Genomic DNA, 134,361 nt, shown 5'->3' with positions numbered 1-134,361 from the left:
CTATGAAAGGGGAGATCCACCCCCTTGCACTGAGTTCATCTCTGGCACCAGGATGAATTGGGCTAAGTCAATCTGGCACCTTTCTCTAAAAATAATTAACTGTGATGAATAAGAGCGGGGCTGGGAGACAAGATACAAGACAATTTGGAAGAAATGAACATTTTGAAACAGCCTCTTTTGAAGAGTAAAGGTTGGTGCACAAGTGACTTTCCTAGCATTTCAAGAAAGGTTCAGAATATCACAGATGCCTGGCAAACCCAAGCCAAGAAAGTTGAGTCTACACAGAGGTGATGTGTGACACATTAAATGTTGCTAATGAGCATCAGGTGTTTTGCAGGGGAAAATGACTCCTTGTCTTATGAATAGTAATTCTTTTAAAGATCTATTTAGCATTTAGATTGCTTAGGAGGGAAAAAGCTTCCAACAACTGCTTGCCTTGAAAAATGCTCTGGTAATAAATGGGTCTCCCTGAACACTGCTTTCATCTACCTAAACAGAAAACAGAGATGATACTTTAACTTGGGATAATTAGAAGGACATAGTTGAGTTGTCTTTGTCAATGGCATTATGACATACTGCCGCTACATTTAAAATAAGCAAACAAAACCATGCAATAGTGTGTTTAAGCAAGCTAATAATTCCTCCATTAAACACTTTAAGTCATTTGAGAGGGGCTCTGAAAGAACCAACTTGAATACTCGTGCTTTGTAATTTTATGCAAAGGGTAAACACTTCAGTATGGTTTTGTACACAGCTACAGCTGTCAAATTTTTAACATCCTTTTCAGCCATTAATATTTCTGGATTGATACTCTCAGATTGCACAAGCCAGTACTCGGATGGGAGACCTCCAAGGCAAACCCCAGGTGCTCCAAGAAGTGGTATTGGCGAGTCAGTAGGGGAAGCTCTTGTGTCCCAGCCTGGCGTTAGGGGGTGCCGTGCTAGTCAGGTGCAGTCTTTCCAATGAGAGGGAAGACAAAGGTCTTGACCACTATGTAAAAATGACTTGCATGCACTCACTTGACCATTGCTTTGTTTCAGAGCCTCACAAAGCGATTCATACCATAGAAATAAATGTATTCATGATCTGTTGTCTCTTGTCTTACACTTTGTGAGCTCTTTGGGACAGAGACTGTCTTTTTGTTCTGTCTGCACAGTGCCTAGCACAATGGGGTCCCAGCCACTACAGCAATACAAATAATAAATGTAAGTCTGTCTCTACTGGTTGGTACCTCTGCTGTTAATTGCTGGTTTTAAGGCATTCAGACACCATTGGGAGGGTTGCATAAGCTGCTTCTCTACTTACTATTTGTACAATGCAGTCATATACTAGGCGCTGTTTCATTTCTATGACAGATTCTGCAGGAACACAGTTATCTTTCAGTGTGGACTCTGTGTGCACCTATAGAGCTGCATAAAATTGCCAAGGACATTTACCAGCCCAGGAACGAGATTTACATGCCTGTCCTTTTCCATGATAATCTATAATAATCAAAAGCAAGTGAGTAGAATTTTCCAAAGCTGTGTAGGTAGGAGTTTGTACAGATGAGTGTGTGTACATACACACTACAGCTGGGTGAACAACTGATTTTTCTGTTAGCCTACAGTTCAGGTGGAACCAAAACCATTTTTTTTTTAAATTTTTGGCTAATCAAAAGAGTCAGTAAGTTTTTGTTTCAGGTCAAACCAAAATTTTTTTTTCCACCACAAAATGAAATGTTTAAAATGCCAAAAATAAAACCTTCTTGACAAAAGCAAAGGAAAAGCAGAGCTAGAATGACTAGCCAGAGAGGAGGAGATGGTGGTCACCCCCTTCTCCAGAGTAACCTGGTGGTTCAGGCACTTGGGTAAGCAGAGAGGAGACCTGGGTTCCAGTATCTGCTCCTGCATTGGAATTTGAGTCTCCACACCCCCGTTGAGAGGTCTAACCGCTGGTCTATTCCCTTAAGGAGGGGGGCGAGGAAGCCACACTACTGTTACTGCCTCCTCTGTTTTCTGAAGGGCACCCTAATCCCCTTGCGAATCTAGCCTGAAAAATCAAAACATTTCCAAAGCTATTCACATTGACATTTCCCACCTTTTTTTCATTTCAACCAAAACAATTCACTAAAAATTGACAAAAATTCAAGAACTGGTTCTGTCAACCCAAATCTGCATTTTTCAACCAAAATATTTCACCCCAACTCTAACACACACACCTACTTTGGCTTAGTAATATGCTTCCAAACCCTTTTAAAAAAAGATTCTTAGGTACGCCAGTTAGATAACCTTGATGAACAACTGGGAGCAGCGTGTCTTGCATCTCAGAGGGCTATGATGCAGCTGCATGCTGGGATCTGCTCCAGGGACCATCTTAAAACTGTTCAGTGTCAGATGGAGAGGCAAAGAGCCAGCTCTCAAGCTGAGCAAGTCCAGCACTCTGTAGTCAAAAGTCCATCTGCTGGAATTTGGGACCTTTTCTCAAAGATTGCAGATATGTTTCTGCTTTGAGGAAAACGGCCCACATCAGAGTTGTTGATACACAAATGATAAATATGCTTTCTGCATTCCTAAGTGGATCTACCATATTCAGTAGCATTGTAAGCCTGGATTGTAAGCTTAAAGCCACCATGGTTTGAGCTTCCCACTCCAATAACAACTGACACCTGGCTGATTTTGGCAGGGAGTAGCATCTGGTTCTCAGACTATTGCTTAGTTCTACCTGATTTTCAGTAGAGAGCACTCATGCAATTCCAAAGGCAGAGACAGAAAACTATGGGCTTGGAGATACGTGGGCACCAAGACTTATGTGGAAAGGGTCAACAAGGCACCCTTCAGTATGCCAGTACAGTAGCCATGCAGGAAGCAAGCACTAGTTTTACGATTCTCTAACTGTGGCCCTTTCAAAGTTTTCATGTTAGAACAGCTCAGAAACGTGGATCTGTTTTACAGGTTTACTAATAAAGAGGAACAAGAAGTCCACAAGTTCAATCCTTCCTTTCTTCTATGTCATGCCAATGTCTTATTACTCCTACCCAAGTCTGTCTACAGCCACATCCACCACAACATCTGGGAAAACCAAACTACAGCATTACTCCTGGCCAGCTGCAATTTTAAAATGGGAGGGGAGGCACAAGGTGAGTGAGGTAATATCTTTGGATCTTGTCTCTCTAATATCCTGGGACTAACAAGGCTACAACACTATTTCATATTATAAAATGCACATTTCAACTTTACTCAACTCAGCAGTCAGGACAAGTTTAGGCCTGTGCTGCTTCCCACACCGGAGTTCTGGGCACTGATAAATCAATCCTTTTGCATCCCTGTATTTTTTCTCATTGTGTCTAATTTTCAGCTTTTAGCAGCAGTATGACCAAAAATTGCTTCAAGGATTAGTTATGTTAATTGCATTCATTTCACAACTCCTTATTTGTAAAGATTATTTTAAAAACAGAGGATGAAAACCTGGCCTGATTAAAATCAATGGCAAAACTCCCACTGATGTAAACCACGCCAGGTTTTCACCCAGAGTTATAAGGAATTGGGTTAAGAGAGGGAACTTGGATTTTAAAAGAGCCAGAAACTCCATGCACACTTACAGAGCTTTTAAGAGAAGATTTGTTAGAGAACCATAACAAAAATACTTCACCTTTTTACAGTATAGTGACTTCCACCCAGGTACTTTACAAAAATTACTGAATTAAATCACAGCTGCTGTGGTAGGTCAATCGTATAATCTCCATTTTTACAGATGAGACATTGACACAGAAAGACTAAGTGACTTTCCTTAGGTCACACGGTGTCAGAACCAAGTCAAGAACACACTCCTCCCAACTCCCAGCCCCCTGTTCCAGCCAGACAGAAAGAAAACAAGCTAACACTGAACTAACTTTGTTCTCATGGTAACCGCATGTGGGTTTTTGAAGTAAAGAATCTTACGAATTAGAGATAAAAAAGACCTATCAGAGCATCCAACCAATTTGTTGCCCTGCAAAAGCTCGGTTGTTCCCCAAGGTATAATTATTAGTGCTGTGGTTTTAGTCCACCGGGAACTGACTAATGACCACTGGGGGCAGACCTGCATTCTCCCCAAAGCCTCACCCAAAGCAGGAAGAAAAATAGCCTTTGTCCCAGATGCCCACGTGAAGAGAATACAAAATCTGTCACTTTTCGTTGAAGTAGAGCTGTGTGTAAGCTTGCTTGTCTCTTTCCCCAACAGAAGTTGGTCCACTAAAAGGTATTGCCTCTGGCACCTTGCCCTTCTGTCATAAACAGATAACTAAGGGTTAATGTCCTTTTACCTGTAAAGGGGTAACACCAGTAACCTGAAACACCTGACCGGAGGACCAATCAGGAAACAAGACTTTTTCAAATCTGAGTGGAGGGAAGTTTTGGGTGTGAGTTCTTTGTCCTGGGTCTGAGAGTGATTTTTCTATCTCCTGGCTTTCTAATCTCCTGTTTCCAAGTTGTAAGTACAAGGATAGTAAGACAATAGGTTTATATTGTTTTTTTTTTTTTTGTATTTACATGTGTGTAGTTGCTGGAATGTGTTACATTGTATTCTTTTTGGATAAGGCTGTTTATTCATTTTTTCTTTTAAGCAATTGACCCTGTATATTGTCACCTTAATACAGAGACTATTTTTAATGTCCTTTTTCATTCTTTTTATATAAAGCTTTCTTTTTAAGACCTGTTGGAGTTTTTCTTTAGTGGAGACTCCAGGGAATTGATTCTGCAGCTCACCAGGGAATTGGTGGGAGGAAGAAGTCAAGGGGAAAATCTCTTTGTGTTAGATTTACTAAGCCTGACTTTGCATACCCTCTGGGTGAGGGGAAAGAGAGATTAGATCTCTCGGTACTTGTGTTTCCAGGACTGGAAGCAGGGAATCTCCTAGGGTCATCCAGGGAGGGGAGCCTGGGAGGAAGTAACAAGGAAACAAGGGGAGGGGGTTATTTCCCTTTGTTGTAAGACTCAAGGCATCTGAGTCTGGGGGTCCCCCAAGGAAGGTTTTGGGGAGACCACAGTGAGCTAGGCACTGTATAATTCCTAGCTGGTGGCAGCAATTACCAGGTCCAAGCTGGTAACTAAGCTTGGAGGTTTTCATGCAAACACCCATATTTTTGACGCTAAGGTCCAGATCTGGGAAGAAATGTTATGACACCTTCAATCATTTTCTAATGCCAGAGGTCAGCACTTTCTCCTGCAGCCTTGTTTGAGACAACCACTGGTATTTGCCTTCTACAGCAAGCAGGCTTTATAGAAGGTGCTGGAAGCACTGTAGTCAGCACTATAGACAGAGACAAGCTAAAGCCTGTGGGCCATGTAATTTTTCTGCAATAGCAGACAACAGGACAATCACTAGCCATGTGATTTACTGTGCTGCAAGTCCTCGAGGCTGCAGCAGAAAAACCATTCATATTTTAAAGTTACCGGAGGAGCAGAAACACAATAAAAATCAAGGCCCTCCTTATATTGCGCAGAGTGCTTATTGCTCTCTTAAAAGGGCTATGTGCAGATCTCTGTATTACCCATAAATCGGTCCATTCAATGACTTCCTCTTAGGGGTTTCCCCTGTAATCAAATGATGCTAACAAGCAACTCCCCTCAAGAGTCAGTTTCTCTGTGGTCAGCATCCTTCTTCATCCATATCACCTGGGACTCTGGTACATGTTTTCTTTACTAGCCCACAAAGTGGGAGCCCACCACACTAGATTGCTCACTTGCAACATTCTTTTAGCTAAGGCAAAAATTCTGAAAAACCCTTCAAAATAGGGGAAACATAATTGAGGATTACAATAAATGCTTGTAGTATGCAGCAGGGTATATAACTACCTGTCGTGCACCTGGAGTCAAGACTAGATAGAAAAAACATTATCTTCTATTTGAGCAATAATCTTGCAAAAGATCAAGCACTATGATACAAGTTATCTGGCCCTCTGTACTACTTATGCCATTGTCCTATTTCCTTGGACCTTAAGAGGATTTCACAATATTACACTGATAGATTTATGCTCACATTTTAAGTCATTCATAGCAAGCAGGGTTGGTTTATAAGATGACCAATTTTGGTAACCCAGCTATTGAAGGAATAGATGAGTGGGACAGAGAAGAGAGAAGCAGGACTAGGGAAAAGCTGTGAGAAGTCAGGAGAGACTCGTGAGGCTGGAGAGACACCTGTCATAGCCTAAGACAGCACCGTAGATGAATCGATGTGCCAGCAGCTGACCTGAAGCGTGAGACTATCAGGATGTTGGAACAAAGGCTGTGAGAGTACAAGACAGCACTAAGAACAAGAGAAGTCACGGGCCAGCCAACAGTCGAAGTGAGGTGGAGGAAAGCCTTGGGCACTTAGAAGGAGGGCCCTCACTGAGATCCCACTGCTAAACAGGTTGGAAAAGACTCGGGAGCCTAATGAGAAGGGCATGGGGACCTGAGGGAGCCCTAGTGGCTGGAGAAACCAGCCTCCGAGTGGTGGTGGGGAAAAGAGGCCTTGGGAAGAGCAAGTGGAGAGAAAGCCCTAGGTACTGGAAATAGCAAAAAGGTGAAAGGGATTTGTGTGTGTGTGTCCTTAGGTTGGAGGAAAGATTATGCTCTGGTCACTCATTTTTGTTAATTTTCTGAGAGGATTCCTTTATGCCCAGGTCAGCTCATGTGCAAGTAGATAGTCTGTATTTATACTGGCTTAGCTCAGTGTCGGATGGCAGTTAAGTGTTTTGCACTGGTTTCCATGGAAATGTTAACCATAGCAGCTGGTATCCATTGAAACTGTTATTAAACAGTTCCACCCCCCGCTCCCCGGATGGATTATTTTGTTGTCTTTTCTCCTATGGTGACTGCACAGAGGGATATTGATGGAGTTGGGTTTATTCTGCCTTTTTGCATTATACAGTACCAAGCATATCCCAAGCAGAAATCACAGATGCCATTCAAAGAAGGGACAGTTCTGACCCAAAGATTTGCAGGTTACCAAGTGCTACTTTAAAAGCAGCAAAGGATCCTGTGGCACCTTATAGACTAACAGAAGTTTTGGAGCATGAGCTTTCGTGGGTGAATACCCACTTCCTCAGATGCATGTAATGGAAATATCCAGGGGCAGGTATATATATGTGTGCTAGCAAGCAAGCTAGAGATAACGAGGTCAGTTCAATCAGGGAGGATGAGGCCCTGTTCTAGCAGTTGAGGTGTGAAAACCAAGAGAGGAGAAACTGGTTCTGTAATTGGCAAGCCATTCACAGTCTTTGTTCAATCCTGAGCTGATGGTGTCAGGATTGAACAAAGACTGTGAATGGCTTGCCAATTACAGAACCAGTTTCTCCTCTCTTGGTTTTCACACCTCAACTGCTAGAACAGGGCCTCATCCTCCCTGATTGAACTGACCTCGTTATCTCTAGCTTGCTTGCTAGCACACATATATATACCTGCCCCTGGATATTTCCATTACATGCATCTGAGGAAGTGGGTATTCACCCACGAAAGCTCATGCTCCAAAACGTCTGTTAGTCTATAAGGTGCCACAGGATCCTTTGCTGCTTTTACAGATCCAGACTAACACGGCTACCCTCTGATATAAGTGCTACTTTGAATGTTTCCCAGAGTAATTTCCAGTGTACGAAGGAGGTCGTCTCACTCTTAGTTTCTCAGCTGTTGTGGCCATACTGCTTACTTGCTGGTAAGATACAGATGCCTATGGATTAATTTGTCAGAAAAGTGACAATGAGCTTGATTCTCTCCTGTGCCCAGACTCCACTCAGTGCAGCAGTAGGGTGGAGGCTGCCAGGGACCCAGGTACAGCCCCTTGTTTCTCTGCCTGCCCAGCCCCAGCATGTCCTAACTTGGGTCACAGGTCTAACATCCCTAAAGGACCTTACAGAAGTGGAGTGGAGCAGAACCCTCCCACCCTGGGTGGGGAAGCTGGTACAGGAGCAATACTCCATTGCCAGCAGTGCCTGTGCTCCAGTGGTCTATGTGCCTAACCCTTCACTACAAGGAGGAGGGAACCACCCTCCTTCATTCCCCAGCTCAGACACAGCCAATTTGGCCCTTGGGAAAGCCATGCCTGTTTCCTTGGATAGAGCCTGTTAGAACCCTTCAGGCTCAGTGACTGTTTGCTCAGCTTCCTAGGTTCTAAGGAGCTTGCAGAGTTTAGGACACATGTGGAGGAGCTGAGTTAATATCCTGCAGCACAGCCAAAGCCTGGGGTTCCCACTGTATTTCAAAACACCTTCATTTGCTGTTCAACACACCCATATAATATCAAATACAAGACATAATACCTGCCAGCCTGAGGAGGTACTGCTGGGTCTTCTCACCTCCGCTGAGTTCCAGGGAAGCATGAGACCATTCCCTCTTTCAGGCAGTCACTTCCTGGAGTGGCCACCATTGGTGTAGCAACACAGGTGTAGCAACAGGCAGCCATGATTAAGCCCTGATTCTAAACCCAAAATTTCAAAATGGAAGTTCTGGCTGAGCCATTTAGGGAAGCTGGTGGTGGGAAGAGGAATCTTGTTAAATTACTTCTGCAAGAAACTGGGGAATCAAACTGCATGAAAAGGCCTGAGCAGCTAATGTATGTCTCTAAGCAGCTCCACAGGGGTAAGTAATGTCTCCTCTTCCCCAAACCAGGGGCAGAAGGATGGCCTGATAAGGGGCAGACTCATAGCCTTAGGTGGGAGATCTGGGTGGCAAAGGGAGACATTCTAAGGAGGAGAGGCTCTGTGAAAATACTGTACATGGAAGGTTTTTGCTGATGTAGTATCTTAATGTTAACTGCTCTCCACAACTACTACCGCGCTGCAGGAAAGAAAGGATGCTCTCTCCCCTTCTAGCCTGTTTAAAAGGGAGTTGCTACGGTATTCATGACTAGTTCTCTTCAGTTGCCAGAAGCACCCTATAAATCGCTATGTCAACTTCTGCAGTGTTTCTTTTGAAGCGCCCTGGGACTCTGGGCAAAGGATTCTGGGATGCATCTGCAGAGGAGCAGTTACAAGCGCCAGAACCTAGCTAAACAGCAAGGGGAGCAGAGAAGGAACCCCTGCTTTATGAAAAGCAAAGAAAATAAAGAGGCTGAATGCTTGTTTCAAAGTGGATTTTATTCCAGGCATTTAAATAGACAAGTTCTGGCACATGCTTTGGTTAAGAAAAGGAAAAACAAACCTGTGTTTCACACAAACTACATTTGGCAAAGAAAACGTTTTAACCAAGTGAAAGAAAATAAACCCTTAGAAATTGATTTCTGTACAGCTGTGGTTTCAGCTCCTGTTAAATAAACTCTAATCACCCCACACATGAAATTACATTGGATGATCTGATTTAATAAGAACTTTCTTAAGGACATTCTCTTCTATCAGCGGTGGCTCCAGGCACCAGCGCTCCAAGTGCATGCGTGGGGCGGCAAGCTGCGGGGGGCGCTCTGCCAGTCCCTGCAAGGGTGGCAGTCAGGCAGCCTTCAGCGGCATGCCTGCGGGAGGTCCGCTGGTCCTGCGGATTCGGCAGCAATTTGGCAGCGGGTACGCCGAAGCCACAGAACCAGCAGACCTCCCGCAGGCACGCCACCGAATCTGTGGGACTGGGGACCTCCCACAGGTGCGCCGCCGAAGGCTGCCTGACTGCCGTGCTTGGGATGGCAAAAAAGATAGAGCTGCCCGTCTTCTATTAATCTGAAAGCCCTTCCTCATAGTCTAGATGTCTGTCCAAAGGCAAAACAACAATCAGTCACTACTTGTTCTGATGGTTTGTTTTTACAAAGTGAGGGCCAAACTGTGAGGTCTTTACTCAGTTTTTACCACCAAAGCTCCCATTGAAGTCAGTGGGAGCTTTGACTGAGATATGGCACTAATGCAATTGGACTAGCAGGAGCAGCATCTTGTGTGGAAAGGGTGCTGATCACGTCCCTCATGTAAGAGCTAGCAAGGAATACATTTATTACAGATTTAGAGAAGTCCTCAACGGCTTTGGGAAGATGGTTGGTTTGTTTGAAAGGGAAAGAACTAGCGCTCTGTGCTGGTTCCTTATCAAGGATCATGAAAATAAAAGAGAGGATCTGCAAACTATTGATTACTTCTAAAGTAAATCACTAAAGTTGTGAGAGGGGGTTGCGTTTTGGAATTCAGCCTTCTGTTAGCATGCAGTGCTGTAGGTTCTCCTTGGCCTGACACCCAGAGCAGGCAACGAGGAAATTACCTGGGGTTGATTCTGCATGGAATATTTAAATGGCAAATGGAGCTCTTGAACCAGGACTGACCTTTAGTCAAACAGCAACCTTGGATGATTCAGAATGTACAGGCTCCATACATACATAAGAGAACTGGATAAATTCATGGTGGTTAAGTCCACTAATGGCTATTAGCCAGGATGGGTAAGGAATGGTGTCCCTAGCCTCTGTTTGTCAGAGGGTGGAGATGGATGGCAGGAGAGAGATCACTTGATCATTGCCTGCTAGGTTCACTCCCTCTGGGGCACCTGGCATTGATCACTGTCGGTAGACAGGATACTGGGCTAGATGGACCTTTGGTCTGACCTGGTACAGCCATTCTTATGTTATGTTCTTATACAGGGCTAAGTACCCCGAGCCAGTAGCAACATTTCTTCAGAGGGTCTCATCACAAAGAGGAACCCTATGCAATTGTTTTGTTTGAGGAAGTGAAGTTAGAGCTGGCTTTAGCCCCCAATGGAGTTACCAGACATATTCTTAAAAGGGAACTGCAAGGAAGACAGTGCTTCTCTCTTTCTCACACGTAAGGCTATGGACAGACTAACACTTACGTTGGCATCATTTATGTCACTCAGGGGTGTGAATAAGCTGCTAGCAAGGAATCTTAACCTGCAGGGTGGGAAAATAGGGAAGCTCAGGGAGTCTTCCTAGGAAATATTTTTGACAAAAAGCTGCAGTCTGGAAGCATTTGAACACACAGCGAAATTACCGGCCACTTCCTGCTCTTCTTCCTCTCAATCTTTCTTCACTTTAGTTTTCCCAGCCAGGTAAGTTCGATTTCTCTGCCCTTCCTCCTGCTCCCCCCTGGCTGTTGTGGAAGTAGCGCCTCCTGCCTGTGATTGGGATGGGATGGGATACGAAGGACTTTCTCTCTTTTTCAGCGAGCCGGTCTGTTCCACATTCTCTCACTCGCTCTCTGTTTGCCCCTCTCATTTGCTACCATTTCCTCTCCTGTTCTCTCTGCCTCCTCTCCCCAGGGCCATCCTTAGGCATACGCATCTGCGTCGGGCACTCAAAAACTTGGGGCACCATTTGCCTCGCTGGCCAGGGCTGGAATCCTCGCTTCTCCGGCCCTGCCCCTGTGCTGGGCCCGTGGGCTTCTCCCTGCCCCCTCCCTCACTCGCTCCTCAGCTGGCCGGCTCAGGGATCCGGGATCCAGCCTCCAGCTCTGCCACCCCAGCCCCAGGGAATCCAGACTGGTGCGGCCTGTCACTGGCAGCCCAGCCCACCGCTGCCCAGAGCAGGGTCCCTCCCTGGACCATGCCTGCCTGCCTGTGCTACTTGGTCTCCGGTGGGGGCTGGGCCAGGGACAGGACAGGAGAAGTGAAACTGCCATGTGAGCCAGTGGTAGGCGGGGACTTAAAGTGACAGTGCGCTCACTGTCTCTCTCTCTCTCTCTCACACACGCGCACACACACACACGCTGCCTCTCATGAGTCACAGTCCCCCAATACAGACTGTCACACCCACACACAGTCTCACATTCCCCAAACACATTCTGTCACACAGTACCCCAGCACAGTCTCACACACACACACACACACACACACACTGTCTCTCTCTCTCGCATTGGCTCTCATATACACACACTGTCAGGCACACACATGTATGCGCGCACGCTTGTTATTGTTGTTATGACTGCTTGATTCTTCCTGTCAAAATGCAGGGGATGAGCCAGGAGTGGCGAGGGGCTGCAGAAGAGCGGTGGGCTCTGGCAAGATGCAGCCCCCACATGACAGTGTGAAACCTGCCTTGAGCCACTGCCGCAGAGTCTGCTGCGTATGAAGCTTGGTGTGTGTCAGCAATGGGGGGGGCAGGGAAGGAGGTTTCTGGGGGTCTGTGGGTAGGGGTGGTAGCTGTGGCCCCTCAACACACTGGGGTCAGCAGCACTAGCTGGGGACCACCTTCAGTGGAGTGTAGGGCCCCATAAATCCTAAGGATGGCCCTGCCTCTTCCTCTTTCTCCCTGTATTCCTTCTCTCTTTCTCTGTCCCTAAGACCTTGCCCTTGCTCTTCTTCATCCTTTTGATGTGCACTTGCATGGTGCTGAAGCATCTCTGCAGGACACAGGAGGAGAAGGTAGCACTACACTTGGACTCTGCCCAGCACTCCCTCCTCCCATAGAGGTAATGCTGCACCAAATGGAACTTGCTCCATCTGGGAGTGGGGAATGGCCACCTGAGTTTTCATTCGCCACGCATGTCACTCACCAGATTCATCCAAGGACATTACCAAGATGGCTAGCTACACTGAAATGAAGTATCAGCCAGTGAATGTTATCCTGAACCAGCAAGGACTTCCAGTTTTCAATATGCTGGAAAAACAAAACACAAGCTAATAAAGGATAAACACTTTGAACCTCTTGAGCACCTGTCATCTGAGAATCTTAAAGTACTTTATGAACACTAATGAATTAATTCACATGGCGCCCCATATGAAATAGGTTCTGTATTTCTTCCCCATTTTTAAAATAAGGAAACTGAGCTGTAGAGAGGTTAAGTGACTTGCTCAAAGTCACACACTTTGGCAGAACCAGAAAAGAACCCAAAAGTTCAGACTCCGGATGTTTTATCTACTGCTCAGGTATGGATTCTGCCACCTGTCTGGATGACACACTTCTTTTTTTTAAAAAAAGAATAACAGCAAATGATGAATCCTCTTGTTTTCACATGAGCACTCTTATTCACATGCGGATACAGGTACAAAGAGCTACCATTCTCCAAACAGTGTGCAAATAAATCATTTGTGAATAGAGAATTAAAAAAAAGACACAGATATGGTCAAAGCAAACAGCTGTTAAGAATTTAAAGAAATACACTCACTGTTTTGCTATATTTGCCCGGTTCTAGTGGTGGTTGTGAGGATTACAAAGTCCAACAGCAAGCCAAAGGGTTTAATAGGCTTGTCAATTCAAACAATTTTGGTTTTTTTTCCAGATGTAAACCATCTCCTGCAACTCTGGGAACTCAAACCCGACGCACAACTGGGGGTTTCCCAGAAAACAAAGGGATACTAGTTACAAACAGAAAGTGAAACTGGCTGTTCTATTTGCAAAAAGCAAACAGCATAAAAAAAATCTACTAGATTTTTAATGTTTCCCCTATTTTGATAACCCTAGGTATGCAGCACAGACAGATTGTTCTCTATGTATGGATTTGTATCCTGATGCTATTTCTTTAGGAGACATTTGGTCTCATGGATGAAGAAGAAAAAGGCTCAGCTCTGCTAACTCCTTCACAACTTGGGATACACAAGTATTCCCAGTGTCAGGCCTTTCCGCACCATATTCAGTTAAGTAAAACAAGAACTGGAGGCCTTTATGGGCACACTTTGTCTGGCAGTGAAGGGGTTAGGAATGGCAGATTCTGGTGATCAGAACCCCTTTGTGCCAATAGCAGAGGGGTGAATTCTTGCCCACCTATGCATGATGGATGAAAATGGAAAGGGTTGGGGTGCGAGTCACCACACACTCGGAGTGTATGCATCCCTATTTAGAAGTGAGAGAGAGCACAAGGAAGTGCCCTAGTGTTAGCACTAATGGAATGGGGAGTAAGTTCAGAAAAGGGAAGGTGGGTGGGTGAGTACTAACCCTCTGGAGAAAAAGTTGGTCTTCTCAGCTGGGAAGAGCTAATGAAAGAAGAGCAGCAAAATCCTCAAACCTTTTAGCTGCCTGTCTTTGAGAGAGGGTGAAGGTTAGTAAAGGGAGAGCTGTTACCCCAGGCTGTATTCATATGGGAAGCACATGCACACACACATTGCTATTTCACTGCGCTCCTTTGGCATGATCTCCAGTTAGAACATGGTAATTACCCAGGGGGTTGTGCTTTCTCTGTGTTAGTGCATCCTAGCTGAGGAAAGGCAGACGAAAGCTATATGGGTTCCCTCCAACGCCTCCCTCCCAACATTGCTTTGCCTGTCATCACAGAATACACCAACACACACTGTCAGTGCAGTGCCATGGAATGCCTTTAGGGTGGGGCTTAACGGACATTTCCTAGCAGTTGTAGCATCAGATCTATCAGTCTCAGAGTAACTTCCAGCAACCTTCTATATCCCAGAGTTTAGCCAGTCATTTTCTGAATGTCAGGTCAACTCACAGCAGAATAACACTAGGGGAGGAAGGACATGCACAGGCTAGAGCCTGGCTCTTTCATCGGTTCCCTGGGTGTAGGGTACAAGAGCAGGGGCTGTTATACAGATACTGGCATTTCATAATAAGTTTGCATCCTATCCTAGGACTCAGTCATATGAAGCACACCAATCTGACCGGTTAATGAGAGTCGAGTTTGGATTACCACCTACTGCAATTGTATTGGCCTCTCTAAGATCTCACCACAGAAGCCTTCCTGAACATCATGGCTATTTGCCATAGGAAATGGGAAGCTGTACAAAGAATCTCTGGAAGGAATGACTGACATGATCCAGTGGAATACTGCACAATTACAAACCTTCCCCCATTTCCCCTCCTCTGTCCATTCCCCATCCATTTTACAAATTATGTGTACAATGGCAGTGCCTGCAGACCAACCACAAATGATGCCTCCGTGTGCTAGGCCCTGTCCCAACACAGTCCCTGCCCCTAAGATCCACTGCCCATCTCCCAACCCATGCATTAGTCATGTTGCATTTCCCACAAAGAATCCTCACTGCAGCAGTTCGAGACAACACACAAAAATAACACAAGATGTTACAGAGGAAAGCCAGTGCAGCCCAGGAGCCACCAAGAATTTGTAGAAGTGTTGTCAAGAGCACTGGTTACATGGAATTCACAGGACTGAAGATCATAAATTTCAATGCAAAGAAAGGAGAGAACTGTTAGTCAGTACTTGTGGCTTTGAGCTCTATTCGGCTATTGGGCTGTGGCCTCTCCTACCTCTGATTGCTGTTGTATGAGGATGTCAGTTACAGCGGAGAAGAAACAGATGGATCATTTCCGTGCCATTTCTTATCCCCCCTCCCCTGACTTCTTTCTTAAAAGTTCAAAAGCAGTGAATGTTCAGCTGAAATGGTGACTTGCTGATGATCACAATCGAAACATTAGGGTTAGAAATAATAAACCTTTACTCCCCACCTTAACCCCTTCCATTCCCAAAGTCTCATGCAAAAAGAAACAGAGAGGTTTCCGGGCTACCATCATGTGGCTTGTAGCAGCTCCCACTGTTGGCCGGGTATATCCGATTGGCATAGGTTGGTCACCACCCTGCTGGACTGGTTTTCCAGGCAGAGGCCACTGACAAAATGCTGAATGAAACTGCCTTTCATCTTCCATTTCTGGGAGAAAGGGTGGGAAGAAGGGAGGAGAGAGAAGAAACAATGTAGTGAGATGAAAGGCTCCCCCTACTTTCACTATGGAGGCAGCCCCTCCCAGCTTGAAACAGGAGGCAAGGTTTGGAACAGGTGAAATCCAATTGGTGGGGGGACATAGTGGAAATTCAGGAAACTGGAATTCTGGTTTGGGGTGACATTTCCAAAATCTGGGATCCTCTGTATTTTCCACAATCAGGGTTTGGCTGATAGGAGTTCTCTTGGATTTATAGGACCAGGTTTTTATAGGTATTTAGGAGCCTAATGATGCACATAGGCACCTAGTAGGATTTTCAAGAAAATCTAACCAGGTTATGTGTGTAACTTCCTTATCTGCATCTTTAGGCACCTGCTGGCCCACAGAGAATTCCCCTGCCTCAGAGTGCAGGCCAAATCCTGCTCATGCTTAGCTTAGTGTAAACCTGGGCTGCTCTGAGATTACAATGGTGTAACACAGCAGAATCTGGCAAGAATAATAATTACAATGGCATAAAACATACCATATACAACCAACTATGACATTAGAAAGCCAAAGTGGCATTAAAATGAGGCTGCCTGCAACCTGGCCCTACGTATGAACACTTTGTTTTGCAGAGGAGTGTTCTATTACTGTTTAGTACCATGGGGAAGGACAGGCCCAGGCAGAGGCAGTGAGGGCAGGAATTCCACACTCTCAGAACCACCTCTGCAACGGCCCTTCACCTGCTGAGCCAAGGCAGGATGGGAAAGCTGAAAGGTGAGTGGAGTTCGAACAATGCACAATGCATCAAGCAGCAGCTCAAGGAGGAAGTCTCAGATATAGCCAAGTCTCTTCTCCATTAAGGGCTTTAAAAGTCAATGGAGCTGCCTTAAAATCAAACTGGCACTTCGAAGTAAGAGCCTTTCTTTCCTCTATCTAATATCTGCAGACAATTCACAAATCTAGCTCTCCAGTCCTAGCCAGGCCCCTTCCATCCCATCCCATCCCATCCCACCCCACCCCACATCTCCTCTGGAGTATTTTGTCAGCTTGAATTTAACATGGGAGAAGCCAGATTCCCAGGGCTGGCGCTTCCATTAGGCAACCCTAGGCGGTTGCCTAGGGTGCCAGGATTCGGGGGGCAGCATTTTGTGCGCTCCCCATGGGGCACACGGCAGCTTCCGGTTCCGCTCCCGTCGCGCCTCCAAAGGACCCTCCGCCAAAATGCTGCAGGCGACAATGGCAGTCATTGAGCTGCTCAATTGCCTGCTGCTATTTTCCATGGCACGTCGGCGGAAGGTCCTTCTTTGGCGGCGTGACAGGAGTAGAACCGGAAGCTCCCGTGCACCCCGTGGGGACTGCACAAAATGCTGCCCCTCGAATCCTGGCGCCCCAATGGAAGTGCCGGCCCTGAGGCCTTCATTATATCTCTTCTTAGTTACAGCAACATCTCTGTCTCTGCCCTCCCCAAAGCTTACTTTGCCTTTCTCCACTCCATATAAAATGCCACAGTAAGTCATCATCTCCTTGCCCATTGATTTGATCATGTCACTGCCCTCTTTAAAGCCCCCATTGGCTCCTCAGCCACTAGCACATCAAATTCAAACTTTTTATTACCACCTAGAAAGCTCTTTATAACTCTGCCTCTCCCTACTTATCCAAGCTGATCTCACTTCAAGCTGCCCAATACTCCTCCACTCTGCCAACATTTCCACCGTGACTGCCACAGGTGATGACTTCCCCTTTGCCATGGGTGCCCAACCCCCGCCCCCCCTTCACGCCTTCCATGAGGCCCCACCCCTTCCCTGCCCCCATTCCAACCCCTTCCCTAAAGTCCCCGCCCCAACTCTGCTCCTATTACAACTCCTTCTCCAAATCCCCACCCTGGCCCTGTCTCCTTCTCTGAGTGCGCCATGTTCCCATTCCTCTCCCTTCCCTCCCGGAGCATGTTAACGCCGCCAAACAGCTGTTTGGCAGCAGCCGGGCAGGAAGTGCTGGGAGGTAGGTGGAGGATCGGGAGGAGGTGGGGCAGGGGGTGAGGGGAGCTTGGCTGCAGAGCACGCTCTAATTTTTCCCCGTGGTGCTCCACCCTCGGAGCACCCACGGAGTCAGCACCTGTGCAGACTGCCTTATTGTCAGCATCTCAATAAATACTTCCATGCCTGCTGCCATGCTGCCTGCTACGCATGGAGCAACGTCCCTGGGCTCCTCCGCAAGGCCTCCACCCACAAAGAATTCTCTTAGTGGCCCACTGTGGTTGTGATGCTTACAGTGAAAGGACAAAGTCTGTGTTGTTTCCCCTTAACCCCAGTCTCTCATTACTTGCCTCTTTGCTTAAACGGTGACAGGGGCTGCACCTTCCTGTCTGGCTGGAAAGTGCCTAACATGTAGTGGTCACTACCATAAACAAATAATAGTAATAATATGGGTTTGAGATCTCCACCAGGATTCTCTGCTATTCATTTACTCAGAGATGGCTGATTTCAGCAGCTACACTGGATGGAGCACTCCAGACTGTTGGGATTTTCCTGTCTCCCTCTTCTTAGTCAAGCAGATGGCCCAGTTAGGACACAAGGTTTGAGTGCTCAGTAAGCTGACAGCCTGGGGATAAGAAGAGGATGTTTGGCCTGACTTCCTGATTGATGTGAGAAAAAGGGGGACAGCCCATTAGGCTGGCTTGAAAGGTCTGGAGCAATTGCAGACATGCCATATGCAGGGAATAAATATCCCTAGAGGAACTGTCAGACTTGCCTCCCCTTTTAGATTAATGTTAGAACTCTATATGCCTTGTCATTCATGGGTAACTGACCCAGTGAACAGTTTAGGTTGCCACATATTGCAGGTATTTGACTCCCAGCCACATTCAGTGAAAATCCAGTGATTATAGTTTATATCAACTCGCTAACACCACACTTCATTACGGCACTATTTATAATTCCTGCTGCAGCAGTGGCCGGGTGCTCCTCATTGTCCTCTTGCTTATCTATACACTGGTTATTATTCTTGCATGACAGAGCAATTGTGCAATGTAGGGTCTTCTCCGCTCAGTCCAGTTAGTCCTGAAATGGCCTGGAGGTGATTTTATAAATATTAACCCTCAGCTTGCCACTGTTATCAGCTCTGACTAAGGGGGCTCCTGCTGGGGGACTGGCCTTGGCTTCACCAGGAAGAAATCAACGTGATCAGGGAGGGTGCTAGGAGGAGGGCCAGAAATATGCTGGGGGTGGAATTATAACCTTTCCTGAAGCGCAAGATGGAGCTTACAATGCCATCAACACCGGGTGCCTCCTAGAACCCAAAATCCAGGTTCCAGGTTAGACTGGCTATCACCTGGCAGAGGCCCACCGTGTGGGAGAAAGGGGAGGAAGTAAACCACATTGCAGCAGACACCATCATGAAGGACTGGGAGAAGGGCACACCCGCTCCTGGGAATCCCCAAGAGCACATACTGTGTCTTCCCTCATTTCGGTAACACTTCTGCATGTGAAGACGTTTTCTCCACCTTGCATCTGCCCTGTGGATGCCTTTCCTCCTATGTGCTATGGCTTCCTGTATTAGGAATTGCTGCTGTGAAGGAGAAGGCTGCAGTTTACCAGGCCTTGAATATTAGAAATCTGTGACCATGGCAATTAGCAAGGGACATTTCCCTTCCTTTTCTCCCCAGGAGAAACCTGGCCCTAATGGGAGATTCTGTGTCATGTGATTTCTCCAGATTAGAGACCCACTGATCTGTGAGCCTTCTGTGCACTGAGCAGGTGCCAGCTGCTCAGTCTCCAGGAATGGCCTGCAGCAACAGCAGCAGCAGGAGGACAAGCAGAGAGTGTTCAGCACCACACATTTCCTCCTGCTAATGAACTACACCAAACAAATGAACTTCTCAGTTAATTGCACAACCTGAAAGCCCAGCAGCTGTTTCAGAGTTATCCTGAATCTCTCAGTGCAGTAGAAAGTGGTAGGTGGGTTATGGGGGAGGAAGTACAGGCTTGGGATTTGGCGGTAGGAATTTTATGTAAGTAGCAGTTTGTGTGTTGACCGTACAAGCTGAAGTTGTTGGTTCTTGTCCTTAGGTGAAAGCAGTGGTTTTAATCTCATTAATTTTCCCCCATCCAGGCCTGGAGTTGTTATGCCCTCCTCCTCCCCTCAGTATTCAGGAGGAAGCAGGAAAGTGGCTAGAGACTCACTAGGCTTCACTCCAGGGCCCACAAGAGTTACAAGAACAATCACAGGCTGTGGAGTTTGAGTGGGCTGCCCAGTGGCCTGATTGCTTTTTGGCTGAGCCAAACCTGAATGGCACTGCCACCCCCTGCAACAGGTCACAATGCCACTCACTCATATTTGGCTCGGCCTCCCCTCCCTCTGATGGAGTGGTAGCTGGGCCAAACCTGAGTGGTGAAATGCCACTCTTTCAGATGTGGAGCGTGTATTTTTAGGGGCTCATGGACCTCAGGGGTTAGGCTGCTGATAAGGAAAGAGGGAGCCTGAGAGGGGAAGAAGGCGGTCAGGCACAGGGACAAATCTATGCTCCTGGCACACTTTAAATGGTGCTCCACAGACCCTGAGAATAACCTTGTGTTGGGGCAGCACAGCTGGGTGTGATATCTCACATAGACAGATGAGTAAAGGTACAGGGAGAGGGTGGAAACTGAGTGTTTGGGGGGAATCACAAAAACCTTCACAGGAAACTACCTGCAGCCATGCAGCCTCAGGCTGTGATCTTCCCAACTCTCACCCACCATGCACCATTTGGCCTCACTAGCACTTGGATGGGAGCCTGTGAGGAACACTTAGGTATTGTATGACGTGATATTGATGATTCAGTAGAAGGCACACTTCCCTATGCTGGGTTAAAATGCAGTGAAACAAACCACTGACTGGATACTTTGTGCCAGCTCAAGATTTTGGGTTCCCAGTTCTGAAATGACTCCTTGGGCTTGCCAAGTGTTCACAAGTTTTGGCCTGAATCTCTCTGTACCTCTGCCTCCCTTTCCGTCAAAAGGAGGTAATACAGATTACCCACTGGAACTGGTTGGATAACAAGTCATGATTTTCACAAAAATTTTGTCTCTTTTTCCCATCAAAATGTCATCAACATTTTGAAACTGTCCAACTAGCCCAACTGTGTACTAAAGTGCGTTGCAATATATGAATGAAAGTGCTGTAAGTGCCAAATATCATTACTCTTTGCAGTGTTGTTGTAGCTAAGTAGGTCCCCCCCAGGATATTAGAGACACAAGGTGGGTGAGGTAATATCTTTTATTAGACCCACTTCTGTTGTTGAGAGATACAAGCTTTTGAGCCACACAGAGTTCAAAAACTTGTCTCTTTCACTAACAGAAGTGGGTCTAATAAAAGATATTACCTCACCCACCTTGTCTCGCAAATATTATTACTATAATCTTGAAGGAAAAGCCATTCAGTCCTTCCACTCTGATAGTGTAAAATATAGCCCAAGGTATAAGAGTACTGTAATATTTCAATGTGAGCACAAGTTGCTTTTTTAAATTCTGTCAGTCCAAATAATTTTACAGGCAATCATGGGTCTTAGCAGTTCTAGAATTTTTGCAAGTGATTAAAAATAGCTCAGTAAACCTAGGAAGCTACTGGCGGCAGCCAAGTTCAGGTAAGAAGTAAGAGTAGAAGAGCAGGGTGTTGTATATTGGGGTATGTTTACATTAGGACGGCAGCACAGGTGTTGACCTAGTAGTGTCTACACTAGAGCTTAGGTCAGCTTGACTTCAGCTCTTCGGGGACTGAATTGTTCACACCCCTGAGTAACGTAGCTAGGTTAACTTAAGGTGTAGACCAGACATAGGACTGAGGTACACTGGGTGAAGCTGATAATTGAACAGCAGGGTGTTATGAGCCACAGGTCTCAAACCTAGGCCTGTAAGGTTCATGGAAGCAGCCATGCTCTAACCATCCACCGGGCAGCAGCTTACCTGAGACCCAGGAAGCCCAGTCCCACTGTGAGGCTCCACCCTGATGCTCGATTGGCAGAGTCCCAGAGTGAATGATTGGCCTGCTGGCCCTACTTAAGCCAGCAGCAAGACCAGGAAGCTGTCTGAACAACTGGGCTCCCCTCTGCTCTGTGAGTCTTGTACTACCCACTCCTGTTACCTACCCCTGCTCCTGTTCCCCTGGCTTGGACTTCCTGGCATCTGACTTGTGGCTCCTGATCTTCAGTTTGTCTCCTGCTTCTGACCTCCCCGTGTCCTGACTTGGCTGACTCTAAACTCCTATCTTATGACTGTGAGCTCTGGCTCTGACTACTAGGCATAGCTGCCTGCGCCCCAGCTCTGACACAGAGGGTACTGCAGGTCATGACTGAGGTGCATTTGCACAGCTGCAGGGAGCCTAGGACTGGAATCACAGGAGATGTTTCACAGAAGATTGTGTGTAAACAGAGGTGTTTGATAGGAAAGCTTGTATGGCAGTTGGTGCACTAGGCCAGAATCTAACAAGTGCTATCATTCTCCCTGTGAGCGCTGAAATTCACAAAACTGAAACAAAGAGGAAATCAGAACTGAGAAAATCTCATTTCTCCTGAAAATTGCTTTCAAGCTGTGGTATCCTGAAAGGAACATTTTACCTGGCTCTTACTGTCAAGATACTGACTCAAGCACTTACAAAACTGTAAATTCTCTGAGTTTTGATTGTCTGCACATAGTTCCGTTTGTCTGTATCTCAGATAATATGCATCACTGAGCAGCAAGCTGGGAAAAAAGGCAGGCAGCTATGACTTCAGATTTGGTCATCCCACAAAAAATCCGACTGTCCTAATCTTCAGGCTGGGGTCTCATTCTCTCAGGTAAATTACAATGAAATATTTCCGTCTAATGGGATTTCTCTGCATTGACTTTGTTCTGTCTTGGAATATTATGCCAGGGTTTCTCAGTTCTATTCTCTTGTTTTTAGTGTCTGACTCTCACTTGGTCTTATATTTGTCCTCACTTTATTACCAATTAAAATGCCACACCCACCGCCAGTCTGAGAGACTATGCAATAATTTATCTGACATTCAAGTAGAAATGCTAACATCTAAATATTATTATGGATAATGTCCATCTGGTTTGAAATCTAATTCTGATCACACAGAATAGCACTTGACTAGCTCTCCACTAGTGCTGCCAGCTACCTGCTGTTCCTGTTGAGTGATCATGGTTTTGCCAAATATATTTTGTTCCTGGTCCTCTTTAGCCCATTACAGAATGGTGTGATGGGGCTGGAATGCTTCTAGACTTGGGTCATTCTCTGATCTCTCCATCAAGTGCTTTCCTGCATATATGTTCATGGACCTATTCTGACTCAGTACTTTGTTACAAAGACTACTTTGATGTGGCTCACAAATTAAACTGCTGCTTGCCTTTCTGGCAAAAACAACAGTATTTGAATGACCTGACTGGCCTACAGCTTGCAAGTCTTTATTCTCTTTCTGAACATCAAATCAAACTGTCTTTCAGTAACAGAGCAAGGCTCCTGGTGTTGTGACACAGTCTACTCTGGCTTGGCTACTGAATGAAACAGTTATTGTATTGGTAATTGTTCACCTTTCTGTTCTGCCTTTCTGCAGCTGCCAGAGCACTTGGCACTGCCCAAGCTCTGTCTGCATCTTGCCCACAGGCTCCTCAGTGCACACTCTCTGTCCCAAACTTCAGGTTCCCACCCCCATTCAAAACAAGATTCTGCCATCTCTGCCTGCTTCTCTAGCCCAGCAGGGCCAGCGTCCTCTGTGTGCCAGAGAGGCATGTGGACTCCTCTAGCCAGAAGTGAAAATCAATGCGCACTAACACATGTGGATTCATTGCACCATTGGAGTGATTTACAGAGCATTGATGTGACAGTTTTATAGTGGTCTCATTACAAAGATGCGCACACTAAAAATCTGGAGCCAGCCTACTAAGGATGTGAGTCATTGTTTTCCATTACCTTATGTGGATGAGCTGGACTCAAATCAAGGACTTGACCTAGCAGATGATTTTGCTGACAGTCTGTTAAAAAGGATTTTTGTTTAAATGCTTCAAATAATTAGAGATGGGGGTGAACCAAAGCTCAAGTTCCAAACACTCCTGAACTTTGTGGGGATGGGATGGGATACATGGGCCTGAATCCAACCCTGGATCTGGATTTTGAATCTGGGCCCATCTCTATATAATGGGCTAATGGTAAACCCTAGATCCAAACAGCTCTGAACTTTTGGGATTCAAATTACAAATCAGGATTCTTGCAGCTGGAGCTCTCTCTACTAGCAGTGTTCAAGCTGGCTGCATGTCCTGGACTGACAAAGGGTATTGTGTAACCACACCCATAAGTCTGGCAACCACTGCTATTAATATTGATGTTGATCTTTAACTAGAAGGGGTCCTCCCTTTCCCACACCCTCTCTCCCCTTCCCCCTGCTCCCTCTTTTCCTAGCATTGCATTTGAGTCAATGCCTCAACTTCATTTTGGGGAGTGAGACTTTCTCTGCCAGCTCCCAGATCAAGTGGAAACTGAAGCTGGCAGCTACCAGGTGATTCCTGTGTCAGTGCAAGTCTGGGCTAACAAGGAGAGTGTTTGGGAACAGAGATACGGCAGAGTGGGCTTCTCTCCACACCTTCCTAACCCAGTTTCCAGCTGTCAGCTACCTGATAACTTTTCAGTACTGTAAGCACTAAAGAGCAGAATGAGATGGGAAAGATGCACTGAGCAAAGTCACCCTACTGCACTCCCATGTCCTCTAACATAGTCAAGGCTGGGGACTGTGTTGAAAGGTATACATTGTATTGGCACCACTAGGTTCAAATATAGTTCCCAGAAGGCTGGAAAAAATCCTGTTACCCAGAAGTCCAGGACAAGAAGGGTGCAACCTGGGCATCAAGTGTCTTGCCAGTCAAACAAGGAGGAGAGCTGGGGGTGGGCTGTGTGGCCCCAGGCTCAGCAGCAGCACTCTGACCCCCTGTAAGGTGGCAGAGCCAAGAGGGCAGAGTAGAGGAAAGAGAATTGTGAGAGGGGAAGGAGAAGAGCAAAGTAAGAGAACTCTGTTGCCCTCTAGTGTTGACAAGGGTGGTCCTAGACAACACAGATAATATCTTGGAAGAAGATGGTAGGAACAGGGGGATGTTCACCACTGAAGGTGTCTGAGGGTGAGCCTCAAGGAACATGTTCTCTGTTAGTGCCCTCAGCAGAAGGCTGTGGTGAATGGGGAGGAAGAGATTTGGACTTTTCAGGATCTGGACTTCGCAACTGCAGACAAGTGGTTCAAAGGCAGCTGAAGTGGGGGGGGAGGGTGGCAGGGCAGGCACTCATCTTGGCCTCGGAGACGTGTGGCACAGGAAGCAGATGGTTAGGGTGGCTGTGGCAGCACGGTGTCCCTGCTCCCTCATCCCAGACACCCAGGACACCCGACATCCTGCTCCTTGCCCCAGCTTTAACCCTGGTGAGGAAACAGCCTGTCCCCTTTCTCTCCTACCACCACCCCAGAAATGATGCAGCTCCACCCTGCTGCCCTTCTCCACCCAACCCAGCTCCGGTCCCCACCTCTTGGAGCCAAGGGGATGGGGGTGAGCCAGAAGAGGAACAAGGTCTGGGCAGCCCTGTCGTGCACTCTCCCTAGGTACAGAGGAAATACTGTGGGGAGGGAAACCTAGATCAGCCCCCACAATATTGCCATTGTGAGGGTGCTAGGCCCCACTGCTCCCTCAGTTCTGCCCTCCCTGGAGGAGGGGGTGGTTGATGATCTTGGCAGCTGCCAGGATCCTCTCTACTACTGGGAGGAGGACTCAGTAATGCACTTACGGAGAGCTGAGTAACCTAATTACACAGCTAGGGGTGTCTCTGGTCGCCCAGAGAGGGAAAGACCCAGGAAAGTACAGCCCTCTTGGGTTATTCTTGCAGGGTTAATTTCAACAGTGAGAGCTGTCCCAGCGTATTCCCAGTGACCGCTCTTCGAGAGACTCCTGCATTAACCAACTCTCTGGAGACATCTATTTTATGGTTCCCATCGACGGGCCTGGCTGAATTTCAGATGCTTTTAAAATCACTTTCCTTTTGTCAAGGGCTAAATTCAGACACATGTAGTACTTTAGAGCAGATGGTGCTGGGGACTGGTCATAGGCTATGCAGCTTCATGCCTCTGGGCTCCCAAGGCAATAGGTACCTTAGCAGAGATGCCAGCACAGCCCTGGACAATGCAATGCTTGTTCTCCCTCACTGCTGAGGGAAGCACAGAAGTCAGGAATAGAAGAGCCCTAATAAGTCATCAAGTCCATTCATTTTTTAGCAGTGCAGGATTGTTCCCTTATTGTGCTTTGTCCAGTCCAGTTAACAACTCAGGCCTCAAACCCAGTTTGGTCCTGGCTGTGTGAGGCACCTGTCTCCCTGCCCCAAGAGGCAAGCTCAGCTTTGAGTGATAAGCACATTTTACATATCCCCAAATAAGTAAATGATGATGTGTTCACCACTTCCCTTGGGTATCTCAGAGCAATGTGATCTGTATCCCATCCCTGGTAAGGGGAAGGGTCACATCAGAGTTTATGAAAGACAAGAGATGTACATGTGAGGGATGAATCCTAGAATCTAGAGATGGAAGAGACCTTTTAGTTTATATGGTCACCTTGCCAGTGCTAATTCTTGTCTTTAGGCGGCACTAATACCAACATGGGACAGTGACAGCATTACAAAGGCAGTACAATACCTGTCTGCCATCTTTCTGATTGCATGCTTCCAGTGTAATCTGAGATCCAGTGGAGAAGGAGGTGATGGAGAGACATTTGTCCTGCTGTCTAATTAAAGGGTCACTGAAGACCCACTCCTGTGGAGGAGAAAACAAAAAGATACAGATTCCATCATTATGGTAGCAATGATATAACAGAAAAAATGAGCCAAATCCTGGAGTCCTCACTCAGTCTTTACCAGAGAAGAGACTCCCATGGACTGAGTTGGCAGATCCTGGGCAGGTCTGACACCAGGCTTTGAAGTCTGTGTTCAGGTTTGGGGAACCCTGACATGGGAACTTCAAAACCTGCCTGGCTGGCTTCCAATAGTCAGATCATCCATGGGTTCCAAGAGTCTCCCTGCACAGCACCCTTCCATAATCAGGGTTCTACTGGCCTGCAAAGCAGGTAGGACCCTGTCCCCTAATTGTGGTAATGGGCAACAGTTTCTGATTATTTTACATAATAGGCAAATTCACTGCCTACTTCTCCCAGGAGTTAACAGTGATTGTCCATTGTGGACAACAGACAGTTTATCAAGTTAGGCAAAACACATACATTTAACCCACACACTTCCATACAGCACACACACATCCACAGAAAATAAGCCATTGCATTGATCTCTCCTGCCACTTGATAGACACCCACCCCATCAAGTATTAAGGTTATTATTCACTGGGACGGTGGCCCAGCAGAGGAACCAAGTGAAATACATTTCAGTGACTTCAAACAATGGTGAAATGGCACAGCGAGTCTGATTAAATGGCATGTTGGATGCTAGCTGCAAACTTGTTCCCAACAGATAACAGATGTGAATGAGCATTTGCTGGCATGAAATAGCATACTGGGATCTTTGTTTGCTCAGCCTCCGTCCCCGCTGTAGCAAGGTTGTCAAATGAGAAGATCTCGGGCTGGTGTAATGTAGTCCCCCATTGAAGTGATGGGGACTATGCCAATTTACAGCAGCTGGGGTCCTGGCTGCTTATCAAAAAGTGTGGCTTTACTCTGAAAAGTCACTGTCAAAATGGCATCTTCTTCCTTAACAGATCTTTTCCCTCTAAGTATTATTTGCTGACTTTTAGTGACAAATATTCTCTCCCCCTATATCTTACATTTTGTTAGGCCGGTGGAGCCAACACAACTTCAGGAGCGGGACCTGAGTTCTAGTCTGGCTCGCCCATCATCAGCAGAGTTATTAGCTAAACTCCAACTGCAGAACCAAATTCTCCCCTCAGCTACACCTGAGCAAGTCTATCAAGGACAGATTCTGGCTTAGAGAATCTCTGTTACTTGTGGTGACGTGCATTACTTTCAGACCCCAGATGGAGTTTGCAGTGCTGGCAGCTAGGAAAAAACCCACACATCTTTTTCTCCTAACCTGGGTGTGTCTGCTCTGGAGACAGTGAGAGACAAACTGCCTCCCAGAATGCCGGTTTACTAAATCACTTCTCAGATTAGAATTGTGCTTTGGTATGATTTTATTTAAAGAGGACAGTGTTGGGTCAAATCTGATCCAGAATGTAGCTTTTGGAAAAGTTCTTTCTTTGGTTTGTCCCCTGCCATGGAACAAGTTGTGGGGCCTGCAAATGCACAGCCTGCAGATCCACACCGATTGTGGGGTAGCAGGGGGAGGATCTATGATGGCTCTGGTAGCATGCCACTTGGTAGCAGGGCTGCAATTGCTAGCACTGGAAAATTATTTACGTTTCATTCATGTTCAGTGTTATTAGTAACATAAAGAAATGGGGTTTCTTTAAAAACTGCTTTTTAACCAGACACTGCCCCTTACAAACACTGCTTTAAAAGGTACTTTAAACATTTTTATTTAAGTGCAAACTTACATTCCTGAATCAGTATTTAAATATATTCTTCCAGTAATTATAGCAAAGATTTCAATTTCCACCAGCGTCTGTGCCAGTTAAGAGTATATTAACCACTTCAAAATCCTGTGAATGTTTGTACTGTGCCCAGAAAGTGGTGTCTGTAAGCTCCTATGGACCCAGGCCAAATGCTCCAGTGTAATGCATGAACCCTAGTGCTGCTCACCTTTGGCGGGAATAATGTGCCCCTTCTTTACTGTATTTTGCACTATAGGGATGAGATAGGCAGAGAGAATGAGAAGTAGCTCAACTCCTGAGTGCACACTGTAGCACTCAAGGGTTAATGGAGTATTGCCTGTGAATCTGAATATGTCCATTAATGTCCATCCCACTATATTATATGAATCTATATCTAATACAGTAGATCAGGAGCACCCAAACTTTGTCAAACTGAGGGCCATGGTAACAATTTGCCATGAAGCCTAAGGCCCGCATCGAATTTGCATAAAATGGAGACACCTGAGGCCACCTCAGCTTGGAAACAGATATGTGGCCAGTGGAGAACACAAGTCCCAGCATGCAATGCTTCAGCTTAATCTGAGTGGTTTCATTATGGGCCACATTGTCAAACTCTGACTCACATGCTGTCCACCCCCTACAGTAGAGAGACTGTAACTTATTATAAGGCTGTGCAGAAGCAGCTACTGCCGACTGCCAGGACACACTGCCGAGGGTCTCCGACATGCTGAAGATCACACACACACCTTTCCTAACATTTATCCTCCCAGTACCATTGTGTCAAAGCTGCTAAAATGCAGCAAACAGGAGTAAAGAGCCAAATTCAAGCCTGCCTCACCTGGCTGACAGGGGGATTGCTCACTGTCCCTTTGCAGCCTCCCACACCAGCCACAGAATTTCCTGCTGTGTCCTGGCCCCAAGACTCCAGGCAATGTCCTCCTTGTCTGATAATCCCAGGAACCAGCTCCTTTTCAGGAACCCTGAGAGAAAAACGACAAGATTCGCATGGCACCTTATAGCCAGAAGTGTCTTGATGCACTGTACATATTTCTATCGAGATTACTCCAACCACCACTGAAATGTGTCCGCCTCTAGAGTGGAACACAGCACAATAGTGGGGGCCAGCAAATGAAGAATATTATATCCAATAGAAATGTCTGAGGGAATTTCAGGAAGCAGAATGTGAGTTAGGATTTGGCCAGAACTCTGAGTTAGTATCCCTTACTTTCAAAAAGTGCTGGGGGATCCTTAATATCCCCAAGGAGATAGGACTTCAGTGTTGCATCTCCTCTGACAGACAGCACCTCAAGCAAAAAGCTCTGTCTATGCTAGCCTCCCCTGCCCCAAATTTTCCCGTTGCTACCACCAGTTCATCTCCACTGTGGTAGCAACTAGCACTAGTGTAGACAGGGCTCTAGCTGGCTACTTACTTTTTAACCACCGTCATCTAACCCTACTGAGTCACAGGTTTTGTCTAGACTAGGATTTAAAGGGGTGTTGGTAGAATGTGTTAGCTAACATGGTCTAATAACAAAGCCCTAGTGTAGACATGGCTGCTCACTAACACGGGGCTAGGGCACTGGTTCAGTACTGACTCAGAAGGAAGAGTGCCAGGTACCAGTTCACAAAGACCAGTTGCTACAGAATCTGGGGTTTTCCTTGAAAATCTCAAATCTAAGCACTGAGGCAGACCCAATTCCATGTAGTTTGTTCCTTGGGGCTCCAGGCTGAATGTAATTATGCCACTGGGACTCCAGGGGCCTATTGGGTCTAATGGTTAATCTGGCCCTGGACTTCAGTACAGTGCGCAGCAAAAATGCTGGAGCCTTATATTAGAGGGAGCTGTACTCCATGCTTCCAGCAATGCCATAAGCTCGTATACAAACAATACCTTAACAAGTCGCTTTATTTCAGATCCCTGAGGCACCGGAAATTCAGAAACAGGCATTCACACAACAGAGCTTTAAGATCTTAACAGACTCATTTCCAGAGGTATGTTAGTCTGCAGCTCTTCTCCCATCAACACACATCCTGACTTCCTTTGACTGCATGTCCTCTCTCCCTACGAACAATGGATGCTGCCCCACCTGGCTTCCTGAAGGTCTCCTAACAGAGCTCTCTATTCCACAAAAACACCTGCTCTTGCCATGCCTTCCCTCTCCCAAAAATGTGCTCTATCCTACCTGCCCGCCTGCTGGCTGCACCTCTCCCCACTTCCCTCCCAGAGATCCTTTTCCACCTCCCTTTTCCCAGCTCAAATGTCCAAGCTGGAACTGGTGGAAGGTCAAGTGGAAGTGCAGGCCAGCAAATCAAGGAGGGTTTCTCACCAAAAAGAGAGAGGTGAGCAGGATTTACTCTGAACATGAGAGTTCTGACTTCCTACTTCCCAGCTGCCACAGATCTTCCCCAATTCTGAGGCTAGTGCTTTCCTCCCTGGCCTACCTCCCACATCCTTTCAGAGAGCTGGTTTCCAGCTTTCTAAGAGTTGAGGATTAACTCACTTGAGCTCTGGGTAGACATTCTCCAGGTACCACTGGAAGGATTTACAGTTTAGTTTCCTGCGTTGCTCCATGCGGTCTGCAATACTGGAAACAAAAGCATGTTGTTCAGAATGATACAGTGAATGGAGACGATATGGGGTAACAGCGAGGGCAGGGCTAGTTTTAGGGATGTGTGAAGCTGTATAACGTTACCCCCTTATCCTTGGCCTCTGGCCAATGTGATGGGGGCAGAGCAGGGACATTGAAAAAGTGGGAGACAAGGAGGGGTGAGTGCAGGGGCCTCCCGATGTGGGACTGAAGAAACGAACACACACACTGGCAATTTCTTGCACTTCCTCTAGCTCAGGGAAAAACAACACAGCACAGTGGCACCACTGGAGAGCTGAGAAGGTGGCTTCACTGTTGTGTGTCCCTGTGGAGCTCTATTGTAAGAGAGAGACTCAGACAACCGCTGGGAAACGAAACAGGTGACTACAAATGATCAAGGATGTGTTTAATCATTTTTGTAATAGATTTTTTCCTGTGTTTACAATGACTCCTTGGAAACTTTAAATGTAAATGGTCACTTTAAAAAACAACTGCATTGTCACTCTAGGGCTCCTTATGGCTGTGCTGCATGCACTGGCTTATCAGTGTCCATTAGCTCAGGAGTTGTCATTTGGCACTGATTTTGTTTTCCCTGGAAGAGGAGTAGTGAAGCTTTTGTTCTAAAGGAAAGAATACATCAAGGGTTAAATTATGGCTCTTACAGACCAGGGTACTCTATTGGCCTGGGGCAGATGAGCAGCCATAGTGCTTGAGTAGTGGAGAAGGCACAAAGCACTGGGGGCATAATGTCTCCATATGGTTGGTGGGGGAGGGAAGGGACTGTGCTCTGCTGCTGCACTCCATAGCCCTGTACTAAAGGTGTTCAGTGCACGCCCCTCCACAGACGATTCTCTTGGCTCTAGCTGGTGTGCAGGAATGGGGAGGGAACAGGGCTCTGGTCCCACATCCAGCCCAGTCAAACATTCCTCCCTTGGGGTGTGTGATCCTGCTGGCAGAGCTAGTGGTTCCCTCTCATCCATATACTCACCCTCTGTGGGTGTGGTGAGTGGAGGGGAAATAATCTGTTTTTATGCATCCTCTTTCTCCTGCCATCCTCAGGGACCCAACTGGGAGCAGCCATAATACAGCCCATACCTTATAAAGAACTATATAGATCTTATAAACTGATATAACTGGTGAGGAAGCAGGTCACATATGGGGCCCAATTAACCTTGACGGTGTTCCTTTAACCAGTGACATAAGCCTTCTAAAAGTACATGTTAGCATTACAAAGCCATTACTATACGTTATGTAGTTATTGAGGGCCAAATCCTGCAGCCCTGACTCAGCTTTTATTCACACAAAGCTGCCACTGAAGCCATTAGGAGATCTGCATGAAGGGTGCTGCAGGCTTTGGCCCCAGAGGGCTCATGGAGGCTCCTGCACCCCATGCAACAGAGAGCTCTCCATCACAGACAGGCAGCAGAGGACCTGGGATTGGACTTGTGTTTGGGCTCTGGTCCAAGGGCCGCACTCAGGCCAGACCAGAGACGGATAAATGTTAGGCAGGCAAAGACATTTTTAAAAGATCATTTATTAATTTATGAGAAATAAAACATGATGTAAAACACAGAGTGGCGCTTACATCATGTTGAATCTACAGAGCTCACTGCATACAGGAGATACATCAGTATCGAACATATGTGTGTCCAAGAGACAACCATAAACAGGGATCTCCGAAGCCAATGCAGTAATATCAATGTGCTGTCCATAGACTGATACATACGGAGGTATGTTTGGCTTCATGGTACTCTCCTAGTTCATAAATATGCCTTAGGTTTTTAAATTTCTTTGGAAAGTTCACTATTTTTGTTGCAACTTCCCCTCTGCCCACACCTATGTGACCCTGACCTATAGTTGGTTTTTGTGGGGCTGCCAGCCTGCCTAACCCTAATGCCTAATGGCCATTCATACCAGTAAAAGCCAGTCCCATTGGCTCTGGATGCAGCATAAGCACAGGAATGTCTGATCAGTTACCTGCTCAGCTCAGACCTCCATAGACTGGTTACATGCTGTGTAAAAAAACGTGTTTTTCTTCTATCCACTTAATGTGTTGCCTTTTAATTTCATTAAGGGTCCCTCTGGGCTTGTATGCTAGAGTAAGTTAAGTAGGGCACTGCAGGGGAGGAAGGACATATGTTGCCATTTAAAATAAAGTAAATTAAAAGTAAATCTTGTTAACTAGCCATTTGAGCTGTGGTTCTGAGATAGCGCTGGGCAGGGCATCTTTGCCCTTAGCCTTTCCCTACCCTCTCCTAGTGAAAATGCAAAAGCAATTTCCAGTGAACAAACCGATTAGCAGGAAGGCTGCGGGCCAGGCTCAGGGACTGCTTACCTTCCAAATGACTTCCCGATGGCAGAAGGCCGGGCCTCGTAGTAGTACTGTTTGTACTCATCCATCCACACCTCTGCTGTGCGTTTGGTGTTCCTGCAGGTGGGCAAGGAGAAGCTATGCTGAGTGCTAGTACCTCACGGCAGCTCCCCCAAGAGCTGGAGATAAAGGAACATTGGCAACTTAGGAACGTGCTCATGGAGACACTCAGGGTATGTCTACACTATGGAGAGTATACTGACATAGCTACGGCACCGTAGCTCTGCCAGTGCAACCTAGATGCAGCCCAAGATGATGGAAGGGGTTTTTCTGGCTGTGTAGGAAAAGTACCTTCCCAAATGACAGTAGCTTTGCCAATGGAAAATCCTTTCTGTCCACACAGCTGCACCTACACTAGGGGTTAGGTTGGTATAGCTGCATTAGTCAGGGGTGTAGCTATATTAACCTAACTTTTAAGTGTAGACCAGGTCTCAGGAAAGTTAAGTCATCACAACAGCTATGCCAGCGTAACCTCACAGTGTAGACGCAACCTACACTGACGGACGGGGTTTTTCCATCACTGTAGGTAATCCACCTCCCCGAGCAACTGTAGCTAAGTCAACGGAAGCATTCTTCTGTCTATCTAGTTGTGCAGACCCTGGAGGTTAGGTCAGCATAGCTATATTGGTCAGGGGTGTGGATTTTTCTCACCTCTGACTGATGTACCTATATTGACCTAAATTTTAAGCACAGACCAACTCTAAAGGTGTGAAGTTAAAGAGTGTTAAAGTGCATTAAGCCTGTGTGGACACTCTCATTTAGAAGTGAGGTGGCCTTAGTTCACTTTAGCTTAATTCACTTTTGTCCCTGTCCAGATGTGCCCTTTGTCACTAGTCACAGACCAATATCACTCTTTGTTTTTTTTGTAACAACCTCTTTCTCCCTCCCAAAGCATCTACCAACTTCTCTCATTTTTATTCTCTTCCCCTCTCTGCTACAATGGAAGCTGCCCATGTGGCTCTTCTCATAACAGATACATCTCTGTGGTACATCTGGACCTGCAACTCTCATGTGCTATCTCCTAATCAGTAACAAAAAATGTGACAAAGAACTGCTGAGTCCTGTGGCAGGTTCAGCTGGAAGGAAGGAGATGGACGGGGCCAGGAATACCCAGGACTGGGATTCCTAGGGACGCTGAGGATATGTCCTTCTGGGTTAGCATTCCAGAGGAAGGGGATATGCTTTATGCAGTGGGCATCTGCACCATTTCTTTGCCTTGGCAGGAGGTTTCAGGCTGAATCTTGTTAAATGTTCAACCACGTGCCATCCTCCCTGAATCCCCAGGTGAAAAAAAGGGAAAGGGGGAAAGAAAGATATAGGATTACTTAGACATGCTAAATATCAAGATGATTCATCTGCCATTGCGATATCCCAACACCTACTTGATATAGGTCAGTGCATTGCCCTCTGGAAAGTCATAGGGGTGGCGTTTCCTGAACACATGGCCAACTCGACTGCAGGGAACAATCTCCAAGCTGCCACCGCACATCCATACTCGGAAGGAGAGCTCTGGAAGAGATCCCGAGCATCAGAATGTACAGCCAGACAAGCAATACAGGTAAAACTTCCTAGAATACCAAGAAAAAAGCCACCTCATACACTGCCCCTGAATGGCTTTGCCTCCTTTCTCGGCGTAGATGCCATAGACACAGTCCACGGTAAAACCAGGAAGGATGAATTGATGGAAAGAGAACCTGTCTCTCTTTGTTATAATTGAGTTGATCCTCAGAGTTCCCAACCTTCCTCCTGTCCCTCTCCTCTCTCTGAGACCATCCCTTTAACAAGAGACCTACTCATTATCCTGGGCCTTGTGGCTGCCAGACACTTAGAATGGCTTCTGGCAACAGATGTTGTTGACATTACACTGGACTTCAGTGGCCCACAAGCCCTGTCTACAAGAGATGGGGCTACCCCAGGAAAACAGACACCCCTGAAGAAGTCAGAATGGGTGCCAAGAGTGGGTGCATGGGAGAAAAGGAACAGATTTAGGGAAAGGATGGATATATGAGAGATAATAGGAACTGACAGAGAGAAGAGGAGTCAGGGTGGTGCTTTGGTTTACTTAAGCAGTCCATGCCTGGAGTCCTGCTCCCTTTGCCACACCCCCACTGACATTACCCTGGAGTACAGTTTCAAAGCAGAACATATCATACACAGTTGCCAAGTGTGGGCCATGGCTACTCTCTCCCTCTAATTTCAGGGCAACAACCCAGCTGATCAGATTTATGTATATCAATTAAATATGTCTACTTAGCTCAGGTGCTTGTGTCCCCTCGCCATGGCAAAGTTTGGCCACCACTGCCCATCTAAACACCATATCTCCCCTGCTCTTCTCCTCTCCTGGCCCCTGGAATCCCAGCAGCTGTGGTACATCTCACATTAATGTTTCAGTTGTATCACACCATCTCATTATAATGCTCCCAACTCACTTGGCTCTGCCAAAAATGGTAGAGGAGTGAAAACACTGGGCTGCAGCTCAAAGTTACCTCTCCCAAGAGCAGAATTCAGTCCAGTTTATTTGAGAGAAACACACACACACAGAGCACTTGCAGAAACTCAACTGATCTTGAAGTCAAATTCAACATTTTGTTAAAGAATTGTAGGAACACAGGGGCTTTGATGTGCAGAAGCTCATTTGCATCACAGATGAGACAGGCCCTTGTTAAGGATTAAGAGTCTGTCCGTTGTCGTCCCCCCCTGAGTTTAATCGCTGTGCCACACTGGATGGGTTCCTCACTTGCGCTTCATGTGGAGATGAAAGCAACAAAAGAGGAAGGGTAATAGGCAAAAAAGTCAACTGGGGAGTTGGAGAAATTTGCATAAGATTCTCTCCAACAATAGGGCCCTCTAGAGACTTCAGATCATATAGATTCTCCTTCAAAAACTTTACTTGCCTGGGGTCTTCCTCAGGCCATGGGGCAGGAGATACAAGATTGCCAGTCCAGCTCCTTTGGGATTGCTTAACACGAGTGGGTTATTTGTTTTTTAAATGGTTTCTACTTCTGCCTCTGAGTAAAGGAGAAAATGTTAATAAGTCACATTTTCACTGCTATCTTTTGATCCCTCTCACACATCCCAGACAGTCTGTGCCCAACAGGGATCAGTTGAGAGACAAGTAGCAGAAGAAAGCTCCCCAGTCTCATAGGCAGGGAAGGTTTTTGAAAAAAGCCAGGCTATACGTTTCTTTTGGGATTGTGTCCAACAGGCTTTTACACTCCTGGAACTAGGTTCTAACTCATTCTGGGCCAGGCTGCATCTAATAACTATATCAAACATATCCATTTTTGTTTGGTTAACCTGATGTATGGGTTTCAAGACAGTTCTCAATTCTAGGTGGATGCAGACGGATGCAAATGCGCGCGCACACACACACACACACACACACACACACACACACACACACACACACACACACAGAGTGTATCTATTCCATATCCATAAAGCAGCGGGATCCCTGAAGGCAGGCAAAAAGGACAAAAAGATGATGCAGTTCACACAACAATACATCATTTTATTCTGATTTATTTCCTTCAAATATGGAACAGAAATTGGAGCCGGAGAAGAGCTACTAGGTGATTTAGCCCATGCCCTGGGGAATATGTTGGATTTTTATGTACTGTATGTTTCCAAGTGCTTTGCAGTTTTAGATGATTCAAGCACTGTGAGTTTCTCCACTTCCCCTAAGAGACTTTTACCAGCTAAGGGTACGCTTACACTTAGAGAGGAGAATGTGAGGCCTGGCTTCAGGAGACAATACCCATGCTAGCTTTGATCAACCTAGTGTGCTAAAAATAATGTAGCTGCAACTGCATGAATGGCTGGAGTGGCTAGCAGCCCCAAGTAGATGCCTGTGGTCTTGGATGTGTACGTACTGAGGGTGACTAATCCCTCCCACTGCTCATGTTGCCATGGCTACACTCTATTGCTAGCTTGATCAGAGCTAGTGTGGGTATGTGTCCTCAAGCTGGGAATCACACCCCCAACATCTCGCTGCCATGCAAACTTGCTTGGAGCGCTTGCATCCAGCTACTAAGTTACTCCTGTCTCCTAGTTGGAGCATGATTTTGTAGGGGAGAGTGTAGTGAAGCACACTTTTACCATATCCCTTCGGATATGCACTTGCCTGCCATAGTCTGCCTCCTTTTTAACCCTGCTCACTCACAAGTAAAAAAAAATCCACAAAAAAATGGTTGACATTAAAATATTTTGTTTTTCATGAAAAAATGTGGCATTTTTAATAAAAAAAATTATAAAAATATTACCAAGATTTTTCATATACCAAAAACCTGGTTTTCGATAAACAAAACAAAAATGAAAAATATCCATTCCCATTTTCTATTGTATTATCCTCCTATTATCTAATGGATATATAATTTATGTGTCAAGGAGGAATGAGTTTTATATTGTATTTTAATTTATGAGATGAGCACCAACAGAGGCTTATGGAAGTCTGAAGAAATATAGTATTGAGTAACCCCCCATCAGATCTTTACAACAAAGATTCCACCTCACAACTTTGTTTTCCTCATTCCTAGTTTATCCTTTCAGAAGCTGAAAGCACGGGATGCATTATTCTTTTAAAGGGAATTTATCTGCAACTTAATTAATAATGCAAACAGAATACATTTGTGGCAGCTTTATCATATTCTTAATGATCCTCCTAGTTTCACGTCTGAATTCTGACAGATCATCATTTCCAATGTGTCTTAGAGAGGGTTCCCTCCGTCTAATGGAAAATACTCTTCTAAGCTCCTTAGGTAATCCCAAGTAACATGTACTGCAGGCAAGCCATGCTTGGAACTGCTCAAATAGTGAGCAAAATCACTTTCTAGTTCCAGAGAGTCAGGCCAGAGGGAGCGGTTTTATTACTACAAGAGGTATTGAAACACAGAAAGAGATATGTACAGATTCATTTCCGTTAACAGGAAAGACAAGTAAATTAGTTATTTTAATTCCACTCTCCCTCACCAGCAATTCATTTTAATGGAGTCCCAAATACTTGATTTCTCTGTGCTCTTCTTTTCAGTTCTGCTGCTCTCTCTAAACCTCACTTACATGTGATGATTCTACAGCATAAGGCATCTAATTTGGGAGAAAAAGATGCCTCGAATTGTCACCTCTGGTAGTACTGGGGAAGCAGGTTTCAGAGCTTTGCTATGTGAAATAACAGTACCTGGGAAGATATTCCTCAGAGGGTTTAGAGCTCAGTCCCAGTTTAAGAGTCTCATGCAGTTTATGAATATCGGCACCCAGCTTCCCCTCCCAAAGAGGCCTGACATATTAGGAACACAGCATTTCAAAGCCACTGTCATGGGATAAGAACTCACCTTTATTAGGGGAAGAAGGGATGTCTATAGAAAGATTGAATGGTGGTGATGTTCCATTGGAAGACTTATGAGACTATGGAATGGATCAGGAAAGAGAATCTCTCCTGAAGATCTGATGTTAAGTACCACAGATGTTATTGTTATTTATGTGTATTTCTGTAGCACCAGAAGGCCCTACTCCAGGATCAAGACCCTGTCCTGTTAGGCACTGTGCACACATACAACAAAAAGATGGTCCCTATCTTAAAGAGCTTATATCTTTGATATACACATGAGCCAGTAATATAGATCTGACTGACATTGTGGTTGTCTGATGTCTAGAACCTTACACCGATACACAGATCTTTGGAGTGGGGTGTTTCTGTGGATTGGGAATGCGTTCTATCTATATGCAAGTAATATATTAATTACGTGAAATGCCCACAGGAAAGCATATTTTGTCTGACAAAGATTTCCTGGTGTCACTTTCTGTGTGAGGAGGGAGATGGTGTGGGGAAAGAGAGGGCAATGACTAATTTCACAACTCACCAAAATTCTCTCCTCCCCAGATGTCCATCTGAGTGTCATATTTTCCCAGATGGTTAAACCAAGACTTATCGATCACAAAGATGCCTCCCGCTATGACAGGTGTTCTGGAGAGAAGGAAGAAAGGGCAAATACATAACAAAACAATAATCATAATTTGTCCTTGCACAGGATCTTTCATCTGAAGATCACAAGACACTTTAGAAACATTCATTAATTAAGCCCCGTAACCCTGGTCCATCACCATTATCCTTATCTCCATTTTACAGATGAGGAAAACTTGGCCAGACATAGTTCCTCACCTCAATCACATGATGAGATTGCAGCAGAGGTGGGAATACAACACAAATCTCCTGACTCCAAGTCTTGTGCTTTCACCAACAGACCCACCTTCCTCCCCTTGTTAGATTCTATCACAGTATTTAGAAGGTTAGTGTTGTGTCTTTTGCTCTTTGCACAACTTTCTCAATATGAAGGAACCACATGGGCACAGTGGGGTCCAAACAACTGCTGGACTGTTACTAAGGCTCAGCTGCATATACCCAATGCTGTTCTGTCAGGGTTCTGGTGGTTTCGGAAACATGAAACACAGTGAGGTCTGCTACAGGGCTCACAAACTATTTACAGGGATGCTTTCCAATTCCCATGTGCTATAGTTAAAGAATCTTGCTGTCTAAATAGACAAGAATTTGGGGGTTTTGTCAGCATTTTTCACACTTTAGTTTTCTCAAAGCTCTGTACACAGTAGTGAACCAGCTAGTGACTACACTGGCCAACAGAGAAGCCACTATGTGCCCCCGCCCCTATCTCAGTCAAAACTTGAACATTCAAAGCTGGGAAAAAAGGATGATCCTGTAGTTAAGCCCTTGGACTGGGTTTGGTTCCCAACTTTGCCATTGACTTCCTGTGTGACATTAGGCAAGTTGTTCAGCCTCTGTGCCTTAATTCTTTATCCATAAGAGGGGATAATAGCACAACCAAACCGCACACGCTGTCGAGAGGATACATTCATTAGTTTGTGAGGCACTCAGATACTAGAGAGATAGGGGCCATGTAAGTAGACAGATTGAATGGGCTGCAACAGTCCGTAAATGCGTTTAACTTAAAATCATTACTTTTTACATTGTTCAAGGAGTAACGAATTGACAAATTACAGCTTTCACACGTGTCACATGACTGCTTCAAACATCTCACAGGACAAATGCCTCACACAGCATCTGCAGTGACTGCGATGGTATCTTGTCCTCACAAGGCAAGTTCTTGTGCACTCCTGATGCAAAGATGAAGTCTTAACAATGGCATTCAAAGAGAGGGCCGCACAAGCCCAACAGAGACTGGTACCTTATGGACTGGGTTGGGTCCGTTCTGGACATCTTCTGCTCTATAGGGATCTGCTCCCACTTAAAGTGAAGGCTCCAGTCAAACCCTGAGAAGAAAAGAAACACTAGGGATACCAATAGAGTATGACAATGCTGGCCACTAGAATACTCAGGAAATCTGCAGCAAGAGCATCAGGGGAACAACCAACTAAACTAACAGGATGCTGCAAACCTCCTTTTATTTTGGTTGGTTCTGGTGACCATTTTGCATACACAGGTTTCCACTAGCCTTGGAAACGGACCCATGCCTTCATTGAGAGGGTGCCTGTTTTGCCCCCCCTCCACCCCATCTGCCTGTGGCAGGTGCCACACCAGATTTGCAAGTACTACCCTTCACGTCAACCAGCAGGGAGCAGACGGGCATACTGGACCTGCAAATGCATGAGGCCACCAGTAACCCAAGTGAGCAGAAGTCCCAAGGTTACCCCACACATGCCTCAAAGTAGCAAGAACTTTTGACATTGCAGCAAAATGTAAACATGTTGCTGTACCATTTGGAGTCCCTCCAGGCTCTCCCCTCCCTTAGCAATACTTGTCTGTGCTCAACTACTTTCCAGATCTTCTGGAGTGTGTTGTCAGGGCAAGAGGCAATAATCAGGGCTGTTGCAGTCTGGTCAGTGCGTCTTATGCCTCTTTGGCTGACAAAGTTATGAGCACTCTTGGTGGGATGACGGCGTATTTCTGGGAACAAAGGCTCCAGTGCATTACCATTGGTTTTCCCAAGTCTATCACTTGTTGAGTTGTCCCACGTTTCTGAATTGAGCTATGAGTAAACCTTAAAATGCTGCCAGGTAATGGACACCCATGAATTGGGTGAGTTCTAAAGGCAGGGAGGGTGGTGAGAGGAGGTGTTGGTAGGTGAGATTCACCATTGAAAGGGAGAGAGAGTTGATCCAGATGACGTTGGGGGGCAAGGGATGGTAGTGGAAGGGTTTCACAGCTAGGAAGAGAGTTGAGAATGTTTTTCAGGGGCTACTGTGGGAGGATTTGGCAGATGTGTGGCCTTGGGATGCTCTTCAATGGATAGAAGGAAGCTCTGACGTCTGCGTAGCACAGTGCGCTGGCAGGAGGACTCTGCATCTGACAGGAGTCTATCTGTGATCCCAGTGGGTTTCAACAGCTGATGGTGGCATTTGTCTGGGGGAATCATGGAGAGGGTGCAGGCAGATTTGACAGCTGGGAGAGGGGATTGGGTTAGGGTCCTAACCTGAGGGACCTATTGGTGGGTTTAGGCACTGCTGAGTAGGAGCGCTAATCAGCTGGAGGGGGATTGCTTGCATCACTTATCCATCAGGTGATGGGTGATGTTAGCCTGCATGCTTTGGGATGGGCAGGTGTGTGTGTGGTGAGTTTTGGAGAGCAAGCAGGGGAGCATTGTAAGGGTCAGACTCTGGCACCTCTCCTGAATACCTGCCTGGCCTGCAATCTGCCTGCAGACCTTTCCTAGAGAGCCACCTTCAGTCCTAAAAAACTACTGCCTTGTATCTGAAGCATCCACATGCAGGACCAGTTACACAGAGTGAGGGGAGAGCCTCTCTGCATACCCCCAAGTTGCTTCATGGCCTCTTCTCCACTGGAGCTGTTCCTTCCAAGCAGCAAAACACACTGGACAGAAAGAGCAGAGCACTGTTACTGCTGCCACTCACTAGCTGGTCCTTGTCCACCTTCCCCTCAGGTCTAACTTATCCCAGCCATTAGCCTTACCCACCTCCCCTCAGATCGGCTGAGGCTGCCAGGTAGGCAAAATTATCCAGGCTGATCACATCGATGATTGGACTCACCACCCGGGTATAATCCTGTGAGAACAGAAGAGTGGGAGAACAATCAGGCCTCTCTTGGGGGGCTGGCAAAAGAATAGGGTATCAGAGACATGAGGCTATGCACACCGCAACAGGGGAGAATATATCAGCATATTACATTGCAACTCTTCATTACCTCCCATGTGGCAGCTGGGTGACGACTCCATGGCTGCTGCACATGTCAATAGATAGGGAAACTGTCAGCTCAACTTCATATCTATGACACAGGGGCCCTCTTTTAATATGCGTTTAGCACACAGGAGCAGTGGTAAGTGACAGCTCTTTATTTCCTGGCCCCAAACACATGACATGGGTCCCAGTTTCAAAGGTTAATATCCCTGTCACAAAGGCAGGAATCAGGGCTTGGTTACACTTGAAACTCCAAAGCGCTGCTGCGGGAGCGCTCCCGCGGCAGCGCTTTGAAGTGCGAGTGTGGTCGTGGTGCCAGCGCTGGGAGAGAGCTCTCCCAGCGCTGCAGGTACTCCACCTCCTCATGGGGATTAGCTTGCAGCACTGGGAGCTGCGCTCCCAGCACTGCGGCACTGTTTACACTGGCGCTTTACAGCGCTGTAACTTGCTGCGCTCAGGGGGGTGTTTTTTCACACCCCGAGCGAGAAAGTTGCAGCGCTGTAAAGCGCCAGTGTAGCCAAGGCCTCAGTATCCAGGCTTCTTTTGATTTTTTTAAAACAAAAAGGCCAATAAAATAAACTAATTCTCATTACCAACCCAAAACAACCACATAGCCAACTAATAAACCACAAAGGGAGACACAGTATTTACTCATGATGATTGATAGTCCCTGAGAATAATGAGACAGACCTAGAAATAATGAGATTTTTAAAATAAATAAAGAAATATTGGGTCCTTTTTATTTGCCTTCTGATTTTTGAACCTTTAGGGAGCACTCCAGTCCCATTTTCAAGCTATTCTCTGCAACCATGGGTGCTAGAAATTTACTTTGTATTAAAAGAAAACTGAGATTCTTGACTCTAGGAGCTGAGGCTTTAAGACAAACACCAGCTATCTCCACACTCACAATAAAATTGAGAGAGTCTGTAATGATGGAGGTACCTAGCCATCTGTCTGTCACTACTAGCCTGCTGATCACACAGCCACTTGTCCTCAGAACAAGTTTTTTCTGCTGTGGCCTGTGCTCAGGCCTTGAGCCTGGGTGTGCCATTTGGTTTTTCATCGACACTGACAGGGCAGGCATGAGTTAATTCTGCCACTGCATGACGCTGTCAACAGCAGTGTCGAAGCACATCTCTTCTATGGTCTGTGTTCTGTTACCATCTATCCAGGTGGCCTGACATTCCAGCCTCCTCACAGCTAGAGAGAGATGTGAACCAAACCTCCGGACAGAAACAGCTACAAAATTCGGGACAAGTTTGGAATCTGAACCTGGACCTAGATCTGAACATGGCAACTGACTCCTATATCTATGATGGGCTGAACCAAAATCCTAGCTCAAGCCAGCCCTGAACTCTAAACAGATTGGATCAGGGTCCAAAAACTTTGCAGCTCAGATCCATCCCTGATAATAACTACTCAGTCCCATCTGCAGAGACTCCATCACTGTGCTGCTGCTGCTGCTCCTGCCAGGAGCTTGACTTTCCAAGCAGAAGTAAACTCGACATTTATGGGCTACTGAGATGGAGGATTTATTGAGCAGGCTTAAAAAGAAGTTCTAAAGTTTCACCTTCTTCCTCCCCTTGACACTAAACTGAGCAGACACATGAAATGTGCAGCAGCGTAAGTGCCTCCCACTCCTCTCCTGGGCCCCATTACTTCATGGACTCCTTTCTTCAGAGAAGGAGAATGCAGCACTTGCAGGTGGCAGAGAGGTCAGTACCCCTCTGCACCCCCCTGCTCTTTCACTACAGGTTTTTCAGCAGCACTGTCACATCCTCCCTTCGACCCCGTGGCGAATTCAGGGCGAGAGCTGCCAACACTGCTGTCTGATATTACACTCTATCTGCCCTGGGGTTAATCCTTTCTCCAATGAACCTCAGAAAGAACGTCCTGGGGGCACTTTGTGTTGAGAAGTGGTTTTGTGGGCCCAGTGCTTGTTGCAGAGGGTGTTAAAAGCAGGAGGCTTGGGCGGGGGGGAAGGTTCAGCAGTTGGAAGAGGGTTGTGGAAAGGGAGCAGAAGTGCGTGCAGAGGTTGTGTGTGTTGTCTACATGTGAGGAGATGTGGAAGAAGTACCCAGGATGATTAAAGTAGCAGTCAGCGGCACAAGGATTTTCACGAATCTCCCCTCCCATCTATTAACATTCCCATCCCCACAACAGGAAAGTGCTGGGGCCCTGCAGTAAGAGTCTCAGTAATACACAGCAGGTGCCAGTTGCACTGGATATTTTAGGCTCTGTACTCCTCTTAAAAACATCTGAGTTTGACAGGGAGGCATTTGGATGCTTGCTCTCGATGCTGAAGCTCACAATGTGCACGGTGCTGTCTATCAGCTGCCTGGCAGAGCCAGAAAAAAAGAAGCTAAATCCTGGTGGGGATTGTGTGAGATGAGAAAGATGATGGGGGGAGGGGGTCTCACCTCTTTCACTCTCTGAAGCATCGGCTGCAGCCACTCGCTGTTCACCTCACAGTGACTGTCCAGGAAGGTGAGAACCTCAGCCATCGCCACCTCGGCCCCTCGCACTCGAGAGCGAATCAGCCCTAAGAGGAGGAACAGGCAGAAGACGGGAAGACAGTGGAAAGGACAGAGAGTAAAAGGACAGGGAGATTAGGGAGGGAAAGCCCTGAACTTCAACAACGTAGAGAAAATAAAAATTCTCCACTGCCTTGCACCTTGTGTAGCCTGATTCTCCAGGACAAGCCGGACTCTTTACACTGCTCTAACAGTGTAAATGGGCCATAAACCCAGCAGATCTGCCCACTGGACCAGGGAATAGCCCTACCAGAGGGGCCTCCCTAGATGGCATAGAGCTGCCTTAGCCAGGTCCATGCCACCACAGGAGTAGGAGACATGCTAGGGGCATGGGCTTTTTTATTTTTTCTGTTCACACCTCTGAACCTCCAGTCTTGATTACTGGAACCTCCTCCTCTTCAGCCTCCCTGACACCTACATCACTTCCCTCCAGTCCATGCAAAACACAGCTACTACAATCACCTTCCTTGCCAGTCACTCTGCTTAATCACCCTCATCTCTCAATCTCTCACCTAGCTCCCTCACCCCTTCCAGTGTTTTGAGCTCCAGCTTCTTGTCCTGACTTTCAGGGCCCCTCACTGCTTTTCACTCTTCTCTTTTATGATGCCAGTCTTTCCCACAAATGCCTCCCCATCTTCCACACCACCCCCTGATGCTTGGGATCCCATGTAAAGCCGCTACCCTCGCCTCCTTCAAATCTCTTCTCAAGACCCACTTGTGCTGTGATGGCTATAAGAAATCAGACAGCACAAAATGGCTGGGTGGAAGGACTGTTAGGACAGCTAGGGAAAGTCAACATTTTGATTTGTAGATGTATTATATATATGAAATATTAGCTTTCCCCAACTCTGTGTGTGTATATATAATGTATAATATTTGATTGTCTTCTTCTCTCAGGTCAGGAACCATGTCTACCTATATGTTCCTAACACAATGGGGTCCTGATCCTGACTGGGGACTGTGGGCACTACTATAACATAAATATTTAAAATAACAACAGATGCCCTGAAGCATGAGGATTGATAACCCAGGATCTCTCTGGCCAGAGCCTCCAGATTGGGAAATAAAAGCTTCACCTTTATTGCAAGTATGAATTGTAACCATGAGAAATAGCATCTAGGGGAGTGGAGGGCAGAAGGGGTGACTTTGCAAGCAGATGGTACCTGCAAAGTTTTCCACACTAACCTTCTCGCCGACTGTTGCGTAGACACTTGACCTTTGGGATCTTGGTAAGGAGCTGGCAGTCCTCAGCTTAGGAAAGGAGAAAACATTTGGCACAAATACATAAATTATTTGGCTTCAGTGGACAGCTCCAATTAACTGCTCTTATGTGTCTCCATGCAGGGAAAGCACTGCTTTCACTTAATATCACTTTAATCAACCCGATAGCCTTAATCCCATTGTCTAAAGTGCACCCAAGAGAGCTCTGCTCACTTGACAGTCCTCCTCCATGGCTGCTGAGCCAAAGCTCCCCAGATGTGCTGAAGGGCTCAGGCTGCAGCCAGTCTGAGTTCAGAACTGTGGAAGAACAAAGGGGCATATGCTGTAGGTGTAGAATTGGGAGCAGGAGAAACTGAGGGACATCAGGGAGCAAGTGCAGAGAATCCAAGAAGCTAGAGAGGAAAGAGACCTACTCTATTAGGTGATCTAGTCCATTTCCTCCCCATTTCCTCCACCCACTAGATCATGCAAGGTTGTTCCCTACAATCTGTTGCCTGGGATAGTTTTCAGCTTAGTTTTATTTAATCCAAGCCATGGTGATTCAACCATCTTCCTTGGGTTCACTTTTCCACTGTCTAATATAGGGATGTCCAACTGGCAACTTGCTGGGTGACCAAGTCACACCTAATTTGCATTAAATGAAATATATTACAGAACACCAAGGTTGCACATCCCAGACTGCATCTGGTAAGAGTGACCTTTTGCTCAGCTCACGGTGGAGCAATGCATGCTGGGCCATGTAGGCTCAGAAGGCCACATCTCCACATGAAAGAGGAGATGAGGCACAGAAGTCCCTCTACAATTCTGTGGGATACATTTGGTCCACAGGCTATACTTTGGCAAGTTAACAAGGTTCAACAAGGATAAGTGCAGAGTCCTGCCTTTAGGATGGAAGAATCCCATGCACTGCTACAGACTAGGGACCGAGTGGCTAGGCAGCAGTTCTGCAGAAAAGGACCTGGGATTACAGTGGACGAGAAGCTGGATATGAGTCAACAGTGTGCACCTGTTGCCCAGAAGGCTAATGGCATTTTGGGCTGTATAAGTAGGGGCATTGCTGGCAGATCGAGGGACTTGATCATTTCCCTCTATTCGACATTGGTGAGGCCTCATCTGGAGTGCTGTGTCCAGTTTTGGGCCCCACACTACAAGAAGGATGTGGAAAAACTGGAAAGAGTCCAGCGGAGAGCAACAAAAATGAGTAGGGTGATGGAGCACATGACTTATGAGGAGAGGCTGAGAGAACTGGGATTGTTTAGTTTGCAGAAGAGAAGAATGAGGGGGGATTTGAGAGCTGCTTTCAACTACCTGAAAAGGGGTTCCAAAGAGGATGAATCTAGACTGTTCTCAGTGGTACCAGATGACAGAACAAGGAATAATGGTCTCAAGTTGCAGTGAGGGAGGTTTAGGTTGGATATTAGGAAAAACTTATTCACTAGGAGGGTGGTGAAGCACTGGAATGTGTTACCTAGGGAGGTAGTGGAATCTCCTTCCTTAGAGGTTTTTAAAGTCGGGCTTGACAAAGCCCTAGCTAGGATGATTTAGTTGGGGATTGGTCCTGCTTTGAGCAGGGGGTTGCACTAGATGACCTCCTGAGGTCCCTTCCAACCCTGATATTCTATGATTCTAAGTCCTGCACTAACAGATATCACTGGGGCAAAAGTTTCCATCACAAGCCCATTTCCCCTGAGCCCTCTCCGCCTCCCTCCCCCCACAAGCAGTTCTTTTATCCCATGCACTTTTCTGCATCTTGCAGAGCCCTTTGCTTGTCATCATCCTCCCACAGCCTCAGTGCTCTGGAGAGACACGCTAAGGCCACCAGCCAAAGTGCTTCTCTTGGCATCTCTTTTTCCATTTTCAAGGACACACACTCTGAAATATTGCTCTTCTGTGGGCAGCTTGGCAGCTGCTGTATCATTCAAATGTAGTGGCAGGAGCTTTTGAGTAAAAAACTATTGACTTATTGCTGGACATCTGTCATAAGGGAAGACTGTGTCCCAGCAACGGACAGGTCCATTTCAGGTGAATGCAAGACTCTCTATTCAGGTTACTCACCCGCCAGGAATGTAACAAGAGTGGGCCCAGAAATCCACCTCCTAGCTCTGACCCAAACCTCTGTGTCCTTGGGGAAACCGAAGTACCAAGGGCCAGATTTGTAGAAGTGTTCAGCACCCAAGAGCTACCACTGACACAAATGGGAGCATCTGGGAGATGGACACTTTTGATAATCTTGCCATTTATTTAGAGGCCTAAATGGGAGTTTCTGGCTGAGCTCTTTTGAAAATCTGGCCTCAAGCTGTTCGAGGCCAACATTTGCAGAAGTGGCAACTGAATCTGGGATTGAATTGTCAGGTGCTCAACTTGAGATACAGAGGTGCTGAGCCCCACAGCTCCCATTGCCTCAAATTGGAGTTGTGGGTGCTCAGCACTTCTCAAAACTCAGGCACCCAAACTCAGTGGCCACTTTTTGAAAATTTTGGGCAAAGCTATTTATCTGTAAATGCAGCCAGTATCACTTCCTTACTACAAAATGCTATAAAACACTATAAAAATAGTCTGAAGACATAATTAGTTATTATAATAAACATCGTGCGAGATTGTCCTGGACCCTTGTGGAAGCCCCTTGTACCTCAACTCCATCATACAATAGTAGGGTGACCGGATGTCCAGATTTTATAGGGACAGTCCCGATTTTGGGGTCTTTTTCTTATATAGGCTCCTATTATCCCCCACCCCCATCCCGATTTTTCACATTTGCTGTCTGGTCACCCTATACAATAGCCAGGAACAAAGGGAAGCCCTGTGCTCAGGGGAGTGCATAGATTACTATCTCCTAGTGCCTTTAAGGGAATGAATTACCCAAAAGGTGGAATGGAGGAGTCAGGGCAGAGCCACTAGTTTGTGGAACTAGCCAGGATCATGCAGCATACACTCCTGCTTTGCACCAGGTTGCTGGAGGAGGTCAGGTACCTCTTGAAGCAAAATCTCACCCAGAACTACCCCCAGGGATGCACTAGGTACATGACAATCCCAGCCTGGGCCCAGGGCAAAAGCCAGTCTGAATGTAGAACATGACAGTTTGCAACAGTTCTCTGTGGTCTCTCTCTCTAACACAGTGGTTCTCAACCCGCTGCCCATGGGTTGCCTGCGGCCCAGTTAGCATATAGCTGCAGCCTAGCTCTGTGCTGAAGGCCTCAGGGTGCGCATGGCAGGGTCTGGGCTGCCAGGCTGCCCTGTGCGATGGTGGGGTCCGGAGCTGCCCTGCCACTCAGCCCCGCAGTAGGGTACGCTCCTGGCCCCACTCTGTGGAGGGGTCTCTGGGCGTGGGCTGCGGCGGTAAGCATAGGAGTCGGGGGGGAGGGGGCACTGTGGTTTTCAACCTGTGGCCCAGGTAATAATAAATAGGTTGAGAACCTCTGTTCTAACCCATCTAATCAGACACTGCTGGCCTACATCACTCACCATATTTGGGTTAAACAACACATAAAAAGGTGGTTAATAAGACCAGACTGGGTACTCTGGCAACCTGGCCAGAACTACCAACCTCACACAAGGAGAACAGGAAAGAGGAAAACACGGCCTCTTTGCCATGGGTGAAAGCTAAACTACGTGCAGAAAAGCCTCTCTCCTTTCCCTGTTCTTTCTTCTTTTGCCAACTGGCAAGTGAGCAAGAGAGAGAATCTTTGAAAGGGAGGGATAGAGAACAGACTGAGTGAAGGAGAAAATTAAAGAGAGAGAAAAGCAAAAGAAAGAGAATGAGGATTGATACTTACGATCTGAGCTGAAGTCATCCACTAAAATGATCTCCTGAATGAGATTGGCAGGGGTGCGGTTCATAACACTGCAGGAATCCAAGAAGGAAAGAAGAACCTCACCATTATTAAACAAAGGCTTTTGCTTGCACTGTTTGTAACCTGAGTAGGGGGACCAGATGCCCCAGTTTTACAGGGACATTCCCAATATTCAGGGCTTTGTCTTATATTGGCACCTATTACCCCCCACCTCCATCCTGATTTTTCACACTTGCTGTCTGGTCACCCTAAATCTGGGTGTGATGGACAAGAAGCTGATTTTTATTTATTCTATGAATACTGATATGTGATAATGGTATGAATACTGTCCATGACCTGTTCAGTGAGGTAAACTTACTGTAGAAGATGGTGGGTTATTAAAATTTCTTATATGACTTTATTGACCTAACTTAATAGGCAGCTGTGGGAAAAGCAAACCACAAAGAAACAATAGCTCTAGATAAATACATCCCAGCATATACTTGAAAAACTACAGGGCAAGCTGGTAGCTTCAAGGATTCTGTCTAGAAGGAAGATGCAAGCTTGTTTTGCCTGGAGACCAACAGAACTCTAAAGAGTTAAACAGCGCTTCTCAGGGAGAGATGAGGGGGTCACTTGTCACCAGCTGTTTAGGGAGACAGGCTGACACAGCGCTCCCCATATCCAGGGAACGGTAAGCCTTAGGGAATATAAGCTTTAGTTCTAAATAGATAATACTTTGCTTTAAGGAGTCTTTTTGGTCACTGATTACCATTGCCATTGCTCCAGAGATGGGATGAGAATTGCTGGGTCTGGACACACAAGTCAGACCTGCTGAGGTAATCACGGTTAGTATCACGGGACCGCAAGCCAGGGCCCGGTCTGAGAATGTGAAAATCATGATTCCACTCAGAGCTAGGTGATGGCTAGAGGCCTGGGACAGGGAGGGATGCATTCAACAAGGTCAGGAGGGGTCAGAGGTGCAGTCAGCCCAGTACACATGATACTGAGGATCTCACTAGATACTGCACTGCCTCTCTCCTTCCACACCTATAAGAGGTAAAGAACCCTGTTGAGAGCTAGTTGTTCAGTCATACAGTGACCTGGGCAGGATTGCTCCCAGTAGTACATTTTCTAGTGCTTTGCCCAATGTACTATATATCCAAACTCCCACACAACGGGACTTCATCACATCACTTGGGTGAGACAGTTCCACAGCCCTATGGGTTTAACTGTCACTCAGCTTTTCCTGATATTCAGCCAAAATGTTCCTATTCTCAATTTCACTCCCCCAACATCCCTCAACCACTTGCCTCTGCCCCTCACCCACCACCCCCAGGACCTTCCTGGCCACTCTCTGGCACCCCCGCTGACTCAACACTCTGCTCCCATCCTGGGCGAGGGCAGCTCCTTCCAAACCTGGCCATTCAGCAGCAAAACTGGCTCCCATCACCCGCCCAGCATTCATGTGTTATGGGTCAAATTTGAGTGATGAGTAATAATGTGACCAGGCACACAGGGTCATAACATTACTCAGGTTTGGAGTATCATGATGGAGACGCAGCCGGACCATACCTGAGTGGTTCTGTGATCCTATTGTCAAGTGGCAACATCACTCACTCAAATTTGGCCCAGCCAACCCCTGTTCTGACTAAACCTGAGCAGTGCTGGAGGGGTGGTGCGGCCAAATTTAAGCAAGTAGCATTGCAACCCCATGTGCCAGATGAAGTACTGGAGCAACAGTCTGCCTGGTTGGGCCTCCATAACCTTGTGGGCCCTGGTGAGACTGCACCATTTGCACCATTGTAGCTATGTCGCTGACACTAACACCTTACTCTGAGCTCTGACTCCAGTACCCAAATAAGACTGTGGGGAGAATTTGGAGGGCTCTCTCCAAAGATTCCCTTAGTCTGTGAGATTTCAGTGTTGCAGGACTGATTAGTTACTTGTTTATTTGATATCCTTGTCTCCTTTGTCTGTTCTTTTGCCCTTTTTTTAGTTTACCCATCATTCTTGGAAACAAAGTATTGTTTATCTTTCTTTGTTGGTCCTGTTATATATTATAATATTCCATGAGTGGTGATTGTTATTATTTATTATTTGTATTGTCATAGCACAGAGAAGACCCAGTCATGGACCAGGACCCCATCCAGCCACTAGATGGAAGCACTGTGCACAAGGGACTCGGGCCCCATTGTCCTAAGGAGGGTTGCCAACCCCCTGCAGATGGCGGAATGAGGGGCTCTACCACGCTTGGGGATCAGGGTCAGTCGTCATTGTTCAGTTCAAATGTACAAATTTACCAAAGTTCTTTTAATCTGTCCTCATAAACCTTTCCCTCAAGCCGTATAATGATTTCTGCAGTTCTTTGATCACTCTCTAACTTGTCAATATCTCTCTGGTAGAGAGGTGTTGAGAACTCTCTGGCTTTCCCAAGTCCGCCCCCACCCGTCCAAAATGCAACTGCTAAAATTATCTTCCACACCTGTCAATCCAACCACCTCCCTTGCCTCTTCAAACCCCTCCCCTAGCACCTCGTCACTCCCCACAGCCAGTTCAAACTTCTCATCCGCACCTTCAAGCCCCTGCACAGCTCCAACCGGATCTACATTGTGAGTCTTGTTCCTTATGTCTCCCTTTACCTGCTTCTCTCTGTCAACAATGTGGGCCTCACCAACCACTTTGCTTCCTCTGTCTACTCAGGCCTTCTTCCATAATGCCCCCTAAGCATGGAACAAACTCCCAGGCTTCAATGGGACTAATCACATGCTTAAAGTTAAGTACCTACTCAAGTACCTTGCTGGATCAGGGCCATAAAGAGGAGAGGAGTGTGAGATTATTATTTAAAAAACACCACAACTAGGCTAACAGAACCTAATGTTGCATTGGCTTTTTTACTCCTATCTCACCCTGCAAACACGTAACTGTTTTGCTGTTCACTATCTCATCCCATTCTATTTCAGAGTTATGTTTCCACATGCCTGCCCATGAATATTTGTGTTTCAGCTTATATTTCCCTAGATGCCTCAGCCTGCATTTTTCCAAGCCAGATCTCATTTGCTACATCTGGTTCACATTTCAACCCTCTCTGGATCCCTTAGCATTACTTTTCTGTTTTCTCTGATGATTGCAACTTCTCCCAAATCACTGTCATTTGCAAGTTTCACGTGCAGGACTACCTTGTGCTTTGGGTAGTAATTCACACCTGTGTAGAGTGAGTGTAAAATGCACCCAATCAAAATGGTACCATTTTGTACCCTCTCTTCATAGGTATCAGTGACCATAAGCCGAAAGGCAGTGGAGAACCAGGCCCAGGAAGTTTACCACTTTCTTAGGGCAAATATTTAACAAGACTGGTCCAGCTCCACCTATCATCTAAATTTTCCTGCCTCCTCTACAGTATTGCCTGTGTATTCCCTGATCCCACTTCTGCTGAAACCCTTGTCTTGGCATTCTTCTCCTCTCACCTTTATGACAACAACTTCCACAACGGTTTTGTCCACAAGATCCAGATCTCCAGACTCCAACGTGTGCAAAAGGAAACAAACACATCACACTCTTTTCATCAACACTTCCACTGATTTCCTCTTTAGAGGTACTATGGTCTAGTGGACTGCAAATAGGGCTGAGAGTCAGGAATTCCAGAATTCTAATTTCAGTTCTGCAACTACCTACTACGTGGCCCCTGGCAAGACACTTAACTTCTCTGTGTCTCATTTTCTCCATCTCCAAAATGAGGATTATAACACTTCCAATATTTCCCGTGTAGATAACAGGGAATAATATTTCTCTTCCTCACAAGAGTACCATGAAAATCAGTTAATGTTAATTCAGACGTAAGGTACTATAAAAGATCTAAGCATTACTACTATTCAAAATTCAGTTCAAAATTTCCTCGTGTCTGAAGCATGGACCAACTTCAATCTGTTCCTCCCCCCACCCCGACCCCCACCCCAATGCACTTCATGTCTCTCTACTCTTCTCATTGCTCCCTCTGTTTATTCAGCATCAATGTCCTCTCGCTGCCTCATCAGGGATGTATCAGCAATGCTGACGTGAGAGTCTTCTCCTCTGCAGATCTGACCATCTATATAATCCTCCTTCTTATCTCTCTCTGGCTCACAGACTATCAATTTCATTTCAAATCTCACCAGAAAATACATCCCTTTCCTCTTTTACTCTGAATTTCTCTCTTTATCTGCCCTTATTTATTGAATTTGCCAAAGCATATTGGGATGCAGCTTGTATGAAAGGTGCTGCACGAAATACATTTGTGTTCTATGGCAATGTTTCCACCAGAATTTACACAATCACTTAGCATGGGCACTGACAGCCCTGTTATCTTATAAAACAAATGTACACCCAATACATTTGTATTCACAGACAAATGGCATCCTCACACCCTAAAAATCAGTACATAAAAAATAGACAACACAGCTGTTGTTTTCCATCCACATAAGGCCTCACTGTGTCAGCGGGACTGGCCAGCATGGCAGAAATTGGTAATTCCACTTAATGGCTAGCAAGGCAGAGATACCAAGCAGGCGAGAAGTCAATGAATGACAGCCATCTCCTGCAGAGCAGGGCATGTCAAGTGAGAAAACAGTTCATGAGTGACAGCTGTCTCCTGCAGAGCAACAGATGTCAAGCAGACAAGCACAGATATCTCCTGCACATCACAGGATGCCAGCAGGCAAACTGTTTGAGATGCCACTTTAATAGCTGCTGGTATCCAGGCTATTTCTAATTCTTTTCTGCATTCCCTTTCTCATTTATTCTCTCATTTGGTCTCTTTATCCAGGCATCAGACTTTGTTTCTTCCTCCACAGCTACCTCTAAGCTGAAGACAAATCCTTGTGGCCTAAACAGTTTGTATGCCTTGAACCAGCAGCATTTGCCTGCTAAACAAATCACAAGGCCATACACAGTCTGCACAGAACAGTCTTCTCTATGCTAGGGAACTTTAGGAAAAAATTCCCTCCAGCAGTGCCACTATGTTAGCCCTGATGGTATCCCCTGTGTAGACAATTTTAACCAATGTGGTAAAAATCCATCTGGCTGTGGGAGCCTTGTCTACAGGAGGGCTCCCACCAGTCTCACACAGGCTCAGCTGAACTAGTGGTACCACCTTTGTGTAGTTCTTCTTAAAATTACCTAGTGTAAAGCTGAAATTTTCAAAAGCAGCCACCATTTTGGATGCCCAACTTGAGATATCTGGGTCCTGTTTTCAGAAGTTTTGCGCATCCATAGCTCTCATGGACATCAACTGTAAGTGCAGGTTCTCAGCAGCTCTGAAAATCAGGCCCAAAATGGCAAGTTGGGTACCCAAACCAATGGCTGCTTTTGAAAATGTTGTCCTTATTGTCATTTATTTTCATCAATTATTCTCCTCCATCCCCAATTCCTCATTCATCATCCCCAAAATGCAACTAAAATCACTTAAAGTTCTGTTTAAGAAAAAATAAGTACTCTGTTATAACCATGTAATTTCATAGAACTTTCAACAGGTGCTCCTTGAATGGTTAATTTTGATTAGTTATCTAACCAATCAAGCCCTAATGATCATGCAGGGCCCAACACACCTGCTCCAATTTTAGACCTAAAGCTGTTCTGGAAGCCTGACCAGACGCCATAAAAAAAGTAGCTGGTGCAGTTTTATGCCTCCCCTTGCTTAATATCACTGTGGTCCTCTGCAGACTCACAAGTGATAAATAGATTAGAAGAGTCCCTTTCATACTTCAGAGTGGTAGCCGTGTTAGTCTGTATCAGCAAAAAGGACTTTGTGTAATGACCCAGCCACTCCCAGTCTTTATTCAAGCCTAATTTAATGGTGTCCAGTTTGCAAACTAATTCCAATTCAGCAGTCTTTCATTGGAGTCTGGTTTTGAAGTTTTTTTGTTGTAATATTGTGACTTTTAGGTCTGTAATTGAGTGACCAGGGAGACTGAAGTGTTCTCCGACTGGTTTTTGAATGTTATAATTCTTGAGGTCTGATTTGTGTCCATTTATTCTTTTACATGGAGACTGTCCGGTTTGGCCAATGTACATGGCAGAGGGGCATTGCCGGCACATCATGGCTTATATCACTTGGGAGACAGGCCAGTCCTCGCTTACAGACAGCCCCCCAACCTGAAGTAAATACTCACCAGCAACCACAGAACACACAACAAAAACACTAACCCAGGAACCTATCCTTGCAACAAAGCCAGTTGCCAACTCTGTTCACATATCTATTTAGGAGACACCATCATAGGACCTAATCACATCAGCCACACCATCAGAGGCTCATTCATCTGCACATCTACCAACATGATATATGCCATCATGTGCCAGCACTGCCCTTCTGCTATGTTGTGAGGCAGTAGGGAGCGGGGCGGACTGACCTGGGAATGTCGTTTAGTTTTACTGGGACTGTCTGCATGGGAGATGGGAGAGCAGGGGATGACTTTAGGTAAGAGACGATACCTGAGCTTGTAACCTGAGCCAGGAAGGGGGATGGGGCGAGTCGACACCTTTGCCAGGGAAACTGGACAAAGGGAGAGGGGAAAAGGAGGAGTGAGAGAGAGCCTGTTGGAGGGGTTTTTGGTTTCAGTTTTGGGCTGGCTGGGAAGAAGCAGGGAACCCCAAGTCTGGGGTCTAAGATCCTTGCCCCCCAGAGGGACCTGGCTGAGGGGTCCTGGTTGTACCTACAAGCCCTGCTTGGGACCGTTTTCCTGTCATCTAATAAATCTTCTGTTTTACTGGCTGGCTGAGAGTCACGGTGAATCACAGGAAGTGGAGGGTGCAGGGCCCTGACTCCCCCACACCCCATTACACATGTACATTGGTCAAATGGGACAGACACTCGATTACAGACCTAAAAGTCGCGCTATTACAACAAAAAAACTTCAAAACCAGACTCCAATGAGAGACTATTCAACTGGAATTAATTTGCAAACTAGGCACCATTAAATTAGGCTTGAATAAAGACTGAGAGTGTCATTACACAAAGTAAAAATATTTCCCCATGCTTATTTTTCCCCCTACTCTTACTCACATGTTCTTGTCAACTGTTGGAAATGGGCCATCCTGATTATCACTACAAAAGGTTGCTTTTTTTTCCTCCTGCTGATAATAGCCCAGCTTAACTGATCACTCTCATTATAGAGGGTATGGCAAAACCCATTTTTTCATGTTCTTTGTGTATATATATCTTTTCCTACTGTATTTTCCACTGCATGAATCCGATGAAGTGGGTTGTAGCCCACGAAAGCTTATGCTCAAATAAATTTGTTAGTCTCTAAGGTGCCACAAGTACTCCGTTTTTTTTTTCATACTTAATACATCCCAACGTGCTTTACCATAATGACACAGTGGTGGGTGCACTGCCTGGGTAGGCAAACTCAGCAGCAATTATGCGCACAGCAATAATTCATGCCCAGCGTGGCACATTCAGACCTCTGGAAACCAGGTGTCCCCAAACTGGGAAGAGACTTAGAAAGCCAGCCTTCTATCCATGAGTCCAGCTCCAGCACACTTGAAATAGTCTGTTATTTATTCACAAAGCACAGCCCTGCAAACCCTCAGGACTCAGTAAGAGAACCAGTGACAATGAATGCTGAATTCCTTCTAAAGGTACCCTCAGCTGAACTTTCCAGATGAGCTGTTCTTTCTCTTCAGCCAGTCTCCATAGGAGAGGGAGGCATTTCCCTGGGCTGGTTGCCTGCTTCAGGGAGCTTTTGAGTGCGTATTTGATATCTCACAGAGGGCACAGTCTCTGCAAAAATAAAGGTAGAAAACCTGTCTGGGCTCTGCAGCAGGGAAAGGGATTTGGGGGAAGGAAAGGAGCTGGTAGAAATATTGCTTTGCTGTATGAATAGCAGAAGATATTTTCATGCTCCCACCTGGTTGGGGCTACTCCGACACTCAGAGCTGCCCCACCTGATGCCCCTGTTTGCTTTTGGCTACCACTGTGTCTGAGGGGAGAGAGTCCCATACATTATTGGACTGGGGTGCTTCTGGTTGGCAAGGGCTGTGCCATGGAGTCGAGTGCTGTTCCACCAGTGAGCAATTCCAAGTGTTGTATCAGGTGACAGAGGCCTAGTCTCCATCAGACTTCAATGCCATCACCTTTCACTCCAAACACTCAGACTGTGCCCCTCCCTCTTCCCATGAAATAGACTCCTGCTGCACCCCAGTGTGAACCATTACTACAATATATGACCCAGCTAGGACCTAGCTGCTGATTCTTCCTTGAGACTGCCCCTGCAACTCCTTTATCTCCCTCCTGAAACCACCTCCAATAGTCTGTTTTCCCCTCAGCTTCCCTCACACTCCCTGCCTGGCTACCCCTTTAAAGTGTTTGTTGGCCTAACCCAAACAGCCTCCTCCCTGCTGCTGACAGTTCCCTCAAACTCCCTTTCTAATTGCCCCCCAACACACACAGTTCCCTGCATGACCCTTGCAGACACACACAGCTGGCCAACCTCCTGTCCTCTTGTTGGATGCTGAGCTCATGGTCAGCTCAGAAACCACCTGGAGAGGGGGCCCATTGCATTTGGGGACTTTTCTGCCCTGCTCTTTACTGCCAGGAGCCATCTCAGATCCCTGGACTAGCAACCAAACAGTTCCTTGAGGGTTAAGAGCCATTCCTCCCACTGGTACCTACCTCTTCACTGTGCGGAGCAGGGTGGAGCGAGCCTCGTTGTGAAAGGTGATGATGATGCTGGTTGCTGGCAGGTCAGCGTCATAGTGCACAGAGGCACATCTGAAACATGGGAGGGCAAACATTCAAACCAGATACAATACACAGCAGCCCTTTGCGTGAGATACATGGAATCTCCAAAGGAAAACAGCCGAGTGTGGCACAGGGGTTGCAAACACCACACTGCCAGCCTACCGTGGGAGCCTCTGCTGAGCTCAATGGGGTTAAGAAGGACAATAGGATGAAAGTTCAGAACTAAAAAGAAAAAGACACTGACAGTACTGCAGCCTGACCTACAATACTGGGAGGGTGTGAGGTCTAGTGGTTCAAGCAAAGGACTGGGACTCAGGAGTACTGGATTTGCCACTGACTTGCTGTGTGATCTTGAGCAAGTTGATTAAAGTCTGTTTCCCCCTGTGTAGAACAGGGATAATAAGTATCTATGACAGAATGTACCCCTGTATCCACATGCTACACACTATTGTAATCATCTTTGTACAATGTAGGTCATGTAAGGTATCATTTGAAAACTCATAATTCATTGTTCATTATTGTCCTGAAAAAATGTGTGTGGCAACACTATTTTTGAAGTTGTAAGATTCCACTGTATGGTGTTATTAACATATGTTCCAAACTGAGGGCAAGTCTACACTATAAAATTAAGTGGACCTAAGTTATCCCGACGTACAGCCATTGCAGTAATTAAATCCCTTTTGCATATCTATACTAGGCTCTTTGTGTCTGCTGTGTATGTCCACACCAGGAATGCTTGCACCGATTTAACTGTCAGGTTGGGCATTGTGGAGTGGCTTCTGAAAGGCAGCAACAGTCAATGGGGGCAATGCAGTGTCTACACTGACACTGCCTTGACCTAACTACATCAATCTAAGTGCTATGCCTCTCATGGAGGTGGAGTTATTAAGGCAGTTTAGTGGGCAATTACTTCAGTGGGAGCTGCATTTTAGTGTAGGCGCTTACAGAATTAGGTCCATGTAAGCTGCCTTACGTCGACCTAACTTTATAGGATAGACCAAGCCTCTGGCTGGCAAACTGGTCTGTCTCAAACAAAGGTATGTGTGCTCTGCTTAATTGCATTTAAGCAGTAAACAGTAATCAAGCAGGAAGGGGAGACAAAGGAAGCTCAAACAGGTGAGAAAAAAGCAGCAGGGAACATCCTGCCATATAGACCTTTTCTCTCCTAATACCCAGCTGGAAATATTTTCCAAAAGGAGGACTAACAATAAAAGGACAAACATCCCAAGGCACCCTCCCTCTCTTTCCCTGCCCATCACAGTCACAGCACCAGAAGCAACAAAGGAAGCATTCGTTGAACTATGGGAGAAGGTGTCCTGACCTATGAAGTTTGGTCAATAAGATTTCTGAAAGCATATGCTGAGAAACTGCTTGAATCTGATATAGCTTTTAAGCTAGGCATCAGTAGTGTTTTAACTTTATTTTCTTGTAAACATTTCTGATTTTTATACCTCATTACTTGTGCTCACTTAAAATGTATCTCTTTGTAGTTAATAAACTTCTTATATTGTTTTATCTAATGCAGTGTGTTTAAACTGAAGTGATTGGGAAACTCCATTTGGGGTTTCAAGTTCTGTGCATATTATTTCTGTTCAAGAAATAACAGACTTTAGATAAATTTGTATTGTCCAGAAGAAGGCTGTGCTGGACAGTATAGGACATACACTTCTGGGGGGAAATCTAGGACCTGGAGTGTGTTGGGGTCACCTTGCAGTATAACCAAGGCTGGTAAATGCCAAGGTGTGGCTGGCTGGCTGCAGCACACACACAGACATAGCTGGGAGTGACTTGCAGGCTGGAGGCTGTTTGTGAGCAATCCAGGTTGGAGGCTACAGCAGCAAAGCATTGTAAAGGGCACCTCAGGTTAGAGAGTAAGGGTGACACAGCTACTCATTAGTCTGGATTGTACCCTAGTATGTCACAGTATCTGCGCCGCATAGTTGGGAGGTTTCAGTGGTTAGGGTTTGTAAAGCACTTTGAGATCCTCGGATGCCAGGCCCGAGAGAAGGGAAAGCATTGCCATTATTTGTTAAAGATCTGCCCACGGGCAATGGCTTCTCTTTCAACCACTAACATCTCTGCTTGGCAATGGAAAATAATTCCTCTACACTACCAGGAAAATAGCAGGTTCAAGATATTACAGTGCTGCAAAATGGAAGGTTGTATCAAAATTGGAATTTGCTTCACTAGAAACCAGAATAAAATCTGAAACCATACAAAAATGCTAGGGGATGAGGAGGTTTAAATTTCTTTGAATGAAAAACACTCTCTTGTCTGACTTTACTGACATAAGAGACACACAAATCTATTCACTCACTAAGAGCCAAGATTTAGCCTAGGGTGAACTTGTACCAGGGTTTCTTACACCCCAGGAGAACAACGATTCATTCCCACGACTCTGAGTATCTGTTTTCTCCTGCAGCTCACCACGTATGTTTTGCTTGTGACCTTTGAACTCAGCTTGGTTTGTGCCCGAATTCCAATTTGGTGTTCTGATGTGGAATTTGTGGCTATTTATAGTAGTTACAAACAAAACGTTGAGATGAGAAAAGAAGGGAACCTGAAAATCTGAATTATATACCAACAGCACTACTAATGCAAAGCAATAATAACATACTCTACATAAGCTCTTCCCTTGTGGAGGGGGTGATTTAGCAAAGTCTTATGAATTCCCCCCCCACACACAACTTCCCTCCTCATGAAGGCCCTTGCAACAAGCATTTTTTCAAAGCTCATCAAGCCAGAGGAGTCTCTGTTAAGTGAAATGGGGTGCTCCCCCTTCCTTCCTGGGTTTGAGAATGCTGCAGCCACAGTATTCCCGGCCACTGCTAATTTAGTAGCAATAGGCTGCTCTCCCAGACCTTCCTCTTATGAGATAAGGCATCAAGATTTCATAAAACCATAAGGTCAGGGCACTATCTCCTCCATCCAAGACTTTGAATTTTCTTTGCTACCCCAGCAAAGACTGTGAGATCCGCCCCACCCCTCCAGCATGAGCCCATGAATTCTAGATCCAGCCTTTGCCATGTTCTGGGAATGATTGATAGATTTGGGCTGATCTGCTCCTCCACAGCCCCTGCCATCCAAGTTTGTGGCAATGACACACATTGGTCAATTCAGACTCTCACATTTCAGAACAAATTCCCATCCTCAGGATTGGGGCCTGACATTTTTGGCTAATCAAGGCCACATTTAGACTGAATCCACCCCAGGACCTAGGGGAAATAACTGACTTCTCCCCATGACTTATTAGGTCTATTTTTATTGCAGCATTCATTATCATTGTTTTATGGCTATTACTAAACTGTTGCCATTCTTTCCCCTCACATTTATTGCTATTGTTTATGACTATTCTAAGCGCTGACTATTTTTTTCCCCTCACAGAATTTTACTACTGTGACAGTGGCTTATTATAGCAATTTTCAGGCATATAAAGAAGCCCTGAACAAGACAAAGCGGAAGACTTGTGACCAGGCAGGAGACATACTGTATCTATTATTGCTTTAAAATAACTCAGGTGGGTTTGTTTGTTTTTTTCAAGGCTATTAAGATGACAAGATGTGAGCAAGTACAGAGATTTGTCTATGCTTCTTTGGAAACGGGTTCCCAGCTCCTCAGCAAATTTCAGAGTCACAACAGGGGACAAAGAAGCCGATATGAAAAGGTTTGGCCTCTCTTTGTGCTGGGTAGAATAACATTAGTTTCTTTTATCCAAAGGATCCCTAAGTGATTGAAAAACTGTATGAACTATAGGCCACAAGTTCAGGCATGTCTCAGCTCTACTTGTGGGCCTGAGGAAAGAGGAGAATCATAGGTGGCCTTTTGACCTGTAAGCTTTAAGGCAGCCAGGGGCCAGTTCATCTCCTGGCACAAGCAAGAGCAGCCTTAGGGATTTTCTAACTTGTATGATCTGGAATGGCCTTCAGGGGGTGTTCCATTAGCCTAGGATTGCCACAGCACAGTGTAACCTGACATGCCCCATTCTGCCCAACATGCCTCCAGAATAACCACTGCACTGGAGGGGAGGGCCAGCCACCTTGATGTCACTCAGGATGTGTCTATACTGCAGCTAGGAGTTGTGGTTCTCAGCTCAGGTAGACAGACTTGCACTAGCTCAATTCAAGGTAGTGCCTAAAAATAGCAGCATAGATGTTGTGGCATGGGTGGTAGCTTGGGATAGCTGCCCAAGCTTGGACCCAGGGGGCTGGTAGGATGGCTAGCCCGAGCTGCCACTAGTGCTGCAATATACACCCTGCTATATTTAGGTGCTAGTTCAAGCTGAGCTGCAGCAACTATGCTGGGAATCACAGCTCCCACCTGCAGTGTGGACCTAGCCCCAGGGATTCCCCTCTGCAAGAGGAATCCCCAGCTGCCCTCTGTGAGAGCAGCACAAAGTGGATGAAGAAGGGGCCTTGGATCTGGCCTTAGGTTTACAGGAATCACTGTGTATTCTCTTCCTTAGACTGTTTGCTATTAAACCCAGAGACTGTTTTCCTCTGTTTTAGAACCACTTACTACATGTTGGACGCTACAGCAATCAAAATAGATAAACAATAATTCACCAGTGAACTGCACCCATTTCTATGACAGAGCACAAAAGCTGATTAACAGAGAACAGAGCAGGAAGTGGTGTGTTGTTAATTCCATACGTGGCACTGTTGCCTTTGTGTCATTAATGAACCAATCCCTAGCACGGTGCTTGGAGCGTAACTCTGTGCTGCTGGAGGAGCCATCTTTCAGAGGAGGTATGTAGCCAAGATCCTGACCATCTGCAGTCACAAAAGGTCCAACAGCGCCAAGGGTAAGACTGTGGCTGTTAACCCCGGAGTACTGATTCCAGTTTAGATAATTACTCCCTTGCTCCATACATTACCTATGCAGTTTCCCTTCTCACCCTAATCTGTTGAATAGTGTTGCTGTACAGTGTCAGGCAGCGTCTGCTTTCCACCCCAAAGGTTCATTTCAGAAGTGAGTAGAGTGGGTCTATTTCTATTCAGGCCCTGGTACCACACCTGCCATCATCAAACATACAGTCATCAAAGCCCTGTGTTACACGTTCGGGTGAAAGGTACTACAGAAATGGAAGATCATTATACCAGTTTAAGACAGTGAAGATATTAATGGCTTAAGGAGAATGTTAGTCAGCAGAATGAAGTTCCCCACCGTGAAATAAAGCCAGGAGTGTGGGTGTTTTGCAAAATGTATGAAAAATGTCTGGTGTGAATAGTAAATAAATGTGTTGGTCTCATTGGAACCCATCTGCACACATTCCAAACCAACCACACAGTGTGGAAAGACTGACTCTCACTGCTCCAAAACATTGCAGGCCAGAGAGGGTGAGGGCATGAGAGGCGAGGTGTGTTCGGGAAGAAGGGCAGGTCTGGACTAACAGAATGTGTTGCAGGTCCGGATGGAGGTTCACTGGGAAATCTGTGGGAGGAGTCAAGAAGGACAGGTGCAGGTTGGGCGGTTCGAGTTGCAATGACAGGGCTATGCAGGGCTGAAATATCAAGATGGAGCTGGAGGTCTGGGTTAAGGCTATTGGCACAGCATGGCAATGGGGGGTGGTGCAGCACTGCAACAGCAGGGGTCCATGTGTTTTCATTCAAGACCCCCAATATCCTGCTGAAGAGACAGAGAGCTGGGTGAAAAGGAGACCCTGCCAATGCACACAAACTGTTCTTCACTAACAGGGGGCATGACAACACAGGGATGTCGGGGTAACGGGAACCGAGGGGCCTCAGCACAAGAAGGTGGCCCTGGCTTTGAACAAGGGTAGTGTGGTACCTGTAATGCCTTGTGTCCCGAATGGGCCGGTCACTGCTGAGTTTGTCACTCTCCATCTGGTTAAAAGCATGTTGTCGGTATGGGTCTTCTCCGGCCTTCAGCAGCTTGGAGGACAGGTAAGCCTTTTCATCCAAACCCCTCAGGCTGCTCTTCTCTGCTTGGGGGACTCTAGTCACCTAGAACAGACACGTGTGTCAGTGCAGATGGGAGAGGGGCGTACTAACTTGTCAGAAGTAAATTCAGCGTGACACACAATTGCATACACAGCCACATAACTGTGGGCTTCCCTATACTTGGAGTTGGCGGTGCGATTCCCAGCATGAGGAGACAGACCTGCGCGCTCATCCAGCTAGCATGCGAAAAAGCAGAGCGTAGCCCAACTGGCTGGAGAGGCTAACATACAGTGACCAGATGTCCTGATTTTATAGGGACAGTCCCGATATTTGGGGCTTTTTCTTATATAGGCTCCTATTACCCCCCACCCCCATCCCAATTTTTCACACTTGCTGTCTGGTCAGCCTCGGCTAACTGCCCTGAGTATGTGCCTAGCATTTCAGATGCGTGCGTACTCGGGGCAGCTAGCCCCTCCCGCCAGTCATACTGCGGCAGCTACAATTCATTTTCAGCATGCTGGCTAGATCAGAGCTCACACAAATATGTCTTCTCGAGCTGAGACTTATCTCCAAGTGCACATACCCCTAGTGCACTCTGGCAGATGCGCAGATACAATGGTGATGAGGGCTGTGTAAGAACCCGAACAGAAATCCTGTCAACACTATGACTCAGCATTGACATGTCAACAACACATCCCACTTACCACTTGGGTTGAAAATAGTTTGGCTGCCAGTATAGACAAAGCCAAATCATGTTTAGCACCTATTACACAGAGTGGGCTAGACTTCATCTGCCTGAACCCTCTCCCAGCTCACAGGAGATGTGGTTTTGCCAGCAGATTCCAGCTGATATGGTCGAAGAAAAATATTTGTTCAAGTGGTTGAGAAAAGCCATTGATGAGCCAGTTGTCAATAATGGCTCCCACAGTGAATTTAATGCTGGGTTTCAGGTGCAAGCATGACAGTTCTGGAACCTGAATTCCATTCTCTGTTCATTGAACAGGTACAGATTTCACCACCTATGGCTATGTAGCAATCTTAGGTATTAGCTTGCTTTCCCAAGAATGTAGATTACACAATTACATGTCCAACACAGCGTAATGCTGACATTTGACAACTATCAATACAGACACTGGGAGTGGAGCAAGATAAGGACATAGCTTCAGCCCCCACTGAAAAAAACTGGAGCAAAAAGAGGTTTCGGTTGAAGAGGAAAAACAGTGGTAAACTATTTGCTTAAAAACACAAAGGGACTATTGGTGTCTGTGCAACATTAAGAATTTAAAAACCAGAACAAATTATATGCAGCAGCAGAGTCTGATAGCACAAGCCATGCCATGCCCAGCTGGATATAATGGCCAAATAGTTTTCTCTACTTCTGTGCGAAGTAGTGATAGAAATCTGTAGGATCCCAGCTCTGTGGGAAAACACAGAAAGGTGGATTCTATGGCATCATTCCCACCTTCTCCTAACCCCATAGAGGTGGGTGATCCAAGGATACTGGGATCCCCTGTGCACATTAATTCTGATTTCCTCAGTGTTAGTCTTGATCAGGTTTCTGCTTCTGCAATGGGACTCCCCTTTACAGGGTGCCTGAGGGCAACAGCCTGTGGAGTAGTCCCTAGTAGCACAGCTATTGCAGCTGTCATACAGGTGGGATGGGAAGCAACGCAGAGAACCTAAAGCCTCTGCAGATCCTGAAGGATTCTGAAGATTTAGGGTGCCAAATTTCCTGCTATTTCCAAAAGAAAGCAACCCCAAGATTTCAGAGAGACCTAAAAGAGCTAGATAATTGGGCAACATGAAGGCAAATGAAATTCAGTGTGGACAAGTACACGGTAATAAACCCTGGAAGGAACTGAATTACTCATGCACACTAATGGATTCTAAATTCACTGTAACCACTCAGAGTAAGTACCTGAACATCCCTGTGGACAGATCAAGGAAACCCTGCGCTTGATGTGCAGAGGAGGGAAAACAGCAAGCAACATATTGGAATACATGAAGAAAGAGACAGAGAATAGTGAAACTACCGCAATGCCATTATATAAATACATTTTTCATGGTGAGAGTGCAAGTTTTGTCAAACCAATCTCCAAAAGTATTAGCAGCAATAGAAAACTTTCAGCGGTGGACGACAAAAATTATTACAGGGTTGAGGAGAAGCTGAAAAGATTAAGATTGCTTAGTTTGGAAAGGAGATGAATAGAAGAGGGGACATAATAAAGGTCCAGAAAACAATGAATGCTACAGTGATCATCAGTCAGGTGCTCAGATTAAGCTGTCTCATATTACAAGCGCAAGAGGATGTTCGATAAAATTGAAAGGCAACAAAACATCAATAAAAGGAATTACTTTTTTGATACAGTGCATAGTTAACTGGTGGAACTCATTGCCAAAAGATATAATTGATTCCAAGAGCGTAGTGTAATTCAAAAAAATATTAGAGATGTATACTGTCAGTTTCACTTCCTAGTTCTCAAACAACCTCATGCTCTTGAATTTCAAACACTGGAGGGGAAATTTTCACTAGTCAAAACAAACTCTGAAACTTTTTTCTTTGTAAATTTCCATTCCTTTTAGGTTTGGTAAAACTGACATACTCCCCAAAAACACAGCTTAAATTCTAGGCACAAGCCATTTAAGCATGTCTCTTCAAATGTTCCGCAATCACTCAATGTCCCTCCAATAGTTAGTTTTGCACTTCCAAGCCCTGGGAGAATAACAGCTGCTTTCATTCTCTAGCATTATAGATGCATGAACATTGCACATGGTTCTGGCAGTGGTAACAACCCTTTCAGAGCCATTTAATTTAAGGATAAATGGCTACAAGTAAGTCATCTAGAGATTACGAGTCTCATATTACTACTTTTTAAATCTGTTGTAAAAAATAAAAACATTTGGAATGTTTTTTAGCCAAAATTGTTTCTAGTTTTTCATCCTCAGTCAGTATCTTTTTATCCCCTTTGTACCATTAAGAGCCTGATTATGTATTCTTTGCACAACTAAAACTTCTAGGAAAATAAATAGGTGTTCTCATCTCTCACTAACTTCAGTAGGAGCAGAAGCAGATCATAAATTAGTAAGGCCAGGAAAACCTATTGAAATATAATGAAATCTGACTTCATCCTTCACCCAGAACTTCAAATGAACACTGAACCAAAACCCTGAGGTTCCAATATTGTTTACATAATATTTTACATTGTTTTAGATGCCCTTCACATCATACCTATTGAGGTTCACCCACTCATTATCACATAGAGAGGGTGTGCGAAGAGGAAGGTTCAGGTGTCCCCTTCCCAGATCTTATCTTGGCTTTGAAACAGACATGCTCTCTGCCCATTCTGTTTTTATTATAAACATTTTAAAGTCAATTTAGTGCTAATAACTGTCAGCTCTGGAGACCGAGAGTATGTCTGCACTGCACACACAGTCTGAGTCTGCAGGGCCCGGGTTTGTGAACTTGTGTTTTCAAGCCTGCGCTAGAGCATCCACACTGCAGTAGAAACTCAGGCCTCACAACCATGCTGGCATGCCCATACTGCATTCCGCAGACCTGAATCAGAACTCCAGTTTCTGTGGGTATTTACTATCTTATCCCAAGGTTCCTAAGGCCCTCTGCTGCAAACCCTCCCCAGTGAGTCATCAGAGAACTTGCCCGCAGGAGCTGGTTGGAAGAGTTTTGGGTGGTGTTTGACCACAATCACATCCAGCTGAGCCATTTTGTGTCACACACTCCCTGCAGCCAGAGCCAACATGGATCCTGCCCTGCTGGAAGAACAGCTCCACCTCATGCTCTCCGTCCTACTTCAGGACAAAGGTGGAGCATATCCAACATGCTGGTAAGCATTTTGGCAGCAGTTTTTGAACTGCCAGAGACACCTCTGGAGGGGAATACTGAAATGCCGGCTGTGAACCAGGTGGTGCTGCTGCTCATGCGTGTTGTTGCCTTAGCTGCAGATTCCCGCTCTGTCAACCAGCACTTCTAGAGCAGGGCCACCAGCACAGACTGGGGGGATCACATCATCATGCAGCCCTGGGATGACCAATAGCATGGTCAGAATTTTCACATGAAGAAGCGGATGTTCCTGGAGGTTTGTGATGAGCTTGTCACTACCCTCCCGTGTCAGGAAACCCACATGAGGCAGCTATGCCCATCCAGACGCAGGTCATTGAGAGCCACCTGGAAGCTGGTTGCCCCAGACGGCTACAGGTATGTGGCTAACACGTTTGGAGCTGGCAAATCAGTTGCAGGTCTGTTGTTGGCAGAAGTTTGTGAGGTGATCAGGGGACTGAGATTTACCAAAAGGGGGCAGGCATTACAAACATTCCTGAAATAATTGCTGGCTTTTTGAGACTAGGTCTTTCCAAACTGCACTGGTGCCACCGATGGGACTCATGGGCCCATAGTCTGCCCACTACAAGGAGCACATAAACCGCAAAGGGTGCTACTCCATCATTATGCAGGCCCTTGGACCCTCACGTTGGATGCACTGGCAGGGTGTATGATGCCAGGGTGTTCCAGAAATGGGCACTTTACCTTCATGGAGAAGCTGGGATATTATTCCCACCAAATGACATGGTTATTAATGGAGTCACTATCCCCACCATTATGAAACCATATCCTGAGTTCAGAAGACCTGGCAAAAGAAGGTTCAGCTACACACTCAGTAGCTGTAGGATGACGGTGGAATGTGCATTTGGCAGATTAAATCCTGTTGGCACTGCCTGCCAAACCGTATGGATGCCAGTGTCACACAGTCTGCATTATTGTGGCTTGCTGCACCCTACACACTGCTTGTGAGGAGAAGGGGGACTCAGGAGGAGAAGGAGTGGATTCAGGACACTGCTCCTGAACTGGTACATACACCCAGACAGTGTGCCTGTCAAGGCTGGTGCCAGTCCTGAATTCCTGGCATGCAATGGAAATCAGGGATGTTTTGTGTGCCTACATAATGGGTATGCATGGTCCCATCCATGAGGGGGAATGAAATGGTATCTGAGGTGGTTGTGTGTGTGGTATTTCTTATACATATGTAGGTATTGTGTGTCATGATAATTCCATAAATACTTCCATGTTATGCATTCTGTCCATACTGTGGGATAGTGTTGGTGGACTCTCCATGCTCAAGTCTGACAACATGGACTTGAGCTGCTTTCACACTGCAGAGGGCCTGGACTCTGACTCATGTCACAAACATGGGATCTGACCCAGCCCCCTACCAGGGTCCACGGGCCTGAGTCAGACTAATTTCTGTGTGGTTGGAAGGGAGGCTTGGGCTCGAACCTGAGTCTGAGCCCAGGCTTAGTGTACAGTGTAGACCAAGGGTCGGCAACCTTTCAGAAGTGCTGTGCCGAGTCTTCATTTATTCATTCTAATTTAAGGTTTCGCATCCCAGTAATACATTTTAACATTTTTAGAAGGTCTCTTTCTCTAAGTCTATAATATACAACTAAACTATTGTTGTCAAGTATCAGAGGGGTAGCTGTGTTAGTCTGGATCTGTAAAAAGCAACAAAGAGCCCTGTGGCACCTTATAAACTAACAGATGTATTGGAGCATGAGCTTTCGTGGATGAATACCCACTTTGTCAGACGTGTAAAGTAAATATGGTTTTTAAACTGTTTAAGAAGCTTCATTTAAAATTTAATTAAAAAGCAGAGGCCCCCAGACCGGTGGCCAGGACCCAGACAGTGTGAGTGCCACTGAAAATCAGCTTGTGTGCTGCCTTTGGCACATGTGCCATAGGTTGCCTACCCCTGGTGTAGACATACCTAAAAAGTCCTAAGCCTCCAGCTGCTGAAGTCAATGGCAAATCTTCCATTGGAAGCAGGACTGGACCTTGAAATCTCATTTATTACAACATGGGCAACAGCATTGCAAGACTCCCCATTCCAACCCGCTTCCTACACCAACATCCTCTCCTAAGACAGTCACTTCCAGAGCAGGGAGGGAAACTTAGCACCCATTGCTAACACAGCCCTTGGCATTTGATAAGACTGCAAACAAGGTGTCAGGAAGGAATAAACTTTTTTTTTCCACTATTGTCCCTGTTACAGTGCTGGAGACAGGAATAATCAGGCATGTGCTCTACATACTTACCACAACCTCTTTACCAAAAGTTCTGCTATCAGCACCTACTGCTATTCCAGTCCTGAACCATCCATTACAGCTTTGCCAACATATCTGAGTCCTGACCAGTCACCCCTTGCAGTGTCATCACTTCTGATTCTGTCCATGAAGTTGATGGAGCTTATACTCAAATAGATTTATAAGTCTCTAAGGTGCCACAAGTACTCCTGTTCTTTTTGTCCATGAAGCGTAGAGGCAGGTGAGACTATAACATTTCATTTTTGTCAAAAAGGGTTCTCTGATCTTTTCAGACCCTCATTAAGGGTTTGGGTTGGATTTCAGCACTGGGTAAAGGTTCTGGTTGGTTCTTATTTTACCTAGTTCTCCTGATCTCTGAAAACTGAAGCTTCCTCAGAACTGAGGCTGTGTTACTACGTACTATATCCTGAAACGTTGCTCTTGGGAAACCCTACCAAAACACACCCAGAGCCTGGGCTGGCTTTACGCAGTGCGGGGCCCAATTTGAACAGTTTCGACAGGGCTCCGACAGGGATGACTTAAAAAAAAAACATAAAAAAACACGTGGGGCTTGTACTCACTGGGCGGTGCTCTGAGTCTTCGGCGGCACTTCAGCAGCGGGTCCTTCACTCACTCCAGGCACTGAAGGACCCACCACTGAAGTGCCGCTGAAGACCCGAAGCGCTGCCAGGTGAGTAAAAATTAAAAAGGCACCTCTAGCCAGGGAGGGGATTCTCACCAGGTGTGGGGCCCTCTTAGGCGCGGGGCCCGATTTGGGGGAATTGGTGGAATAGGTCTAAAGCCGGCCCTGCCCAGAGCACTGGCTTACTTAATGAGACTGTCCAAGACAGCAGGATTTTCATAAACCTGAATACTCTGTGACCAAAGTGCAGTAGACAGGCACAGCAAAGGGAATAAAACATGATCCAAAATGCAGCTAAAACAAAGAGAAACTGATTTATTGAACAGCGTCCCTGGAATGCAGATGTTTTACCACAGCACATATCACCACAGGTATCATTGTGAATTCAAAAGACACATAGGCTCGGAGGCAGTACCTGCATGGATTCATGTGACAAGGCTTCCTAAGTATGTCAGAAAGACACTAGAGCTAGAAGATGTAAATCTCAACTTGAGGAGACATATGAGTTAGCGTGCTAAAAGCAGGATTGTAGCTGTGGTGGTACAAGCAATGAGAGGGGCTAACCATGCTGAGTACGTACCTATGATCTCTGAGGGGACTGCACTCATGGCATCTAGTCCCTCCCTCTTCTGTTTGTAGCATGTTCATTCAATAAGAGCTAGCACAGGTATGTCACCTCAGGCTAGAATTTATACCCTCAGCTCCACTGTAGACAGGGATGGTTTAGGGATAACCCAATCCAGCATGCCACAATGTGAGTATTAATTAGATAGTTTGCTAGAGCTCACTGAAGCCCAAAAAAGGGGCCTGCAACTGCCCTCAAATTTTGTTCTGTTTCAGTCATGAATCCACAAAGATTAAGGACAACAGGCCAGACCCTGCTATTTTGTTGTTCCTGGGAGGCTGTGTGCATGCCTTGGGTACTTTCTGTTTATAATTTTTTGAGGCCCCGTTCTTCTCTACATGACAGTCTAACTACTTCCTGTAAAGTTGGTTGATGAGACCTGTGAATTCAAACAACCAGAAATTTCTATTTGTTGATCAAGGAAAACGTCAGTAAAAGCACATATTGGTGTTGGGTGCATTTATATTGATGTTTAAAGGGTGAAATATGTGTACTTGTGTACAAATAAATTTGTTAGCAAACTGACAGTGCAGCCAACACTTGTGAAATATCCTAAAGGTCTGTCTCCATCCAAAAGACCTGTAACCATGACCACAAGTCTGGAACTATTAATGGGATACATGGTACTAGAAGGGGAGCAGCTCCTTCTGACTGATGGGTACAACATTCTCCGTGACAAAGGAAATGTGCTAGAGAATAGCAGTACAGATCACCAGGTACCTGAAATCTGAGTGTCTAAATTAGGGATTGGCAAAGTAATTTGGATAAAGTCAGATCTGACCCAAACCTTCAAATGAATTCAAATACTGAACTTTGAGATTAGAAAGATGTGCATAATATTCCCTTCCCGCTTCATCATTTCTCATGTTTACATGGACTTTCCCCTTCCTGGTTCCAGCCAGTACTGGAAGAGCAGTGGGTGAATGGTGCAGGCTGTTAAGGTTGCTAAAAGCATCCTATCTTCTATGGAAAACGGACCAAGCAAAAATACGGTCTAAGAGACCATTGGCCATTTTAAGGTACAATTATCTCATGAACCATCGCAGATAGAGAGTTAGAAAACAGTGCCAAGCACAACCCCAGTTTTTTAACAGTGTATAGATAGTCTAGTCCCGGTAGTTGATAAGATTTCAGACTTTAAGTGTACAACATTCTAATTACCACCTTGCTGCTTTGTCTCCCCACCACCAACACCCTGCTCCCCCCATGCCCCGAACACTTCAGTTCCAACCTGATTCTAGTGGACACTTCTGACAGGATACATCCTTTGGAATTCTTAGCCATTCTCCTGGTAGGCATTTGTCTAGGGTTGCCAGGTGTCCAGTTTTCAACCAAAACGCTTGGTAGAAAAGAGACCCTGGCGGCTCCGGTCAGCACCACTGACCGGGCCATAAAAAGTCTGGTTGGCCGCCTGCAGCAGGACAGACTGCCTGCCCGGTTTTGTGCAGCTCCCAGAAAGCTGCCAGCATCTTGCTCTGGCTCCTAGGCATAGGGGTGACAATGGGGGCTCTGAGCACTGCTCCCCACCCCAGCGCCGGCTCCGCAGCTTCCATTGATGGCGGTTCCTGGCCAATGGGAGCTGTAGGGGCAGCGCCTGCAAGCGGGGGCAGCGCCTGCAAGCGGGGGCAGCGCCTGCAAGCGGGGGCAGCATACAGAGCTGCCTGACCACCCCTGAGCCTAGGAGACAGAGAGAAATGCTGGCAGCTTTCTGGGAGCTGCCTGAGGTAAGCGCTGCCTGGATCCCAAACCCTGCCCCAAGCCCCTGCCCTAAGCTCCGTCCTGCACCCAAACTCCCTCCTGGAGCTCATACCCTGCACCCCCTCCCATACCTCAACCCCTTACCCCAGCCCTGAGCCTCCTCCTGCACTCTGAACCCCTCAGCCCAGAGCCTCCTCCTGCACCCCAAACTCCACATCCCTGGCCCCACCACAGAGCTTGTACCCCCAGCCTATAGAGACCATACCCCCTCCCACAAACCCACCCCCTGCCCCAGCTCAGAGCCCCCTCCTGCACTCTGAATCCCTCATTTCTGGCTCTACTCCGGAGCCCACACTCCCAGCCCCTCATCTCTGGCCTCATCCCAGAGCCTGCACCCCCAGTTGGAGCCCTCACTCCCCCCTCACACCTCAACTGCCTGCCCCAGCCCAGCAAAAATGAGCGCATGAGAAAGGGGGGAGGAGAGCGAGGGAAGGATGGGGGAGGCATAGAGTGGGGGCGGAGCCTTGGGGAAGGGATGGGGTGGAGCCTCAGAGAAGGGGCGGGGCAGGTGGCAGAACAAGGATGTTCGGTTTTCTGCAAATAGCGTAGACAAATGTAGGGTTGCCAACTGTCTAACAAATGAAAGCTTTTTTTTTCTTCCCAAGCTCATTGTCATGCTTGCAGCAGGTCTGCTGGACCAGAGAACATGAAATGGATTCGCTGTGTGTCTGCCCCAATAAACACGCTTTGCTAGGAAAAAAGGGACAGGCCTACCTTACATCCTTCCCCTACAAATGAACACATACACACAAACAAAACCAGAAAAAATAATTGTTCCAAACATCCCCCAACTCTGCAACCCCGACAAACTACTTGATTTAATAAATTACCTCAGACTAGAGAACCTGCCAACCTCAATTAGACAGATGTTGCTATGGTCACCAAGAGGACAGCCAGCTGTTCAACTAATCTACAGGCCCCCTGCTAGCAGTTTCTTGTAAATGATTATCTGCATGGTACAGCTGGAATGAGAGCCGAAAATGCTTGTGAAGAGTGCTAGCTGTTTAAACTTGCATTCAATTTTTGCAAACTGCCAGCATACCACATTGTGGGGAGGGGTTATGCTTTTCCATTTCTCTTTTTGGCGCATGTGCACACATCTGCTTGCACCCTTGCACATAGAATACAGCAAAGCAGGGCTAAACCAGGCAGAGCTGGCCCTGGGAGGATTCTGCTGGGGCACAGAATGTCAGACTGACATCTGCACCCCCCTCTCCCATCCCAGCCCACTTTGTAGAGGATAGGTTTCAGAGTAGCAGCCATGTGAGTCTGTATACTCAAAAAGAACAGGAGTACTTGTGGCACCTTAGAGACTAACAAATTTATTTCAGCATGAGCTGTAGCCCACAAAAGCTTATGCTCAAATAAATTTGTTAGTCTCTAAGATGCCACAAGTACTCCTGTTCTTTTTGTAGAAGATGTGGCACAGAAAAATGTGGGACGTGGCACAGGCATGGCTGCAATGGCCCTTTGGCCACCCTTCAGGTAGCTTTAACTGGTGCCAGAGGGGTGCGGCCAGCAGACCAGATGCCAGCTTTTGTCAAGGCTTTAGGCCTTCACTGAGCACTGACAAATTCATTACTGAAAACCAGTCTGTTTCACCTGTGTCTTAGTATGGTTATGATGTGTACTTGACTTACAACAATGTGTTTAGATGTTAAGAAATACGTGTAGGCTGCTGCATGCATTAATCTCATTTATATCTTTCTCACATGCTATAAGGTCATATTTAAGTTTTGCTTTGTAACTGTAAAAAATATTTGCTCTGAAGCTGTGCATCCAGTCAGGAAGAATATCTCCTGCCATCAAGAAGGCCCATCAAAACTAAATGGTCCATTGTGGGACATCGCAACATGAAGACTTTTTAAATTGCCTCCTCACATTTATGAAGAGGATGCATGCAAAGGGGCTCATGCCATCAGCTTGAATTCTGGAAGAAGGAAAGAAAAATAGCCGATAAGAAAATGTTTCACCTCTTTTGCTGCTTGGACTCTCCCAGGGCTGAAGCTATGAAACAGAAGCAGAGATCCCTGGGGTCAATCTGTCTTTTAGCCCTAAAAGACCTTCACAGTTGACAGATTACTACAACTCTGTCACCTTTTGGAACCACCGACTGTAACTCATTTGCATATATATGCTTTCCTGCTTGAACCTTGTAATAACTCTCTCATATCTTTTCTTAGTTAATAAATCTTTAGGTAGTTTACTATAGGATTGGCTACACGCATTGTCTTTGCAGTAAGGTCTAAGTTGCAAATTGACCTGGGGTAAAGACCTGGTCCTTGGGGTTGGGAGTGCCCTGAATATTATTGTGTTTTTTGGTGTAAATCAACCACCTATCACTGATTCCAGCTTGCCTGGGTGGCAAGACAGACTGGAGAGCCCAAAGGGACTGTCTGTGACTCCATGGTAAGACTGTTATAGTGCTTTAGGAGTTCACACTTGCTACTCGGTTGGTTAAATCTAATTACAGAACACACAATCAGTTTGGGGTCTCAGCTCTGCTTTTTTGACAGTCTGCCCTGAGGCTGGCACTCACGGCTGAGAGCCAGTCGAGACAGTGTGACAGTAACATTTTACATGAATTTTTATATAGAAAAGAAAAACAAGTCAAGAAAATTGCACACACACAAATCTAGAGTAAAATCTTGGCTCCACTATAATCAGTGACAGAACTCCCCTTGACTTCAATGGAGCCAGGATCTCACCCCTAAGGTCAATACAGCATTCAAGTCAAGAGAAAGCATGTACTCAAAACCAGGAAATGCAGTTAATATTCAACCTTAATTCCAAGGCCTCATGTACAGGACTAAAACTAAAGGACCAAATTGAGAGGTGATATGTGTGGCAGTCTATGCTGACAGGTGGGTGCAAGGGAGTCACAAGTTTCACAGATCTTTAAGGACAGAAGGGACTGTCATGATTATCCAGTCTGATTTCCCATAGACCATAGAATTTCATCAGCCAATGATTCCTGCAAGCAGCCCATATGTCCTAGTTCAACTAGAAGTTATCTTTTAGTAAAACATCCAGTCTTGATTTAAAGACTTCAAGTGATGGAGAATCAACCATGTCCCTAGGAAAGTTGTTCCACTGGTTAATTATGCTCACTCTTAAAAATTTGTTATCTCCAGTTTGAATTTGTCTAGCTTCAGCTCCCAGCTACAGGATTTTGTTATATCTTTGCTTGATTAAAGTGTCCTCAACTATCAGAAAACTTTTCCCCATCTAGACACTTACAGACCATGATCAAGTCACCTTTTAAGAATGGTTTGGCTTGTATTCCGAAGTGTCAGAAGAAAATAAAGCAGGGCTGGCTCTGTTCCATCCTCACGTTATCTGATTTTCCTGTTACAACCTTGCTCTTCTAGCTCCTCGGTTTGTAAGTTATACCAGCTGAAGTTCTATAAGATCAGAAGGGAGTCTTACATGCAGTAGACACACTGTATTGTCTATGCCATGCTTTATTGCTCAATGATACAGACTCTTTAACCTCAAAACAATTTAGGAGATGAAAAATACAACGGAAGTGAATCTCTCTGTTCCTCACCTATTTAAAAACAACATTATTAACCATTGTTATCTTGTGTCATTAGCTGCTTAATCACCACCTCGGCCTGGGTGATAAGCAAGGGCTAGAACTTGCAAGATAGTTTAGTGCCTTCACCTACAAATGTCTTCTGTGGGAAATAAGAGTGCACAGAACCTTACAGGTTCAGGACCTAGGTGAAGTTAAGTGACTGCCCAAGATCTGTTTCAGTCTTTGCACCTATCTTCAATGCACACATTAACATCTTATGAGACATGTTGTACATAGTTCAGTGTTTGAGTTTTTAATTTAATTATGTAAAAAGTGCATGTGTATTTCATATATATGCACACACAAATATGGTTCACACATATTTGATTTTGATCTTACTGATGGGGATGGGCACTTTTGGTTTTGGAAAATTCTTGCTCCTATACAAAGGTTGCCATTCCTGTTCATTCTTATAGTTTAAAGGATTTTTTAAAACTATCTAGTGGAAAAAAATAGAAACATGGAAAGACATTGAACAACAGAGCGGAGGTGATTCTTCAAAAATGCTGAGTAACAGCATGAAAAGGAAGCATGTGTCATGGTTTGTCTTTTGTTTTTGTCTGACGTCGCTCCTGTTTCTGAGGACACCTCTCCAGACTGTATATTCCTTGATGACATCTGGCCACAGTGAGGCAAGACTGAGGTGAAAGTGCACACATGGACTAACTAAGGGATTAGAACATCCACACTGGACACAGAACAAAACTCTCAGCAAGATCCCTGCCAGCACCATCAAAATGAGATCCCAGTGGGAACAAGCTGAGTAGAAGCTTCAAAGATGAAGGTTTTAGCCAGAGAACTGTCTGAGTTCAGACATCTGTTAAGCATCACATGGCAAGCCCTTTATCAAAGTCTAACTACACGGCCAGAATCTGTGAAGTACTAATGTGTTTTATGGTCTAGAGATGTTTTATTTAATGTTTATCTGTATTTTATATATAAAATCTGTAAAGTGGTGTTGGGTTCTGGGAACAAAAGGCCACATAGAAAGGGAAGTTATTTCTGGGATAATCTATCAATCTTGTATGTTTTACATATACACACAGAACGTGCATGTCATTTTTAAATGTGAGACATCCACATGGTTTTTCCAAACATGGTGGGTTCTTTCAAAATGCATTTGTAAGTAGGGGAGAGGTTTTCCAAATGTTTGACACTCAAATGGCCATTAAGCGCCTATATGCTGGACTTGAGCTGCTCAACCCAGACTTGGGTGCCCCTATTTCAAAATGTGTATCGTGGACAAAATCCTGCAATCTCATCCAAGCCAGAATTTTGCCTGAGTAAGGAGCTAAATAAGGGTGGTAGGATTTGATCCACTATTGCCACCTGAATGAGGACTACTGAAGTCAATAAGGCAACTCACATGAACGAGGGCTAGGACTTTATTAAAAATATCAGAAAGACAAGATGGGTGAGGTAATATCTTTTATTGGACCAACTTCTGTGCGTGAGACAAGCTTTTGAGCCCTATGGGACCTCTGTGTAAGCTTGAAAGCTTGTATCCCTCACCCACAGAAGTTGGTCCAATAAAAGATATTACCTCATCCGCCTTGTCGCTCTAATATCCTGGGACCAACCCAGCTACAATACTGCAGACAACAATTAAAAGCATCAGTCATGTAAGATGTATGTTCACATCCCTGCCCACACTGCTTGCACAGACAGCATATGTATGTATCTCCCATGCTGTTTTACTAATCTAGTCCCTTTGAACTCAAATGGCTTGAACCATGACTGTCTAGAGTGACAGGTGTCCCCGGAGGTATTGGTTCACAGACAAGGTGGAAGCTACTTCAGACCTGTCAAGTTGCAGGATCATTCAGGTTAACTTGTGTTCTTCTGGCAGACGAGGGTAAAAGTCAGTCTGAATGACTGACTGACCGGAGATGGTGTAGCAGGGGACAGCAAGAGAGAATCAAACAGTCGCCTAGAGGGAAATAAGCACATCTTTGGGCAGGTCTACATTTAAATGCTGCCCTGGTGCAGTTGTGCCCTGTGAGAGGTGGTAGCTATGTTGACGAGAGAAGCCCACCCATCACCATAGCGCTGTCTACACCGGGGGTTATGTTGATATAGCTGCGTCACTCAGGGGCGTGGATTTTTCACACTCCTGAGCAACATTATTATACTGATGTAAGTTTGTAGGGTAGACCTGGCCGCAGTCACTGAATCAGAGTAGGTTTTGCATGCATCTTTATAAGCCTTGAGTCAAGAAGGGAGACAAAGCTTAATAGCCTCTGGTTTCTTTTTACACAGAAATTCAAATGGATAAAACAGGCCGAGTTAGGGAGTGTAATATATCTATAGCACTGCAAATGCACAAGCTGGAATTTAATAGCCACATCACGTTGTCCTAGGACTGCAGTGGAAGTGCAGTAAAAAAAACCAAACATATGTTCATGTTTTAAAGATATTTTATGATTTTATTTTAATTCAGAATAAAATAGCCCCAAAGCATTCTTCATACTACAGGCCCAAGAAAGCTCTCTGGTGAGGGCTCCTAGACTGTGAATCCCAGGGAGTAACTGAAAAAAAAAAAAAATATCGTGTTGCTTTTCTGCTAAGTACACTGCTCTACAGCCAAAATGCTTCTGAAATAAATGTAGTCCAACTTTACTAATTCTGGGTCACTGAGAACGAAAATGATGCTTAAAATTGTTGATTGGCTCTAGTTTTCAAGATATGCTATTGGGTCAGTATATATGACCCTTGACTTGGGAATGGTGGAGGATAAGTGAGTTACAAAGGGAAGGGATCTCAATTTAAACCAGAAATGACTAAAATACATCTTTGACTGGATCTATGAATAAATCTATGACTAGGTTTGGACAGTACTTGCTTTTTAGGCAAAACAATGAATGATGCAATCTGAAGCTGGTATTGCGTCATACATGATATGAATTGCATCATGTTATTCCTAGAAGTCATGGATGATGCAATCATAACGAAGCTTACATCACTCTGCTGAACAAATTGCCCTATATCAGCTCTAGAAATCATACAGTGTCGTGCTCTCTTCTTTGTCAGTGTTTGATTTTGCAAAGGGACACATTTCTGTTTAGCCAAAGTGAGCAGAGATGCCTTGTACTTGTGTGAACAGTGCAGAAAACTTCTGCTATGTTTGTGGTGAAGTGGCCTTTGCATCACAAAAGCGCAGTATAACCACTATGGTTAAGAAAGCCTATCACCTTTATTTTGGCTGCAAAATTGGAGATCAGGACAAGAGGTGGGCCCCACACATACGCTGCAACACTTGTGCAACAAATCTTCGCCAGTGGTTGAACAGGAAAAGGAAATCTATGCCTTTTGCAGTGCCAATGATTTGGAGAGAGCCAACAGATCATACCAGCAATTGTTACTTCTGCATGGTGCCTCCAGTTGGGAAAGGTGCGTCAAAGAAGAAAAAGTGGACTGTGCATTATCCAAACATTCCATCAGCTATATGCCCAGCACCGCACAGAGAAGGACTGCCGGTTCCTGATGCACCAGAATCATTCTCGCTTGAGTCAGACGAGGAAGAGGAAGAGGATGAAACTTCTGTCCTGAACCATCAATGTCACAGGGACCCACATTTTCTCCTATCCTCCTCCTAAACCACACCTCATAACACAAGATGAACTGAATGACCTAGTCAGGGATTTGGAACTACCCAAGAGTAAGGCAGAGCGGTTGGGCTCCAGACTACAGCAGTGGAATCTCCTGGCAGGCTATCAGGGCAAATGGAGCCCATCAATGCTTGCAGACTATTGCTGGACAGTGACAAGAGATGCTCCATTTAATGAATACAAGAGACAAGCCAAGAAGCGCCAAGTAGACACTGAATAGGACTAAACTATGTACATAATCGTTTTTTGCCTTTTGTTTCATAATAAAATTTATATAACTCTTTGCTGATTTTTAAAGTGTTACATAAACAGGACAGGTGAAATATTATCATGTAAAGCACCATAAACACATGAAAAGACATAGGTTTACAATTTATGATTAAAATTCTACTATCTACACAATATACATAGACATAAAATGTAAAAACTTAAATATCTTAGAAACAGTAGCCAATCAGTTGTTTTAATTGTCATATTTGAATTCAGCACATCAAAATACATAATAAAATCACATTTTATCTCTAAAGCAGTCGACTGCTCAAAAATTGTAGACCAGTGCTATCTGTCTACTGTCCCAGAGTAGCTGAACACTTCATGCTAAAGTAATCAGCAGTGAAATAGTTAACTATATAGGTATTTAAAATTATCCTCATTAAGGTTAAGTTAACACCAGTTGGGGTGAACGGGCCAGGCCAACCCCAAGTGCTAAAAAATGAGGAGATTTTAAATGAATAAGTTTGGAGCTTTCTTTCTGTTCCTTTAGGGTGTACTGGGGTCATATTTTGAAGTTTTTCTCTGCAATTGTGAGGGTTAACTGTGATGTTAGAAAAGTAAAGCTGAGCTATTCCCTTGATTACTTGTCTCCAGCAGCTGAGGCTTTAAGAAAAGCACTCAATATTGAAAGACACACAGTAACTCAGCAAGAGTTCATAACATGGATCACACCTTTCAGAGATGTGTGCACATGGCTGGCAGGGGGAGAGCAGGCCAACTCATGTCTCTCTTCAGATATGTCTGCACGGCAGTTGGGAAGGGGCGTGCAATTGCATCACATGTAGGCATATCCAATCCAGCTAACTAACATAGCAATGGCAGTAAAACCACGGCAGCACGGACTTCAGTGCGGGCAAGCTGCCTGAAGAACTACAGAGTGTTCCAGGAGGGCTTGTACAACCCACACTGAAGCATGTGACTTTCACAGCTATTGGCACACCAGGTAGCTAAAGTATGTTTATCTCGGGTACATGCTGCAGTACACACCCCAATTGCAGTGTGGACATACCCTAAGGCTAACAGGATTGCTCCCATTGAAATCAGGGAGTTTTGCCATGGATTTCAGTTCAGGTTGCGAACTTTTGGATTGCAGAAAATCAAACAACCTTGCCTCGCCCCCCTGCTCTAAAGCCTCACCCCTTCTCCAAGGTCATGCCCCTGCTCACTTCATCTCCCTCCCTCCATCACTCGCTCTCCCCCACCTTCACTCACCTGCTCATTTTCACCGGGCTGGGGCAGGGGTGGCTCCAGGCCCCAGCACGTGCTTGGAGCGGCAAGCCATGGGCGGCGCTCTGCCAGTGCCGCGAGGGCGGCAGGCAGGCTGCCTTCGGCAGTTTGCCTGCAGAGGGTCCGCTGGTCCCGCAGATTCAGTGGACTTCCTGCAGGCATGCCTGCGGGGGGTCCACTGGTCTCACGGCTTAGGAGGACCTCCCGCTGTGCCTGCAGGAGGTCCTCCGAAGCCACGGGACCAGTGGACCGTCCGCAGGCAAGCCACTGAAGGCAGCCTGCCTGCCATGCTTGGGGCGGCAAAATGCCTAGCGCCGCCCCTGGGCTGAGGCAAGGGTGAAGGAGGGGGTGAGGGCTCCGGCTGGAGGTGTGGGCTCTGGGGTGAGGCTGGGTATGTGGGGTTTGAGGTATAGGAAGGGGCTATGGGCTGGAGGGTGGGGCCGAGGGTTCGAAATGCGGAAGGAGGCTTCAGGCTGGGGCAGGGTGCATGTGTGAGGGGGTGAGGGCTCCAGCTGGGGGTGCAGGCTCTGGTGTGGGGCCAGGAATGAGGTCTTTGGGGTACAGGAAGGGGCTCCGGGCTGGGGCAGAGGGGTTCAGAGTGCAGGAGGAGGCTCAGGGCTGAGGCAGAGGGAGGCTCAGGGCTGAGGCAGAGGGTTGAGGTGCAGCAGAAAGTGCGGGGAATAGGCTCTGGGAGCAAGTTTGAGTGTGGAAGGGAGCTCTGGGCTGGGCCACGGGGTCAGGGTGTGGGAGGTGGTGCAGGATGTGGGCTATGGATGGCGTTTACCTCAAGCAGCTCCCAGAAGCAGCCAGCATGTCCCTCTGGCTCCGTGCCTGTCCCATCCATAGGCTTCACCCCTGTAGCTCTATTGGTCATGATTCTCAGCCAATGGGAGCTGCAGAGCCGGCACTCGAGGCGAGGGCAGTGCACAGAGCCCCCTAACTGACCCTATGCCTAGAAGCTGGAGGAGGGGACATGCTGCCGCTTCTGGGAGCCGTGCAAAGTCAGGGCAGGCAGGGAGCCTGCCTTAGCTCTGCTGTGTCGCCAATCAGACTTTTAGTGTCCTGGTCAGTGGTGCTGACTGGAGCCACCAGGGTCCCTTTTCGACTGGGCGTTCCAGTCGAAAACCAGACGTCTGGCAACCCGAATTTCAGTGAGACCACAATTTGGCCCTTACTGCTTTGTTTCTGTTTGAGGGATTGTCTTCACTAGAAAATTAGATCATGTAAGAACATGACCTGGAGAAGTCATGTTAACTAACATGATGTTAAACGCAACTTTGGCAGTAAGTGTAGACAGGGCCAGGGGATTTCTAACATCATGTCAGCTGGCTATGGGTCAACCTGCTTGGACCACAGGCTTATGCACAAGAAGCTGACAATGGTCAAACACAACTTGTCCTGGTCTATACTGGAAAAAAACACCTTGTAACCTCTTCATAGTTGTGTTCTAATACAATTTGATTTTCTAGTGAAGACAAGCCCTTAGCTATCCTTAAACTCAAGTGGTAAATGCCTGCATTCTGGGAGCCAAAAAGCACTGTGTTTCATCCTCAGTTCTGCATAGATGCTATTTATCCTGATGACGATGGTGATAAATCCATGGCATATGCAGCCATAGATTTATTACACAATGAACACTCTGGTGCAAGGCATTCCATATGTCCTCTGACATGCATTAGCTCACATGCGCTTAGGTTTGTAATATGCAGCATATTTTTCCACTGGTGAAAAGCTCATTGTCCATTTGTCAGCAGAGATTTGAGAATATCAGGCCGTTGGCATTTTGTTTAGAAGCCAAATGAAATTCAACGGAATTGATTGAATTTTTCACTTACTGTGCTGCTTCAATTCCAAGCAATCAATTAGAACTGACAAGACCCTCAGTGCTTGCCTGGCTCTCCATTTGCAATGGCATTAAATTCACCCAAACCCATTGCAAATTTAATCAAGGATAGTGCATACCAATAAGAAGCAGAGCAATGGGCTCTGTAGTGGGGTGGTCACTCCCGCTCCTGCCCTGAAGGGGTGAAAACAGCCCTGGGAAAGGGCTGTGGCAGGGAAAAACTAGGCTGATTGGCGGAAGCGGCCACAGCTGGCCCTATAAGAAGGCTGAGGGCCAGAGGCTGTAAGAGTTTCTCTAGCTGTAGAAAGAGAAGGACCTGGCTGCCTGGGAGCTGAGCAGGGTACCCAGAGTAGAGCAGGGCTGGGGGAAGGCCAGAGGAGCTGGGGGAGCTCCAGCCTGAAAACTCCCCTGGCTGCAGGCCTTGCTGAAGGCCAGAAAAGGTACTGGGGCTACAGAAATGTAGCCTGGGAATAGGCAGAGGCAGCTGGTTCAGCCCCACTTGCTGATGATGAATGGTTTACAGACTGCAGCCTGCCCCAGTGAGCGGGGGCTAGATGGGGACTGGCAGTAGCCACTGAGGCAAGGTGGGGATAGAAGGTTGGGGGTTCCCCTGGGTGGGGAGACCCAGATTGTGGGTTACTGCTGGGGGCAGAACCCTGACATAGAGGAGCACTGGGGTCTGGGAGGGACAAGGGGGGGGCCAGTGGCAGGCGGGACAGTGGCCTGCTGAGGGTGCTCCAGGCTGGAAGAGCTAATTCCCAGGATGACCAACAGAAGGCGCCACACCAGTAAGTCTCACTTTGCTACAGGCTCATATATGCCTGTCAAAGATTAAAAAACAACCCTGTTATGCTACTCAGGCCTTTGCCACACCAGATTTCAGTTGCACTATTAACAAAGACCCATAACTGCATTCCTGCTCTGCATTTTAATCACTGTCAACTAAGAAAGAGTTTGTTACTTTCCTAAACCCATTGTCTGGGTAGAACTACTGAGTTGGTGTTAACAGCAAAGTCAAGAGTTTGGCAGAGTTCTGAGATATTTTGGTGTAGCCAAAATATCAGTAATTGAATTCTACAATCATCTCAGCTCAAAAGGGAACACTGCATGTTAAGAACTGTAGAGCCACAAGCTATCATTGGAGGAATTCTGTGGTCAGTGGTATGCAGAAGATCAGACTAGATCAATGGTTCTCAACCTATTTACCATTGTGGGCCACATATGCAGTTCTCTATGTGTTATGTGGGCAACATCCACACATTCTATATACTACCCTTTTGGCACTGAGGATGTCACATGTCAGCTGTGTGCTGATTGGGCCACAGGCAGCCCATGGGCTGCAGGTTGAAAACCACTGACTAGATGATCAGAATGGCCTCCTTCAGCCTTAAAAATCTATTAATCTATTAATCCCCATTCAACACAAGGATATTTAATTGAGTAATCTACTTGAGTAGACACAAGTCACAGTGTTGTCACCTCTTGCAATTTTAACTGTGGGTCTTGCAATATTTGGTGTCTTTCTTAAAAACTCAGCTCCTGGAGTCACATGATTATGTGAGAATCTCAGCTTTCATTTAAAAAAATAAGTTTCTAGCCCTCTGTGTTGCAGAAGAAAGCTGGGAAAGGTGAAAGCTAAAGGTTCAAAAAAACAGAAGACACACATAAAGATCCAAAATTTATTATTTTAAAAATCTCATTATTTTGAATGGTTTGGGGGGCCTATGACAGGATGTACCAACCCCGCACTGGAGAGATGAGGATTAATGGACTCCTCTGGGTCCAAGAGGCCATGCCCCCCTCACCACTTCTGGGCATGCTCCTGGTGGAGTAGGGTGACCAGATGTCCTGATTTTATAGGGACAGTCCCAATTTTGGGGTCTCTCACACATAGGCACCTATTACCCTCCCCCCACCCCCAACCTCCTGTCCCTATTTTTGACACTTGCTATCTGGTCAGCCTATGGTGAAGGGAGCATTCAAAAGGGAGCAGCTCAGCTCAGTCTGGGTGGACTGAGGAGGAGAGCATTTGTGTGTGGCAGCCTCCTGCTAAGAAGCCACCACAACTCCAAACTGCTCGGGTTGAGCCTCCTAGCTGTGTTGTGGGAAGCCAGTCGACCACAGGAATGACTTGCTGTTGCGAGCGGAGGAGACTCTGGAGACAACTCAAAGGGAACACAAAAGGGACCCCAGGTCCTACCCTGGCATGATGCCAGAGGGACTGGAACGAGGGTAGGCAGTGACCCAGGAAACATGCTTGGGGGGTATCAGAACTTGAACCCTCTGTTTTGAATGGCCCTAGGTCAGAACCCAGTAGAGTAGGGTGGACCCTTTCCAGGACAGCTTCTCTCCTTTCTGGTAGTATCAGTGCCCCAACTCAATTCCTACCTCAGTAATAAAATTTTGCCTCCCAGACACCACTGCAGTTTCATTGGATGTGGAATTCTTCACGTCCTCTCCAACTGTTATGCACTGTTACCGTGGGCTCTTGAGCACAACTCCCCTACTCCATTCCAGATATGCCTGCATTTCGGTGATGGATTCAGTGATCCTATGGACAGTCTGAAGTACTTTGAAATATCCTGCCTCCTCTCACCCACAGACCTCATCACCTCCAGCTGCTAGGAGCTCTTCTCCCACTTCATCAACAAACAAAAACACCCCACTAACCACTCAGTGACAGTCCCAGCAAAAACCACACCAGAGCACTCACACTGCCCACCTTGTTGGAACTTGGCACAGTCCCGTGGGTGGAAGTACTAGAAGCTGCAAAAGACACACCACATGCAAGCAGTACTCATGCCTTCCCTGGCTAAGCAGGGGATGCCTTGGCAAATGCTTATAAAGATCAACTGTGCCTCCCTCTGAGCAGGCATTCTACCAACTACCTTTAAAAATGTGATCCCCGTTCTATTAAAACGTCATCACAACAACCCACAGTCTCCTCCACACACACAACTGCTCAGATGTAGCAATCTTGTTAATTAGAATTCAGCCTCCAATCTCACAATCCTGGGCATGATTACTGAGAAGGTGGTAGCAAACTTTTAATAATATCTTAAGACCCATCCTAGTCTGGCTTCAAGCCAGAGTAGAGCACTGAAAGGATATTGGTAGCCTAATGTAGGGTCTCTCCACGATGATTAACAGAAGGAAAACACTTCCCACATTGCCTGATATTTCAGCTGTTTTTGACACCATCAAGCAGGAGAAGCTGCTGACCCAACTACAAGACTTTCTAGGAGTCAATGGTAATGGTTAAACCGGTGATGCTCATTCCTTCAGCGAGATCCCCAAGAGTCATGATGGCTAGTGGCTCCTCCCCCCACACCCAGTCCCATTGCTGATATTATTTAACATCAATGTGCAAGTGCTAGGGCCTGGGCTGCAAAGCGAGCAGTCTGCAGATGATGCAGAACTTGGTATTCTTTTTTAGGTGCTTAGTTATCATAGTGATAAGCACCTGGCGTGGGGGTTATCTAGATTCTCTTACAGTGCAGTCAGAGCTATGCCAGTGCATGAAGGGAACTGACACCTGAATAAAGAAGACCTGACTCATGCTAAATCTGGGAAAGCATGAAGTGATCCTAGATGGAAGAGAGGAATACTTTGAGGAGGTGGCAAACTTCACTACGTCACCCTCAGAGAGTACATGCCCACTGGTAGGCAAGGTAAAGCACAACCGTGGGGTCACACTGAACCTGGCCATCAGAAGCACTTTTTCCATCTACAGTTAGCAAAAGCACTCTACCTCTTCCTCTCTGACGAATATCTAACTACTGTGGTTCATACGTCCATCACTTCCCCACTAGACTATTGCAAGTCACTCATCTGAGGACTACAAGGGAAGATCACAAGGTTGCAGCTAATACACCTATTAGCAGCCTCTCTCCCAAGCAGGACCAGCCAGAAAAGGCATGCCACATGGGTCTCCACAACCTTCACTGGCTCTTCAATACCAGAACCTTGAGGTGCATCTAGTAGTGAATGATCTACAAAGCACTTAATAGGACAGATCCATGCTATCTCAAGGCAGGGCTCTTCTTCCAGAACTGCTATGTAAGCTATGGGCATCTAGCACATTACAGATAGCAGAGATCAGGTTCAGAGTTGAGGGATCCGTCAGTAGAACTGCCTCAACAACCAAACCAAGGCCCTAGAAGTCTCCCTGAAAAAGAGATCAGATAGAGCCAAACCATTGCCATATTCAGTGCACTCCAAAACCCACCACTTTCCCAAAGCACCCCTCAATTCAATGAGCCAGAAGAAGATGCCAGCAAGATGCTCTCAAAGTCACAAGCTAATAACTAACCCAAAGGATAGAACAGAAAATTAACTGTCTACTATAGGCCATGTTACATATACGCTCTCTAAAATGGGGCTACTCCTGCATCCATTACCTCTCCTACCCACACCGTCATGCCTCATTCACCGAGGACAACAGCCACAGCTGCTGCTCACTAAACATAGTTAGTCCTTAAGTGCAAGTGGCAGAGGTTTGTACTGCAGTGCGGATGGCGGAGGGCTCAAAACCTTGCTAATGACCCAGCTGGCACATGATAGCATTTGTATTTTCTTTAAAAGAAAACTAGGAAATTACATTTTTAAAACCCCAGCCCTACTTTCCTGGTTCCCAGCGCTGTGCTCAGACCAGGGCTGGCTCCAGGCACCAGCACAGGAAGCAGGTGCTTGGGGCGGCCAATGAAAAGGGGCGGCACGGCCAGGTCTTTGGTGGCAGGTCCCTCAGTCCCTCTCAGAGGGAAAGACTGGCTGCCGAATTGCCACTGAAGAATGAAGCGGGGTGGTAGAGCAGCAGCTAAAGTGCTGCCAATAGAAGCTTTTTTTTTTTTCTTTTTGCAGCTTGGGATGGCAAAAAAACTGGAGCCGGCCCTGGCTCAGACCATATTTTTCTTTGCAGAGGCAACAAGAGATGTTCCTCAGCAAAAATGTATTTGCACAACACAATGGACTGCTCATAAAAACAGCTGCATTTGAGACTCCCAAAGCATGGTGACCTGAACTGACATAGTCCATGCACTGTGAAGAAGGCAATGTAATAGCAATTTTATATCACAAGCATTAACCTCATTTATACAGTTCCCACCCAAGAAGCCTTTAAAGTTGATGGCGGGCGTTGAGCAAAATTGCTGGCTAGCTCAAGCAGTCACATTACCCTGGAGAGCTCAAACAACTAACAAAATCTCACATGCTGAGGTGCTGCATCTTCATCTGTCCCTCTATCATAGTGCAGTAATAATAACAACGAAAAATATGCCCATCTGTAGTCACCTTTAATCCACACATTTTAAAGTGCTTTACAAGTTTTGATCAGTGGTGCCTCCCCTGTGGTAGGTCATGGTTGTTATCCCCACTTTGCAGACTTGGTCACTGAGACACAGAGAGATTAAGGGCTTGATTTTCAGAAGCGCTGAGCTCCCACAATTCCAGGTAAAGTCAATGGGAGCTATAGGTGCACTGCACCTTTAAAAATCAGGTCCTAAGTGTCTTGCAAAGGCTGCAAAGTTAATTAGCAGCCAAGTTAGGAATAGAACCTAGGAGTCCTGACTCCTAGTTCCCTAGAAAACATCTCTGCTTCAGTCTCTCTCTTTTATCAGGAAGACAACACCAGGATGTCACATCACCATATGGCAGTGTCCAAAATTAGTTAGGAGCCCTCTAACCGGCATTGGCCCAATTTTAGATTTGCTGTATTGTTAATTGAGTTTTGTACAAACCTTCAGATAAACATGTTTTATACCCATCAAAATGCATAATTGCTGGGCAAGCTGGACTGGAAGGATGCTAGACTGAAGCCTGAAAATGTGGTCTGGCTTGCAAGTTCTGGAAAAGGAAAGAAAAGAAGGAAGCCATGACAGTTTGATCCCCACCAGTGTACTTTACCTAGTAGTAAAAGTGCAATTATGCTATTTAACAGCTGCATGAGTCGAGAGACCCTGGTCAGTTATTGTGAACTCCTGCCAGCACAGAGCACTGCCTCAGAATAGTTTGGGACCTGCATATATAACCCAGTATTGTTACTCCAATGGCTGTATTAGAAAACACAAACAACTCAACAATGCCCTCATGGACAAAATACATGTGTAGAGAATGTGCCTGTAACCTTGCCCATCCCCAACAGACACCACACCCTCAAACCCCCAGACCACAGGGGAAATTCTCCCCACTTTGGAGGTCCTAAAAAAAAAATGCTGCGCTGCAACTTCTTTCACACAGAGAGATGGAGCCCCACCTGCTCTCAACACCAGCAAGTGAACTGAAAGAAGAAGAAAATACTCCTTCCAAATAGCTTTATGCAGAGAGCTGTTTCTTCAGAATAGCCTAGGGAGTTCCTACTGCTGGTAAGGTAAATATTTCCAGGATGGTGTTGACTGCCAGCCAGCGGTTAGAAATGAGTCAACATCCTCCTTCAGCTATTTTTTTATCAATAGATGAAATAGCATTCATAGGCAGGCCTAGGGAAAAAAGATAGGCCTCTTGTGAAGATCTACAGAGCTTTATTCAAACACAAAAAACACCTGAACAATAGTATCTGAGAGTCATGCTGCTGCACCATCAGACAGACGGGCACTGAGAGAGCATGGATAAGAGACCGGGGACTTCCTTTGGGGCAAGACAAGAAGGTCCATGGGAGCAGTGGCACAGGAACCACTGGTAGGGTTGCCAACCCTCCAAGATTGTCCTGGGATCTCCAGGAATTAAATATTGATATTAAATTAAATATTATGTCATGTGATGAAACCTCCAGGAATACATCCTACCAGAATTGGCAACCCTAGGAAACAGTAAACAGGGATGGGAACAGGTAGCATGACCAGAAGTTCCGATTTTATCGGGACTGTCCCAATATTTACTTGTTTGTCCCATGTTGGTCGGGACACGAATTGTCCCGATATTTTGCATTCTGGCACACAGGCAGAGGGGGCTCATGTCCTCAACTCAGCCCTGGCACCACCCCAACTCCGCCCCCTCCCTGCCCCATTGGATCCCTCCCCAAATTCCCGCCCTGACCCGGCCTGTTCCCCAAGCATGCCGCATTCCTTCTCCTTCCCCCTCCCTCCCAGGCTTGCATGAATCAGTTGTATGGCGGTGCAAGCACTGGGAAGGACAGGGGAGAAGCAGGACACAGCAGCCCACTCAGGGGAGGCGGAGGTGAGCTGGTGCGGGGGTGGGGGGGTGGGACGAGGAGTTGCTGGTGGGTGCTCAGCCCCCACCAATTTTTCCTGTGCTCCGGCAGTTTTTTTTTTTTCCCCCTCTGCCACTGGCTCTGGTTTGTTTGGTTTTTTGCTCCGCCGGCAGACTCCCCCCCTCCCCGCCCCCAGGTCCCGATATTTCATGTCTCTCATCTGGTCACCCTAGGAACAGGGGAGTTTGAGTGGGAGTTTAGAGGAGGTGCTGTGTGGGGTTCTATGTTTCTGTTTTGTGTGTGTGTTTTTTCTCTCTCCTTGTCAGGAGCTTAGGCGGGAAGGCGAGGACAGCTACAGAGGCAGCCATAGTAGTGACCCAAGGAATGGAAGAGACAATGAAGATGACTGACTGTGGACGCTGTGGCACATACTTTATCCTGGAGTGGGTCCTGAAAAGTCCTTCATGTGTATGACATGTAGCCTGATGGAAGAGAAGATCCGAGGTTTGGAGATGCAGGTAGAAACTATGGTTGAGTTTCAAAGGGGAGTCAAGCAGATGATGAAGGGAAGGCAAGAGGAGGTGGAAGGGAAAACTCAAGACTTGCAGATGCAAGGTGGGCTGGAGAATTGTGAGGGTAGGCTGGTGAGTGAGGAAAGTGGCTAGTGGAAGCATGTGACTACAAGAACCAGGCAGAGGAAAAGACTGACTAGCGAAGGAGAAATAGAACTAAGAAACTGGTTTGCTGAGTTGGAAAAGGAAAGGGAGAGGCAGGAGTGCTGGAAGGTGGGAGGGCAAGGAAGAAGAGAACAGCAACTAGTCCTACAAGAAGAGGGAAAGAGTCAACGGAGATCATCAGACTTTGGAGCCCCAGGAGGATAGAGGATGAATTGCAGAAGACTGCAAGTGAGAACAAAAGACAAGAGGAACTAGAGCCAGAAAGAACAGAAGGGGCAAGGCTGGAGAATCGCACCAACACCAGGAAGAGGCAGGTCTGCATGCTTAGGGACTCCCTATTAAGAACGACAGACAGGCCTGTCATGAGAGCAGATTCAGAGAACAGAAGGGTTCTGTGCTGTCTGCCGGGAACTAAGATATGGGATGTAGACCGGAGGCTGAAGAGAACCCTAATGGAAGCTGGAAAGAATCCACTGGATTGTCCTTCATGTGGGAACAAATAATACAGCTAGATTCTCACTGGAATGCATCATGGAAGACTATGCCAGGCTGGGGAAGACAGATAAAGAAATGGAGACTCAAGTGATTTTCAGTGGGATTCTACCTGCTCCTAGAGGAGAAGGGGAGACAAGATTATGATGATCAACAGATGGCTCAGGCATTGGTCCTATAAGGAGGGCTTTGGGATGTTCAATAACTGGGAGGCATTCACAGTCAGAGGACTGTTCTCATGAGATGGACTCCACTTGAGTAGGAAGGGAAATAGACTTCTGGGACAGAGATTGCCACAACTGATTAAAAAAGCTTTAAACTAGGAATCTGGGGGAGATGCTTGTGTAATCTCCATACCTGATTCTAACACTGAGCAGGAGGAAAATCAAGTAAGAGGAAACAGCAACAGAGAAAAGAACAACAGAAGGTAGGAGAATGAACATCAAGAGGAAAGACAAGGCTAATACCAGTGACAGTAACAGTCAGGTAGGTGATACCAGAAGAAGAATGATTGTACCTAATTGAGTGAGAAATCTGGGCAAAGCCAAACAGAAACAACTAAGATGTCTATATGCCAATATAAGGAACCTGGATAACAAAATGGAGGAACTAGAACTACTGGTGCAGAAAGTGAAACAAGATAGTATAGGGATAGCAGGAACATAGTGAAATAGGAGTCATGACTGGAATACAGGTGTCACATAGTGTGGGGGAGTCAGGGCCCTGCACCTCCCACTTCCTGCAATTCACCATGACTCTCAGCCAGCCAGTGAAACAGAAGGTTTATTAGATGACAGGAACACGGTCTAAAACGGAGCTTGTAGGTACAGACACCAGGACCCCTCAGTCAGGTCCATCTTGGGGGGCCGGAGGGTAGGGAGCCAAGACGCTGCTTCTGGGCCTCCCTCCATTTCCCAGGCCAGCTCCAAACTGAAGCTCCCTCCAGCAGTCTCACCCAGCCACACGCCCCAGCCCCTCCTCCAGCCTTTGTCCAGTCCAGGCAGAAGGTGTCACCTGGTCCAAAACTCTTCCTGGGTTCAGGTTAAGTGCTCAAGTATCATCCCTCCCTTATATCCCACCACCATATAGTATTGTTGCAGACAGTAGCTAGTAAAACTCCCATGCAACATTACCAGGGTAATATTCCCTACTCCGTCACAACAGATATTGAAGGGCATGTGCTGTTCAGGAAAGACAGAAATGAAAGGTAAAGGTGGTGGAGTAGCATTGTATGATAACAATGAAGTAGACTGCAAAGAAATTAAAAGTGATGGAATGGATAAAACAGAATTATCTGGGTCAAAATCATTTTGTGGAAGAAAGGTAACAGAGTGAGATAGTGCCTGGGGTCTGCTACAGACAGCCTTTTATTCTACTGCCCATGTTTTGGAAGGTGTGGGAGGTTACCCCTGCCAGGTTCATCAACATTCTAGGGACTCCCCTTCCCAGCATTACTGGGAACTTCTCTGCCAGGTGCAGCGACATTCCGGGGTTCAGTATTGCAGGGTAGGTCTGCCAGCTATGTCACCTTTTTCAGGACTGAGTCCTCTCTACACTGTCAGAACTCCACAGACTCTTAAACAGATAACAGATTTAAAAGGCAGGCTGGGGGCAGGGGAGGAAGGGGGTTCTAGTAGGGTGACCAGATGAGAGATGTGAAATACTGGGATGCGGGGCAGAGTGGTGAGGGGTTGCCGGCAGAGCAACAACAACAACAACAACAAAAAACCCAAGAGCCAGCGGTGGAGGAAAAAAACAAAAAGAAAAAGAAAAAAACAAGAAAAGCCGGAGCATAGGAAAAATTGGTGGGGGCTGAACACTCACCGGCAGCTCCACGTCCCACCCTCCTGCCCCAGCTTGCCTTTGCTCTGCCTCCACCTCCCCTGAGCTGGCTGCTGCATCCTGCTTCTCTCCCGTCCCTGCAGCGCCTGCGCTGCCATACAGCTGATTCATGCAAGCCTGAGAGGGAGGGGTGAGGAGGAGCAATGCGGCATGCTTGGGGAAGAGGCGGGGCCAGGGTGGGGATTTGGGGAGGGATCCAATGGAGGAGGCAGGGGCAGAGTCAGGGCAGGGCCAGGGTGGAGTTGGGGGCACAAGCCCCCTCCGCCTGTGCGCCGGAGGGCAAAATATTGGGACAATTCACATCCCAACCGAACATTGGTTGGGATACGGGACAAACAAGTAAATATCAGGACAGTCCCAATAAAGTTGGGACATCTGGTCACCTAGGTTCAGGAGACTGACAATGGGCTATAATGCCTTACACACTAGGCAGCAAGTTCAAAACTGGCTCCAAGGTGATAGTGAGCCACGCTGTTGTCATCCAATGGCCTGTGTGGAGGGGTTGTTGGGCTCAGTCAGGTTCCTAGTAGACAATTATCCTTATCACAAAGAGCACACACAACACAACTATTACCCTGTCCGTCAGATCCCAGCAAGAACATTCTGGCCAAAGACCTATTTCAAACAGGCGATGAGAACAGAATGACAGCAGCTTTTAATGGACAACAAGTTGTATGGCACACAGCCCACACCACCCATTTCATTAGTTATGTCAGTAGCTATGTTCTCTCCATAGCTAAGGAGCAAGCAGCCCTTCGAGCTGCAGTGTTTTTAATCTGTTATATGTATCACTCACTACAGCAGCAACACTCCAGCAGTGAAACCAGGTCTCTGTGAATCATCAGTTGGGGAACAAGATTTACAAACACATTTCTTATTTTATTTAAATACATATGAGGAAGCAGATGAAAGGATCCGGGAAGTGATTGCCATTAAAACATCATTGTACTATAACAATATATATAGTAATTTAAGTTTCCTCTAAGCTTTTTAGCGTGTATGGTTGGTGTGAGTATATATATATGAATTTCCTGCATTTCTAACATTTTTTGCGGTCGAGGGTGTTAAACATAATATGTTGTTGCTGTAAAGGGCAATATATTCTTAAACATAACTACCTTAAAGTGTTTTGTCTGGGAATTTCCTTAGATTTTATTAAGGCGAAGAAGACCATTTGTCATGATCACATAAAGTTAGCCAAATGAATTTTACTTAAAAATTACAGTGAGGCCTGTATTTTATCACTAGCAGTCATGTGGATTATGAGTTGGGCAGGTTAAAATACCAAAATTTGTAACTTCCCTAAACCAGCTGTGGTTCTGAGGGCACACTCAGCATAACCAAAACCATATTTGAGGCCTTATGGAAGACGCATGCTTCACCAGCATAACCCACTGAGTTTGTTTCTACTACAAACTTCACATTACAGGCCTCACTAAAGCTATAAACTTTACCAACATAGCCACCAGGTTCTTGAAAGGTACATGTTCTGCTGGCATGGTGTCAACAGGCCTTCTTAAACCTTTTTCCACAGAGCTGAGGGTTAAAAGGCTCAAAGATGTCTCATGGTTCAGTCAAGAAAGCACTTCAAATTCCAGTCAGAAAGGAGCCCTTTGTTACAGGAAGGATGGTCTTGTCGCATAGGTACAGAACTAGAAGGCAGATCCGAGCTACATTCCCAGTTCTGCTACAGCATTCCTAGTTTCACTTTGGACAACTGTCTTTACCTCTAGCAGCAGTAATATTGACCTGCCCCTGAGGCTGGGGTGCGAGGGCTTAAATAATTAATGTTTGCCAGCACTTTGGCCCCATTCAGGAAAACTTCTCAGCACATGCACCCTGAAGGGAGATGTTTTCTTATATTGCACCCTTTGAGATCTTCAGATGGAAAGCACTAACAAAGTATAAACTTATTGACTAGCAAATCCTTCTCCTATTCTCTTTATTTTAACCAACTTCTCTCTCTCTCAATACACTGCTATACCAACTATTCATTCAGTTCTCCTCCTCCTCACATCTCACACCCAGCCCAGTTTTGGTCAACAGCTGTGTGCTCGTGTGAGTGAGGGAAACCAAAGACGCCCCATTTATCCAAGCAGCAAGCAGCAGCACTGGGGAAGGTTAGCGAACCATCAAACAGTTCAGTTTGCTCCTGTTGAGTCTCCTGCTTGTCAGCTCTGTGTAAACACAGAAAAGCATCCTCAGATTAATGAGATTAAATTGAGCAAAGGACAATTTTGGCTAAAGCTCAGGAAAATGTTCCTGACAGTGAAATTCACTGGACTGTGGGCTAATCTCATGAAGGAAGCTCCATTGCCTGAGACATAGGATTCTAGATTGGAAATAGCACTAGAGAGTAACCCTGCATTGGCCCCTGCGTGATGCACTAGGTGACCCACAACAAAAGAGTGAGCCAAAGCTGAAGGTAGAAAGTGTATTAAACAGTAACTCCATCCCTTAGGCACAATCACTCTTCCTTCCCCAGCACCCTTTCCTTCTTTAAACTTATGTGCCTGTCTGGCACATCCTAGGCCAAATCCTAGTCCTGATTCCCTGAACACAGAGGTCTCTGAGAGCAGCCCCTCTGCATGCCATGGAGCTGCATTCAACATGGGGCTCGGGGAGGTAGATGAGGCCTACTTACTGTTCCCCAGGCCTTTTGTATAGACGGGATGCTGCAGGTCTCTCATCTAGAGATGGGTGAAATTTTTCTGAAAAATAGTTTTATTTGTCTCCACAAAAATGCAGTTTTGGTCAACCCAGAACTATCTGCAGATTTGACACAAATCTGTCAAATAGTTTTGGGGAAGAATTTACGTGCCCTTCACAGGACAACCAGAGGGGAAGCAGCCATCCTTAGAACCTTGAGCCCAGTGGTTAGAGCATGTACCTGGTATGTGAAAAACAGAGTTTCACTCTTCCTCATCCCCTTCCCCTGTCTGGTCAAGAAAGGGCTCTGAACTTGGGTCTTCCACAGTGCAGGTGAGTGCCCTAAAAACTGGGCTATGAGATTCTCTGGAAAGAGGTTCTCTCAGTCCCTCTTGTTGAGCCTATTCCACTTATTTATAAATAACTAGTCACTGGAGCATGGACTTCAATCTCGTATGTCCGAGGTGAGAGACCCAATCACCTGGCTGTAGAGTCACTCTTATTCTTTCCATGGCTCAAAAGCTTGTCTCTTCCACCAACGGTAGCTGGTCCAATAAAAGATATTACCTCATCCACCTAGTCTCTCTACTATCCTGGAACCAACATGGCTAGAACACTGCAAATAAAAGTTGGTTCTGTTCTGCACTTCTTGTAACCTAACAGGACAGTCCATCTAGCTTAGTTTGTAGTGAAGTACAAGTTTAGATGAGACTAAATATGGGGGGGGAGTCTTATTGTTTTAAAATCCTTTTATCTCTAATGCTTTGTTCCAACTGCTAAATGAAAACATTCTTTGTTTGAATAAGGCTGTTGGTCACTATGTCACTGGTCACAGGCTACTGAAGGGAAGAAATGCAGGTGCGTGAAACCCAGTTAGACTTGGAAGGTGATAAGGGGCTGGTATACACCTGGTGCTATCGCCATGTCCCAGTCTAGGACTAGAAGAATTGCATAATTCCACCTGAGATAGGTAAGAAAAAAGGCACAAGAGCTGAACTGGGTGAAGTCTTTTATGTAGATGAGTCCATTGCTCTTTAGAGGTTAAGCTAGTTAAGAGTTCTCACAAAAAAAAATTGGGTGGCCTCAGAGTGCGGCCATCTACTCTTGCTGGTGGCAGGTATGACAATTTTTCCTAAAATACTTAATTAACTTTGGGAAAAACAAATAAATATGCATATATACATGTCTAAACCCACAGTAATTTATTTATGTAGAGTTTTTTTTGCAGACTCAATAATAAAAATAAAAAGCTGTCTCTATTTCTTTACTGGACCTACGCAGAATAGAAACACAATTAAGGTGCTTTGCATGTTCTTGTCCTTCTTTGTTATTGTTTCTTTTGCTTTTCTTTTCAGACTTGCTAGCTAGTAAGCCTGCTTCTATGAAAAGTGATATTTGCATATTTGTTAATATCACTTTTCACAGCAGCAGACTTGTTAGCTAGCAGGGAGGCAATGAGAAGTGATATTAACAAACATACAAATATCACTTTTCTCAGCAGACTTACTCAGTCCTAGCAAGAAGGGGACAAATTAAGCCTTGGAAGGGGAGGTGGCTAGGGAGGCAGCAGGGGCCAGGGGCGATAGGGGGGTGGTGAGCCCAAGGCCGGTGCTGGAGCACAAAGCCTGCCACTGCACAGTCAAAGCATGCCGCCCGCCACCCCAGGGCTGAAATCCTGAGCTGTATCGCTCCCAGGAAGATGGGGAACTCACACCAGCTGGCTCCAGAGGGGGAACTCCTGCTGACAGCCCCGGAGGAGAGGACGCTGCTTTGCCCTCCCCCCCAATCACCACTAAGGAGGCTGTGGCTGCAAGAAAAGCCCCTAGTGGCTGCATTTGCAAAACAGTTATTCTAATTGCACAAAACCAAACACCCTTGCCCCAACTCCTATCCCACCCCTTCCCCGAGGCCTCACCCATACCCTGCCTCTTCTCCGAGGCCCCACTCACTCCATCGCCCATCCTTCCATCGCTCATAGACTGCTCACTCTTCCCCACCCTCATTCACTTTCACTGGGCTGGGGCAGGGGGTTGGGGTGTGGGAGGGGGTGAGGGCTCTGGCTGGGAGTGTGGGCTCCAGGGTGGGGCCAGAAATGAGGGGTTCAGGGTGCAGGAGGGGGCTTTGGGCTCGAGCCGAGAGGTTCAGAGTCCGGGAGCAGGCTGAGGGCTGGGATAGGGGGTTGGGGTGCGGAAGGGGGTGTGGCATCCAGGGTCCAGGAGGGAGTTGGGTGTGGGAGGGGGCTCAGGGCTGGGGTGGGGAGTTGGGGTGTGGAAGGTGATGCAGCATCCGGGGTCCAGGAGGAAGTTAAGGTGCGGGAGGGGGCTCAGGGCTGGGGTGCAGACTCTAGGAGGGAGTTAAGGTGCAGAAGGGGGTTCCGACCTGGGGCTGGGGGTTAGGGTATAGGAGGGAGGAAGTTCAGGTGCTCCCAGTCAGCAGCACACTGGGGCTAAGGCTCCTGAAAGCAACCAGCATGCCCGGCCTGGCTCCTAGGCACAGAGGTGGCCAGGCAGCACCATGCTTATAGGCACTGCCCCTGCAGCTCCCATTGGCTGAGCTTCCCAGCCCATGGGAGCTACAGAACCAGCGCTCAGGGCAGGGGCAGTGTGTGGAGCTTCCCTGATTGCCTCTGTACCTAGGGGCTGCAGGGACATACTGGCCACTTCCGGGAGCCACATAAAGCCAGGAAAGGCAGGGAGTCTGCCTTAGCCCCTCTGCACCACTGACCGGACTTTTAATGGCAGTGCTGTCTTGAGCCGCCAGGGTCCCTTTTTAATCACGCATTCAGGTCAAAAACCAGACACCTGGCAACCCTACTACCAACTCAGACCTAAATTAGAAGAGGTATAAATGTTCTCCTAGGGGAAACACCACTAATTAAGCGTCCTGCTATGGTGGTGATGCTGTAATGGTCCTCTGTTTTGTACTCTGAGCTTCACTCCTTCCTCTGCAGCTGAAGTCTCCATGCACCACCCAGAGAGAACTGTGCTACATGCAATGGTGACAGTGAAGATAGGGTAGAAAAGTACTGGATGGGTCCTGCCTACAGCCTGCCTAAGCATTGCAGCACCAGCTAAACTTAAAGTTCTGCCTGGCTGTGTTCCTTGGTGAGCAGTGGAGACGTACACAGTAGAGCTGCAACTGAGGTCAAGGTAGGAGAACCTGTGGCCATTCAGTCTTCTCCAGCTCTGATGCTCATGACTGGTGTCACACTGCAGGGCAACTACACGGGTATTTCCCCTTCAATGGTTCAGCAAGGGCACTCACTTCAGGCTTCTGGCTCCCCAGCCATTGTCTCTCAAAGGTGGAGACCTGCAACTCTCTCTCTTCTGAGTAGGGTATTTCCAGGCTGAACAGATCTCTGTCTTCATTGTGATAACCCTGTCAAAGACAGGCTGCCTAAGCAGGCTTCTTTTGCCTTCTCTTCAGAGATGGTTAACAGGGTAAACACCACAGTGAATCTACCACACAGCAAGCACATTTTAATCTTAAAGTAAAAGCAATACAAAGAAAACACATTAAAAACAATAAAAGACCATGCATGCTAATGAGCTTACCAGAGATCATCCCAACTCCACCATAGGTTCTAGCAGGTCATTAGGCCTTCAAACCCCACACAGAGATTTTCTTGTGGTTTCTAACGTGTAACACTCTTTGCTCAGAACAAGAACAAGCACACAGTCCTATGGGGCCTCAGCAGGCCAAAGTCCTTCCAAGCCGTCCCTAAAGATTGAGGCCCTCCCTGCACTAATGTTCCTGCCTATTTGCTGGATCAGAAAGGAGGCCGGTCAATTAGTTTACCGCCAGGTTATTGATTCAGAAATGCTTTCTGGGTCTGTTGGTCCCTGTAGAATCCAGTTTAAACAGTTTATGTGAATTTCTCCATGAGGTGGTGCTTCCCTGGAGATGTTACAACCTGCGTGACTTTGACTAATCACCCCTGACTGTTCTCAGTTCCTGGAGGAGCTGTATTTACCAATACCATTGAAATACATAACTTCCCCAGCTCACAAGGTTATGTAAACCACTCATTTAATACAATAGACTCCAAAGATATTAAACTTAATTCAGTAAGGGTCATCCAGGAGATTCCTCCGTTTGTCATAAATGGCACTCCTCTATTTGCACCCTGCCCATCGCACATTGAAGGCTGTGCTATGGGACTATAAGTCTTCATGGTAGCTGTTCAAGCAACAAGGTCATTTCATCCAAGGCTATCCATTCAGCATTTGGAATTGAACTGAGATCTTGGAGCTGAAAAACAGCCTCTTACCTCCAAATCCTTCACCCGACACTGAGTGAAAACCCATCTCAGGACAATTACCATTCCAGAGCAGTTCCAAATCTTAAAATTGATAATGTCTTTTTAAAAAGCAAGCTTATGAGGGTCTTTCATCACCCACCAGAGCTGTGGCTTTAAGAGCTTTCCTCAGCTATAACATAAAAACCAATATACCAGAACCAATCCCCAAATGACTGATATGTTCTGTCACGGAAAGCAGTGAAACATCATCCCACCGTCTCCCTGTGCACATTACACACCCCAATTCCACCTCTTCCCAGAACAAATCATTCACTTAGATCAAGAAAAGAATTTTAAACCAAGAGGCAAGAGAGCCCTCAGGGGTTGTACCGTACGACTGGAGAATTGCTAACGTAGTTCCTATCTTTAAGAAAGGGGAAAAAAGTGATCCGAGTAACTATAGGCCTGTTAGTTTGACATTTGTCGTATGTAAGGTCTTGGAAAAAAATTTGAAGGAGAAAATAGTTAAGGACATTGAGGTCAATGGTAATTGGGACAAATTACAACATGGTTTTACTAAGGGTAGATCGTGCCAAACCAACCTGATCTCCTTCTTTGAGAAGGTGACAGATTATTTAGACAAAGGAAATGCAGTAGACCTAATTTACCTCGATTTCAGTAAGGCATTTGACACGGTTCCACATGGGGAATTATTAGTTAAATTGGAAAAGATGGGGATCAATATGAAAATTGAAAGGTGGATAAGAAACTGGTTAAAGGGGAGACTCCAACAGGTCATACTGAAGGGTGAACTGTTAGGCTGGAAGGAGGTTACTAGTGGAGTTCCTCAAGGATTGGTTTTGGGACCAATCTTATTTAACCTTTTTATTACTGACCTTGGCACAAAAAGCGGGAATGTGCTAATATAGTTTGCGGATGACACGAAGCTGAGGGGTATTGCTAACACAGAGAAGGACCAGGATATCATACAGGAAGATCTGGATGACCTTGTAAACCGGAGTAATAGTAATAGGATGAAATTTAATAGTGAAAAGTGCAAGGTCATCTACTTAGGGATTAATAATAAGAATTTTAGATATACATTGGGGACACATCAGTTGGAAGCAACAGAGGAGGAGAAGGACCTTGGAGTATTGGTTGATCGCAGGATGACTATGAGCCGCCAATGTGATATGGCCGTTAAAAAAGCTAATGCGGTTTTAGGATGCATCAGGTGAGGTATTTCCAGCAAAGATAAGGAAGTGTTAGTACCGTTATATAAGGCACTGGTGAGACCTCACCTGGAATAGTGTGTGCAGTTCTGGTCTCCCATGTTTAAGAAGGATGAATTCAAACTGGAACAGGTTCAGAGACGGGCTACTAGGATGATCCAAGGAATGGAAAACCTGTCATATGAAAGGAGACTCAAAGAGCTTGGCTTGTTTAGTCTAGCCAAAAGAAGGCTGAGGGGGGATATGCTTGCTCTTTATAAATATATCAGAGGAATTAATATTAGGGAGGGAGAGGAATTATTTAAGCTTAGTACCAATGTAGACACAAGAACAAATGGGTATAAACTGGACACTAGGAAGTTTAGACTTGAAATTAGACAAAGGTTTCTAACCATTAGAGGAGTGAAGTTCTGGAACAGCCTTCCAAGGGGAGTAGTGGGGGCAAAAGACATATCTGGCTTTAAGACTAAGCTTGATAAGTTTATGGAAGGGATGGTATGATGGGATAGCTTAATTTTGGCAATTGATCTTTGATTATCAGCAGATAAGTACGCCCAGTGGTCAGTGATGGGATGTTGGATGGGATGGGATCTGAGTTACTGCAGAGAATTCTTTCCTGAGTGCTGGCTGGTGAGTCTTGCCCACATGCTCAGGGTTTAACTGATCACCATATTTGGGGTTGGAAAGGAATTTTCCTCCGGGGCAGATTGGCAGAGGCCCTGGAGGTTTTTTCGCCTTCCTCTGCAGCGTGGGGCATAGGTCACTTGCTGGTGGATTCTCTGCAGCTTGAGGTCTTCAAACCACAATTTGAAGACTTCAATAACTCGGAAATAGGTTAGGGTAGTGGATGGGTAGGGTTCTGTGGCCTGCTTTGTGCAGGTGGTCAGACTTGATGATCACATTGGTTCCTTCTGACCCTAAAGTCTATGAGTCTATGAGTCCTCCCTTTACTTGTTTGCAATTTAAGTTCATCCTTTGCCAGGCACTCTCATGGGACTGGTCAAGTTATAGACTCTTCCCCTCCACAAACCAAGGCATGATTGGAGCCAGCACAGTGGCTGGATTTGACTGGCATGAGAGGAATTAATATGGGGCAATAGGTCCCCAATCAGATATCTCCACTTGGGAGTACTCAGTGGTAGAGAAAGCAGGGCACATCTCATACAAACCAGGCAGGTAGGGGTGTCCAAAGAGGATGCTGGTCAAAACCAGCTTCTCCCATAAGTCCTGACCTGTCACATCTTCCAGAAGCATGACCACCTCAACCAGTAGCCACAGGCAACCTTGTAGAACTAGCTAATTCTCAGAGTTGAACTGTGAAGCATAACAAGAACAATGCTGGTTTTTTGCTCCTTTTTTCACCACACGGTGACTTCAACTTTTTTTAAAACTCTTCTTCCGACATTAAATATATCAGAGTCCTTCCTCTTTTCTCTTAGCTGGAGGACCTTGACCAGAACTTTGGAGAACATGATCAGGGATGTTGAACAAGGCTGACATCATAGCTGCAGCTCTCTCCACTTAACTGAAGAGGCGATGCTGATTAACAATCAGCACTCTCATTCCACTCTCAGTTATGGGAAGGGCCAGGATACAGCTTTGTGCAACAGCCCTCTTCAGATTCACCTGGGTCCTTCAGCACAAGAGACCCTGCAAATATAAAACCCATGCAGATTTGTTTAATTAATTGATACAGTTTACCTTTAAGATATGAGAGTTTTGGCTTATCCAGTTTTCTAAAGACAGCCTTGTCCTTTAATGTCCGTCCTATACTTTAGAAGAAATTGTGGTGCTCCCCTGCCTTACAACAAATGACTATTCAGTATAAATAAGTTCCTATTTTCTTCTAATTACTGACCTGTATCTCCTGTCCTCACCAGGTATGTCTAGATCCACCACAATCCTATGTTCATGCCTCTTGACTTGCAAGCTACAGAATTAGAACCCACAGCAATGCCACACTTAGGCCACTCCAGAGCAGAGAATGAATGCACCAGACCCCATATGGCAGCTCCACACAACAATCCACTCCTCTCTTGGGAAGGCAAGTGGCTGAATACAGCATTGTTATAAGTACACATCTTCTGAGAACAATTTATTGGGAATTCCCATTTCATTTCTCCAAGTGATATGAGTTGTAATAGAGCCATTCTCCTGGAGAATAAAGAGCTGAAGAGATATTCCCAAATCAAACATGTTCCAATTACTTATCCACTGGAGTCGAATAACTTGTGCTCAAGTTATTTTCCCAAGACCTCAAAGCCAAGACCTACTGAATATCAAGACTGGTGGAGAAGGGACTTTTACCTAAGATAAAAGTTAAGAGAGGGTAAGAGAAAATTGTTCTCAAGCCTTTAATCCCAAATCAGTAGAGGAAAAGCTCCTACAAACCTCTTAGGATATACTTTTCAATCACTACTTCAACTTGAATTAAAGCATATGGTGAAACATTCTGTCACTGTAAGGAAGAGGTGGTCTCTCCCGCTCCATTAGTAATATGTATCACGTATCCACTCCCTAGCACACAAGCTCAGGCTGATGATAATTCCAATGTTTAACTCTGGTGATGGCCCCAGTCCAGCTCACAGGACTCAAGGCCAAAGGGATTTGTCCCCATATTCACTCCACCACCAAAGCCAGCATTGAAACACCATTTGTCCACTACTCCCACAACAATCTCTCTACTTCTTGTATACCATCCCTTATGCATCCAGCACCCCATCTTGAGTTTGTCCACGGGGCTCCAGGGCCAGGGTTAAGTCCCCTGACAAGTCAACAAAGGCTTACAGAAGAGTTGTAAGACTCCAACAAGCATTCCATGCGAATGAGCCTCATAAGGGCTGTAGGAGGGGAGCAATGCCTCCCATTCTGCTGTCTCTCATGCTACCCTTCTCCATTTCCCCTCGCTCTGCTGCACACCGCTTCCTCTCTTTTCCATTGCCCTTTGTTCTGCCGACACCATTCATGTCCCCCTTTTCTGCTGCTCCCCTAACCTATGTGTTCTCACCAGTCCCACCACCACACACATCTTCTAAGAGTCACCTAGAAAGTGAACATCTTAAGAAGTCCAAAAAATGGGGCCACTGGGGCTAGCAGGCCATCTTGGGTGGAGGGAGGGAGGGGGACACAGAACAGCAGGGAGGCATGTTCAGGCACATCCCAAACTCTCTCAGATAGGATCTGGGGAAAAATAAATCTTAGCAGTGTTTAAATGTGGAAACCTTTTATTTTTGAAAATGTCTTAATAAACTCAGCTTGTCTGATCCAATTTTGTTGGAAAAATTCTCTTTTGACTCTTGGCAAGTCTCCTTTGACGTCTGTCTCTGCAAGGGAAAGGGCTGCAAACTTCCATTAAAATAATAAATATAAGCGCTTAAGGGTAGGATTTGCAAATGTGCTCTCCTTTGGTCTAACTGCTCCTACCGATATCAGGGATAGAACTCCCACTGACTTCAATGAGAGCAAAGTTAGGCCAATGCGGAGTGCTTCTGACAATCTCACCCACAGCTCCGGTAGCCATGTGGAGTCCTGTTTTAAGTTCCCTGGAGTCACTGAGCCATTTTTACACTACTCTTTAAAATTGTAATAACTTTTCAAATTAGAAGTCTAATCAATTACTGCTCAGTGCTGTGCACTAGATTTCAACTAGATGAGTCCAGTAAGCTACATATAATCTCTTTCCTTCTTCCCTTATTCTTCTTTTGCTATAAAGTGGTAAAAGAAATTAGACTTTTCAAACTCTGGTGAACCGCTCTGTATTTAGGGTGTCATAATACTGAAAGTCCTTGTCCAATACAATTAAATTTGTTACGTACCTTAGCACCAAACCTAAACTACTAAATCTGAGGAAGATTTTCCTTTGGTAGTCTATTTTTTCCCCCTGGGCAAGGTTTGGGGAAGGGGCAAATCTATTTTATAAAAGAGTTGCTGTTAAGACTCCACTGCTCCCTACAGTTTACAGATTTAACTTCTGGGATGAAGAAGTTTTTCAATGTGCAAATTTAAAAAATCTTCTCAACAAAGAACAGTCTCATGGAACTATCCCAGCTCAAAGACAGCTATTCAATACATTCATTAAATAATGAAAAATGAATGGTGTCAGCACAGAGAGATCACATGGAGCCCCTATCCCTGACTGGGACCTCTAGGCTCTGTCACAATATGTATAAGTAGTAAATAACAACAACAGGGTGAAATACACACTTCTGCTGATGTACAGAATCCCTATCCCACACCATATTAGAGAGAGAGAGAGAGAGAGAGAGAGAGAGAGAGAGAGAGAGAGAGAGAACTGTGCTTAAGCTGCATTTTTCTAATTAAAAACTCAGTGCAATTAGCATATGTCTCACCTGAGGGATTTTACTCTAATCTGGAAACTGGCTCAAAGATAAATACAGTCGTACATTTATGTAAATAAGCCTCTCATTGACACCTTTGTCTGTTTATGTAGCTGCCAGTGAAACATACCTGAAATGACTTACAATTGCTCATCTTGTTCCAGTCAAGAGTGAAGAACTTTCACCTTGTAACACATACAGTAGAGGCAATGGATTTGGAATGCCAAATCCAAAAGCCATCAAATCTGGAGAAATAGCATACTTCTATATGAAACACTGAAATCCTTCATGCCACAAGTGGGATATATTATCTCACGTTTTTTCATAGAACTATGGATAATCAAAACTATGCTTCAATTCCAGCTGAGAGATGTCAATCAAATTATTTGCAGGACAGACATGTGAAAATGAAATCAATGGCATCTGCGAGTGCTCGTCACCTTTGTAAATCAGGTCCTTAACCTTTCTGTGTCCCTGGTTTCTCAACTGTAAAATAGAATTATACTTACTATCTTTGTAAAGCATTTTTTAGGATCTTCATGCAAATATGTAAGTGCAAAGCATCATTATGTTAGCAATAAGCAAATACTGAAGCACCTAAAACTTACTGCCTTCTGGAATTATTCCTCCACTAACCACTGCACAGCGCTGTCATAAACAGATAACTAAGGGTTAATGTCTCTTTCACCTGGAAAGGAGTAACCTGAAACACCTGACCAGAGGACCAATCAGGAAACAAGACTTTTTCAAATCTGGGTGGAGGGAAGCTTTGGTGTGTGAGTTCTTTGTCTTGTGTCTGACCCTCTCGGCTCTGAGAGTGATTTTTCTATCTCCTGCCTTTCTAATCTTCTGTTTCCAAGTTGTAAGTACAAAGATAGTAAGACAATAAGGTTTATATTGTTTTCTTTTGTATTTACATGTGTGTAGTTGCTGGAATGTTTAAATTGTATTCTTTTTTGGATAAGGCTGTTTATTCATTTTTTTCTTTTAAGCAAATTACCCTGTATTTGTCACCTTAATACAGAGAGACCATTTTTATGTCCTTTTCTTTCTTTTTTTTTATAAAGCCTTCTTTTTAAGACTTGTTGGAGTTTTTTCTTTAGTGGGGACTCCAGGGAATTGAGTCTGCAGCTCACCAGGGAATTGGTGGGAGGAAGAAGTCAAGGGGGGAAAATCTCTTTGTGTTAGATTTACTAACGTGACTTTGCATACCCTCTGGGTGAGGGGGGAAGTACTTGTGTTTCCAGGATTGGAAACAGGGAGGGTGGAGTCCCTCTGTTTAGATTCACGGAGCTCTCTTCTGTATATCTCTCCAGGAACCCAGGGAGGGAACACCCGGAGGGGGGAAGGGAAATGGTTTATTCCCCTTTGTTGTGAGACTCAAGGAATCTGAGTCTGGGGGTCCCCCAGGGAAGGTTTTGGGGAGACCACATTGCGCCAGGCACTGTATAGAGTCCTGGCTGGTGGCAGCTTTACCAGGTCCAAGGTGGTACCTAAGCTTGGAGGTTTTCATGCTAACACCCATATTTTGGACGCTAAGGTCCAGATCTGGGAAAAATGTTATGACAAGCGCCAATAATAATCTACCATGATCAGATAACAAAATTACAGATTGAACTTCAACTGTGACATCCTGAGACAGTAAGAGTATGTCTACACAGCAACTAGACACCCACGGCTGGCCCGAGCCAGCTGACTTGGGCTCGCAGGGCTTGGGCTGCAGGGCTGTTCCACAGCTGTATGTCGAGGGCTCCAGGACCCTATGATGTGTGGGAGGGTCCTAGAGCTCAGGCTCCAGACCAAGGCCAGATGTCTACACTGCAGTGAAACAGCTCCACAGCCCCAGCCCAAGTCGGCTGGCATGGGCCAGCCGCAGGGGTCTACTTGCTGTGTATACATACCCTTAGGTTCCTGGTTTAATGCTCTGTTAAATGCCAATTAGTTCCAGCTAACATGATAAAGAAATCAGAAGCGACAGCCACCTATTTTCACATTTCTGATGCATAAGCTATTGCTTTCTGATTAGTGGTCACGTGACCTTTCAGATAGAAATTTGTCCATGCAGCAATGTGGATAGAACATTCCCTTTGGCATTGTAGAGAAGCTGACATTCACACTCTCCTTGAGTAAGCCACGCCACAACCACTGATGCCTGAGATAATACTTGTAGGCCAATGGCATACATGAGGCTAGATTTTCTGGTCTGTTCCAGCACAAATGGGACAGATTCCAATGGTAGCAGGCCAGCGGAGATTCCTCTTGATCAGGAAGTATTTTAAAATGTTAATTAAAAATATTAGGTAACATGTTTTTAAGCATGACCTATTTTCCTAGCCTAGCCACGGCCTTAGAAAGGAAGGATAGCTTTGCAATTCAGGCATCACACTGAGCCTCAGGCAAGTTGAGTCCTATTGCTGGTTCTGCAACAGCACTGAATTTCAGTGCAAACTCAGGCAAGCCTCTGTAAGGTAAGGAGATGAACACTTGAACACTTCCTTTCCCCTACTCTTTGTCAGGGGCGGCTCCAGGCACCAGCGCAGCAAGCGCGTGCCTGGGGCAGCAAGGCGCGGGGTGGGGGGGGGCGCGGGCTCCCGGTCACTGTGAGGGCGGCAATCAGGCAGCCTTCGGCACTGCTTCTGCGGGCTGTCTGCTGGTTCCGCAGTTTGGGCGGCAATTCGGCTGCTGGTATGCTGAAGGCGTGGGACCAGCAGATCAGGAACCGCCGCCGAATCCACACGACCGGCAGACCTCCCGCAGAAACGCCACCAAAGGCTGCCTGAGTGCCATGCTTGGGGCGGCAAAAAACATAGTCACCCCTGCTCTTTGTCTGCTTTGTCCATGTAGATTGTAAATTTGGTAGGGGCTGTGGGAGGGCAGAGGCTCTCTTTCGCACATACAGCGCCTAGTAAAGGGGGTGCTTAGAAAAAATCTCTATTAAAAAGGGATCCAAGTGAGATTCCCAGATACACAAAAAACACAACTGAACATGAAGACTATATACAAATAAGCCACACAAGTATGTGGAAAATATGGATATATACATTTGCTTACAGATCATCTACTTTGTTGTTTTTATTTCTAAGATTTATTTTTCACGCCATCAATCCAAACTTTTTTTATATACTACAACATTTCCAGTGACGATGACCTGAAGTTTACCTGGAAGAAAAACACTGAACAATTGATACCTTTAGATAAAAGAAAATTCTGATCCAAGACTTGAAAAATCTCTTCCACTGAGACTCAGCTGCCATAGTCAGGTTTGGAAAGATGTGAATCTTTTGCGCTTATATTTCAAAATACCCTTCTGCTTCCAAGCTTCATAATTCTGTCCTTGTCACAGAGAGTTGTAAAAGCCACAACAAAAGCTCTATACACCACTTTGGAGAGTTAGGCATAGCAGTGTGAGACATAATTTAGTGGAATTCTGAAGTACTTACAGGACAGCAAGGTAAGAAACTTGATGATGTAATGTGGATTCCAAACAATCTATCACAAGGATCAATTTCAGGATATGCTGGTGCACCTAATAAATGAATATTGCACACGGTAGCATTATGTTCCAAGAGCTCAATTTTGCTGTTACACTAGTTAGGGAGTTTTTAAACTGTCATTCTGCAGTCCTGGGATTCTGTTTTCCAATACAGGTGAAGATTCTTCCACAGATTTTCTTTTTAATTAAGATCTTTACATTTTAAATGAAATGATTCAGTGTTAAAATTCCACTGAACCAAACTGAAGAAACTGAGCCATAAATACTAAGTAAGATTGCATATGTATCTCTAGGAGTTGCAGGACACAAGGGAGAAGCCCGGGAGATGGAAGGCATAGGGTGATTTAGGTTACCTTTGTGCCCTCTGGTTTCTGGAATGGTGAGGGGTCAGCTTGACACTCATGGGGCGGCTACTCTATATTATTTCAGACTCTTGTGGGAAGATCTGCATCCCAGAATCTCTGTAACAGCATGCAGTTTGGGAAATCCATTCCAACACACAGTCATGTCCCCAGCACATTTTTATACTGAAGCTGGTGAGGTGGTTTGCATCAGGCCACCTATAGTAGCCTATGCAGTACCTGTGCTGAAGAATTCTCCCCCATCTGACTGCATGGCAGAGGTCAAAGTAAGCCGGTACGGTCCAGTACAGCGTACCAGCAAGAGCCAGTACACCATGCTGGATTGGACCAGCTTCTGCGGCAGTGATTTAAAAGGCCAAGGGCTCCAGCCACTGCGGGGAGCCCCAGGCCCTTTAAATCCCCGCCGGAGCTCCAGCAGCCAGGCTCCCGCGGTGATTTAAAGGGCTTGAAGCTCTGCGGCAGCCAGAGCCCCGGGCCCTTTAATTTGCCCCTGAGCCCCAGGGCTCCCAGCCGCCTCTGCAGCTGGTAGCTCTGGGGTGATTTAAAGGCCCTGGAGCTCTGGCTGTGGCTGGGAGCCCCAGGGCCTTTAAATCTTGAAAGGCCCCACCTCTTCCAGTTGAGGCCACACCCCCGCTCAGGACTCCGGCATACTGGTAAGTCCGTTAAGTCAGTATTTCTCAAACTGGGGACGCCACTTATTCAGGGAAAGCCCCTGGCAGGCCGGGCTGTTTACCTGCCCCGTCCATGGGTCTGGCCAATCGCAGCTCCCAATGGCCACGGTTCGCTGCTCCAGGCCAATGGGAGCTGCTGGAAGCAGCAGCCAGTACATCCCTCAGTCCATGCTGCTTCCAGCAGCTCCCATTGGCCTTGAAAGGCAAACTGCAGCCAGTGGGAGCCGTGATCGATCAGACCCGCGGACGGGGCAGGTAAACAGCCCGTCCTGGCCCGCCAGGGGCTCTCCCCACGTAAGCAGCGGCCCCAGTTTGAGAAACACTGCTTTAAGTTACTTTCACCCCTGCTGCAAGAAATCCTTCCCACTGTGTAATGTCATTGTGGAGCACGACTTACAGGAAATTTGACATGGTGTTGTCACTGGTTAGCAGCTCGAAGAGTATCCAATGCAGTAGCAGCAAGGAGAATGCAAAGGAGAAGAAAAGGTTAGAGAATCTAATTGCCCTCTTCTCCTTCAGCAGACAGTGATAATATGTATCTTTTTATCCATTCCTGCCCCTAATTCATAAGGTCTCCTAGCAGACATTTAGAAGAGAGACAAGATATACAATAATCCAAACCCCTTTAAAGCTTAATGTGACAGTGTCATTCTTTATCTAACAAGAAAGGGAGGAAATTGAGATGAGTTGGGACAAATTGACAGGACTAAATCCCCATTAACTAAGACACAGAGATTCAAAATGGTAAGAGGATTCATCTAAAAGAATCCAGGGATATCCTATGCCTCCAAAGATGTCCACTCAGCATGTTGTCCCAGCAAGTTCTATGGTGGAGAGCTCTTAACACCTGCAGCACTGATGACTTTACCAGAGGGGAAAAGCAGGAAGCCATCCCAGCACAGCTGTGTCCCAGCAGGCATGCTCTAAGCACAGCCACTCACTGCTCTGAGTTTCCTTTTCAGCTAACTGCACAGATCTCTTTGGATGCAGTTTGGAGCATGAGGAAGTTAGCTACAAAACTAGTTTAATGACAAGCTTAGGTGACCTAAGTAGACCAGCAAGTTTTCACTACTACTCTATGTGGCTCTGTTTAATCTATAGTATGTAGTTTACATTTACTTTCAATGAAAATTACTTTAAACAGATCCTCTCTAGCATACGCAGTACTGTCAGATGCAACACACATGCATCCAGGGGATTGCTTTTTGCAAAGTTAACTCAAGTTATAATTTTATTGTTGCCCTTAACTCGATTCCCATCCACACACAAAAACCCTTAACTCAAGTGTTGTGGCTTTTGGGGGTGGGGGAGGGGAAATAGCCAAAGTAGCTCATGCTCTCTCCCGTGAGAGTTTCCCAGAATCCAGTAGTTAAAAAGTGTTCTTAAAATGTACAAGTCTGTTAGTTATATACTTAGTGGTATATGTAAAGGTGCATGTGTTGTATTAATCTGTTTATTTTAAAGTTCTAGGAAGAAATCGCCGCTAGTGAGCTTCCCCACTGTCTGCAATTTGGGGGGTGTGTCATAAACAGATAGCTAAGGGTTAATGTTCTTTTACCTGGAAAGGAGTAACCTGAAACACCTGACCAGAGGACCAATCAGGAAACAAGACTTTTTAAAATCTGGGTGGAGGGAAGTTTGTGTGTGAGTCCTTTGTTCTTGTCTGGTGTCTGTCCCTCTCGGCTACGGGAAGGATTTTTCTGTCTCCTGCTTTCTAATCTTCTGTTTCCAAGTTGTGAGTACAAAGATCATAAAACAATAGGGGTTATTGTTTTTTTTCTTTTGTCTGGTGTCTGTCCCTCTCGGCTACGGGAAGGATTTTTCTGTCTCCTGCTTTCTAATCTTCTGTTTCCAAATTGTGAGTACAAAGATCATAAAACAATAGGGGTTATTGTTTTTTTTCTTTTGTATTTACATGTGTATAGTTGCTGGAATGTGTTAAATTGTATTCTTTTTGGATAAGGCTGTTTATTCATTTTTTTCTTTTAAGCAAATGACCCTGTGTTTGTCACCTTAATACAGAGAGACCATTTTTATGTCCTTTTCTTTCTTTTTATATAAAGCTTTCCTTTTAAGACCTGTTGGAGTTTTTTCTTTGGTGGGGACTCCAGGGAATTGAGTCTGCAACTCACCGGGGAATTGGTGGGAGGAAGAAGTCAGGGGGGAAAATCTCTTTGTGTTAGATTTATTAACCTGACTTTGCATACCCTCTGGGTGAGGGAGGAAGAGGAGAGATTAGCTCTCTCTCGGTACTTGTGTTTTCCAGGACTGGAAATAGGGAGGGTGGAGTCCCTCTGTTTAGATTCACGGAGCTTGCTTCTGTATATCTCTCCAGGAACCCAGGGAGGGAACACCTGGAGGGGGGGAAGGGAAATGGTTTATTCCCCTTTGTTGTGAGACTCAAGGAATTTGGGTCTTTGGGGTCCCCAGGGAAGGTTTTTGGGGGGACCAGAGTGCCCCAAAACACTCTAATTTTTTGGGTGGTGGCAGCTTTACCAGGTCCAAGCTGGTAACTAAGCTTGGCGGTTTTCATGCTAACACCCATATTTTGGACGCTAAGGTCCAAATCTGGGAAAATATTATGACAGAGTCCCATCCACACACAAAAACCCTTAACTCAAGTGTGGTGGCTTTTGGGGGTGGGGGAGGGGAAATAGCCTAAAACCTCGGTTAACACAACTTAGCAGATGCTAAAAGAACTGCACTGCAGGGTGGACACAGACTAGCACCCCTGGAGTGCTGCTAGTGCACCAGTGCCTTCCCACAATTCCCCACACGTTTCCAGAAAAGACAAGCAGCTTCTCCCATAATGCACTTGGAAATAATTCCTCGAGCAGATCATTTTACTGCAGTGAAAGGAACCATGAAATATGGCCCTGAAAGTATTACTGCCTGCCACACAAGTGAGTGCAGCAGCAGGGAGGCCCCAGCAGCTCAAGTGTTATTTCAATGTGGCCACTCTCATGCAAGCTAGGCTAATGTAAGAGACGTAACTCAAATGCAGATAACTTGAATTAACTCTGCAGCAAAGACATACTCTAAGACAGTACAAAAGCCTGTATTATATTGTTTGAGAAATAATATGTGATCATGTAATTAATTACAACGTTCTTTTACTATATGTGCCGTGAGTTAGACAAGGTTACACATAGAACTCCAACATTCCTAATTCGAGTGCTTTACCATCTTAACATTTCTCTAATGAAATTTCTTAAGAAAAATAGATGTAAAAAAGAAACTCTATTATATGGAACTAGTTGGCTAAATTCCACTGGAACACCCCATCCCATTCACTTTCCAGAAAGCCCCTCTCCTGTAAGTTAAGCCTTAGGAGCCATGCATTCGTCTCTTTACAAAACGCACAAGTCTTACCGCATTCATTGTGCCATTCACTAGATTTTTCACCATGCACTTAAGTTAGCCAGGCACTTTGAGGTGAGTGAGAAAACTCCATTCAGAAAACTCTGCATGTGGACAAAGTGCAATTTTCAATTATTCATAATTGAGTCTATCAGAAAAACTTTGAGGGTTCCCATAAAAGACACCTCTCCACAATAAGAGCTCTTTCCCTGGCCAAGCTTCAACCCACAGCTGTTTCAACACAAGGCCTGTTCAAAATAAGATTTAATTTGTATTGCTTTAATAGTGAGGAAAATATATTCCGCCATTTTCCCACTGCCCCAAAATAACTATTTAATTTTTTTTAAAATTATTATTAACTTATGATAATAATAATAATGGTGGTAATAATAATTTTAAAAAATAGTCATCTGCACAGAGAGACCAAGCCTGGAAACGTTCAGCTCAAAAGGTGACAAATTTGGGAAGTTATAAGAGATTGAAAACAAGGGACTGGTAATGGAAAACTTCAGGTAGTCTTAACAGAGTGGTCACTATTAGCCCTCATATAATTAAATTAGAAAGTACAGCTTTAACCCAAACCGCTCAGAGATTTTTTGGAGGCCAAAGTATCCAGAGAGTCAAATCTTATAACCATGAGCCCTGCCACAACACACCAGGAAAATCTTAACATTGCCTCTTCAGGTTGACTAGAACCACTTCCCTGCAGATAGCGAACCCTCTCCTCTTTTCTTTCAAGTCAGAAAGTAGAACGTAGCTAAGAAACAGACGCATCTGCCAGATTTGCATAATCCAATTCAAAAGAACACGGCAGAAGTCAGAGCAGAAAGCAGTCGAGAGAAGGCAATTCCAAAGGGAACACATAGCTGCCTATCAAACGGCTAGGTTCAATCAGCACTGGAAAATTGCCCATGCTCTGAAACCATATTTCACAACATGGGCAATTTCTCTGCATAAATGGGGCCCTGAAGACCTCTCTCTCTATCTCGCTCTCTCCTTTTTATGTATACACATACGTGCGCCCACACACACATCTCACTGTCTAAATAACAGCATAAAACTACAAGCACAATCTTGCCTCATGAGCATCAGTGGGGAATGGCCAGACTCTAGTCCCTCTTTTCCTTTTCTGGATAAAAAATAAAATAAATAAATAAAAAGGTGCTCACAAAAGTGAAAGTAAAAAGCAACAAAGAGTCCTGTGGCACCTTATAGACTAACAGATGTATTAGTCTATAAGGTGCCACAGGACTCTGTGGCTTTTTTCCAGATCCAGACTAACATGGCTACCCCTCTGAAAGTGAAAGTGTGATCGATAGTAGTGAATGGTAGAGACCAGCAGGCAGTGTGTAAGCTGTACCAGTCAATCCTCAACTGTCAGTTCTCTTGACTGCAGTCCTTGGCTTTTCACACAGCTCCGTCAAAGCACTTCATTCCTGACCTGCAGCAGCCTCTGCTATTCTGCTCCTGAGACACCATCTGCCGCCCCACCCCCAGCTTTGCTAGTGCATCTCAATTCGGATTTGCAGCAGTTTCCAATATTATAGTCACTCAGGCTTTCAACAATCATACTAGATGGTGTAGTGGTTTGGGATGTGAACACACCAATAACCTGATAAGAGCTACTCGAAATTTGGAATTTCTGTTCAACAGGAAATTCCAGCATTTCAAAATCTGTTTTCATTCAAATCAGAACAAAAAAAATCTCATGGAATGAATTTTTTTTTAAAACAATTCATTTCAGGTCAATTGCAATGTTCCATTTTGAGAAAACAACCATTTCATTCCGACTTTGTCTCTTTACATTGCAATTTATAATATAAAATAAACATTGACACAAAAAGTCATTTCTAAACAAAAAACCAAAATGTTCCATATTCTGAGAAGGTTGAAATGCTTTGACTATATCAAAATACTTTTCCAGCTCTTGTTTTTCAGAAGGAAACTTAGTCAAAATAAACACGTTCCCACAGAAAGTTTTGATTTCAATGAAACAGTATTTTCCAGTGCAAAAAAAAAACCCTGCTGGAAAAATGTTGACCAGCTCTAACCCTGCTGGAGTGTGCACTGGAAATGCTCAGACAGATAGCAACTAAGATGACAGCATATACAGCTGAACTGCTCTTATGCCATCCAACACAAGTTCACCTATTAGCCAGCCCCGTATAGCTCCTTTCACCCAAAGATCTGAGAGCACTTAAAAGACATTCATGAACTAAGCCTCACACCAGCTCCATTTTACAGATGGGGAAACTGAGGCCTAGTCAGCCTCTCCTTTAGAAAGTTATTTTATCTATTACAAAGGTAGATGCTAGTTCCAACCACTGAATTACTTCCTATCTGGTATGGAAGCTCAGTTCCATAGAGAAAGACTTGGACACAAATAAGAACAGTAAGCAAGTTGCCAGAATATTTTTTCATGCTCGGCACAACTGACTCTGTTTCTTTTACTCCCTTTCTGCTATGCTGTGTTTTTCCAGCAACGATAATTAAGTCATATTTCAGAGCTGGAAAGCTCCTCAACACTGACAGCCACAATACAGCTCAGTTAAAATGGAAAGAATGATTTTTTTTTTCCTGTCCTGACTTCATCTTCAGGCATATGGCAGTTCATATCCTCCTCAGGTGAGCATCAAGAGGCAGGATCCATGCTTCACTTTGCAGTGCTTGCAAGCAGATCTGGTATTTCAGTGTTATTACATGTAATGACTATGCTATTGCAGGGTATAGCTCTTTAAAAGAGCCAAGGATTTGAGAATTCTCCCCTTCACCTATGCTCCATCCAATCAGGATTGTAGGGCAAACTGGAAAGCTCCGGACTCCAGTGTGTGAATGTGTATTACCAGGTTTTAGTCCTGTGATCTCTGATGGGGGCCATTTTGCAGACTGAGGCAAAGACTATCAGGAGAGCCTCACGTGGGAAGTGGCTGTGGATTACTGAAGCACTAGCTGCCTAAACCTTGGAGCAAGTGATGGATGTGTTCCCTAACCCATACGCTCCCGCCCACTTTGTTGGAAGGGGTCAGAGCAGGGATCATCTTTCTGTTCTGTGTTCATACAGCACTTAGCACGAATGGGTCCTGGTCCATGGTTCGCACTCCTAGGCGTTGCCAAAATATAAATAATAAGTAGAATGTGGGGTTAACTTAAGGAGCACCTCACCTTTGGCCTCACCAAAAAATCATGCCACAGGCAGAGCAGCATGCTCTCCAAGAACAGAATATTTGTAGAACCACCTAGCCACTTGAATTCAGAATTAAGGTACTGAGGGATGCCCTCAGACACAGCTGACAGGATTTTTTTTTTACTATTGTTATGGGTTTGTTTTGTTTATTTTACTTTAATTTTTTTAAGCCCCATGTGTGCCACTAGAACAAATTAAATATGAAATCATTTTCTGCCATTTAGGCAAATAGCATTCCCACAGTTACAAAATGTAAACACTGTAAATAAAATATAAAGCTGTCAAACTCTTACAGAATCTTGCTTGTGCAGTAACACTCCCAGAGACGCATTTATCAACCATTCTTATTCTACAGAGCTGGCATAGCTCACCCACCTGTGGTTTGTGAGAAACATCCAAAGGACAGCAGAAACCACAAGCATCGTGGGCCTTGCCACAACAGGAATATATACAACAAACCTTAAGTGTTAGAGGCCTTGTCCGCTGAAGTGAATATCTGCCTACAATAAACCACAGACTTCATGGGCCTTCCCATGAGGTAAGAATTTTCAACCACCTCTGAAAAGCAGCCAGCCGCCTTTGGGATGAAATGCAACACTCATAGATCTGCAGGACAGAAAATGTAGTATACTTTATCCAGCTGAAACCACAAGGAGAATTTAATTACACAGATAGATTTAGTGTTCTGCAGAAAATTCTAGTACCTCTACTCTTGCAAAAGATGCCATAGAAACATTAATGACTAGGCCTGCTCAGGGACATGTTTTCACATCTCACCAACATCACTCAAGGCCGCCCAGAAGGGGGGGCAAATGGGGCAATTTGCCCCAGGCCCCGCAGGGGCCCCCACGAGAATATAATATTCTATAGTTTTGCAACTTTTTTTTATGGAAGGAGCCCCCGAAATTGCATTGCTCCAGGCCCTCTGAATCCTCTGAGCAGCCCTGATATCACTGGACTGAGCTCTGCAAGCTTAGAAAAATGGATCCTTCAGCCAAGGGAGTCAAAGTTCTGGGGATGGAAGACTGGTATAGAAACTAGCTTGAACAAAGACTGTAGCTTGTTAAGTCAGGTCTTAGCCATTAGAAAGTGTATTTGATTTTATCTATTTGTAATCCTTTCAAACTTTAGTTCTTCTACTTGGTATCACTTAACCTATGTCCTTTTGTTAATAAATTTGTTTGTTTTTTACAATAAACCAGGTCAGTGCTGTACTTGAAGGGAAGGGGGTATTTTCCCCAGTTAATTTAATAAGCTGTGATGTTCTTTGGTCTCTTTAAAGGCTCAAACGGATCTTATTATTTCTCTGAGTGTTCCTGGAAAGGGCTGGACACTGCAGAGCATGTGGATTTGGGAAAATTTGCTGTTGCAGGGTCCATCTTGCCGGGGTAACCAGAGTGGGACTGTGGTATTGTAGGCAGGCTGCTGGGGTCAGAGCGCTGAACTGGGGCTGCTTAACTCACCGACACTCAGTGCAGGCTTGTATGCTGGCTGGAAGTGTCCAGACAAGACAGTTTTGGCAGCACAGCCTTTGGAGGCACTCAGGGCTATAGGGCAGGCAGTGACACAACCTCTCACAGGTCTGGACTGAACTCCAGAATATGACAGTACCTGCACCAGCAGCACAATACTTCTTCACGCACTGGGACACTGGTCCCATCCAGTATGCAAGGGAAGAGCAAAACCTACTGAATCACCAACGCAACTTCTTGTGGCATCTGGATTTTTCATGAGGGTTTTCCATTAGCATTTTGCTTTTCCAGAGGGGTCTCCCAACCAAGTATTAAACAAGATAGACCAGCGGTGTAGTGGTAGAAGAAAAAAAAAAAGAAGAAGTGGATGAAGGAGAACTAAACTTTTTGGTGCTCCAGACTGGACCATGGTAAATGCCATATTCCTAAAATGAGAAGTTGGTAAACTCTGTTTACAGACGCTTATCCACAACTACACTACTGGAATAAACCCAAAGAAAAGAGGGAAATGCTCTTGTGAGCCTACGTGTATCCAGGGAAGAACCCCTTCCTCATATCCAGATGATACAGGTATTCTGTGAAGGACACTAGCAGAACTATCGGCAGCAGAGTTAGCCACACTATGGACAGATCAGTTTACATTCATCTAGGACTTGGACTCTAGGGATGGTTCTCATAGAGCCCTAGGACTTCTGGTGAATCAGCTATAATAAGGAAAGAATTTGAGATCTGAACCATAGGTCTCCATCAAAGCAGGCCAGGTTCTAGAATGTGGACTGTGTGAAGGCATGTAGGTACTAGCCGAACAACCACTCCTGCAAGCTAGTTTTAGCAAGACCCTCCTTCAAGCCAGTCCTTCATTCTCGCATAAGGAAGAGCCCAAGAACTTTGCAACATTCCTCTTTACTTTAGTGATGCAGGAGGAGAAATAGTTTCCTGTGGGGGAAAAAGTCATTTTTAAGAAAAACACCAATATTATGAGGCATTCAAAGGTTTGCACAAAAGCCTGAACTGCTTTGGATTCTCTCCGAATCCAAAGTCTGATCACCTACTTTGTAGAGCATATCTTATACAAAAATGCAAATTCAATGAACAGTCTTTAAGAGATCAAACAGGCTGGCAGGGACTGCCACTTTATGATCACATACAGATGCAAATCAATTTGCATCAACCGAGAGTGGTAGAAGAAGAAACTTGGTTAACTTCTTAAACCGGGACAACAAGGCAAATGATTGACTATGGGATGGTCAGGCACAAATTAACTAGGAAGAGTAAAATTCTACAGAAACCAGATTTCCCCCAGCTCAAGAGGATGCTTTTATGAGCTGTGATATATCTTTAATGATTAGGTTCTACCTCCTCAGCAGCACAGCAGGACATGAAATAAAACCTGTATTTCACGAGCATGGTAAAGTGCCACTACAGGGAGTTCTTTCTCTTGCAGTTATTTTATTTATTTATTTGGGAGCCACCTGTATAGCCATAGCTACAACACTGAAACTGACAAGAACTGTCTCCAGGCAGGCACACAAGCCTAGGGAGCCCAGTGGGATAGAAACCTCTGCAGAATAAAAGAGATCACTTATTGATCCATGAAAGATGCAGTTTATCCCAGTTGTGAGTGAAATATCATATCTGGTTTTGACAGCAGCAAATGGGAAGGGCGGGGGGGACATATCCATTCCACAGGACTATTGGGGAGCTCAGGAGCACCAGTAAATGTCAGCTGGAAATAGCTGGTTCAGACATGTGAAGTATAAGCGTATCAGAGTTTGAGGGTATCAGATCTAGCAAGAGGCTTTTTAAAATGCACACACCCACTCTATTTCCCCAATAGTGTGTTAAAATAAATAGAACTGATTATCGGTAGCGTGGCTAAATTGCAGTTAAATGTATCAGGATCTGAAGGGTGTAAAAGGATAGTGCAAACAGAGATGGAAGAAAAGAGGCGAATGATTAGCCCATTGAAATTCAGGTGTAAGTACTGCCAAGAACCCTTTGATCACCCATTTTAAAGCTTCTGTGTAAAGGAAACCTATGGGGAGCTGAAGACAACATCCCACTGGGGAGAAAGAGAAAGGAGGGCACGTTTATTGGAATGTTGTTTTTCAGAAAAGCCCAAATGCTGCAAAAGAGAGAACCATGTGAGCAATGTGCAGGAGCCCCAGGGCTACTCCTAAGAAAAGTACCATGTTTGTTAAACAAAAAAGATAAATATCCAGGACTGTGGTATTTGCTCCTTCTTTGAGAGATGAACAGGGAGTGCTTGTTGGCTCAATTCACCAGCTGATCAGATTCTGATTTGTTCTCAGCCTGCAGTTTATTAAAAAAAAAAAAACAAGAGTGGCCAGAGAGAATGTATTTTGGGTGAATTTTTAATCCTCCCCATAGTAGTCTGGGTTGATCAAGCTGTAGGTGGGTTACTCCAAGGAGGGTTGAAATTCACCCCCAATCTGTACCCAGGCAGCAGGACTGCACCTCACTCCTTTCACTGCTGATCTTTCCGCCTATGAGTCAATAGCATCCACTGCCCTTCTGGGTCACTGATGTCAGATAAGGATGGATTCCCACGGTTATCCCAATAACTACTCTGTGCTAGCTTGTTTGGGATTGGTGCTGAGCTCCCTCTACAGCCTCTCTAGGGATGCCGTGATCCCCTTCATGCAGCTGTTTCATTTTCACACACCTCATCACTACACAGCGGTACAGATAACTTTGTAATAACTGCATGTGAGTGAGCTTGCCACTTTGGATTCTGTGGGCTGTATTTAAAAATTTTATTAAAGTAAATGCTTGAGATGAAATATACACAGGTTGCGAGGGAAGGTACTGTACATCTGGGGTCAGGCTTGGATTATAGGGGGTTATAGATACCGTTTGCAAGGATGAAAAGATACATACATATCGCATAACCGGCATAGACCCAGATTGCGGTGCAAGGGTTTTTAAAGTGTCAGTGAATAAGTGGGCTTGGGTTCACCACCCATGGAATGAATAAGAGGCCCTATTAAAGAGTAAATGTAACTCAGCACTGAGCATTTGCCTTTGGCTCTTGGGCTGCATTTTGGGTTCCTTATCCTAGGCCTGGTCCACACTACACAGTTAAATCGATTTAAACAGCGTTAAATCGATTTAACGCTGTACCCGTCCACACTACAAGGCACTTTAAATTGATTTTAAGGGCTCTTAAAATCGATTTCTGTACTCCTCCCCAACAAGAGGAGTAACCCTAAAATCGATATTACTATATCGATTTAGGGTTAGTGTGGACGGAAATTGAAGTTATTGGTCTCATTCTTTTACTGTAGCTACCCAGAATGCATCGCTCCGGAAATTGATGGTAGCCTAGGACCATGGACGCACACCACCAAATTAATGTGCCCTAGTGTGGATGCATAAAATCGATTTTATAATATCGGTTTTATAAAACCGGTTTTAGTAATTTCAATTTTATGCTGTAGTGTAGACGTAGCCCTAGAGGAACAACCACCAGCTATTTGCAGATCATTTGTGGTCTTTGGAGAGGGAATTTGGAGAGCCAGACACACAGGAGTTGAGTTTTGCCTGTAACTATGGCTATGTCTGCAATGGCAAGTGAAAGACAAAACTTTTGTCGTTCAGAGGTGTTAAAAAAAAAAATCTACCTGAAAGACAAAAGTTTGCATAGGTGTGAACAGTGCTTTGTCGGCAGGAGAACGCTAACGTCGCTCGCTCGTTGCAGGTGGAAGTTTTTTGTGGCAGGAGCACTGACAAACAGCTGCTACACTGTGCGCCTTTTAGAGGCTCGGCTGTAGCAGCCCAGCTGTGTCACTAAAAGCTGCGTAGTGTAGACATCACCTACAGCAGATTTTTACTAGTCCATCTACATGTTTATTTTGAAAGGGACAACAGCTTTGCAGATGATTTCCAAAGCTGACCTAGTCAGTATGTTCATTTATTTTTTTTAAACCTGAGGAGCTAAATCTGTTGATTTCAGTGGGATGAAACCAAGGATGACTTTTGTTCCAGAGACGCCAAATTTTAAAACTTCTGTGCCTAGAACGGGGATTTGAGTGTCCAACGCTATGTAGTCTAAGGTATTTCTTGGAGACCCATCACTGTAGCACCTGACCCGCCACTAATGATTAGGGTTGATATAGAGATTTCCACAGCAGACTCAAAATTTTAGGCACCTAAGTTTGAAATTCAGGTTCACATTGGCCATCAGAAGTCAGGCTGTTATTTAGTGGCCTTGCTACGTGCTCATTCTCCATTTAGTCAGCTGCAGGTTTTACCTGGAGATATTTTTATTTTCCTTCTCAAGAGCGGATAAAAAGAGTCCCGTAAAACCCCCAAAGGCATTTCCATTTTTTAAACATGTCATTCACCTGGGATTTGCAATGGCACAGAGCAGAACTTCTCGACTCACTTGGCGGAAGAAGAGATTTGCAGACAAAAGCAGTAGAAAGAGGGGTTTAAAACTACAAAACAATGTGTTTCCACAGGATCTTAATCACATTAGGATGAGCCTCAAACAAATCCCCAGATGCCAACCACAAAAACCAGAGATATATCTGGATCTGGAGCCAAACCATGTGGCTTACCTTAACAATTCTATAGTGGGCCAAACCAAAACAGTAGATTTAAACACCCTAGAACTTTGGAAAAGTTAACAGCCAATAGATACACCTAGTAAACAAATAATGTTGACATTGGTTATTATGCAAAGTAATTAACTCCTTAAGGAGATCAGAGATGAAGGCATTACAGACCCAGGAGCACCTGTTTATATATTAATAGCTTCTGTTCCTGTATAAAAGCAACTAAAACGGCACATTTTATATGCCTTGAAAAAATCACAACCTACGCCAAGTGTGCCTAGGAGAGAGCCTGCTGGAATGCATGTCAACCACCCTGGTCTCCAGCTTCTCTGCCCACAGATCTTCCCCCTCCGACTCCAGACTGGCTCCTCGGTTATTCCTCCGCCTCACCTCCTCCCAGAGCTGTCTCTAGCAATCCAATGAGAATGCTACAAATGGGACTGACTGCTTGTTATTCACATTCCATCACAGGAAAGTCCCGTTACTCTCTCATTGTGGTGCCAAATCAACAATAATGCCACCGCACGGGGTCATATCAGCAAGAATACGGCATTTGATTGGCCTGACTCTCACAGCAGCAGACAGAACATTTTGGAAAGTACACTGTGTATATAATATATTTGAGAAACGTGGTCACTCAGAAGATCTGACTGCTTCCATTCTCCCCCTTCTTGTACAAACTGATCATTGCAGAGGTCAGGAAGGAGTATTCCATGTACAGCACTGCACAGTCAGTCAGGTGGGGTTTCACTTTCCTTTCTCCCATTACCTATTGGCCACTACTGGAAACAGGAATCTGGAGCAGATAGACTAGTATGATAGCAAATCCTATGACCCCAAATACAGAGAGGAATGGGGAGGCAGACAGCAGCACTATCCCTCTGTATGAATGGGTTTGGGACAGAAGCCCAGGTCAGGCTGACCCATCCCTATTTTTTTAATGACAATTTCTGTGGTACTCCACCAATAATGCCATATTTTAATAATAATGACTACAGTTTATCATCACACCATTTGTGTATGTCTATGAGCTTGTGCACATACATACCACACATTAGTAATATAAGAAGACTTGGCCCTTCTACAGCACCTTCCCTCTGAGAATTTCAAGAGGCTTTGCAAACATGAAGGCATGAAGCCACACAACCCCTCAAAGAGGTAGCTAAGTCTATATGATTTCCCTCATTTTACAGATGGAAAAACTATGAAACAGGTAAAGTGACTTGTCCAAGAGCACACTGGCAATTGAGATCTCTGTGGCCCAGCTAGGAACAGACCCCAGGTCTCCTGACTCCTAGCCCTATGCCTTCACCACATGACCTTTCCTATAAAGTTCCTTGGTTGTAAGGCAACATACAGAAGTAAACCTGTGGAACTCTTTGCCAGAGGATGTTGTGAAGGCCAGGACTATAACAAGAGTCAAAAGAGAACTAGATAAGTTCATGGAGGATAGGTCCATCAATGGATATTAGCCAGGATGGGCAGGGATGGTGTCCCTAGCCTCTGTTTGCCAGAAGATGGAAGTTGGTGACAGGGGATGGATCACTTGATGATTACCTGTTCTGTTCATTTCCTCTGGGGCACCTGGCAACAGCCACTGTCAGAAAACAGAATACTGGGCTAGATGGACCTTTGGTCTGACCCAGTATGGCCATTCTTATGTTCTATATTATCTATATATACACATATACCCTACTTGTTAAAGCATCTCTCATTGTATGATCTCATAGTGTTTTATACACATTAATAAATTAAGCCTCATGACCCCCATGTGATGGTTACACACTAGCCCTAATTTAAAGATGGAGAAACTGGGATATTGGCCAAAGTTACAAAGTAATTCACTAAGACAAGACAAGAATCCTGGTGTCCAGACTTCTGCTCTAACTATTAGACCATGCTGTTTCTGTTCCTTTCCATGTCTGTGTAACCAGATGATTCACAGAAAAACATAAACAATGACATCTTCCCATTTCTGAGCAGTCTTACCCAGGTTACCACTGAGAATGGGCTCAATGAGTTTTTTATTTGGTTACTTGTATTATTTCTTACAGCAAATAGCAGCTTTTTATTATTATTACCTTGTAGCCTGAAAGAGGAAAAACCGAAAGAGCCTAATGGTTCTTATCTCCTCGAACACAGGGATAGCAGAAGCTCTGTTTGACCCACTGCCAAACTCCTGGACATCCCCAGGAAAAGCAGAGGGCAGGTCTTTTTGATACAGTGCCTCAAATGGGGCCCAGGGGTCAGAAATCAAATAGGTGGGAAGCAGGGAGCTGGTCTGGGTGTAAGAGGGATAAACCAAGGCTGCCTACCCCTCCTGTCTTGCTCTGAGCTCAACCAAAATATGAGTATAACAGCAGAGAGCTTCCTCTGGCTTAATTCACCAGTTTTAACTTCCAGGCTCACACATTGTGCTGTGCTCTCACAGTAGGATGTACAACAACTAATGGATGATGCAGATGAGACCACCAAACCCGCCACATGGCAGTGTGGGTGTTGCAACATTATTCCCCGGGGCCCTGACCCTCACAATCCTTCCAGAGCAAGGATCATGGAGCCCAGGACCTAAGAAACTGTTTTCTGCAAATGCAAATCCTTCTGGCCTCATTTAAAACATGCAGCTTGAACACAACCCAAAAACCCTTCACGGCTGTTTCATCCACCCCTTTTTTAGCCAAAAAGGAAATCCAGCTCCCAGCCAGAGAAACAGACCCTGGCCATCCTGTGGACACGACTTGCAAACACTTTACATTCAGCGTTAGTCTATTTCTCCAAGTCTTTTGGATAGTGCTCCCCAATTGTAAGCGCTGTCATGGTTACAAGCCAGAATGCTAAAATAAATATAAAGAACCTCATGCAAATCTAACACCTCCTCTAATATATCCCCCCCCATTCATTCACCAGCCCCCACCAATCTCTGACAAACTAGATTAATGTTCCAGCCAACACCTCACCCGGCAGCAGCACCAACATGCAATGCAATTTCCCTGCAACAATCGCTGCTGAAGAATTAAAACGTAATCCGCTCTGCGAGCGTGTCTCACTTACCGTGAGGGGGATGGTCCCATCTTCCCTGTGGCTCTCCAGCCTCGCAGCTGGTCTCTGCCCGTTCCTGCCGCTGCTGCTAGGAGATCTGCTGGATGCTGCTGAATGAGGCTTGTTGTCCTGCCATAAGTAATAGAAAGTGCCCAGGATCCAGGCTACGGTCAGGATTGCAATGGCATTAGCCCTGATCCTCCTCATCCCGAAAGGCTCAGTGGAGCCTGATAAACTGGAGAAGAGGTTGGGGCTCAGACGAGAGAAGGGTCAGTACTCTGTGTAAGGGAGGTGGGGGAGAGGAGGGTGCTGGTGACAGGATTCTCCCTCTCTCTGGCTGGCTCTTCCAGTCACAGCTGTTTGTTTTAGCTCTGCTCTCACGCCTCAGTCCTGCAGAGCAGAAAAAGGGAGCGAGATCCTCAGGGTCCTACTGCCCTTTGCTCCACAGCCCACAGATGTGATCAGACGCACGCGGGAGCCGGGCCCCTAACGGTGCCAGTCTTGCATTGGCCGAATGGACCGAACGCGCTAATGGGGCGTTTCCATCCCGAGTGCTGATGATCTCTCAGCGGCCCCTCTGGAGATCTTGCAGTGGGCGGAGGAGTATAAGCTTTTGTTTTAGTGCTAGTGTTAGGGGACATGAGAGCTAAGAGTTAATTATCAACTGCAGAAGAGGGAATGTATGTGTGTGTGTGGGGGGGGTATTTTTGCATTTATGGGTACTAGGTCGTGCCCTACGATTTGCACAACATTCATTTCAGGTAACAATCGGCTGGAGAGAAGGTGCCTGGGATCCATTTCAACATACAGCAAGACATTTCCCTGGAACCAACACAAATGTAGGGTCCCTAGAGCAGAGGACTCTGTCTCTCCTGGTCTGTGAGTCCAGCTAAAAAGAGAAGAGAACTAACCTGATGTCAAATAGGTTTCTAAAGGGACCTGAAGCTGACCAGTGGTTACAGATGGAAAACCTCTGCCCTACATGCCTTTGGCAAGTAATGGTGCTGTCAGTGACTCACACTCCTCTCTCTGAGTCAGTGCTGCCTGAGCACATGCCCAGCATGACGATAGGGGATGCTGCACGGCTGGACGTGCTGGCTTTCTGGGGAGACATGAAGCCGTGGTCTTGAGAACTTGTGGTCTTCAGAGTTCCATTGCCCTTTCGCAATAGTAGGGATTCAGTCCTTGCGTCCTGGTCAGGAACCACTGTGGGCAGTTACACTCTGCCTTCTTACATTGCTCTTTCAGTTTCAGCTGGATCCAATATTCTTCTTCAGTCTGTGTACTAAAGCGTTGGGTGGTGTTTCTGTGTCCTGTTGAACTTCAACTGCTGGACCATCTTTGAAAGATTTTCTTATTACTAGGTCCTGCAATTGCAGTTTCAGGTAGCAGACTGGTGATCAGACAGGTGATCAGACATGAGTTTAGGGATCTTACCAGGGATTGTGCTAGTCACACTGTTTTTATAATATGGAAGAACATTCTTAAGCCTCTATGAAAGGTACTGGACAGTCTTCTTTGGCAGCCAATTAATAACCCCCAGTTCTCTGAGCCCTTCTGGAGTAACTTTTATGGATTGTAAGGTGAACTCTTCAACATAGAGATAAGACAGGAACATTTATTTCCTCAGAGGGATTAATACACACACAGCATGCTCCAAACTACAGGCCAGATCCCTTCTCCCATGGAAAGAGCATAGAGGATAAGCTTTGTAGAGTTTTCCTGAGTTCTGCTGGGAGACATTTGAGCAGACCTTGACTCCCTCCTTCAAGCCCCCAGAGATCCCCTTTGCATAGTAAACCTAAGCCATTTTGCGGGAAAGGCTGCTAGTCTCTCTAATCATGTCCATTGATGAAGTGGCTAGTCTATGCCATACAGACTTTTATACCTCACTCATTACTGTGGTATTTGACAGAGGAGGCCCAAGGATCAGAAATATAGCTCCAGGTTGTATCAAGAGGCAGAAAAGGGGCATCCACAGGGCATAAGAGAGGAGGACAGTGCTGTACAGATAGCAAAACACACTGCCCTCCCTGCACTAGTATATGCTGGTGTGGATGGAGGTTGTGCAGATAATAGAAGTCTTTGCCCAATTCCATCTTAGCTTTTGCTCTTCTAGCTGGGAGCATCTCTAGAGAAAGGCCAGCCATCCCAATACTGACAGGGAGGAATGTTTGGAACCAGAGAAAGCCATCCAACCCAATACACCTGCCCTGGTTTAATTTAAGTTCAATCAACCTTCCTGCTTTTTCACAGCACACTGCTTATCCTCTCCCTGGAAACAAATAATTTAGATTCCTCAGTCAGCTTCCCCAGTAACTGGTTTTTTATGCCAATCATCACTTAAATTGAATGGCTCCATCAGATTACCTCTACACTCCTCAGCCATCATTTTCACATCTCCTGATTCTGACCCTCTCCATAAGGTGACCTCTCTGCCTTATCCATCTCTTTTCTAATCGCAAAACCTTCCATTACGTCATCCTGATGTCTCCTATTTTCCACTCAGAATAAACCCAACTTTCTGAATCTCTCCATAATTTAGATTCTTCAGTGACAGTATCATTTTAATAACACTAATCCCCTTTCCATGGCAATAATCTCCTCTTGGGAAAGATATCCTGCACTGTATTCCATATGTAAGAGAAGATCTACTAAGGCCGTATTCAGTCGCCGTTTCACCACTTATATTTTGCTAGTATACTCTAGCAGTTTGCCATCTGTCAATTTGCCATTTGCCAATAAATCTAGTACCTTGTTTGTTATTAAAATACCAATTAGTTTTTGGGTTTTTTTAATCCCACAAATTGGGCCTGACTCTCCACTGCCTTATATAGCCATCTATACCTGTGCTAAGTGAATGTAAAATGCTACCCACTGTGTAAGTGAGTAGAGAATTCTAATTTGGTGGTTTTGAACAGCTGTGAGTGATTACAGAAGGGAAAAAGACAGTGGAGAACTAGACCTGTTTTTATTGAGAATTAACAATTGCACAATAATGTACTGAGTTGGTATTACTGACAGCAGGTTTCGGGCCATCCAGCTAACGCTGCAGCTGGTTTGAGATCACTATAGAGTTATCTTTGGAAACAACTGCACTTTGCACAAAGTCTGGAAATCTGATTGTGTTGCCAGCACACATTGTTGGTTACTAATGAGTTCCCTTTATTAAAGGGACTCTCTCCAGTTGCAGGCAGGAGGGCAGCAGCAATAAAAAACCTGAAATGCACACACCCAGATCCCATTTGTTACTCGGCCTTGATCACATCATGGGAGTCACCAGACAGCCTCCAGCATAGATCATTTCAGTGAATGACACAAAGGAGATGCAGATTTCATCAGGACTGTAACAGTTTCAGGATAACTACATGTGTATTGCTTCTCTGTGGTCCACTGCAATAGTTCCCAGTCAGGTCACAGGTCTCCAGCCACCACCTGTCTCTGGGCAGGGACCTTTGTGCCAATTCCTTCTGACCAGGGGTTTAAAGGCTGCACAGCTCCCTATCTCACACTGTAATATCCCCAGCAAGTCAATCTGCCTAATGGCTAGCATCTGTATGTTGTTTTCTCTCTGCGTGCTATGGCTAGTGCATTGCCAGCAGTTACAAGTGACCACTCAGCTCTTTCTAAATAAGCACATTTATTCAGACGATAAAAGCATTACAGAAAAAAACTAGAAAAAAAAAAACAAAATAAAACAGACAGACAAACATGCACTAAACATACTAGGAGTCATTCACCAGTCTTATGGGCCCCTAGTAGACCAAAGCCTTTCCAAACCTTCTACAAGAACCCACCCCTCCCTCAGTCTGGAGAGATGGCCCTGTCTGTTTGTTGCATCAGAAAGAAGGCCCTGAGCCAGTTCAAATTCAGTCCTTCTATATCAAAAGCCCTTTCTTTGTCTGAGACTCTGGAAAACTCAGGCTGAGCCAGCAAATGCAAGCACCCCAGGGGGTGGTGCTTCTCTGGAGTCATTTACAATCCCAACAGGTAATCACCACACACACTTTGTTCCTGGAGGAGCTGTGATAACCATCCCACATAGAGTAGAACACAATCATGTAGAATCCATTAATCGATTTAATACAGTGTTCCCCAAAGATACTGCATGGGGTTGTAATATCTGTCCCACAGGGACCTGCAGCCAATGTGATGTGCTAGCTGCTAAAGAGCTCAACGAGTGATATTATCAGTCAACAAAACCAGGATTCACAAAGGTACTCAGGTGCCTACATCTGAGTTTTGGACCCTCACTTCCAGTTTTAGACTCCACTGCGATCCACAAAACTCCTGCTGAAGCCTCTAGGTGCCTAAACTAACTCAGCACCTCATTTTTCAGGGCAAGAGTTCCCTTTGCACCTCATGCACACTGCTGCCTCCCTCTCGGCATCTAGACACCTACCTCCTGCCTGACCCCAGAGCAATTCACAAACCAGGAGGAGACAGGCATTCGGACATCTCTCTCTCCTCTGGGGCCTGATCCAGCAGGTGTGCTCAGCGGCTGCCTACCAGATCAGGTCCCACTCTGGCCAGAGGAGGTGCCCACCTTATAACTTTTAGCCCAATAGCTAGGGCATTCACCTAGCTTGTGGGAGACCCAGGTTCAATTCCCCACTGCTTGATGAGGAGAAAAGATTTGCTAACCGGAGAGCAATAGGACAGTCTCCTATGGGGTGCCCTCAGTCTCTCGTCTTGAAGCTGTTCCACTCTGTATAAATAATTAAAGTCATGGAGCAGGGGGATTGGATCTAGGGTCTCCCACCTGGGTACCCTAATCACCAGGCTAGAGAGTCATTTTCAGTCTCTCTCTCTGGCCCAATGGGAAATCAATTGGAATTAGACCCCTAAATACCTTTAAGGATCTGGGTCCATGAACTTGTATATTAATGAAGTTCTATTCCAGCAAAGGATATAGCAGTATTGCAAGCTGAGAGTCTCAGGCTTCATTGTGTACAATAGAGTCTAGAAACCATATCCTCAATTGTGATTAATCTTCCCAGCATAATGCTCTCACCACCGGATGAATAACTCCCACTGAATGGGAGTTACAGCCAAGACCCTTTGTATTTGAGATTCAGTGGTCACAGAATTTGCAATCAATTCACTCCTTGCTGCAGAACTGTGCTCCAGAATCTCACCTCTCATTTAAAGATCATATGTTTCCAGCCTCATGGTTGCAAAGAGAATCTTGAAAACTAAGTGTAACTGAAATAGTAATGTCATCCTGAATCTACAGACAGCCTGAAAAACAGCTCTGAGAGGTGTGAGCTGCCCCATTCACCTATAGGGGTTAATGGAAACCTAAATAGCCATTTCAGTTGTTAACACTGATAACTAATCATTTTAGAAACATCAGCTAATCCCACAATCCCAAACTGGCTCCTATTATTCAAATCCCTCCTATAAACGCCCTTCTGCCTGCAAGAAACTAGTAGAGGAAGGGAATATAATAAAATAAAAATCAGATCAAGATGTATATAAACCTTGCTGCATAATCATTTGATCTTACTGTCACTGTTGTCCTTTTCCTATTGGGTGCACTTATGGTGACCACTGGTCTGTCATGGTGAGTTTAATTTGTAAACACTACAGAAGAGGGACCATGTCTCTTCTTGGTTTGTGAAGCATCTAGCACATCGCTAGGCTCTCAAATAATAAGTGTCCATAAACCCTGGTGGCTGTTTCTTTAGGATGAAGTAGGAGCCTAAGGTAACCATTCAGCAAGTAATCTAGTCACAGCAAGAGAAAGGATGGATATGACCAGCTATATGGAAGAAAATGTGTAGGAGCTTTATAGAGCACCATCTTCTTGACTGTCACTGGGGTCTCAAGCAGCAGCACCACTAATAGGGACAGATTTTCTAGAAAGGTTAACTACAGGAGAGTGCACTTTGGGAGCAGTTGTGTCTTGTTGGCTGGCAGTGACAGTACAACATAGGCACTGGTGTGGCTGGAAGTGCAGATCAGACATCCAGAGTTATCCAGGTGGCGTTAAGGAGTGCGAGAAAGGAATGGCATCCTGTGGCTTTGCTTTCTCCATGACAAAAGATTGGGCCTCACCTCCTTTAGTCATGGACAGTTTAAGTGTTGTTGCCATATTCTGGTATAAAATGGCCGAGGCCATGGCTATACTAGAGAGTTGCAGCGCTGGTGAGGGGGTTACAGCACTGCAACTTAGGATGTGGCCACACTTGCAAAGCACAGCCAGCGCTGCAACTCCCTGGTTGCAGCACTGGCTGTACACCCGGTCGAGCCTCGGGTGTAGGGATTCCAGCGCTGGTGATCCAGCGCTGGTCAGCAAGTGTGGACGCCCACCAGCGCTTTTATTGACCTCCGGGGTATAAGGAGGTTTCCCAGCATACCTTAGAAGCCTCTCTGGTAATCATGCACACTCCACTGACCTGGGCTCAGCTGACCCCACCTTTAAATGCCCCTGGAATTTTAAAAATCCCCTTCCTGTTTGCTCAGCCAGGTGTGGAGTGCAATCAATCATTCAATCAATCAGCGACCATGCCTCCACACCCCAGACGAGCCCCAGCATGGAACAGTTCCGAGCTGCAGGACCTCATCAGTGTTTGGGGTGAGGAAGCTGTGCAAGCACAGCTGCGCTCCAGCCGGAGAAATTATGATACCTATGGGCAGATATCACAGTCCTTGCTGAAAAGGGGCCATGAACGGGACGCGTTGCAGTGCAGGGTCAAAATAAAAGAGCTGAGGAGTGCTTACTGCAAAGCCCGTGAGGGAAATCGCCGCTCAGGAGTTGCCCCCACAACCTGCCGTTTTTACAAGGAGCTGGATGCCATACTTGGGTGTGACACCACTGCCAATCCTAGGAGCACGATGGAGAGTTCAGAGCAGGGAGAAGTGGGGGAGGGTGTAGAGGAAGCCGACAGTGAGGCTACTGGGGTGGAGGGAGACACCCCGGAGTCCCAGGAGGCATGCAGCCAGGAGCTCTTCTCAAGCCAGGAGGAGGCTAGCCAGTCGCAGCAGCTGGAAGTTGCTGGTGAGGAAGAAGCTGAGGAGTGTGCTCGGGGTAAGCAGATTTTTATGTTTTGGGAGAGAATGGTTGGGGTTATGGCTGCCTGCATGCATGCCTAAACGTGGAATAGCCCATTGATTTGCTCTATCATGTCTCTGTAATCTGCCTCAGTAATCTCTTGAAAAGTTGCAGCCAGAGCGTGGGCAATGTGCTTTCGCAAGTTTATAGGGAGAGCCACCGTGGTCCTTGTCCCGGTCAGGCTAACTCGTCCGATCCACTGTGCAGCGAGGGGTGGGGGGACCATGGCTGCACACAGGCAAGCTGCATAGGGGCCAGGGCGGAATCCACATTGCTGTAGAAGACCCTCCCTCTCTTCCTAGGTAACACGCAGCAGTGATATATCTGGCAGTAGGAAACCCTGTTGAGAATTTAGGGATACTTGAGTGCAGGGCGCCAGGTTCACGGTCACCACCCAGCCCCACTGTGCGTTCCGGTCTCCCCACCCCCTTCCAGCACGTAGCCAGCCCCGCGGTGCGCTCCGGTCTCCCCCACTCCCCTTTCCAGCAGGCAGCCAGCCCCGCGGTGCGCTCCGGTCTCCACCCCCCCTTTCCAGCACGTAGCCAGCCCCGCGGTGCGCTCCGGTCTCCCCCACTCCCCTTTCCAGCAGGCAGCCAGCCCCGCGGTGCGCTCCGGTCTCCACCCCCCCTTTCCAGCAGGCAGCCA

The 134,361-nt window shown here is 45.8% G+C and overlaps 1 protein-coding gene across 1 annotated transcript; it reads right to left on the bottom strand.

The window, feature by feature from the left end:
- Positions 1 to 14,646: 14,646 nt before the first annotated feature.
- GALNT16 (polypeptide N-acetylgalactosaminyltransferase 16) lies at positions 14,647 to 127,084 on the bottom strand. The gene is made up of 15 exons (XM_050953518.1): positions 126,672 to 127,084; positions 64,126 to 64,301; positions 58,270 to 58,368; positions 49,626 to 49,693; positions 45,817 to 45,882; positions 44,518 to 44,639; positions 41,878 to 41,965; positions 40,132 to 40,216; positions 38,794 to 38,897; positions 34,321 to 34,447; positions 32,903 to 32,995; positions 30,481 to 30,564; positions 28,818 to 28,959; positions 26,123 to 26,239; positions 14,647 to 15,458 (listed from the first exon to the last, which is right to left on the bottom strand). Exons 1-15 carry the CDS (start codon positions 126,864 to 126,866, stop codon positions 15,321 to 15,323), a joined length of 1,704 nt encoding a protein of 567 aa, XP_050809475.1. The 5' UTR covers positions 126,867 to 127,084; the 3' UTR covers positions 14,647 to 15,320.
- Positions 127,085 to 134,361: the final 7,277 nt, after the last annotated feature.

The sequence above is a fragment of the Gopherus flavomarginatus genome, chromosome 5, assembly GCF_025201925.1.
Source record: "Gopherus flavomarginatus isolate rGopFla2 chromosome 5, rGopFla2.mat.asm, whole genome shotgun sequence".
In the NCBI taxonomy this organism is placed as follows: domain Eukaryota; kingdom Metazoa; phylum Chordata; order Testudines; family Testudinidae; genus Gopherus; species Gopherus flavomarginatus.
Note: the sequence above shows the minus strand (reverse complement) of the source record. Positions and strands in the feature narration are given on the sequence as shown.

Excerpts from the sequence above, each read along its gene's own strand:
- GALNT16 (XM_050953518.1), bottom strand. The coding sequence starts at position 126,866 with ATGAGGAGGATCAGGGCTAATGCCATTGCAATCCTGACCGTAGCCTGG. Across the intron at positions 58,369-64,125 it reads CGGGACACAAGGCATTACAG|ATGTGCCTCTGTGCACTATG; the intron begins GTACCACACTAC and ends CCCATGTTTCAG. Across the intron at positions 15,459-26,122 it reads ATCAGAAAGATGGCAGACAG|AAATGGAAGATGAAAGGCAG; the intron begins GTATTGTACTGC and ends CCTTTCTCCCAG.